This window comes from Toxorhynchites rutilus, chromosome 2 (assembly GCF_029784135.1).
Source record: "Toxorhynchites rutilus septentrionalis strain SRP chromosome 2, ASM2978413v1, whole genome shotgun sequence".
Classification (NCBI taxonomy): Eukaryota; Metazoa; Arthropoda; class Insecta; order Diptera; family Culicidae; genus Toxorhynchites; species Toxorhynchites rutilus.
The window spans coordinates 64,747,809-64,891,987 of NC_073745.1; the positions used below are offsets into that span (position 1 = coordinate 64,747,809).

Here is a 144,179-nt window from a genome sequence, read left to right on the forward strand (position 1 = left end):
TTTTTAAATTTTTTTTAAATTTTTTTTGCTTTGTGAGTAAAAAGTTAGTATGATGCCATGTAAGGTCAATTCATGCAATGTGATAGATTATGTTCTTCATTACAAGTAAATTTAGGACTGTCATCCTTTTACGTTTGGTATGATGGCATCTTTGTTTTGAAGTCTTTGGTAGACAAACACATTTCAGTCGGAACAAAAATGCCCTCGAATTACATGTAGTGATCCCTGATAATCGTTCGACTGATCGATTAATCGAATATTTCCTACAGAAATCGATTATTAAGCGAACGAATACTGCGCAACTAAAAATCGATGCGAACAAATAATTTACATCGATTCATCGATCCAAACCCAGAGAAAAAAAAAGTACGGCCGCTGCAGATTTATCCTGAAATTCAATCATTATCTTTAACGCTCCCCTAAACTCGCAAAAGAAGTTCAATGCCGCGAATTGAGATTCCTTAACCAGTTTAGGGAAGCGTAGAAGATAATGATTAGTTTTCAGGCAGAATGAACACTTTTTTGATTCCAGATGGCTTTCTAGCAAATGAGAAATATTAGTATAACTAATTATTTCTCTCAGTGTAACGATTAATCAATTATTTGGGGCGATTAATCGTATCGAATAACAAACTGCTGAAAAGTATTCGATTAGCTGATGAACGATTAATTTCAAAAATCGGGGATCACTACTTACATGTATTTAGAATGCCAATTTCCCCACACTCCATGGATTTGAAGTCTGTGTTAGGAAAACACATTTCAGTCGGAACAAAAATACCCCCAACTTTCATGTACTTGCAATGCAGATTTCCCCAAGGAAACCGTAAATCGGGCCAATCAAAACAAGGCAGGTAGGGCGTTTTGATAACGCTTAACATTTTACAGTTATTCAATTGTTTCTCTAATGAAAAATAACATTTTATTAATTGCGATAGAAGCGTAGAAATATTCCCTATCAATTGATGCAAACATCTTTCCGATCCAGTTAGAAATGTTCGAGCTATAAGCATTCGAAATCTTTCATTTTTTCCTGCATGTTCTGTGTTTAGGTTTTCATTTTACCCCCCATATACTCCGGTTAGACGTAGTCCCACGTCAAAATCCTTGATAATACGAACACTTCGTCTTCACTTTCAAGAGCAATTGAAATGACAGCTAGAAACGCACAAAAACAAGTACGCGAAAATCAATCGAGTTAGCGAGGTAAAAATCCATGAAAAATGAAACAAAGCCCATCGAGTAAGAGAGACATCGAGTAAGGGAGGTATCGAGTTAGGGAGAGAAGAATGCATGTAAAATCAAAGGTGCCATGAAATTCATCGAGTTAGGGAAAATATCGAGTTACAGAACATCGAGTAAGGGAGAGTTGACTGTATAATGTTTTGACTGACAACTGACTTTTGTTTTCCCCAAAATTGGCATTAACTTCCCGGATAACCCCATATGAGCTATCCTGATTTCTCCAGATTTTTGTTTTCATTCTTCCTGATTTTTTTTTTTAATTATGGTTGGCAACTCTGCTCCGGACAGTAGTTTGATTGGAATTATATTTTTGACAACGTCAGCATGCGGAAACCCTGCCATTTCAACGTTATCACTACTTGAGCTTGGGTAGACTGTACAATTCGTAGTTGCTCTCCGTGATTGACCTGAACCAACCAAATTGCACGAAGAACACCAGCAAATCATTCTCGTTGTGCAATTTTCGGTGATTCGAGCTTTAAATGATCAATAACGACGCCGGCCACGTCCTTACAGTCACCAGGGGAAGGGAAGGAATGTTAGTATGATATTCGCCGCCCGAAGACCAGAAGGGTCGCCTCTATAGCGTGGTTCCCTAGCGGTTATCATGGAAAGGATAGTTGATAGTGGGGATGGTTAAAAAAATCAGGATTCTCTGCGGTAAGTGATGTGATTCTAGAAACCTGCCATTTCAACGTTATCACTACTGAAGCATAAGTACTTTCATAGCAAACTGGTTTCGAAATATTTCAGAATCGACCATTAGCGGGACTACCTTAAAATAAGTGATTCTAGATTCCAAGTGGCTAATGGCGGGTTTACATTAGGGAGATCTATTGCTATAGATGAATTTATTCACCCGAAAATAGATGAAAACGGGTGAGAATATATATGATACACTTCTTCGAGGTATATATGTATAGATTGTATAGAATAAATTCAGGCATATGTAAACGCTGGTTAATTTCTCACTGGTTAGAATCACTAAAGTTGGATGCAGTTCTATTTCAGCTGGTGAAACGTGGTTTTCCAGCAATTGATATCATTCCGCCCGGGGCTCAATTCAGAATATTGATAAGCTAAATTTTTTCACATCAGGTGAATTTTGGGCAGCCCCACATTCAGAATTCGCTTGCGATGAGTCGATATTTCCGAAAAGTGTTCCGCCTCCGCCTTGAGTTCGGGTACTCACCACTTACTTTTTCCATCGATTCTCACAACACACCTCCCTCTTGTAGCCTAATTTGCGCAATCACTGCACCTCCGAATGCATTGATCCGTGAAACACGCTGACTTCAAGACGTGTGACTCATAAAACTAATTACTATCCAATAATTGCCTTTTGGTTTCGCATTCGTACAACAGTTCTCAGTTGCTCTGGGGTGATCATATGGCGGCTTTGTTCGATGGCAATTCGAATACAAAATCGGAAAGCTCGTTTCCGAGCTAGGAATTGGTTCAAAGCGATGTCGCTAATCCATCCTCCAAAGCAAAATGCAGATTGTTGCGGCATAGCCCAACTGTCGACACACGCAAATAACATTTCCCTGCTCTCCGTGTTTCCCACCCCGTCCCCGTCGCCGTCTTCTTCACGGGGCTCCGTTTTTGGTCCACCCATACACGAAAGGGATATTGTTGGAGCGTCTCTTTGTTTGTTGGTTTGCCATCCTTATCGATTTGACATCAAACTTCGGGATTTAGCTCAAGAACAAGTGAATGCGATTGTGATTTCACCCACTGCATCGACTTCGAATCATCATCTTCCAAACTGATGACGTACTTTCACCGGGTTCTAGGGTTTTGTGCCCGGTCAAAGGACGCGGGTTTGCATGAGGGGGATCGGGTGGAGTCAGGCCGTAGCCTCGATTCATCGCATCACGAAGAAGAATAGCACAAGAACTACATTTTCTTCACCTCATTCTTATACATGGGGTTCATGTTTTCATGCTTCACTTGCGCCGCGACCACCACAGGCGAGTCTCGGCGGAGCCGAGTCGGATAAGGAGTCGGTTCGTAGTTTTTACCTTATGGAGACGGAAAAACAACTAATCAAAAATAGAGGAGCCTACCTTTGCCCGGGTGGGGGAATCAAATCCAATTCGTCCACGGAATCTGACACTGCAGTAATCCTAATTTCAGACAGCACTCCGCTCCGCCAGGAACCAGATTTCCACTCTTGGATACACACAAACGCACACACTCACAGGGGCTGGCTGGCGGATTGATTTTTTTTCCTTCACTATTCCGTATTTGGGCCCCGCCGAGTTGTGTGCCTCTTACTCTCTCTCGCAGGCCAAGAAAATCGCCACCGCGGCCAAGTTGTGGGTTTTTGGCCTTTACCACCGCACTTTCTCTGCCCTCTGCGGCACACAGCACAGAATTTTCACAGCGCTCAACTCAAGAACCGCACCTTCCGTCCGTAGACTCAATCCGAAGGCCACAGTTACTTCATCGGTTCACACTTTTCACTTAGAAAAAGACCACTTTTAACTTTTTTTTTCGCTCTCCTTATTTTCCGATCTGGTTTTCTTCCTTCTCCTCTTGGTGTGGTTGGTACACTGTGTTGCAGCAAGTAGAAGGAAAAAAAACCTTTGGCTTCCACTCTCACACACACTTTTTCCTCTTATTTTTCTTCACTCTCGGCACTACCCTTCCACTCCTCAGCCAGCGAAAAAAGGCAACCTCTTTTATCACCAATTTAATTCACTTTTTTCCGGTGGCTCACTCCATCCAGAAGGGAAGTTAGGAATGGGTTCACAATTTTTTGCTGCGAATCCTACGCGAGTTGAAATTTTCCTGCACAAATCGCAACCAAATGGCTCGCGTTTTCCACCGGGTGTGTTTGCAAAAGCAAAGAGGCACACACGAGAAAAGCAGTCGTCCACTTTTGCTCGCCCGCAAGGAAGGAAAAAAAAAGATCCAACGCACCAAACTAACTTTTCTTCTTCCCGAAACGGAGTATAGCCGACAACTTGTGAGTATGGCCCGCTTGCTTCTGCCTTCAGCCAGAAGCCTACACAGAGATAGAGAGATGACTGTGGTACACACACTCTCGCCACCGTCGTCTTCGGTCACACGAAATCAGCTTTCGACAGCAACACCACCAGCAGTAGACATTTTGTTTTACATCATACAACCTTTTTGCTCGTTCGCTCGGTCCCTCTCTTGCGTGAGCGCTGTCGAAAATTGGGCTGAAAGTACAAGAAAACACAAACACCAGCGTGCGTTGTAAACGTGTACGGATAGCGCGATGTAACCAACACCATCAGTGGTGGGACAGAATGCAATAATGAAATGGAAGCATGAAAGAGATAGCAGCTGGTGAAACTGCAAGCAAATGTGACGCAAGGCGCGTAGAAGTATATCCTAAGGTGGGCCAACTTGCTAAAACCACTCTTCAGCCATCTTGGAAGTCTACTGTGTTTTGTTTGTAAACAAAACACAATACGCTAGTGCCGAAGCTCGCTCCTGATCAGTCTGTCTCTTTCACGCTACAAGCAAATAATTCCCCTTCTGCTTTCTACCGTACTGTTTTCATATACCGCTCCACTAACCAAGTTAGTGACGAAACGGCCTCACCTAGTACCATAGACCCGTCTTGGATGTGACGTGCGTCCGAGTGATAACTGTCAGTGAGTGATACGTTCGATGTCAATTCGTCCACGTGAAAACCACTGGGATGATTGAATATTATGCCCAAGGCGCCTACACTGAGAGGAATCATTAGTAATTATTACAAATTTTTTGGTACATGTTAGGGGCTGTCCACATACCACGTGGACAGAAAAAGCACGGTTTTAGACTCCCCCCTCCCCCTACGTGGACAAGCGTGGACATTTTCATACCCCTGCCCTCCTTTGTCCACGTGGACATTTTTCCTTTTTAAATTAAAATAATTGAGGAAATAACTGATTTGCGCCTAAATTCCATTTTAAATCAATTTAAGTTGTTTTTATTTCAAATTTTACTTACTGTACCCTGTACCTGCTTTGTTGTGGCCCATTGTTCTTGTATGGTTGAGAAATGAGTGGCATAACAAAGCACATGTTTCTTGTGAGTTTAATTTTGAAACATTTGTGAGTATACAATATTTTTTGTTTTTCCATTATCAGGGAAGATATAAAGGCTATTTGGTTTGCTAACACGGAAACACGCAATGTAAAGTTAACCAGGTGAGGAACAATCCGCATCTGAATATAAACTACACAACTTCGAAGTTTGATCTTGAGCTTTGCTAATTGGAATTGCAAGCTCCAATCGAATAGAAATAAATGGATTTAAACTCATTTTCAAATGTATAGTTCACGATTTTCTAAACACTTGCGAAAAAAATTGTTGATATCACATTCCAAAGTTCCAAATTTGATATCACATAGACGCCGGTCATAATCCAGTCAACTTAAGTATTTCGCTTTCATTTGATTCATATGGAATTTCAGTAGAACCTTTTACTACAGAGATATTCTCAATCGAATGAAAAGTTATCCTTCCATTTTGGATTATGAATATTTAATGACATAACGAATGCACAACAAATCGAAGGGGAAATATGGAAACTATAAAATGTTCTATACAAGATCCAGTTATTGCTTTGACAAATGCATTGTTTCATTTGTCAATTGCATTGTTACAGTGTTACAGTGGTAAGTGCGATTCACATGAAATAATTCACATTAAACGTCACGTTGCGTCAATTATTCTTCCAAGCAGTTCTTATGCAAACATTCATATACATCGGCAACGGCAACTTCGACTTGCCGTTGCTGGTGAATGTGAATGCTTCAATAGTAATTGCATGGAAGAATAATTAACGCAACATGACGTGAAGGAACTTCAACGTGACGTCAATTATTCATCCATGCAATTCTTATGGAATCATTCACATACACCAGCAACGGCAAGTCGAATTTTCCGTTGCCGATGTATGTGAATGCTTTCATAAGAATTGCATGGGAGAATAATTGACGCAATATGACGTGACGAAACGTGAACGTGACGTGGATGTTGAATGTGAATCGCACTTTAGTCGGTAGCGCAAGTCAAAACCAAGGCACCTCTATATATATGTTGCTTCACCTGTTATACATTAATATAAACGCCTTGGTCAAAACCTTTTCGCCATAGTTCGGAGAATTTTCAGAGGGTATTGAAGGCGTTTTAAAATATTTTATTATTTTTCAAATGCCATTCTGCATTGAGTGTCTAGATGACTTTCAAAGTGCATGCGGGGAAAAATGACATCAGACAACTTATGATACATTGATTCCCAACTATGAAATTAAGCTCAAATTTCAACTGTGAAAGTTGAATTTCTCTTGAGACTAATTTTTTGGTCTAAATTGACCTCAATTCAAAATTACGCTACTTAGAAGAATTTAATTGCATTCATTTGAAAGATGAGAAAATTTTCTGTTGTGGAACATTTTAAGTAGTAAAAGATAACAATAGGAATAACATTGTAGTGTCGAGGAAGGAATTGTAGAAGGGTTGGAGAGCTTTAATTTTGTTGATAGAAACAATCAAGTTTATTTTTATAATATTTATAAAAAAATATGAAAACCCTTGAAAAACGACAAATTTTAAGTATTTTTTATCTTCTAAAAGCTACTTCAATCCATCAATTCAAATGTTTTACAACGGCATTATATGCGAAATTTTCGGAAAAAAATAAAATACTGGGTCAACTGATTCAATTTTGACGACTAGTGGTGCATGGATCATTTCACGCAAATGTAAATATTAATTCCTAGAAATTGACGGAATTCCAATACTTTGAAAAATTCAGCCTTTTCGAGAAAAATACAGGAAAACCTGTTTTTGTACGGTTGCTTTTTAAGCGATTTCTCATTTGTGTGACTGTTAGGTGCGATAGTATTATTTGTGCGATTAGTTTGTGTGATTCAAGACCCGATGTCATAATAAAATCGCACAAAAAGAGTCGCATAAACGTGGAATCACGCAAAAAGGGACCGCGCAAAAACAGGTTTGCCTGTAATGCGAGAAAATAATTTTACACAAAATTCTGCATGAAAAATTATTCAGACATTATTGTCCTAAGACTAACTGTTCTCGAGATAGAACAAAATTTATAGAGAATTATTTTTTAGAATTATATTTGATGAAAAAAACATATGTGTAATATTATGAAAACTTAACCATTATGGAATGGTTTATTTTTTTTAGGTTTTAGCTATGTCTATGCACAGGCCGCAACTATAAAATTATAGGATCATACAAATTAGCTCTGTCGCTCACAGTTTACATGAGTTATTTTCAGAATATAGATTTCAGTGGAGAAGTTCAATGATATTCGTAAAAATATATGCACTCTCAGGCAGCGTTTATTGATAAATACGGAGTACTCAGGATGGGCGAAAAGTTTTAAAATTCTTGAATTCTTGGATCAGTTTTTATTTAATTTAGAATGTATCGGTGATTATATTTGAAAAAATATTTATTTTTCGTGTCCACGTGGACATAGTCTATACCCCCTCCCCCCTCTCCGTGGACAAGCGTGGACATTTTCATACCCCCTACCCCACCTAAAATTGTCCACGTGGTATTTGGACAGCCCCTTACCAATTTCCGAGTGATTTTCTACCCTACTAATCATTGTTACATTCTACGAAAACAGATTGGTAGGCTTATATGTCAAACGAAACTACGATCCGGACTGTACTACTGGTCCAGTGTTGGATCAATATCAGCTCAATGAAGGTGATTCGTCGGTTCAATAAAAGCGTTTGTTGACTTACCTTTGGAACGATATCAGTAGAAATGTTGTTTCTCATTTGTAGGAGATAATCATCAGGGTTAAAATAATATTTTTTACTTTTTGTTTTATTTAAAATCCTGTGTTTGATAACATGTTATTGTTATATAATATTTCACTAACAACTTATTCTATATACAATTTAAATAGTTCTACAATAAAAAAAACATTGTAATATATAAAAACAACAATAATTCTCGTCGCAATAACTCCTCTTCCACTGCATCGCTGCCTCTAGGGAATGAGGTGGTGATTAGCAGGCAGTCGATGACACCGGTACCCAGTACTCTTAGTTTGTATTTATTTCTCTCGTGCCCTTAAAAAGAAAAGAAATATTGATATGTTAATGGTATTAAAAATATAAATTTAGGATTTACAGAGAGATGTGACTACGACCGAACAGTTCCATGAACACAAGTATGAAGAAAAGTAATAAAAAATGTACAATAAGAAGCTCCGGTATTCGGAAGATTGTGCCTACTTACGATCTTGTCGTGGATATTTACGAAGGAAAAGATTACGTCTCCGACCAGATATCGACTACCGAAATCTTTGACCCTGCGCAGGTGTAGTTTGCGTGCCTATTCGCGCGTCCATTTAATTGTGATGCTCTGAAATGCCTCAGAGTTCGAAGAAGGGTTCATATGAACTTACATTTGAAATTCAATCTAGATTTTCCGACAACTATCTATGTGTTTTGCTTATGATGAGGCAGTGGAAGTGTGTCTTCACTAGGCATTTTCTTGTAACAAAACGACTACATTGGATTGAGGGGTAGTGATTGGTCGTATTGAATAATCGGATTTGATGCTTATATTGTAGCCATCAAAAGCACACGATGGATCATTATTCCCCAGCATCGTTTCGGAATTGCAGTCCTGTTGAAACAAAAAAAAACTTATTCAAACAGATTGTTAACAAAAAACTACTTTTACAAACCCTCATCAGGCCCACAGTCCGTACCTCAAACTAAAAGTATGTCTTTCTTGACGTAACAGCATACGTCTTCTCCGCTAGGTATGTTCTGATGGTTGCGAAGTTCTGTGTGAACGCTTCCGCCACAAGGGGCTCATTCGTCTCACCAGTTGGTTGGTCCAAGTTGTATCCCTAGATCGACAGCTTTCTGATAGGCGCCATAGCCGTATATGCTGTACGAAACTGAATGGGAGCTACGATGGATTTCGTTGTCTTCGTTTAACTTTGTTGAATTAGCACTTACAACTTGTGAGACAAAGAGTGATCTCACAAGTTGTAAGTGCTCTCGACTAGCAGATCGACGAATTCTTCCATCTTAGGGTTCAATATCGCAGACCGAAACGCGGAAACCAAAACAAAATTGACAACTTAGCTTCGACGAGCAGCTCCTCACCGGAAAAAAAACATTCCAGTTAGATTAAAATCTGTAAAACAAACACGATGAACGAGGATAGCAGGAATACCGACTATTACCAACACACAGTCAACACAACACATACAAAATCTTCGGAGCACGATTATGGTACTCGAGAGGCGAGATATTTACGAAGGATCCGGAGTCCTTACGGGATGCTTGCGTTCCAAGATGGGAGATGAGCCAATTAAAATGATTTGAGTTAGCAAACTGAGTTTTCCTTGATGACAACCGCTAGTAGTTGGAACAGATACCCGGAGATCAACTCACAACTTTTTCATCATTAGCCAGGAGGAAACCATGAAACCTAGTGACGATATGACGTTGATTTTGTCGATGCTTTCCAGTATCAAATTCAACACACTCTTCTCCTGGAACAGATCCTCACGATTGCACAGAGCACGTAGTCGGTTCTGACGTTCTTCATGCTCCATGTCTTCCTCCGGTTGAGAAAAACAGTTGATTGAATCATCCTGATACATCATTATCATGCATAGGTTATTAGTTTGTAGAAAAAACGAATCACGACGGTTTTCCTAGAGAGTCATCGATGCATGCTGTTCTTCCTTTCCTTAGTTTGTAGCCAAAATATTAGCATCGAATCATGGCTGTTGTAAAATGTTCGTTTACGACTGATCGCAAATTGGAAGCATTCAGTGATAGAATAGGAAAAACGTCGTCCAAAATGGGTATACTTGGAAACATCTAGAATTTACCAACATAGAGAAAACATTAGATTAGAACGGAAACATAACAAAAACAAATGCTTACCTCCAAATTGCTTCGCTTCCACAAAACAAATGGCGATCACAAAGTGCGCACTTCACAGTTGCTAGGAATGAACACATTGAAGGTTACAAATGGTAAATAAAGTAAAATGTACGAATCTCTGGTAGAGATGTACATTACATCTGACATCAGTTTTACCGGATTTTGGTAATATGTACATTTTACCAATGTTTCAATTACTAAAGATTTGGTAGCTTCATTTACTACTAACGTTTGTCTCCAGTGTAGAAGTATATCCTAAGGTAGGCCAACTTGCTAAAACTACTCTTCAGTCATATTGGAAGTCTACTGTGTTTTGTTTGTAAACAAAACACAATACGCTAGTGCCGAAGCTCGCTCGTGAACAGTCTCTTTCACGCTACAGGCAAATAATTCCCTTTCTGCTTCCGTACTGTTTTCATATACCGCTCCCCTAAGTTGGCGGTGACACTGGATGCAGAAAAGTGATCGCGTACGAATTGTATGCAATAGTGAAAGTAAACAACCACATTGAGTTATATTGGTTTGGTTACATTGCTTCCCCCTTGCTTCGTTCGAATTCGTCAGCTTATATCGAACAAAATTGTTTGTTTCTATTCGTACAATCAAATTTTCGTGCGTACTCTTATCCAAAAAATGATTGCAATTAAAACTTATAAAATACTGAAATTGTAGGAATCATAAATGAACGCCTTTGGTTTGGAATACTGATACTTTTAATAGCAAAATACGGTACTTTTCACGATACAAACCAAAACCTCAAAGTAAACTGACAATGTGATGGTGAGAAAGTGGATGAAACTTAAAAACGTTTTAGGAATTTTTTAACGTTGAACTCGGTCATTTTTTGCGCTTTGAGCGCAAAAAAAATACAGATGAAAAAACATAATGTGTTAATTGAAGCTACAGTAGAATTCCGATTATCCTCGGAATAGTCAGACAAACTCACCGCGAATAACGAAAATCGCGGATGACCCATTAAAGGACTAAAAAAGAGATGCAAACACGAAAAAAAGATGTTTCAACAAAAAATAAATTGTAAGGGGTTGTATCTAGGACACGACCGCATATTTTCGACGTAGAACTACGCAATTGTATTATGTAATCCACTTGCTTACCACTTCGAATATTATTTTAGGATGCATCGAAATGATTGTAATAGATTATGTTCTTCGTTACAAATAAATTTCATAAACCTCCTTTTACGTTTGATATGATGCCTAGGACTACCGAAATATGTGAACGGAAGAATTGTCAAACGATCATTGTATTTTACATTTCCCTCTGAAATTATTGAACATCTCATGTTTACGTTGTTCTCGAACCGCAAAAGTTCATTCACCTCTAGTATCTGAAATGACGATTTTCCCAGGCTTCTCAGTTTAAAAGTACGTTTGAGGGAAACATATTCCTGTCTGCACAACGACAAGCGAGTATAAAAGTACTCAACACCAAAAAAATACCCCCGACTTGCATGTATTTGCAAAGCGGATTCCCCCAGGCACATTGAGTTTGAAGTCCGTGTTAAGGAAACAAAGCTCAGTGGGAAAAAATACCCCCGATTTGTATGTTTTGACAAAGCGGATTCCCCCAGGCACATTGATTTTGAAGTCCGTGTTAGGGAAACACAGCTCACTGGGAACAAAAATACCTCCGACTTGCATGTATATTTGCAGAGCGGATTTCCACAAGTACATCGATTTTGAAGTCTGTGTTGGAGAAACCATAAATCGGGCCAATCAAAACTTGGCAGTTAGGATGTTTAAATAACGCTTGACATTTTACAGTTATTCAATTATTCATCTCATGGAAAATAATATTTTATTAATTGTGATAGACTTGAAACTTTCCGATTTGTTAAGAAATGTTCGAGTTATATGCATTCGAAATACGGGTAGGGTTAGCACGCAAATCGGCAGAATAAATGTAAGGGAAAAAAGGAAGTTCTTCCAGTTTTCATGAATTTAAACCGTTTAGAGATTAGCGAATTGTAATGTATAGTATATAAAACAAATCTTAAAGAATTTCCGATTCAATTGGTATGTAAATCATGAGAATTCATTCACAGTGAAAATAGTTATTAACGTTAACTTTATTTCATAAAAACGTGACCTGTTTTCTGATTTGACACCCTTCCTGAAAGACGTAGTTCTACGTCAAAACTATGTTTTATCAATACAGAAATAATTAAACTATCCATCTATAACGTCGTGTGCACCCGTGGCTAAATAATGTCAAAGTCATGACCACAACAAAAGAGCATGGGCCTACCACTCACTTACAAATTCCGGAAAGGCCTATTGATTTACTATGGAACTCGCAGTCGCGAATAATCCACGGGGCGGGTCACCCGCTCGCGGATAATCATGGTTCTACTGTTATAGTCTTATTTATGGAATAAAAACATTTGCTTGCAGATAATATAACTTGCATATATTTTCGCAAACTAAAATAATCTGGCATCACTGAAACTGAAAGGAACAATCTGTATTTGTGAAGCGAGTATTATGATGTGTTTTCGAGAAGGAAAAACGAATTCTTAAGTGTAAATTATGAAAGAAAATTAATTTTTCCGAATAAAATTAGTATTCTATGTGAATACAAATCACTTTTTTTCTGCAAGTGGTGAGAAAGTTGTGTCTGAAATTGACGTTGGATTATAATAATAAATTTTAGTAGGAATATCTGAAGATTCGGAGGAAATAGGTTAAGTTAGGGTTAAGACTATGCGCTTCAAGTAATTAAATAATACAAAGTGTGGGAGATCAGATAAAGATAATTAAATGAATTGAAACTAAATATTATAAGTGACAAATCTGGTATAAGCATCCCTAGTACTTTGTCTGTTCCGAATCTTTGCGAATTTGAGATTGAGCGTAAAGGGAGATTTTTGGGCTCCCCATAAATGAAAGAGATAGAAGCGAGAGCAGTAGAGAGTTATAGCGCATAAGAAATATGCGTCGATATGTCTTCCATGTTCTTACCGAAATTCAGAAGGTGAGTATGAGAAAAATGAGAGTTTCAGGAATCTCATTCTCTCTACTTCTGATGTATATCTTAGGCGGCTCGCACACCGGAGCAATGAGCAACTACCAACTATCAACATGCAATAAGCAATATTATCGCCAATGGACTTTTCCATTTAATTTTTGTTGATCTCGCACACCGACGCAATACGATATCGCTATCGCCTTTACAGAGCAAAACATATCGCTGGCAACACGACGTGTCGGTTGAAGAGCAACTTATCGTTCATAATTTGACAAGTTTCGTACACTAAGTAGATTGTTTGCATAATGTCAGGCGTTTTTATTGCTCTGGTATGCGAAGAACAACAAAATATGTTGCCTGTTGCATATTGCGTATTGCAGCTTGCTAGTTGCTTATTGCTCCGGTGTGCGAGCCGCCTTAAATTCTACAAAAGATTATTCTCTCGAGTAATTTTGAAGCGAACGGTCGCATAAGTGCGTTAGCAGTGCATTTTCCATTGAATGGAAAAAAGAAGTCACGACACAAAGCAGATATTTTCATTCAAATTTTACCAATTGAAAATTGCCTTTTAGCCTTCTAATCTGATGGAGAATAGTTTGGATCCCAAACTCGAATGTCGCCACTTTCGTTGTTTCGGGTTGAGGGCGATATTGACCGTGTAAAGTGACAAAATATTGATTGAGGTTAGATCGGATGTCGAAAGCCTAGCTGTCACGATATTGAAGACCCTTATTGTCAATAATTTTGATCGTGTAAGGTGCCCATTAGGATATACTTGTAGGCGCCTTGATTATGCCCAGATCAATGCGTTGTACTATAGTTCAAAACTGCTGTTCGGCTCGTGAAAAACTAAATTTGTTTACAAAACAAATCGTATCTATTGGTGACAAATGCATTTGTTGGCAAAATAGCTGCTCGTGCTTTACTGTAGCTGGGTAATTTTCTGGATGGCTATTATAACATTGCTTCTATTTTATCAGATATCTACAATTAGCGGTCGAAAAATAACAGTGCAGAAGGATGTTTTTAGTATATTTTTTCGCTCCTATACGCGCAATCAATGCCTTTTTCCAATCAAGATGTACTTCTGTTTGGCTCCCATCGGGGGGAAAAGAGTACTATCTAGTGATCCCCGATATTCGTTCGACTAATCGTTTAATCGAATACTTCCTACAGAAATCGATTACAATTCGAACGAATACTGCGCAACCAATAATCGAAGCGAACGAATAATTTCCGTCGATTAATCGGAACAAACCCAGAGAAAAAAGACGGGTGGGTAATGTCGGGGACATAACCGGAGTGATGTAGGACTATACAAAGGGGACAGCTTTTGTTAAATATATATTTTAAATATATTGTTTTATTTTCTTCTCCTACGTGAATACCTACCTATCTACTTGAAAAATGGATTAGTTTACTGTTTACTCATTATGAATATGTTGATGGTTCTGAAAAGAACCTTTGGTGATGTGTTTTTGTTATCACTCGATATTCCCATCTTGTTCGGTTAAACCTTCCTGTTTAGCTATTGCGTTTGCCACTCGCCACAGCTTTCACAGTTGGAAAATTTCTTCCCATCCAGCTTGTGACATATTGTTCAGTAAATTACATTTAATGCGACGTGCCGGAGAAACACTTTGCCACTCACTGAAACTAATTATTGCCTTGATGAGCGTCGAACCGAAGCTGCTCTTTTCTTCATGCGGGTTTTCTGATTGTCGTGAGCAGCTTTGCAAGCCAACTCGAGCACTCCGACGGCCGAAACTCTATAATCGCTGTTAGGTATACTGGTGCTCCGGCACCAATCCGTTCGGCCTACTTAACCTTGCGGAGCAATCAGTGAATGCGATCAACAGGGAACTGGAGACCTGCACGGTTCGAGTGAGACTTTGCCTTTCCCTTAACTTGTCCTCCTTTGTTACGTCCACGATGCCGATGCCGTACAACCACACGGGTTTACGGTTTGAAAGAAAATAAGATATTTTTTGGGGTCCGCGTGTTTTGTACTCTAGCGGTACACACTCACAAGATAGAGACAAATCGGCAGACTCAGCCAGATGGGCGAGTCCAACGAGACGAACGAATGAGCGTTAAAAGGTAGCGATGGCAAAACAATAAATTCATTACGATTTGTTCGCTCGTTGGATTCACATGCAGACTAAAAAGGGTCCTTTTCTGGATCACAAAATTATCTTCAATCTAAAGAGTTTATTGTTTTGTTATCACTCGATATCCCCAACTTGTTCGGCTAAACCTTTCTGTTTAGCGATTGCATTTGCCACTCGCCACAGCTTTCACAGTTGGAAAATTTCTTCCCATCCAGCTTGTGACATATTTTACAGTAAATTACAATCAATGGCACGTCGAATTACCACCACTCAGTGTCGGATTGGAGTTAATTTTAACCTGTAATTGAACATTTGCGATGACAGTGGTACAGTGTCGACTTTTAATGTGGGGTCATAATTTGGACCCCGAACTCTATGTTTACAAAAATGTCCAATTAAATATGTCGCATTACAGGTCCGTCCAATTAGCTAAATGTCGAGATAAGTGTAAATTACTGTACTTTCAATCTAGAAGCAATTTAAGAATTGGTGAAAATCAATAAGCTCAGAACAACTGCCAAATTCACATACTCATCATATCCTGGTAAACAAATTATGAAAAAATCAATTTGTGTTTTATTATTATTTTGGATATTGTTTTAGAGAGCATTGAACTGTATTTCCTAAACTCTTTTTTGGAAGGTTTAATGGCCCTGAAAAGCGCATTGTTTTATTGAACGGTTCCAATTTAGAAAACTTTGTACTCGTGGTTTTGAAAAAAATCATTTCGAACGCCCTCGATGCCGCCTTGTTCTGGATATGCCACCAAAGCAGTTTGTATAAAGAACAAACTTTTTTCTTCTGCTACCTGATGCCGTTTTGCGATTGCGTTTGCCACTCGCCACTCGCTGCAACTGCCTGTTGTCTTGATGTTCTCCGAACCGAATGTGTTCTGTTCCGAATGCGAGCTTTCTTATCGTCGCGAGCAGCTTTGCCAGCTAACTCGATCACTTCGGCGGCCGAAACTATATAACGCTGGCTAGGTGGACTGGTGCACTGGTATCAACGCGCTCGGCCTAGCTACCCTTGCGGGGAACTCCAAATCAACACGGTTCGAGCGTGATTTTGTCTTTCCCTTCACTTTTCCTCCTTTACCATGTCCAGACATGGCTGCTTGGGTTGGTTTGTTGATGTGTTGTGATGCGAACTGATGTGGTGTACGGTTTGAATGAGAATGATCGTTCCGGAAGGAAGGAAGGTCTTGTATTATAGAGACTTTAAACTTTTGCAGTTCATTCGTCTCTAGCCTTGTGAAAGGCCCTTTGAAAACTCTACTCTACTCTACTCCAGCGTTACCACCTCCGCCCTCTTGCCTTGAGAAAGGCACTCGATCCCTCACCGTCCAGCTCGTCCAGCAACGATGTTGTCCAGTCGGTGTCCACACAAAGAATGATCGTTACGGCAGCGGAGCGGGGATTTTTAAGCTGACTGGCTGGCTCGAGAATTACGCATGTGTGGGACTGCGACCAATGTTTCGTTCATTTTTTTCTTTTTCCTTTCCAATCGTGCTTCATTCTATTTCGCTGCTGCTCTGGTTGCCCGTTTTGGTCGGTACGATTTGAGGAGCACAAAATGGACCAATCAAAAATGGGCACATAGTGCATTTTGACAATGCTTGATATTTCACAATTATTCAATTATTTATCTCAAGAAAAATGAAATGTTATTCGTTATGATAGATGCGTAGATATATTTCCTATCAATTGATGCAAAAACCTTTGCGATCTATTGAGAAATGCTCGAGTTATAAGCGTTCCAAATCTTGCTTTTTTTCCTACTTGTTCAGTGCCTGGATTTCCATTTCACCCCCTATATCTTCCGGTTAGACGTAGTCCTACGTCAAAAAATACGGCCGCTGCAATTCTCCTTGACGGCATTGAGCTTCGTTTACGAGTTTAGGGCAGCGTCAAAAATAATGATTGATTTTCGGGCGGAATTAACACTTTTTTATTCCAGATGGCTTTCTAGCAAATGAGAAATATTAGTTTAATTAATTATTTCTTTCAGTGTGACTATAAGTCGATTATTTGGGACGATTAATTGTATCGAATAACAAACTGCTGAAGAGTATTCGATTAGTTGATGAACGATGTCGCTGAGGCATGAACAAATTTGCTATAATGAATGACTGCGGCATTGAGTGGGGTTCATAGCTTCGCTGTTATTTATACTTTGAATATCAAAAGCAACAAATTGATATTCATCACATTCGAAACAATATTCGTTCTGGCATTGAATTTGAGTCAAAATTCAAAAATAAAAAAATTAGTCAGGCTGGATCTAAATGAACAGAACAAAAACGCCAGTGTTCGATGAAACGAACTTTACAAGAAATCGCACATGATTTTGTATGTCGAGACGGTAACAACGGCAAAAATAAAACCCAACCGCACACGGCTGCCTCAGGTTAAAAGTGAACAACAGCTGATATTTGGCTAAAAGCTAAATTGGCTAAAAGGAAATTGTCACGAGTTCAATTCTCACTCCCGACATTCTTAAAAAAAAATTGAAGTAAAAGTGACGAACCAGCCAAATGAGTTGAAAGTCACTATAATACAGATAAAAAAAAATAAAAGGAAATTCAATTATAGCATCTTGAACAATCAAGATGAAAATGACACTGGGTGGAAAAATAAACTTCAAAACACATTGAAGAACAAAAGCTCATTTGCTCATATTCACTGGTTGTCTGGATCTGTCATTTTGATTTTCGTTTGCAATGTATAGGTTTTCGATGCAACCTAGCCCGAAAATCTATGCATTTGAGCTTACCGAAGATGACTTTTTTCAACACTGGTTACAAGTAATTGGTTTTGCATAAATGCTAGAGCAAAAGGAGGTTGACAATGATTGCATTCACATACACCATCACCGGCAACTTTGACGTCGGCAAAATAAGTCCAAGAGAATAGTTGCCGGGACGGTGACGCTGTATGTGTAGCGTACTTTAGGTGACAAAATATTGATTGAGGTTAGATCTGATGTCGAAAGCCTGTGAAAGCTGTCACGATTTGTAAGACACTTATTGTCAATAATTTTGATCGTGTAAGGTGTCCATAAAAGTAAGAAGCCAGTTGTCACGTCTTGTGTTAGATTTTAGTAACCCATTTTCTGAGTTCAGGTGTGCTGTCAGATTGTTTTAATTTTTGTATTTATATCATTGGGGGCCGTCCACATAACTGGCGACATTCGGTAATTATTTGATTAATCGATTTATTGAATACTGACTACAAAAATCGATTATTAATCAAACGATTAGTAAGAATTAATGATTTAGGCTAACGTAGAATTTGCGTCGATTGCGTCTTTTGTCCGCGGGCTTCGTTAATGTCATCCGTCATTTTATGTGAAATGTCACCTTTACAACGAGTCTAAACTGGAACTTGTATGATCGATATCACGCGAGGTATTGATCACTAAAGCTAGCTATCGAGAAAATAATTGATAACTTTTTCCCCAACCTAATATAATTTTCGATATGTACATTAGAGTGCCCATACATCCAGGGAAAAAAGTGACCTTCGAATTTTCAAAGGGAACATGATTAAAAATATCGATTCCCATGAAAAAGTACCTTATGAAAAATATCAACTCAATCGGACTTTATTTACTAGTGTCGCAGAGACGTCAAAGTTTGAGTTTTTTGAAATCTGAAAAATCATCCAAGGAGGGAGTGAAGGAAATTGGGGTTTTCAAAAAAAAAAAATTGATGCCAAATGTCTTCAAATTGCATGAAACGTCGAGATCTAACATCTCGATTTGTTTTTGTCAAAAATCGACACTCTGGGTCTTTTTTTTTGGAATACAAGTATAGTTTATAGTAAAGTGACCAGATCGTCAAAGGTCTAACGCGGGACACAAAAAAACAAAACGTTATGTATATACGTTATGTGAAAATAAACTATAGTTTAGCGAGTCTCATTTATTCGTGAAACACTTAACATGTGTCCTAGCAAATCAACCTGATCTGTATTATTTTTTTTCTAAGTATCGTCATTCAGATGTGATTTTTCGGTGGTTTAGATTTTGTTTATACTGCTGTTGATAAGCAGCAGCAGAACTTTCAAGCAACTTCATGATTTTTTCATACTATCAGCCTCACTCCACAGCAAAGGAGTTGGACATCCTGAGACACTTTGTGTCCGCCAGACATAGCCGATCTGGTATTTACAACATCCTCTTCCTGTCGCTCCTTAAGCCGGGATATCGTAACAACCGGCCAAAATGAACATTTTTATGCGGAAGCGTCAAACGAGACCGGCAGTATCTGAGCAGCAGGCAATCACCCAGAAGGAGTAGCTTCAGGTGCTGGTTAAAAACTTCTTTCCAGCGAAAGTAGTGAAAAACTTCTTTTCGTGCTCATAATGGAAGACGGGACGTGCTTGATGCTAGAACTCAACGAATGGCCGGCGACGGGGTACTTTACGTTCTCCAGGTTAGCGATGACGTCGAATGTATCATCCACATCAAGTTCTCGAAGAAGGTCCATCTCTGACAGACAAGAAGGGAATGTCCAAGCCGCTCTTCTTTCGAGTCATATGGTGAACAGGGAACGAGTACCAAGTGCTTGCCGAAACTTGCGAAGGTGATGTGGTGATGTGCCGAAACGGGGATCAGCCCATTATGCCAAAAGATCACTGGAGAATGGATAATGGATTGGCTGGAGATAAACATTGTCGCGTAGACCGCCTACCTTCCCAACATACCCTAGCTGCGGCATATAGAAAACTTTTAAGCGAATGACCAAAATGGAGAGATTGCTGACTACCAAAGCCACGGAAAGGTAAAAGAACATGTCGACATACATCATTTCATCTGCCATGATTGAGGTTCCGGTCAACATTTACTTCATTTGCGATACTTCATCAAACAACCCTGCCTCTTCCTGTCCAGCATACGCTAGTTCTTCCGGCTTATTTAACACGTTAAGCCCCGACCGAGCTAGAGGACCAAAGATGAACTTTTCCTTTTACTCACGTCGGTCCCTGCGGATCAATAGGGGACTTTTATAAAAATCATTCGAAATCTTTATAAAAATCTTAAAAATAAATCTTTATAAAAATCAATTTTCCGATTTTGTTGCTGTCGTTTCCTGTTAACACTCTCTAAACAAAAAGTCCAGTCGGTGCGATGAAACCAGCTCAATGTATTAATCGTTGAATGCATTGGAAGCGCTCTCGACCAGCCTGACAAATAAAAGTTTTTTCATTCATTTAAGAAAATCAACATGATCAAATTGTAATACTGAAATATATTGATATCGCGAGACATTTTCGTCCCTTTTGCCAAATGCGGGACGTAATCCTACGCGGGACATTTTGTTGAAATGCGAGACTGTCCCGCGTGATTTGCAGTCGCAGTTGATATGATCATTTATGTGTTAGTAATAGCACAACAGCCCGATGTTTAATTTAATTTTTGACAACAACAAAATTTCGATATTACAGTAAATCTCGACGTTTCATATAATTTAAATACATTTGACATCAAACAATTTTTTTTCTGAAAACCGCGATTTTCTGTACTCCCCCTTTGGGTGGTTTTTCGGTTTTCAAAAAACTCAAATTTTGACGACTGCGACTCTGGTAATTGAAGTCCGATTCGCGACTACGAAGCTGAATTTGACAGCATGTGTGCGTGAAGCGAATATCAACAAAGAATTGCAAAAAGAATGTGATTTTTGAACGCACCGTTTTTAACGTTTTTTGCAGAAATTTTCGTAATGGTGAGTATGTATCGAAAGAACTATCCTCTAGGATGCTAATTTAGTTAAATCACATAAATTTACTGCAGGGGAAAACTTTTCTTACCGCATCCGAAGGACACTATCTTTACTTGTGGAAAAGTAAACAAACTTTCAGGATACTAAATTTTAATAAAAATTAATAATTGTGTGCAAAATTTATCTTCCAAACGTTTGGAAAATGAGTTTTCCTTATGCAGTGAAAAAAACTTTGCCGTAGCTTAAGCTGAATTTAACTTATAAGTGTTTTTCTGTGACCTTGTTTCATGCTTTATCAGCAGCCATCAGTCGGAGAAAATGAAACCTGCTACGTGGCTGTGGAGTTTGCGGATGTGTTCGATTACGCTGCGGGTGGAAGCCGTTTAGTCGTCGAAGGCGAAAGAGTTTTCAAAGCTGGACATCTTTTAATAGTTGGTGCTGAAGAAGTTCACGATGAAGGCTTCAGTATTTTCTCGTCCTGCCTCCAGTCATCATCTCCAAGCTCGGAACCCCATACAATAAAAATTCTTACGAAAATCTCCTTCTCCAAATGGTTGTTTTCGTGTTCCTGTAAAGCTGGCAAAGGAAAGTGCAAACACGTCATGGCTGTTTTGTATCATTTGCTTAAGTATGTTTTATTTTATTTCTTTATTATTGCACATTTTGCACCAAGTTGGACTGTTTCACACTTTTTCAAAAGTGCGAAAATGTGAATGTGAATACTTGGAGAGTAGAAGTTCGACACGGTGAAATGGAGGCTACAAATACGGGAGGTTTTTGTAGGTTCTATCTTTAGCCGTAGTCGTTGGATCCAGTCTAGATACCGCGATTTGTCCGTTTTCGGAGGGAAGGCATGAGAAGAAATTCCGGGGCGATATCTCTGCTTACATCCGGGGACGACACAAACAATACGGCTTTTGAATTTTGCAGATTGTTCGGAGTGAGCTTCATGCAAGTTTCGTCCGACTTGCATGTTCTACGGGCAATTTGCGCAGCTTTTGACGTCCATATTTCACACGTTCTGAGGAAAATATTTTGAAAAATATTAGAGCACTGATTGAATAGAAGCCAGATCTTTGTATTTTAGGTATTTTATGAACACTAAGCGGATATTTTGACGTGGGACTACGTCTAACCGGAATATGTGGAGGGTAAAATGAAAACCTAAACACAGAACATGCAGGAAAAAATGAAAGATTTCGAATGCTTATAGCTCGAACATTTCGTACTGGATAGGAGAGATGTTTGCATCACTTGATGGGGAATATTTCTACGCATCTATCGCAACTAACAAAATGTTGTTTTTCATTAGATAAACAATTGAATAGCTGTAAAATATTAGGCGTTATCTAAACGCCCTAACTGCATCGTTTTGATAGAGGCGAGTGAACTGAAAAGTTTAAACCCTCTTAAAGCCAAAAAGAAGAAGAAGAACACACGAAAGTAGGGGGAGCTTTTGTTCCCACCGAAATGTGTTCCCTAATAGAGATTTCTAAACCAAGGTGCCTGGAGAAATCGGTATTTCAAATTCATGCAAGTCGGGGGTATTTTTGTTCCGACTGGAATGTGTTTCCCTAACACAGACTTCAAATCCATGGAGCGTGTGGAAATCGGCATTGCGAATTCATACAAATCGGGGGTATTTTTGTTCCGATTGAAATGTGTTTCCCTAACACAGACTTCAAAACCGAGGTTTCTGGGGAAATCGGCTTTGCAAATAAATGCAAACTGTGAGTACTTTTGTCCTCGCTTGCCTTTGTGCAGAGTGGAATATGTCTGTCCTAACATGATCTTCTAAACTTAGGAACCTGGGAAAATCGTGCAGACACTAGAAGCGAATGAACTTCCCAGTTTCAAGCAAATTCGAGATTCGAGAAGTATGTACACTTTTGGGATGTAAACTTCAGAGGGAAATGTAAAATAAAATAATCGTTTGATAATTTTTTTTTTGTCTGTATTGGAAAGATTTTCAACCTTAGGCTGGTTCATCAAACGTTTGATAATTCTTCCGTACATATATTTTGTTCTAGTCATCATACCAAACGTAAAAGGTCCGTCATTAAATTTACTTGTAACGAAGAACAATCAATCACAATAAATGAATTGACTTTACACGGCATTTGTTAATTTTTTTCACTCACAGAGCAAATATATTGAACTCAATTGAATTTGGAAACTGTTTCATTCAATCAAGAATTTAATCAATACAAACGAATGATTGCTAAGCTAAGGTAGTTCCACGTGAACCTTGCGGTTATATCATAGATATAACCCACTCATTTTTATATCAAATTTCATTAATTCGGTTTACCTCTCTCGCAGGTAGATTGACAGAGGGTGTATTTCAACGGCTTTTTTTCACTACTAAATGACAATAAATTTTGGTTCGGAGCATCGAAACAGCTAAGAAAAACTATTTTTCAACAATTCCCACTAATTGTAAGATAAACACGGTACAAGTTTTCGAGAAATCAGTATATTAATTACAAAGAAAATATGCAACGGTTTGTTTACATATTTTTCACTCACACGCGAAACTTTCATAGGTGGCGACACCGTACCTTCGATGACGTGAATTGAGCTAATATTTTACATTGGGTGTTTTATCGAGATGACAGTACACCTCGACGTTTCATGCAATTTGAAGACATGCCATTTTTACCAGACATCGAGCTGATTTTTCAATCCAGTATCGGTCCAATTTTGGCCCGAAAGGATTGATTTGTTGGATGAATATTGGCAAATTTCGAAGCACAAGAAATCACTCGTTTGCGACATCTCGGGCGGAGAGATTGGGGTTCCACATGAAAGCGCTGGATACTATTTTTGTCGTCGCTGCTAATTCCGGCTTTCGTTTTTGGCTTCCTGCCTGCCGACAATCGTTCTCCACACTCATTCCTTGCGTTAACTTGGGGGTAGTTTGGATTATCGCGATGCTCGAGCAAAATTTATAAATGTTGCTCCTCTTGCTTAAACGCCATTCTAATAGATGAAGAGTAAATGTCAAAATCAAAATAGAGGCATCATTCTGCATGCACGCATGGTTAAGCAGACAAGAGTTTGCTTGTAATATATTTTATGTTGCTTTTGCGGGAAAACAATCGTCAGAATTTATGATGTTAACTCTGATATTTTGCATGGTTCGGCTTGCCTGTAATTGAGCTTAGTCTACGTAAAAGATACATACAATAAGTCAAAAAGTTATCAGTTTTTGTATTTGACAGGTTTTATTCTAGATAAAGCGAGAGAGAAGGAAAAGATGACAAAGAAGAAGCGGTTGATTCAGCTCGAACAATCAAGTCGGAACATTGCTATTCCCAAAACTAGTCCATCGATGAGTAGACAATGGGCCCTATTATAGAAATCGTATCGAGGATTCGATACAATCACTATCACTATCACACCGAGTAAAATCTGGAATTTTAGATATCGAGGAAAACTGCTCGATTCGTTAGCAAGCTCGAATGTCAGCGGTTGTGATGAAATATTTTGAAACAAGCTTGAAATGTTTCACGAAGCACTATAGAAAGGATGCCAAATCTTTTTTTGAGGCATCTGCTATGAAAATGTATTTCCAAAAGTGTTAATATCTAAGTGGTGCGGACTCAATCTTCTTCATTTTCAAGCAAATTCATGCATGTTTTCAAGCAATTTCTTGCAATAAATTCTCAGACCACCAGAGATGCCAGATTTACAAATATATTTGTAAATTTACAGACATATCTGTAAAACACTTTTTATTTTTGTTGACTTTTTGGATATAACAATATTACACAGGTTTTTGAAAAATAAGAGGCTCTATTCTTCACATCAAAGATATTTGACTCACCATATGACATTTTTCCATAGTTTTAATACAGAAAAGTTATTATATTTAGTTTATATCAATACAAATGACGTTAGACCAGCGATACTCAACCTGCGGCCCGGCAGTCTTTCTGGTTGGCCCATCTGGTGTGTATGAAGTTTGGAACTCATACACATAAGTACTTTTGCCTTGACATCATTGCAGACGAAAGAGAGGATACGGTTATTTACAATTAATGAAAAATTGCATTCTCTGCAGGTAAGGAAAAATCTTGAACGAAAATTGTCTCTGATAATTATTTTCAGTTCTAGATAAGATTGTTTTGCTGAAATGCAAGGAGATTTATTGAAAAATAGTTGAGTTAGGGTCAGGACTATGTCATTTTCATTCTATTTTCAACAACTTACATTTGCTTTCGGGACGAAATATGGGTTACTGTACGATATTGTTACCACAGACATGGTTCATGGCCGTGTGGTGATCTAAAACTTGTATAGCCTTGCATGGCGGATGGAAAATATACACTGCATTTTTTTTATAAATTTCATCAACAAGACCGCAAGCCTTGGTGGATGTCCAATATATCAACGAAGAAATACTGATTTTTATAAAAATTAACAACGCGTATGTATGTGTATGTATGTGTATGTATGTATGTGTAGATCGTTGAAACATTTAAACACACTTACTGTGTGTTATTAGGTGGTCCGAAAAATCATTTTTTCCCACTTTTTCCCAAAAATGACAAATGAAAAATAATAACTTTTGAATCACTGAATCGATTTAGATGATCGACATATAAAATTGACCTAGCCTTTTATTAAGAAATATTTAACTTGCGAAAAAAAATATTATATTTTAGTAATTATTGATTGTAGTCGTTTTTTATTTTTTTATGACTTTGGACTAGAGGGCGCTATATTTTTTTATATTTTTTCTTGAAAGCTGAGGATTTTTTACATAACATATCTCGATATCAGAGTTGCTATTTTTTCGTTTTTTAGATATGATTTTTAAAAAAAAATCATTTTTCCCCATTTGTCCAAAAATAACTTTCTGCAAAAAAATCATAACATTTGAACTACTGAACCGATTTAGATGATCGATATATTAAATTGAAGCCAATAAGCAAAATTTTAAAAAATATCACACTTGCGGGAAGATTGGATTCTAGTAGTATAGATCTAGTTTAGTCACATATGAATATTGATTGAACATGACTTAAAACATGTTAAATTTACAAAGTTCTAACTTAAAAACGATAATTATAGCATCTCTGACATCGAGTTATGTTAGGTAAATAATCCTCAGCTTTCCATAAAAAATATAAAAAAATATAGCGCTCCTATCTTTAACCGAGAAAACTATGAAAAGATAACTCAATCAATAATTACAAAAAAAAATCATTTTTTTCGCAAAAGTAATATTTTTTCAAAGAAAAATAACTCGTAAGTTTCAATTTGATATGTTGATGATATGAATCGGTCCAATAGTTCGAAAGTTATGACTTTTTGTAGTGGGAAAAATGGGGAAAAATTGTTTTTCGAACCATCGATTAGTTTTGAAAAATCATATTTCAAAAACGAAAAAAATAGCATCTCTGTTATCGAGTTATTTTATGTAAAAAATTCTCAGCTTTCAATCCATTTTAAAAATAGGATCCATATTATCTGTAAGTTCAATATTTCTCAATTAAAGCTCATTGGCTTCAATTTGATATGTCGATCATCTAAATCGGTTAAGTGGTTCAAAACATTTTTGAAAAAAGTCATTTTGGAAAAGGGGAAAAAATGATTTTTGGGATCACCCTGAAATGGAAATGGGCACCCTAATGACAAAATAAAAAAAATGCGAGTCTTATGTTTTGCGATAAAGAACAAAATTACCACTTTTGATGAAGATGTGAGAGCCACTATATTGGTTTGGCATGGAATGGCTATATACAAAATACAATCTTACGTGCATCGTGATGTACAAAGTATTAATGAATATGTGAAAATTAACGTTAAAAGACATATCTATAGATCTGCACACTTTTACAGACTTTTCCACATTTTTAACAGACATTCACATGTTTTTACAGACTTTTTTTAAAAATCATCTGGCAGCTCTTCCTTTTACTTTTTATCGAATATTTCCAAATCGCAGGAGTAAATATTTACGTGACTCTGACTTTGTTTGTTTTTATTTCGTTCGGAAAAACGTTATGACAAAGAGAGGGGACATTAAAAATGCGTTGCTTAGTGAAAGGCTGAGATGCTCTTTCATAGATGCAATGGTTAATTAAACAATTGACGGAAAAATGTAGTTCGTTCATTTTATAATTTTACTTATTTTTGCCCTTGACAACAATACTTCTTTTATAGTGTTGATTATCATAAGAAAAATAACACTCCTGATAGTTGGATCTCTTTTGACATTTCAATTGGATCTTTTTTGACAGCCGTTTTGATTCAGTCCGCACTACCTAGGTTAATATGGTTATGTTTTGGAGAAAACTGATATTCCCTCAACGAATGAAGCTTAATAGGCGTAATGCATGCATGGATGTGTAATAAAAACGATATCATGGAACAATTTGCTTTACAAAAATATTATTATTAGAAAATGGATCTTTCCTTTTTTTATTTTCACAACTGCAATCTATGGTATTCCGTAAGGAGTCACACATAAATTCCACTTTTTTAGGGAAAACATTTTTTTTATGTAATTCTCTTTTAGCGTCGATTTCTTGTTGTAGTGGCGTCAATAGTTTTATTGTATTGGGCCACCACCTTTGGCCCTGAATTCTCGCTCGTTGTGTGCTAGTGTTTATTTACTTTTCATCTCATGTCAATCCAAATCTGTAAATTAAAAAAATCATTATTGTTTTGCAAGACATTTCAGCTTTAGTTTTAGTTTGGTATAGTATAGCAATAAAAAAGAAAATTGCTGACAAAAGTAACACGTACTAACATACGCTAGCAGGATAGTAATTCAAATAATATGATAAAATTTACTTATGAAGTTGTATGTATCGTAGAAGAAACACTTACTTTCTGGCATTCTGAACCAAGACGCATTGATGGTCTCAGTGTATTAAGCTCCTCACTGAATTCCTCCCACGTTTCCTTAACCGTGATTTTATTTGAACTTCCTCCACAAATACCTCGAGCAATGTTTACATTCGCTTCCATTGGTTCAACGAGTCGTTCAAACAGGTGGTGATTTGTCTGTCCACTCGTTTTCAGCCTCTGAAATATGTGCTGGAAGTAAGTTCTGCATTTTAAATTATAACATAATTAATATGAATAATGTTGGATTGAACACTTACCTTGTATAGACTATTCTGGCAGCACTGTAAAACAAATACTGATCAAAACAAACGAACATATGTTGAAAATTGCATATATTCAACGTTTCTGAAATGTTTCCTAAAGGAAAATATCAGGGACGCAAACCAAAACAAAATAATTGTCTGAAGATATGCAACAAGTGAACCAAACAACTCGAAGAGTTCTGACACTTGCATCGATAGCTATCACTCGCTCTTCTTCTTCTTCTTCTTATATGGCACTAACGTTCCTAGAGGAACTCCGCCGTCTCAACGTAGTATTACTTACGTCATTTTCATTAGTACTTAGTTGAGATTTCTATGCCAAATAACACGGCATGATTGCATCCTGAGTGGCAAGCTCTAGAATACGCGTGACCACAGTGCAAGTCAGAGGAAATTTCTTTGAAGAAAAATTTCCCCGACCAGAACGGGAATCGAACCCGAACCCCCGGCATGTTAGGTTTGACGCTAACCACTCGGCCACGGGAGCACCTATCACTCGCTCGGTGCTATTGATTGCTCGATTTCTATAATAGTAAAATAGGTCTAACGAGCAAAATTCTTATCGCCTCGATTTCTATAATAGGGCCCAATCTCTCGTGTCCGCTTTTCAGGTGTTGATGTGAAGTCTCTCAGTTCGTGAATACCAACTGAATACCGTGAATACCAGTACCATGGTTTGTGGTTTGTTGAAGGAGTTTCCAAATAACATTAACCCACAAAAACAACTAGATTATGATCGAGAGGAATTTATTCAACTATAACAGCGATTGACGTACGATTAGATCAATGAATTCATGTATATTTTAGAACAATATATAATAAAATCTGTATATTTAACATGCAGATCATTTTGCTGAGGTATTAGTTTGACAAGCATATTGAGCAGAGCTTATAATATTTTCCATTTATTTTACGTATTCTTATACTATTTGGCACGTATGTCGGTAATGATTGCATTCGAACCTGTCACGATGTTTTGTTGAAGTTTTTCTAGAATAGAAAAAGCGAACTCGTTATCGAACCATTCTCAACGGTTTGAGAGATTAACTTACCAATAGCGTTTCGACTTTCCACCGCACAGAACACGAAAACCGTCAGATCCATTTGGGTTACATCTCTTTCATTTGATCGTCGCATCAGTTCGTGCAGAACGCGATTATTCACATTGAAACCGGAGGAGTTCAGCGCCTTCTTCAGTTCTTTCCGATCAAGGTGTCCACTGTGGTCGAGATCGTACAAATCGAACACCACCTGCCACTGCTGGACATCCCGTACAACGGTTCTGAATTGATCGTAGTTCAGCTTGGGTGATTTGCCGGGGTTCACCCGACCGATCAAGAGTTTGGAAATTCGCTGGACGAGAGATTGATTCGCATTTGTTAGGTTATCCGTTCGTGATTTAGGCCGTAAAGGGGCAATCCAGCAGCACACCAGGACATGTCGAAGTCGCAGCGATAGCCTTTTCCAGATGCTTAGTCTTTTTCTGTGTAATGTTGTGGGAGCGAAGAAATGTTGATTCAGCATGGCACTCAAAGCTATGGAATCGATTTCCCCTCTTCTATCCGCCACATCGTAGAAAGATCGAACCATCTGCTCCCAGTCGCCGTTCTCCAGCAATGGTCCAGCAACTCGATCGTCCATTGTGCCGAAGCACACGGTACAGTCGTTTTCCTCCAAACAGTTGCGCATCTCAGAGAAAATTCGTATCAAGAACTCGCCTTCTTGGCCCGGTTCAAAGGTTGCAGGCACGATCAGATACCTCCCCGGTTTCAGTCTCAAACGACAGCTCAACTCGCGGGCGTTGATGAAAATGGCCTGATACTCCATCCGGTCATTGTTTTTCTCGAAAAACTCCCTCGGCAGTGGTTTGTTGCGAAGATCTTCGTCAGTTACTTGATACACTACGAATCCTATGGTTAAATACTGAAGATCATCCGCTCGGCGGTATTTTTGCATGATAGCAATAACTATCGTGCACATCGTGTCTTCCAGATCGGGTTCATCCAACCGTACAACGTACTGTGGATTCATCGCAAAAGATTCATAGTTGCCGTCACATCCCCCAGCGGTGGACCCTTTTACCCACTCACCGTCGATCGTGGAAACCTGCCAGCCGCGTTGAATTTCCTCCGGGAGATCCGGCGACTCCGGAGATAGATTGCAAATCTCCACTCGACTAAAGTAACGGAGAAAATCGTTGAAGTCCATCCAGAACTCGCCGTCATGGTCGAGGGTGAGTCCGATTCGTTTCCGTTCCTCTTTTGGAATATCATCCCACACATCGGATCGGTCACTCCAGGCGCCATTCCACTCGATGTCATCTCCCCAAGGATTTCGGAGCCGAATCAGTTTAGTTTCGCTGTCGTCTAAAATGTGCGCTTTCGTGAGAGAGTAGGAATGTCCTTTCACCAAACCTTGTGGGGTGAATGCTTCCGGGTGCTCTGGATCGGCCTGTAAGAGGTATTGCAAAAAAACTGCGACCAATACATAATTTGCTGTTTAACTTACGGAAATACTACAGGCGAACATTGAGCCTCGCAGGAGACCACTATGGATGATATCGAACAAATTCTCCGGCGGAGCCGGTATCTGTCCCCCCAATCGGTACCATTCCGTAATGCCTCCGGTAAAATCCTGCATAGCTTCCCGAGACGTACCACTGTTCAACGCTTCGTACGAGCCGTGAAGCTTAGCATAAGCCTTCTCAAGCAGTGCGCTCCAGAATTCATTCTTCTCGCTGGATCGCATAAAGATCAACTCCTTGTCGCGCGTTGGCAACCGATCATCGATCACCACATCGACCCATTGGCCGAACTGCCAGAAACGAAAGTGGAAAATTCCCACGTACTCTTCGTCGGCGAACGAGTTGTCCAGCGGGACGGTTTTCTGGAACAGCCGCTGGTTGGAGGTAAGGTTCGCGATCGCTGCCAGCAGCCAGCAGTCATGCAGGTTGCCCTGTCGAACGTCAAATCGGGATGCACCGTCTACCAGAAAACGTGGCTTTCGGCAGATCTCCCGAGGGCGAAGCCATCGGATCGTGACATCCGGTTTCGATTGGCGTTTGGTGAGCGATTGATGGGATGGAGGGAAGTCCGGATCCTCGAAGTAGGTTCCCTCCGAAAGATAGCGCTCCTTCAGCTGGTAGAAGTCTTGCGCCGGTGGGTTTTGGTGGAGGTTGAAGGCTTTGTGGGCGATCTGGGGACGATATAAATTTTACAATAGTTTTGTGAATTAGAAGGTGTATGTTCTAGAATTTTGGTTGAACTTCGTTCATTCATGTTTATACAGTAACCCGCAACGAAAAAATATTCACCCGAATTCATAAACTTTTTCATGGGTGAATGATTAGAAAGATAGACAGGAAGATATGATTCGCATTCATGTTCTATGAAAATTTGGTAACTTTTGGTTAAAACAGGTAAGACGTGAAAAAATAACCACTGGAAAATTTCACAATACCTTGTAACAAAACATTGACGCACCCCTTGTTATTGGTGTTACCTTATGTCAAAACTGTTTGTACGCCCCGCTTACTTTCGATTCAAGCTGTGCTTCAGTTGCCTATTGTTGAAAAGAAAGTTGAAACTTGACATCGTTTTTTGTTATGAATTTTTAATGTGGATTTTTTTCTTGTCATGTTTTATGGATACATTTCACTAATTTGTTTCACAAGTTTTGATTTAAGAATAAATTGACTACCCTGCTGTTTCAAACTCTGTATTAATCTCATTAACAAATCTATATAAATGAAAATGGAAGGCCAAATGTATTGTTAAGCGCAAAACCCGAAGAAGAAATGGTCCGATTTGAGTCGTCTTTATTTTGTTGTATTTGTCTCAAATGTCAACGTATGAACGTCAAGTTATGAAATATCATTAAGGATAATTATACGGTAATTCAAATGAGAATGAAAATATCTTATAATTTATCGGGGCTGATTCTGATGCGCGAATGAGAAGTGACAGCTCGGAAAAATTGTCTCACTCAATTTCCGAAGGCGACTATGGTGAGATTTTTACCTTGAATGAACTCTCATGAACACTCACTCAATTCTCGTGGGCGATTGCAGTCAAAAAACTTGTCATTTTGTGACTTTTGAAGTCGTATCCTCTTTTGTTATCGACTAGTACGAACAATGGAAGCCAAAAAATGAGTGCGATTTGCGTCTCCATTTATGATAGAATTATATATTTCAGGTTACGTGTGACAAATCGGAAGCAGTTTCAGGAGTTGATAAGGAGAATGGAGAAAAATCCTATTGTGACTAGGAACCTCAAATTTTCTGAGATATAAAAAATGTCGAAGTCCACTTTTGCACAGTCCACTCCAAAAGGCGAAACTGCTCATTATCTATAAAATTTAGCCTTTGGAATTTTATTAAATGCGATAATAAATATATCTTACCTGAATGGCTTTTATGTGAGGAGACTATAAAATTAAAAACCTTTTCACCAAACTTTTAGCGTAAATATTACGGAATTAGCACCAGAGACTAAATCAAAACATGAATGCAGAATCAAAACACGGATACAAAATCAAAACAATTGAAATAACATACATTCATATTAATGCAAAGCGACTATGCAAAAACAGATTTGCAAATATATTTTTCTTATCTTCTTATCCCAGTGATATTATTTTTCATCAATTATAATAAGAGGAAAAAATTTATAAAGATGAACGAAATTATTCCTTGTAACAAGGAATGAAAATTTTTAAAATCAAAAAAATATATATTCATAAAACACATTGAATGCATAGAGCCTTTGCAAAAACACAAGCTATGGCATATATTTCAATGAACACTGCACCATTTGTCATTCATTTGGTATCTCACTCCGAAATGAACCTCTCACGTAAGGGCAATCGCCTTCGGCGATACGGTGATCTAAGTCATGTGACTTTGAGGAGTTCATTGCTGTCACATTCCATTCGCGCAGGAGAATCAGCCCCATCGAACATTGCATCGCTCACTCAATCATCACATTATATTTACATAAATTTAGCTTCAAAACATATGATGAAGCGCCTTACGAACCTGCTTCAAAATAATGTCGACGATATTAGTACAAAAAGTGCGAGACACGGGTCGCTCGCATTTCTAAAATATAGGTTCTAGGTGGCTCAAATGAAATACGCTTGAGGAATTATTTATATTAGTATTCCAAAAAAGTAGCAAACCCTGAATCTGAATTATTCACCGGCAAACAGCTCCATGAATCTCATATACTACTGAACCGAATATACTGCTTACAGCCCACGTTCAGGAGATAGAAGATAATTGCTCGTTAATTGCACTTCTGCGCTTACTATGTTCGAAAGTGGATTTTCAGGCGAAATAACGCACTCCTATATCTTCTATCCATATAAATAAAAATTGCAGGACAAATGTGTTGGTAAGCGGAAAACCCGAAGATGGAATGGTCCGATTTGAGTCGTCTTCATTTTAAAATATTCTTCGTATCGAACATGTATTCTATGCAATGAAGAAACATCATATTTGCAAGTGATTGAAAAATCTTGAACGAGAATTGTGCCTGAAAATATTTTTATATTATAATGACGGTAGTAGTACTAAGAAATTTATAGTAAAAGGAAATTGTAAAGGGTCAAAGGGTAATCAATCAATGGAGACTTCTATGATTGGGCACTCATCGGCACTCTCAGAGTCACTTTACACAGTGCTAGCTACTGCTGAATTGATTGTATCTATGAGAAATAAGTGCGAATCGGTTATGAAAAATGTATCCGACCTACTTCAAAGTTTTGTTTTTTTTCTGGTTCGACACGGGCGAGTCACCACATACATACAAATCAGACGTAATATAATATTAGGCTGTCAAAAAAGTCCTGCGGTATTTTTTTTAAATTTTAATTTGTTCATAAAATTAGTTACAATCATCTGTTTTAAGTCAAATATGCGCCGTTTTGTTCGATGACTTGTTCCCAACGAGATGCCAACTTCATAATACCCCTGTTATAGAAGCTCGCTTCCTTATTGGCAAAAAACTCGGATAGCCAATTTTCACAGGCCTCTTTTGTGGCTAACTTCTGACTACCTAGCTCGTTCGCCATGGACAAAAACAGGTGGTAGTCACTTGGTGCAAGGTCCGGACTATACGGCGAAGCAAAAGAACCTCCCATCCGAGCTCCCGGAGCTTCTGGCGCGTCACCAAAGAAGTGTGTGGCCTGGCGTTGTCCTGATGAAAGACAAAGCGGCCTCTGTTTATCAAAGATGGCCTCTTCTTCATGAGTGCTACCTTCAAGCGGTCCAGTTGTTGGCAGTACAGGTCCGAATTGAGCGTTTGGCCATAGGGAAGCAGCTCATAATAGATTATTCCTTGACAATCCTACCAAACACACAGCAGAACCTTCCTGGCCGTTAATGAGGGCTTGGCCACCGTCTGAGCCGCTTCAGCGGGCTTCGACCACGACCGTTTGCGCTTCACGTTGTCGTAAGTGACCCACTTTTCATCGCCAGTCACCATCTGCTTCAGAAACGGGTCGATTTTGTTGCGATTCAGCAGCGATTCACATGCGTCGATACGGTCAAAGATGTTTTTTTTTGCGTCAACATGTGTGGCACCCATACATCGAGCTTCTTTGTGAATCCAAGCTTCTTCTAATGGTTAATAACGGTTTGATGACTTATCCCCAGCTCTTGGCCGATGCTACGGCTGCTACTATGCCGGTCTTTCTCGGCTAATTCAGCGATTTTGTCGCAATTTTCGACGACAGGCCTTCCGGAGCGTGGCGCATCTTCGACGACCTCTACACCAGAACGAAAACGTTGAAACCATCGTTGTGCGGTGGAAATGGAAACTGTATCGGGTCCATAAACTGCACAAATTTTATTAGCAGCTTGAGATGCATTTTTGCCTTTGTCATAGTAGTACTGTAAAATATGTCGGATTTTCTCTTTATTTTGCTCCATATTTGCGACACTATAACTCACGAACGACTTAACCAAACAAAACACTGTCAAGGACTATATTATAGCACGCAAAAATACCTTTCCAACAAGCTATAGTATGACTCGATACAATGAATACAACTAGAACTACGCGCTTACAACGACACCTCGCGGAAATACCGCAGGACTTTTTTGGCAGCCTAATATATACTTTTCAAATAGTTTTTAATGTGTTCACGTGGAAAATTTCTATGCCTATAGTTTCAATTAGAAAATTGAAACTTTATTCGCATTAATGTAATTTTATCTTTGACCGTCAAACAGAGATCCAATTGTTTCGTTATCGTAAATGGGGGAGTAGGCATGACAATATGGGGTTGCAGAAGAAATGAACACACTTTCAAAATTTCAATGAATTTTCAATGAAATGTTGCTTAATTGTAAACTATTTTCTCAAATCGCATACACATACACTTGGAGCTTTGAGAATATCATCATATCATCGCGAAAATAACGAAAATATGTTTGTTTCTATGAATGCGAGAGAGTGAAAATGGCGTATAAAAATATCACATTAGTTTATCTTTTCCGACATCATTCCACAAACATCCAAATAATGCATTTCCATATCTTATATCTATAAAAATGGATTTCCGTCTGTCTGTCTGTCTGATTCTTATGGACTCGGACACTACTGAACCGATTAACATGAAACTTGGTATGTAGGGGTTTTTGGGGCCGGGGAAGATTTTCGTGATAGTTTGAGACCCCTCCTCCTCTCTAAGGGGGGTTGTCATACGAATGAAACACAAATTTCTGCAGTACCACTCGGCCACGGGAGCACAATAAATGCTTCTACGGTGGTTAGATACCTCTGCCCCCTCTCTTTCAGGGGAGGCTGCCATACAAATGAAACACAAATTTTTGCATTACACGAAAATTAATCAAGCAAATGAAACCGAATTAGGCATATTGAGGTTTTAGGGTGCAATAAATGTTTCTATGATGGTTAGACTCTCCACCCCCCTCTCTAAGGGGGGGCTGCCAAACAAATGAAACACAAATATCTGCATTACTCGAGAATTAATCAAGCAAATGAAACTAAATTTGGCATGTGGAGGATTTAGGGTGCAATAAATGCTTTTACGGTGGTTAGATACTCCTCCCCCCTCTCTTAGGGGAGGCTGCCATACAAATGAAACAAATTTCTGCATTACACGAAAATTAATCAAGCAAATGAAACCGAATTAGGCATATTAAGGCTTTAGGGGGCTGCCAAACAAATGAAACACAAATTTCTGCATTACTCGAGAATTAATCGAGCAAATGAAACAAAATTTGCCATGTGGAGGTTTTAGGGTACAATAAATGCTTCTATGATGGTTAGACTCTCCACCCCTCTCTCTAAGGAGCTGCCATACGAATGAAACACAATTTCCTGCATTACTTACCAAATTTGGCATGTGGAGGTTTTAGGGTGCAATAAGTGCTCTTACGGTGGTTAGATACTCCTCCCCCTCTCTTAGGGGGGGCTGCCATACAAATGAAACACAAATTTCTGCATTACACGAAAATTAATCAAGCAAATGAAATCGAATTAGGCATATGGAGGTTTTAGGGTGCAATACATGTTTCTATGGTGGTTAGACTCTCCACCCCCCTCTCTAAGGCGGGCTGCCAAACAAATGAAACACAAATTTCTGCATTACTCGAGAATTAATCAAGCAAATGGAATAAAATTTTGCATGTGGAGGTTTTAGAGTGCAATAAATGATTGTATGGTGGTTAGATACTCCTCCCCCCCTCTCTAAGGGGGAGCTGCTATACAAATGAAACACAAATTACAGAGGGCACACAAACTTCTGCCTAACTCGAGAACTAATCAAGCGAAAATTTGAGGGTTTTTGGGTATGAGAAATGTTTTTATGATGGCATGACACCCCTCCCTTCTCTGGAATGGAGAGGGGGTCCCCTAAAAATACAAAATACACAAACATGACAATTGAAAATTTTCGGAAAACTCTGAAGGAAAAAGGGAAAATTCGGAAAATTAAATTCTCATATGTTCTACAATTACATAGTGACAAGTGCTGTTAGTCCATTTGATGTTTGCGCTAGCGAAATTTGTCCGAAACTGGAAATGGATTTTAATGTGATGAAACGCACTCCTATTTGTTCTTCTATTTATACTAATAAAAAAGTATCGCCGAATGTGTTGATAAGAGCAGAACTCGAGGAAGGAATTGTCCGATTTAGGGCTGTCTTTATTCTATCATATTTTCTGTATAAAACATTTATTCCATGTAACGGAGAAACATGTTATTTGCAGGTGGTTGTGTCTGAAAACAACCTCATATTATAATGATGAGTTTTGATAGAAATACTAGGAATTTTATAGTAAAAGGTAAATTCTACGGGGTCGATTAGAAGATCAATCAATGAACAGTTCTGTGATTGGACCCATGAACTTGCTCATAGTAAGCAAACGTGAATGTTTGAAGGTATTGATAAAAAACAAATTTTAGGCGAGACGAAGTTTGCCTGGTCAGCTGGTCTATAAATAAAAATGGAAGGCCAAATGTGTTGGTAAGCGCAAAACCCGAGGAAGGAGTGGTTCAATTTGAGTCATCTATATTTCGTTGTATTCGTCTCTTCCCGTAGATCAATTTAGCGGAGAGAAAAATCGGAAAATTCGGAAAATTGAATTCCCATATGTTCTACAATTAGCTAAGCGTTGTTAGTCCATTTGATGTTGGCGCTAACGAAATTGATTTTTGTTCGAAAGTGGAAAAGGATTTTCAAACGGAATAACGCATTCCTATATCTTCCATCTATATAAACAAAAATGGAAGGCCAAATGTGTTGGTGTGCCCTAAACCTGAGGAAGGAATGGTCCGATTTGAGCTGTCTTTATTTTGTAATATTCTCTGTATAAAACATGTATTCCATGCAACGGAGAAACATGTGAAAGTAACATTTTTGCTGGGTACTTTGCCCAGCTAGCTCACCTGTTCTTACTCTCAGGGTCGGCTTCCGATCTCGGGAGGACTCATACTTCAGACGCGCGTAACTAGGGGGAACTTTTAAATGCCACCAAAAGTAGAAGGGACTGGTTCTTGTAAAAATCACAATTTTGTTAAATTTACTGGTTTCTTTTATTTTTCACGTGGTTAGTAAGCTCCTGGTGCCTTTTTTTCCGCTGGTCGTTGGGAAGGGGAGGAGGAGTAGCGTAGCTTCAATCGTTGGGTTTGGCGGAGCCAGGTGTGTTCTGGATAATGTCCTTCTTCGAGTTTGTTTTCGTCCGGTGGTTTCTCCGTCGGGTAAAGGGGGCTCGTACGGATGAAACTATCCCCAAATGGTGGGATATAAGTTGCCTCACGGGCCTCTGCGATGGTGTAGTTGCACACTGCCTGAACCCTTGGCGGTAGGATCAGTGCAAGTGTGGCCAGAGATGGTTTTCCGGGGACACACCTGAGAGCGACGTACCGGAGCGTTCCACAAGTACTTGGCTATCTTCTCTTCACAACACCAAACGTACTTTTTTCCTTTCACACCACTATTCGCACTTCTCGTAACTCTTTGTCTCAAACTTATCTAACTTTATTACTCTCGATCTCTGGAATCAATGCCCGAGCCAATCCTTTCCGCTTTCCTTTTAAACTACTCCTTTCCTCTCTCCCTTTCCGTCCTTTTCCACCTCTCCCTTCTATTCCGTCCATCCTTCCTGTTTCCGGTCACTGTCAACCGTAACAGTGACAGTGACAGCTTGGCGGGATTCATACCTCGCCCAAGCGTTACTTCGTCATTACTTTTACTACAATCATATATATATTATATATATATATATATATATATATATATATATATATATATATATATATATATATATATATATATATATATATATATATATATATATATATATATATATATATATATATATATATATATATATATATATATATATATATATACAAACCAGTAACAAAAAAAAAAAAAAATTTAAAGGAGAAAAAAAGCAAACAAAACTCTACTACGGTGACATCTAATTGTTCCGTATTTCGACGGTAACACATGTTATTTCCAAATGCTTGCAGAATCTTAAACGAGAATTTTGTTTGAAAATAATTTTATATTACAAGGACTAAGTTTTGTAGAAGTACTAGACAATCTATAGTAAAAGGAAATCGTAAAGGGCCAAAGGGCAATCAATCAATGAAGACTCACTAACGTTCACTTAGTAAGAAAACGTGGATGTTTGAAAGTATTCAAATCAAACAATCTATTTTGGGCGGGACGAAGTTCGTCGGGTCAGCTAGTAATCGAATAAATGTATATCTAGAAAAAAAAGCTATTGATTTCTTTCCTAGGATCGATACGTATTTTTCCGGACAATATTTAGCATGATTGAGGAATTAAGGATTTTAGGTCAACGAAATCATCGATCGCTATAATACTGCAGGTTTTGACGTAGAACTACGTCTTTCATTAAGGGTGCCAAATCAGAAAACAGGTCACGTTTTTATTAGTTAACGTTAATAACTATTTTTGCCGCGAACGGATTTTGGCGATTTACATACTAAACGAATCGGAAATTCCGTAAGATTTGTTAAATATGCTATACATTAGAATCCCCTGGTTTGTAAATGGTTAAAATTGATGAAAACTTTAAGTGTTTCCATTTTCCCATACATTTGTTCTGTCCGTTTGTATGCTTTCCTGAACAGAGCTGTCAATAACGAGCAACTTATCGACGACCAACGGAGGGGAAATCGTAGGATTTAAAGTCTCCGTGAACAAAGGAAAAGTAGAAGAATGAAGGGGAATACTTGCCTAGAGTATAAACAGTGGATCTCGCTGAGGCAAACTTTCATTCGGCATCGGACTGTTGAGCAATCCAGTTCACTTTGCTTTCGCTGCGCTTCGATCTAAGATTGGACCCCACCAGTGGTAATCTAACTTGGATATTGTCGTTTGGTTTTTCTGTTCGTTTTTCGCGTTATTCGTATCGTGTGTTTTTCTTTCCGCGTCATAAATTGGACGCTTCGCGTAGTGTGTGATGAGGAAGAACAAGAGGAAGGCAGGCTCGAGCCCTGCAAAAAACGAACGCATTGCCAGGGACAATAAAATTTCGAGGCAAGCGTCATATAATGATGCACGCGATGTTGGTGTAGTGAAAAGCGCTCGCACTGAACTGAGCCTTCGCGAATTTGTCACCGCATCGAACAACAGCAAAGTAGGCGATTTCGGCGCGTCGGACGAAAATGTAAACGCCCGTTACCCAGGCAGCAACCAAAATCAAGCTCCCCCCGCTGGTGGTAAAGGCGGTCACTCTTGGCAAACTCATCAGCGAATTCGCATCGATGGGTGTTACAGCAGAGTAGAAGCTGTGTGGCATAATTCAGTCTTTTTCCAAGCAGTTAACATTGTTTGTTTTCCGTCATCATAAGGGCTTCGTTGGTGCCTTTGAGAATGCATTAATGCATTAAACTGATGTTATGGTGAAGCAGGCGTTAAGGTTGTGCACCAAAAAATTATTTGGGGAATACCAAGTATCTTGAATGTCTCACTGGAATGTTATAAGTTATTTGGGTTCGCGTGCCAGTCGCAAAACTGCCTTCAACTAGTATTGTATTTGCGCTAATATTGATCATTATGAAGCATTGCTAATGTTTTCGAGGTTGTTATTAACAAAAAGAGTTTATTTCGCTTGTTCAGTCACCAAGAAAATAAATGTCGTTCTAGAATTTTGTATGTGATTAGGTTTCGCTTGCCAGTAGCAAAACTTCCTCCACTCAGGGTGACCAGTAATATTAATAGAAGCGTTTCTTTTGAGAATAGCGCAAAATGATGAGAAGTCTTTAAATTCCTAATAGTTTCAAACCACCAATGTATGGCTCTGTATGCATGCTATGGCGATCGCTTGTTTGGCGCTTGGTTTACGTTGTACGAACGATGCCTAGAGTTGCGATTCCTTTGAGGCAATACTAAATAACATGTAGCATGATATAATATACTAGCAAGTGTTGTCATTGTTGTTGTTTTCATGCGGTGCCAAAGATATATTGATGTAGTTATGAGATGTGGAAGAATGGTGCTGGTGCAACATGTATATAATCGACTGTAGCCGGAATAGCGTTCGAGGTAAATTTGCAATGCATTGACATAAAATAAATTGCGACATACGATCAGCTAGTGTATTATTTTGCGAGGGCAAGAATGAATCATCAATCAATTAACGTCAACTGATTCTACAATGAAAAAATCATTTCAGAGATTATTCTACTAAGCAATTGTTTCTAAAATATCACAGCATTAAAGAATAATATCCGAAGGTATAAATCAACGACTTATATAAAATAACAGCGTAGTTCTACGTCAACAATGCGGTCGTATCTTGGACACAACCTCCTATAATTTTTTGTTTTGAGTAAGTTCATTATAGTCACCAGGCGCTACCGAGCTACTGCGATGATATCAACATGGTTTTTTTTATGATACCATTTCTGTATTGTTTCGAGATTCGCTTTTCTTCGATAAATGCCAGTAACTGTTTTCAAACAAGGTGCTTAATTTCATTGTCTGATTTTTTGAAAACTCAAACAACCTTAATAAGAATACTTGAGAGTAGTTTCACAAGTGATATTTGATATGGATATGGAGATAACGTAAAAGGAATTTGGAAGAAAATAATTAGCTTCCTGGACAATGTTGAAAAAAAACGAAGAATTAAATGCACATCGTTACTAATCATAAGACTGTAATTTGTATCAATAAAAAACATGGAAAAGAAAATAGGAACAATCTTGCAATGAAATTCAATGCGAAAAAAATAGATTTTTTCTGATTTTTTCCATAAGTTGGAGGAATTTCCACGTGGACAACAGGGGGAGGGGTAAAAGAAATGTCCACGCTTGTCCACGGAGGGGGAGGGGGGTGTCTAAAATCATGCTTTTTCTGTCCTCGTGGTATGTGGACAGCCCCTAACTATGCCAAACAATTATAATAAAGCAAAAGTAATGGCTAAATATTGAGCTTATAAATTCAATACAGATTTTCTGAAATAGAACTAAGATAAAAAGTTTTTTTAAGATTAAAAACACGGTTATTATTATGGCAACCCTGCTCGGTACAATGAATGTCGTAGTGCTACGTCAAAAATCGGACAATTTCAACTCGTATATCTGATGTGTAACGTAAACGGTTTCTTCGAGGAAGGAATTACAAATGTAGCCGGAAACAGAGCCGTTTTCCAGGAGTATCATGTTAATTCCCACTGTAGTTCTAATACACCATCTGAATTAAATTCTAAATCACATTTAAACGATGTAACCTAAGCAACAAACCGTACAATAAAAAAAAAGAAAATTTTTGTTTCACTATTTCTAAATTTAAGTTGCGATGAACTTGAAACACTGGATGAAAACTTTGAATTGCATTAGAACATTTTATTATAATCAAAACTCTTGAAAACTTACCTCATCCTTCGTAAAATCTACCAGCATAAACCGAGACGACTGTCGGCTCGATGTGGACGATCTATAATCCGAGCTGACACTTTCTTTGGCGGTCCTCTCCACTGCCATTGCTCCTTCCTTCGAATTGCACTGAGACGCCTATTCCAATGGTTAATTACTTCCATTCCAGTTGTTCTCACATCGCTATAAGCCCGTAACAGAAAAGGTTATCAATTTCGTGCCAGTTAAGCAGTCAATTGAATAGAAATTGTTCGATTAATGAATGCATATGCGCGACAAACAGTCGAACTCCCGGTTAGGTTAACGGACAAGCGTTGACTGAATGACTGACTGACTGACTCAATGGAAGGAGGAAGATTCACGCGACCGCAAAAAAAAACAACGCCCATGGCGATCAAGTCTTATTTGTCCTATCGTGTATTAATCAGAAAGCGTCGTTGAAGTCGTAGTATCAAACACGTGCGTTTTGCGCAATTTGGACCGGTTACCTGAATCTTCAGCGAACGAATAAATGGGCTAAGGCGAAGTTTTGATAACGCATATTTTCGTTCGATTCCCGATAATGATAATGAACACACATCATACTATAAAAATTCGTGTGTTTTAATATTTACCACATTTGTTTACGACAACCCACGCTGTCAACAGTTGCAAGTAGCGTCTTGTTAGAAATAAAAACACAAATAAATGGTTGTACGCTTGAGCGAATTCATTATCACTACAAGTGTATGTATATTACGCGCGCCGGGGTTCGTTGTATTTCATTGAGGAATCACCCAAGGTAGACACATGCGCAAGCGATGCATAGATAGAATCGATATGGAACCGACCGGGTGACCGTTACTTGGTTCCTTGTTCGGGGGAGGTCGTTTGTTTCAGTACAACCGCGTGGCAGTGAATCGTTATTGAAACAGCCGGTGCAGTTTGCACTGATGCGACAACGCGCTAGCACATATTTTCAACCATATGGAAAGGACTCGGTAGCGCACAGTTTGAAGGATTTCCCCCGTTTTCTTTGTAGCACCTGATTTATGCGGCAGCGTCTAAGCTTTCCGCTAGAGTGAATCCTTTCAGCAAAACTTGCACTTGCACACTTGGAATGCCTGGAATAGCAGAAACAATCATACCCAACACTTGAGTGAATATTATCTTAGCGCGAGACGCGTTTCGTGAGAGTAAATTGATAGAGACAACAGCATCAGACGGTTGTTGATAATGGACTGACTGTGTCTTGCTGGACGGCGACGTAAGTCTGGTCCGTTTGGCGACATCATAAAAACTTGTGTTGGTGTTTGAGAGGGAGAGAGTATATAAGAAGACGAACCATATCAATGTTCATCGATGAATTGAATATATTGATGGCTCCTTACGTATTTGAGCCGTATCAAAAATGATAGGAACGAAAAATGAACCGACACTGAGGGAAATATGTGGGAAAATCTTTTGACGTAGGACTACGTCTAACCGGAAGATATAGGGGGTGAAATGGAAATCTAGGCACTGAACAAGTAGGAAAAAATGCAAGATTTGGAACGCTTATAACTCGAGCATTTCTCAATAGATCGCAGAGGTTTTTGCATCAATTGATAGGAAATATATCTACGCATCTATCATAACGAATAACATTTCATTTTTCTTGAGATAAATAATTGAATAATTGTCAAATATCAAGCATTGTCAAAATGCACTATGTGCCCATTTTTGATTGGTCCATTTTGTGCTCCTCATATCGTACCGACCAAAACGGGCAACCAGAGCAGCAGCGAAATAGAATGAAGCACGATTGGAAAGGAAAAAGAAAAAATGAACGAAACATTGGTCGCAGTCTCACACATGCGTAATTCTCGAGCCAGCCAGTCAGCTTAAAAATCCCCGCTCCGCTGCCGTAACGATCATTCTTTGTGTGGACACCGACTGGACAACATCGTTGCTGGACGAGCTGGACGGCGAGGGATCGAGTGCCTTTCTCAAGGCAAGAGGGCGGAGGTGGTAGCGCTGGAGTAGAGTAGAGTAGAGTTTTCAAAGGGCCTTTCTCAAGGCTAGAGACGAATGAACTGCAAAAGTTTAAAGTCTCTATAATACAATACCTTCCTTCCGTAACGATCATTCGCATTCAAACCGTACACCACATTGGTTCGCATCACAACACATCAACAAACCAACCCAAGCAGCCATGTCTGGACATGGTAAAGGAGGAAAAGTGAAGGGAAAGGCAAAATCCCGCTCGAACCGTGTTGATCTGGAGTTCCCCGCAAGGGTAGCTAGGCCGAGCGCGTTAGTACCAGTGCACCAGTCCACCTAGCCGGCGTTATATAGTTTCGGCCGCCGAAATGATCGAGTTAGCTGGCAAATCTGCTCGCGACGATAAGAAAACCCGCATTCGGAACAGAACACATTCGGTTCGGTGGACATCAAGACAACAGGCAGTTGCAGCGAGTGGCGAGTGGCAAACGCAATCGCAAAACGGCATCAGGTAGCAGAAGAAAAAAGTTTGTTCTTTATACAAACTGCTTTGGTGGCAAATCCAGAACAAGGCGGCATCGAGGGCGTTCGAAATGGTTTTTTTCAAAACCACGAATACTAAGTTTTCTAAATTGGAACCATTCCATAAAACAAGGCGCTTTTCAGGGCCATTAAACCTTCCAAATAAGAGTTTAGGAAATACAGTTCAATGCTTTCTAAAACATTATCCAAAATAATAATAAAACACAAATTGATTTTTTCATAATTTGTTTGCCAGGATATGATGAGTATGTGAATTTGGCAGTTGTTCTGAGCTTATTGATTTTCACCAATTCTTAAATTGCGCTAGAGTATAAAACACGCGGACCCCAAAAAAATATCTTATTTTCTTTCAAACCGTAAACCCGTGTGGTTGTACGGCATCGGCATCGTGGACGTAACAAAGGAGGACAAGTTAAGGGAAAGGCAAAGTCTCACTCGAACCGTGCAGATCTCCAGTTCCCTGTTGGCCGCATTCACTGATTGCTCCGCAAGGGTAACTAGGCCGAACGGATTGGTGCCGGAGCACCAGTATACCTAACAGCGATTATAGAGTTTCGGCCGTCGGAGTGCTCGAGTTGGCTTGCAAAGCTGCTCATGACAATCAGAAAACACGCATCAAGAACAGATCAGCTTCGGTTCGGCAAGGCAACAATTAGTTTCAGTGAGTGGCAAAGTCGCATTAAATGTAATTTACTGAACAATATGTCACAAGCTGGATGGGAAGAAATTTTCCAACTGTGAAAGCTGTGGCGAGTGGCAAACGCAATAGCTAAACAGGAAGGTTTAACCGAACAAGATGGGAATATCGAGTGATAACAAAAACACAACACCAAAGGTTCTTTTGAGAACCATCAACATATTCATAAAGAGTAAACAGTAAACTAATCCATTTTTCAGGTAGATAGGTAGGTATTCACGTAGGAGAAGAAAATAAAACAATATATTTAAAATATATATTTAACAAAAGCTGTCCCCTTTGTATAGTCCTACGTCACTCCGGTTATGTCCCCGACATTACCCACCCGTCTTTTTATTTTTGATTGGATGAAAATTATGCGTTCTATTCTGAAGATAAATAGGATGATTACTGGGAGATTTACACGCCTCACGTTACTATTTATGTATAAATTGGATCAGTGATCTTTTGTATTTAACGATTGACGAATTTTATGCCAAAGTTTTTCGAACAACAACTTTTTCATGTTTTGTTTGAAAAAAATACAACTAACACTAATTTTGTTTAAAATCAAGAAAGCGATATACTGTATTCGATAAAGTTTTAGATCTTCTTAAAATATAAACTTTTGTCGAAGACATCAACTTTCTATCTTTTATATTTTTTTGGAATATATGTCATTTTTGTATGAAGACTCCTGAAAAAAAATAACATTTTTGTGTGTAAATTCTCACGTTTGACATGCTCTTGACATGTTTCTAAATAGAGAAAAGTTAGTAGAGCATGTAAATTGCGATAATTTATACATAAAAATGTTACGAATTAAACATTAATACTATTATTTCAAAGAAAAAAAGTTGTTGTTCGAAAAACTCTTTCCATGTAAATGTGCCCATCGTCCGATGTATGGAAAACTTGTTGGAAATTTTAAGGGCTATTTATATCTATTTTTGTCAGAATTTTCAAAGCATATGTTTTCGAGAAAAATGAATTTTAATTTCCAAAATATTTTTTTTTCCAATGAAATTTTTTTCCAAAAAATTCTTTGATAATTTTTAATGAAAACCTAAGTAATTTCCTACATTTCATTCTCTGACTAACTTTTTCTAGATCTTATAGTTTTTATGGTGAGATCAGTGCCGAAAATATTCACGTTCACGACATTCAAATACGGCGAATTTCAGCCTACCTTGTATTGATAACCTTCCGCTCAAGCGATAGTCGATAAATATGAAACAACACTATCAATGAACACCAGTGGGATGAACATCAATATCAACATGCCATGAAGTTAATTTTTTCATTTGTATCTTCATTTTCGTCATGATATTCCTAAACGTTGAAATTGAAGATCACTGCGTGTTAGTGAGAATCAAAGTATAAAATTCAACATCAACAATTTGAGTGTGAAATCGATTAATGGTAAGGGAAGGCCATTCGTCACATAAAATTCATATTTTTGGTGACTTTAACATTGAAATGTATATTATAACTCTTTGACTATGTTTTATGAATCTACTCCCGATTGTCCGGAAATGACATACATCCCCAATCATATAGGCGATGGGTCAAAATCGGAATACGAATTTCGTATTCCGATGCTATTTTGGCCGCTCAACCGCTCACCGCCGCACACCGGTCAACGCTTAACGAAACCCAAAACTATGCATTTTCTGGATCTCTGATCCTTTCTCTTTTTCTAAATGTGAAAATAAAACACGTTTTCAATAAAAATTCACGCCAAGTGATGAAGATCAATTTGGCTTTCGTGAGAATCATCTGAAATTATTGACAGTAAGGAAAGTGTCTGAATGCAGGCTTTACGAAATTCATTCGTGCTGTTTTCGTTTAATATACTAGACAAAGTTCACGCGTCTCGACTCTTGTGTTATACTCATTATGACAGATATGATGCTGAGTTTCAACAGAAGAGAATTCATCTAACACTGGAAAAAAGTTAATTCCTCCATTCGTAAATAAATTTTGATAATTCGTGGCACTGGCTAAGAACAAACTTAAAATTTAACAGATACCTACAAAAAAATCTATCAGACCTACAAAATTTTAGTCAAAGAATGGAATGTAGGAAATTATTTTGGTTTTCATGTAAAATTATCAAAGAATTCTTTGGAAAACAAATTTATTGAAGAAAAAAAAAATTTGAAAATCAAAATTCATTTTTCTCGAGAACATATGCTCTTCAAATTCTGAAAAATAGATATGAATAGCCCTTAAAATTTCCAACAAGTTTTCCATACATCGGACGATGGGTACATTTACATGAAAAAAGTTTTTCGAGCAACAACTTTTTCTTTTTTTTTCTTTGAAAAAATACTATTAATGTTTAATTCATTACATTATTTTTTTCAGGAGTCTTCATACAAAAATGACTTATATTCCAAAAACTATAAAAGATAGAAAGTTGATGTTTTCGACAAAAGTTTATATTTTAAAAAGATCTAAAACTTTGTCGAATACACTATATAGCTATCTTGACTTTAAACAAAATTAGGGCTAGTTGTATTTTTTTCAAAGAAAACATGAAAAAGTTGTTCGAAAAACTTTTTCCCTGTAAAAGTGCCCATCTTCCGATGTATGAACGACTTGTTGGAAATCGTGAGGGCTATTCATATATATATTTTTGGAAATTTAAAAAAATTCGTTTTTGTAAAAATGAATTTTAATTTTTAAAATAACTTTATGTCAGCGAAATTTTTTTCCAAAAAAAATTTAATTTAAATAATTTCCTACATTTTATCCTTTGACAACAATTTTGTATCATAGTATCATAGTTTTTAAGTTATAATTTTTTGTAAAAAATGAAGAAAAAAAATTGGCTTTTTCAAAAAAGTAGTCCAATTATTTTTCGAATATTTCAAGTATGCAAAGTTGCTTAAATGACCCATGTCTTTAAACCCACAACGTTTCACTGCTACAGGTCGGACTCGATCATCCGGAGACTCGATTATCCGGAGACTAGATTATCCGGGATTCGATTATCCGGAATTTTAAACTCAATTATCCGTAGCATTTTATTTTTGATTTTCGGAAATTTCGAATAATTTGTATAATAATTCATTCATAAATGGGTCCACTGGCTTCGGTATCTTCTATGAAAATTCCAGTGGCTCTTTCAAACTCAAAGATCCTTGTTCCGTGTATGTACCTGGAATGGGTGCGATATAGTATGCTCTAGGGATCATTGGAACACTGCCCATCGACCATTATTTTATTTTTTTCAGAAAGTCTCAGCTCAATAGAGGCAATCCGCTCAATGAAAGTTGATAAACGCTCATCTTATTTACTAACAAGAATAAGACAACTATTGAGTGTTTTGGTCGAAAAATTATTCAAGATTACCTTAGCATGGGTTCCCTCTCATTGCACGATTCCGGGAAATGAGAAAGCGGACTCGCTAGCTAAGGTGGGCGCTTCAGAAGGCACACTTTTTGAAAGGCAAATTACTTATAACGAATTTTTTCACATTCCTCGTCAGCACACACTCGTAAGTTGGCAGCGCATGTGGAGTGGTGATGAGTTCGGTCGTTGGTTACACACGATTATCCCTAAGGTCTTGACGAGTGCATGGTTCAAGGGGTTGAATGTAGGTCGTGATTTCATTCGCGTGATATCTCGGCTTATGACCAATCACTACAACCTGAACGCGCATCTCTATCGCATTGGGCTCGCAGCAAACAATCTTTGTGATTGTGGCGATGGCTACCACGCCATCGAGCATATTGTCTGGTCGTGTATCCGGTTCCATGCTGCTCGCTCTCAGTTCTCTAGAGCACTGAGCAGACAATCGGATATCCTCGTCTGGGATATCTTAGGTAGCCGTGATCCTGATCTTCTGCTTCATCTATGCCTGTTCCTCAGAAACGCTGATGTCATTGTTTAATAGTGTTTCCTTCGTTGTGTCCCTGTTTCATATCCCTTCTATCCAATCTATAAACTTTTACTTAGTCGCGGCAAAACATACACACACTCTTTACAGATACACGGGCCAAAGGTTGTGCAGTCCACTGATCATTTAACAAGAGCCAAAGGTTGTACCAAGAGCCAAAGGCTAGTGACCATTCTATCATGGATTCCTCGAGCCGAGAAGACGCACCACGCTAGATACGGGGTACAGACTAGGGGGGCGTTACTGATTAATGGTCAGCTGCATCCCAATAGGAAGTATCCCGTGTCGGGCATACGTACAGAGCATTAGAGACAGCAACATCACAATTACGAGAACACTTGTAATACTAACCTCGAGCCGACCGCGAGTAATCGGTTACATATTACTAACATAGATAAGAAGAAAAACTGTCAACATATTGAACTCCCGGCACCATCAAGCTAACGCCATATGAGCCTTGATAAAAATATTGGGTTGGGGAAAAAGAAATGTCGTATTTCTGATCGAAATTTGACACTTTATTTAACATACTTAAAATTATCCAATTTAAGCCAAATATGCGCCGTTTTGTTCGCAAACTTGTTGCCATTTAGAAGGCAACTTCATTATCCCCCCTTATAAAACCCCCTCCCTAAATAAAACTCAGACAGCCAGTTTTCGCAAGCCTCTTTTGAGGCCAACATAGTATCACCAAGAGCGTTTTGCATGGACCGGAAGAGATGATAATTACTTGGAGCCAGAGGTCCGGACTATACGGTGAGTGCAATAGGCCATCCCATCCGAGCTCCCGTAACTTCTGGTGGGTCATCAAAGATGTGTGAGGCCGAGCGTTGTCCTGGTGGAAATCAAACCATTCCTATTGATCATTTCTGGCCGCTTCTGGTCAATCGCCTGCTTCAAACGGTCAGGCTGCTCACAGTAGAGAACCGAGTTGAGGGTCTGGCCATAGTTGAGCAGCTTATAGTGGATGATTCCCTTCCAATCCCACCAAACACACAGCAAAACCTTCCTGGCCGTCAATCCGGGCTTGGCGATGGTTTGGGCCGGCTCACCGCGCTTCGGCCACGACTTTTTTCGCTTTAGGTTGTCGTACGTGATCCACTTTACATCACCAGTTCTTCAAAAATGGGTCGAGTTCGTTCCGTTTTTTTGCGTCAACTCGTGTGGCAGCCATACATCCAGCTTTTTTTGGAATCCAATCTTCTGCAAATGGTTCCAAACGGTTTTATGGTATATACCCAGTTCCTGGCCAATCGAGCGAGTGCTCACATGCCGGTCTACTTGGATGATTTCAACGATTTTATCGGTTCCCACGACGATTGGCCTACCAGTACGGGGTGTATCTTCGACAGCCACTACACCAGAACGAAATCGATCAAACCAACGCTGCGCTGAGCGAATCGTTACAATATCGGGTCCATAAACTACACGATTTTTTTCGGCCGCCTTCGTAAGACTGCAACCTTGCATGTAGTAAAAACGTAAAATATGGCGAATTTCGTGCTTGGTGGACTCCATCTTTGACGCGCTATAACTTGAGACTGAAAAGGACAACACAGTTGTAGCACAGATTGTCGTCTTTAAATAGCCGTATAGTATGACCCGATGCGATAAGTACACCACAAGATATGTTTAAGTGTTGCCATATATTGACAATATACAACATTTCTTATTCCCCAACCCTAAAGTGATCAGATGTCTAACGCGGGACACAAAAACAAAACGTTATGTATATACGTTATGTGAACATAAACCATAGTTTAGTGAGTCTAAACTGATCAGTATTATTTCTTTCTGAGTATCGGCACTCAGTTGTGATTTTTCGGTGGTTTAGATTTTGTTTACGCCCGAAAATCACTCGCGCAATCTAAGCATTCACGCCTGGCAAGCACGATTCAAATTCTACAATTTTCTTCAAATTAGTGTTAACGTATGTATTCAAATAAAAGAACTAATTTCGGATGGCGATGAAAGATAATTTATAGGAACAAATTTTCTTTAAATATTACGTTTATGAGGTCTACAACAAAAATGATTCAAGGCTGTAGATTTGCTGCAGCAGCACTGTCAAGCAACTTTATGATTTTTCCATACTGCAAGCTCCGCCCCACAGCGAAAGAGTTGGACATCCTGAGGCACTTTGTGTCCGCCAGATATAGCCGATCTGGTATTTACAATATCATCTCTTTGCCGCTCCTTAAGCCGGGAGATCAAAGCAACCGGCCAAACGGTGGAGAAGAATCTGGTCAAAACGGACATTTTTATGCGGAAGCGTCAGACGAGACCGGCCGTATCTGAGCAGCAGGCAATCACCCACAAGGAGTAGCTTGAGGTGCTGGTGAAAAACTTCTTTCCAGCGAAAGAAGTGAAAAACTTCTCTTCGTACTCATAATGAAAGACGAGACGTACTTGATGCCATAATTCAACGAATGACAGGGGACCGGGTACTTTTCGTTTACGTTCCCCAGGTAAGCGATTACGTCGAATATATCATTCACATCAAGTTCTCGAAGAAGTTCCTTCTCTGACAGACGTGAAGGGAATGTCCAAGGCGCTCTTCTTTCGAGTCATATGGTGAACGGGGAGATATATAGTACGAAGTGCTTGCCGGAATTGGGAAGATGATGTGGTCTTTATACCGAACCTGGGATCAGCCCATTATGCCAAAAGATCACTGGAGGATGGATCGGCTGGAGATAAATATTGTCGCGAAGACCACCAACCTTCCCAACATTCCCCTGCTCGCCCGATAGCAAACTTTTGGGCGAATGGCCAAAATATAGAGAGACAGTCGACCACCAAAGCCACGAAGAGATAAAATAACACGCCGATATACATCTTTTCATCGGCCATGTTTCAGGTTCCGGCCAACTTCCGTAAGACCGCCCAGCGCTTCATTTACGACACTTCAACAAACAACTCTGCCCCTTCCTGTCGAGTATACACTAGTTCTTCCGGCTTATTTAAAACGTTAAGCCCTGACCGAGCTAGAAGACCAAAGATGAACTTTTCGTCTGACTCACGTTGGTCCCGTTGGTGCGGATCAATAGGGGACTTTTATAAAAATCATTTTCCAATTTTGTTGCTGTCGCTTCCAGTTGACACTCTCTATACAAAAAGCCCAATGTCGGTGCCATGAAACCAGCTCAACGTATTAATCTTTGGATGCATTAGAAGCGCTCCTGAACAGTCTGCCAAATAAAAGTTTTTTTGAGGTTCTTCCATTTGAGAAAATCAACATGATCAAATTGTGACATTAAAATATATTGATATCGCGGGACATTTTCGTTTCTTTTGTCAAATGCGGGACGTTTCGCGGGACGGAATCTTACGCGGGACATTTTGTTGAAATGCGGGACTGTCCCGCGTAACGCGGGACGTCTGGTCAGTTTACCCAACCCAATATATATTTTGGAAAAAAACGTTCCACTGGAATCTGAGATGGTGCTGCCAGTGGCCAGTCTAGTTAGCATGAAATTGGTCGATACCCAGTGAAGGAAATGTCCTCAAAAAGGTTCAGAAAAACCATTTTGGTTGTTCCCCTTTCTAAACGCCCAGCAGGCCACAGGACATCAGAGGTTTTCTGTTTTAATTGCGGAAAACACAGTCACTATTCGTTCTCGGTAGCACGCCCGGCAAAAGGAAAGCAAACAATTTGGGCACTTTGAGTTCAAATACAAGTCTTCACGCAACGCAAAATATCTTTATCCCGTTGGCCTTCAAGCTGTCTAAGAAACCAACGATAAACTCAAGGATAAACTGGCAGTAGACAACAAGGTGTACTGCCTGTTCTTTTCGTGAAATCAGTCCAATGTCATCAAGTTTAAATTCGGAAGCGCCCCGTTGGAAATACTTTAGAAGGAGACGCTAACATGGTGACCGTGGATGCCTGGAAATAATTGGAGTTCCGAGTTCTGACATCTTCCAAGTAAGAAAATAGTACATTATTGCTTACGGCAACATTAAACCTTTGAACATCCGTGGTAAATTCACAGCGAAGATAGAAATTAACCGTAGATCTACATTTAAGGTGCAGTTTGACTCTGTAAACGTTAAATGATAAGTACAGTAGAACCTCGATTATCCGCGAAAGCGAGTTCATTTGTAGTTCTATAGAACTTCCCGGAATTTGCCAGTGAGTGGTAGGGTCTTGTTCTTTTGTTTTGGTCATGTCTTTCACATTATCTGATTACTGGTGTAATCGACCTTACAGATGGATAGTTTAATGATTTCTGTGTTGATGAAACATAGTTTTCATGCATATATATCTTTTTTTGTGTGTTTGCGCCATATTTTTAGCCTTTTATAGCGTTATCTGCGATTTTCGTAATTCGCTGGGAGCTAGCCCGACTATTCCGCGGAAAATCGGGGTTCTACTGTAATTGAGTCGTTTTAGATAAAAAATATTTACGTGGTGAAGAAAGGCGAAAAATGTTTACTCGGTGAGAAAAAGTCAAAACAGCTGGAGATAAAAACAGAGAGTACTGGAGCCATATGATAAATTGTACCATTTTTTCACCATAACAGCCGATAATGAGACCACTTGTGCATCGTCAATTCGCGTCATCGAAGGTATGGTGTCGCCACCTATGAAAGTTTCGCGTGTGAGTGAAAAATATGTAAACAAACCGTTGCATATTTTTTTTGTAATTAATATACTGATTTCTCGAAAACTTGTACCGTGTTTATCTTACAATTAGTGGGAATTGTTGAAAAATAGTTTTTCTTAGCTGTTTCGATGCTCCGAACAAAAATTTATTGTCATTTAGTAGTGAAAAAAAGCCGTTGAAATACACCCTCTGTCAATCTACCTGCGAGAGAGGTAAACCGAATTAATGAAATTTGATATAAAAATATCCGCTTAGTGTTCATAAAATACCTAAAATACAAAGATCTGGCTTCTATTCAATCAGTGCTCTAATATTTTTCAAAATATTTTCCTCAGAACGTGTGAAATATGGACGTCAAAAGCTGCGCAAATTGCCCGGAGAACATGCAAGTCGGACGAAATTTGTTTGAAGCTGACTCCGAACAATCTGCAAAATTCAAAAGCCGTATTGTTTGTGTCGTCCCCGGATGTAAGCAGAGATATCGCCCCGGAATTTCTTCTCATGCCTTCCCTCCGAAAACGGTCAAATCGCGGTATCTAGACTGGATCCAACGACTACGGCTAAAGATAGAACCTACAAAAACCTCCCGTATTTGTAGCCTCCATTTCACCGTGTCGAACTTCTACTCTCCAAGTATTCACAATCACATTTTCGCACTTTTGAAAAAGTGTGAAACAGTCCAACTTGGTGCAAAATGTGCAATAATAAAGAAATAAAATAAAACATACTTAAGCAAATGATACAAAACAGCCATGACGTGTTTGCACTTTCCTTTGCCAGCTTTACAGGAACACGAAAACAACCATTTGGAGAAGGAGATTTTCGTAAGAATTTTTATTGTATGGGGTTCCGAGCTTGGAGATGATGACTGGAGGCAGGACGAGAAAATACTGAAGCCTTCATCGTGAACTTCTTCAGCACCAACTATTAAAAGATGTCCAGCTTTGAATACTCTTTCGCCTTCGACGACTAAACGGCTTCCACCCGCAGCGTAATCGAACACATCCGCAAACTCCACAGCCACGTAGCAGGTTTCATTTTCTCCGACTGATGGCTGCTGATAAAGCATGAAACAAGGTCACAGAAAAACACTTATAAGTTAAATTCAGCTTAAGCTACGGCAAAGTTTTTTTCACTGCATAAGGAAAACTCATTTTCCAACCGTTTGGAAGATAAATTTTGCACACAATTATTAATTTTTATTAAAATTTAGTATCCTGAAAGTTTGTTTACTTTTCCACAAGTAAAGATAGTGTCCTTCGGATGCGGTAAGAAAACGTTTTCCCCTGCAGTAAATTTATGTGATTTAACTAAATTAGCATCCTAGAGGATAGTTCTTTCGATACATACTCACCATTACGAAAATTTCTGCAAAAAACGTTAAAAACGGTGCGTTTAAAAATCACATTCTTTTTGCAATTCTTTGTTGACATTCGCTTCACGCACACATGCTGGTAAATTCAGCTTCGTAGTCGCGAATCATAGTAATGTATGAATTTTCAAACAAAATTTGACAGCGTATCAGTTGAACTGCCGAAGTTATGGCGAAAACAGTAAAGCAACTGCGCGCTACGGTTGGTGCTTTTTTCCGACGAAGCAGAACGTCACAGTCGTCATGGACACTGGATGGCAACGACTGGTAGGGAACCAGCTACTCTACGTCGCCCACCAAGCAGGTAAGTTCAGACGTGAAGTACATCTCTCACACGCACCTTCATAAAGTAGGTGCTTCTGTGGCTAACCATCAGCGAAAAGGGAATGTCAAAGCTCTTTTTCTATTCAGGACTTACAGTGAAAGGTGTGATTTTCAGCACAAAGTGCCTGTCGGAAACGGTGTAAACGGAGGAGGAACTAATATTTTATGGTTTTATGGGAAATTTACACATTAAATTATTTTTAGTAGCTTTTTCATCGCTATTCGAAAATTGCAAAATACATACGGTATTACAATGAATACTAGTGATGAAAAGGATAGTAATTTGGCCGGATACCGGATATCCGGCAAACCTCTAGGCCGGATAGCCGAATATCTGGCAGCCGGATATTCGGTTATTTATTTGCGATTACGAAACCGAGAGAAATTGCATGTGTGCATGAAGAAAATTAAAAAAAATACCTTCAGGGAGTAATAAACACATTTTATATAAAGGGTGTGTCACATCAAATTGCATCACGGAAAAAACGCTGTAGAAATTTAATTTTTAGGAATTATATCTTCAGCTTTCGCTTATAATCAGATAAGAGTGTATAGATCACGTTGGCCATGCTTCACTGTCAATTTTTCGTAAATTTGGAAAAATGTCGTCGAACGAAAAAAAGAGTCGTGAATTAATCCTGTGCACTCATTTCGAGAATTCGGAGTTGTCACATCGGGACATCGGTAAGATGCTGGGAATCGTCCAATCCACGGTCAGCAGAGTATTAAAACGATACTTCGAGAACCTTACCATCGACCGGAAGGTGAAGAACGGCAAAAATGGATGCTCCGTCAATGAAAAAGATCACAAGCGCGTAGTTAAGCAGTTTAGACGTGATCCGAGAAGTTCGGTCCGGGATGTCGCCAATAAGCTGAATTTGTCAAGTTCATTCGTCCAGCAGACCAAGCAGCGGGAGGGCCTGCGTACATACAAGGTTCAGAAGGCTCCTAACCGCGACGAAAGGCAAAAAATGGTGGGGAAGACGCGAGCCTGGAAGCTGTACACCGAAATGCTGACGAAGCCGCATTGCCTGGTAATGGACGACGAAACCTACGTCAAAGCGGACTTTCGTCAGCTGCCGGGCCTGTTGTTCTTCTCCGCAGAGGATAAATTCAGCGTTCCGGAGGAGATTCGCAAGCAGAAACTATCCAAATTTGCCAAAAAATACATGGTGTGGCAAGCAATCTGCTCTTGCGGAAAGCGGAGCGCCCCCTTCGTGATGACCGGCACGGTAAACGGGCAGGTTTACCTTAAGGAGTGCCTACAGAAGCGCTTACTACCACTATTGAAGCAGCACGAGGGCCCGACCATCTTCTGGCCGGATCTCACTTCGTGCCACTATTCAAAGGACGTGTTGGAGTGGTACGAAGCCAACGGGGTCACCTTCGTGCCAAAGGAAATGAACTCGCCCAACGCGCCGGAGCTTCGCCCAATAGAGAAATATTGGGCGATTATGAAGCAGGCCCTCCGGAAGAACCCAAAAGTTGTCAAATCGGAGGCGGACTTCAAGAGAAAATGGATTTCTGTTAAAAAAAACTACAACCTGACGTTGTACAGAACCTTATGGACGGAGTAAAGAAGAAGGTGCGAGCATACGGGCTTGGGCTCGAAGTATGAATGAAAAGAAAATGCCAAAAGTTGTTTAATAGTTTTTATTTTACTGTCTAAAATTTTCAAAAGGATCGGTCTACTGGGCGAATTTCTACAGCGTTTTTTCCGTGATGCAATTTGATGTGACACACCCTTTACAAATAATGAACCATGATTAATTTTTCCGTATGGAATGAAAATATCTTTATAGAGTATCAAGTTTGACCGCAAGGAATATTGAACAGATTCATTTTCTGTTGAAGATTTTTATGGATATATTGAAAAAATTTCAATACTAGTCGATGTAGAATGAGTACTATTGATTCAAATAAGCAAAGAACATCAATCAATTATTTTCATTGAATACTTCGAGCAGTCTAAACGGTATGATGATAATCTGAGATAGGGTATGCTTACTACACCACAAATCAATTTAAACGAAACAACAGAGACGAAACTGAATAATAGAGGCGAATGAACTTCAAGGTTTAAAGCCTCTTTAAAACAAAGAAAGAAACTGAATAAAACCTTACACACGAAGCTCACGACACCTTTTGGGACAGTTTCATAGATGTGGCAAATGAAAAAGATAGTCAGCGAAATCGAAATCGACTGTTATGCGAAAACATTTCAAATCGATCACAATCACGTCCCTTACGTTTGGTGATCATTGAACTCTAAGCAGTGCCTCCAACTGGCAAGTTGTGCCAGAGTTTATCTTCCAGCTCCTTACAGTAGTGTTTACAGTGAAAGTTCTCTGAAGCTGGCTTGGTGTAGATAGCAAACTGGAATCGGTCGATTTATAATCGAAAAAATTTATAATAAAAGTAATAGTGTCAATGATTTAATGTTATTAATTGATATTAATTTAATTTAAAAAAAAACATTTATCTTATGTTAATGACAAATTATTGGTTTTTTCTGATTTTTTCTAGCTGGTTCCCTACCAGATATCCGTTTCATCTCTAATGAATACGTAGTCCTTAAAAGCAATATTCCGTTTAATCCTCAGCCTGGGAAAGTCATCAAATACAAACCGTTGTTCATTGAAATTCAACATTCTTAACGGATTTATAAATTTCCTATAGAGTGACGCAACAATAAATAAAGGTAATTACATTAAGAACGCCTCGGTCATATTCTTGAAAGATACTTCAAGAATAGATTGTTTTGTGGATCCATTCGTCCATACTAAAGGATGCTATGTTTTTGCCATCCACAACCTTCGTACTGAAGATGTCTAAAATAGAAAGAATTTATGGCATTGAACAACACGCACTAAGTGGAATACGCTTACCGATCATGGTTTTAATTTTAACCGCACACGTGATGAAATCATCGAACCATATTTCTCCCTCCTTCGAACCGTACCGGTGCATCAGACTGTTGAGAATATTGTTGTTCAGGTGGTAACCGGCTGACTGGAGAGCGGACCTCAACTCGAACGGGTTCAGGTGTCCCGTTTTGCCCTGATCGTACAGCTTGAAGACCGCCTTCCAGCGGGCAATTTCCGTCAACAGCTTCTGGAACTCCACGAAACCCAACTTCCCGGATCCATCCTCGTCCAGCATGGCTACCATCGATCGGCAGGAATCCTTGGAGAACCCGGCGCCGATTGAATCCGCTGAAATAACGAAGAATGTTGTGTTATAAATGGTGATAAGAAACCAAATTGAACCGAACCCAATTGCCACCACCCGTTAGTAGAAAAAAGCATGTCTACATACGACCTATCTCACCCGCTAGCAGAGGGGCCTTCTCCTTCGAGACCACCAAATCGGTGGATGTCTCCTGCGCTGGGCGGTTGTCTCCACCAGCCATGTTGATGTACCAATTTCGCAAGATATCCAGCAACCCACAGCCGACTGGCTCGGCTTCAGGTGGCACCGGTTTCACCTTCTTGATTTCGGACTCCAGCGTTGGCATGTAGTAAGTTCGGGTAATACCTCTGGCAGCGATCGTGATGTCATCACGGAAGCAGTGATCCAAAACCATCTTGAGTTCCATCCAGTCGATCTCTCCATCCGAGCCGGCCACTTCGATGAACAGCCGCTCCATGGCTTTTCGCTGAGGGTCGGGTTTCGTCGGATCTGGACTGTCCAGAATCTGAATCTGTGGGGAAGGCGATCGCGTGTTAGGAATTGCATGTTGCGAACAATCGGGTAACAGTGAACAAGTATTTGTCTGGGTCGGTACGTCAAATTCAGTCCTCAGGTCAACATGAAATGCTTGCTAGAAGCAACAGATGCTACACTTACTGGTGCTACTGACTTGCTGTTGTTGGTATCAGGCGCAACCTACAAACGTTAGCGAACAGCAGAGCGTGTGTATATATACAGAGAAAATGTCATTAGCTACAACAGAAATGCACAATTTTACAGCGTATTGGACAGAGACACGTATGAAGTAAGCTTGCACAGATAGGGAATACCACGACGGTTGTTCTTACCCGTGGATCCTGATCGCAAACACCGACGCAGTCTTCGTTCTCCCGCATACAATTTGGACACTCCGAAAACACCCGAATCATGAATTCCCCCTCAAGATTCGGCTCAAATGTCGACGGTATTACAACGTACGTTCCGGGATCTAACCTAAACCGGCAGGTCACCTCTCGGAGATTGATATAGGTGGACCTCGCTACGGAAGCGTTTCGTAGGAAGAATTCTTTGGGCAATGGTTTCTTAACAAGATCCCGTTCGGTCACACGATACACAATGAACCCAATGGTGAGACAATCGGTTCCCTTGTTCTGCTTGGAACGGCGATTCTTCTGCAGCAGTGAAACTATAGCCGTAGCTTTGGCTTCGTCATCGTCCTTATCTGGATTATCCAGAGCAACTACGTACTGTGGGTTGTGCCAGAAGGTATCCGGGAAATTTCTACACCCGCCAGCTGTGCTACCAATAACCCATTCTCCTTCGAACGCCGATTGTTTCCAAGGATATGCCGTTCGTTGTACGATTGGACAATTCGGATTGAGATTGCACATTTCGATTCGATCGAAATACTTCACAAAGTCCTGGAATGATATCCAGAACTCCCCATCCACCTCGAATATCAGTCCAATTTCCCGCTTCGTTTCCTCCGATATGTACTTCCACTCGGGCGATTGATCACTCCACGATCCGTTCCATTCCGTAGCATTTCCCCATGGATTCCGCAGTCTCAGCAGCGGAATTTTCCCCTTCACGTTGGGCGTCTGAATGTCCACCATTTTTGCCATCGTGATCGAGTATGCGTGCCCTCTAATCAACCCTTGGGCCGTTTCTGCCTCCGGTCGCTGTGGATCCGGTTCCAAACTGCACGCAAACATTGCGTGATTGTTGAACCCTTTCTCAATAATCTGAAACAGATCCTTCGGAGCTTCCTTCATATCGTACGTTTCCGAGATACCTCCGGTGAAATCTATCATCGCCTCACTCGCCGAACCACCTCGCAAGGCCTCGTACGACCCGAACAGTTTGGCGTACGCCTTCTCCAGCAGTGCGCTCCAGAATTCATTCTTCTCCGATGACCTCATGTAAACCAATCGCCCCTGGTGGGTGGGTAGCCGATCGTCAATCACCACATCGTACCAGTGGCCGAATCTCCAGAACGTGAAATGAAATATCCCTGCGTAGTCCACCGTGAAACTGTTATCCTCTGGGACGACTCGCGTGAACATGTGCGGTTCCTGGGTTAGGTTTGCTGCCGCTGCCAGCAACCAACAGTCTCCTAACTCTCCCTGGTTCACATCGAACCGCGAGTAGCTGTCTTCGTAGAACACCGGATTCGGTGAAATCTCGCTCGGCCGAAGCCATTTGATGTGGGACAGGGATAAACCACCGCCGAAATCGAGTGAGGAATTGTCCGCGGGGAAAACCGGATCCTCAAATAGGGTCCTGGTGCGAAGACAGCTTGCGCGGAGATCGTGGAAATCCTGGGCGTCTACACTGCGAAAGTCCTTCTTCGGCTGAGGTTTCTGGAAGAGAAGAATGAGTTATTTATTGTCGAATGGGTTTTTTGACGGCTTTCGTTGTAAAGTGAGTTGTGAAAGGTCAAAATATATGATCATATACTTGATCTAATTACTCAGTCACACGATGCAGTTATTTTTACGCAGCGTGTATCCGAGCTAGTGAGGCCATAAAAACACTGTATCGATAAGTAAAACATGGAAACAGAAACGACGCAATCTTTCGATTAACAGCCACGAAACCTCTCAACCATGTCGATGTTCAACTAGCGGCCAGCAATTCGCGTACATAAAACGGAAAGATTGATGCAATGGATCGAATGAAAACAAGCGAATGTCTTTATGAATCATTTTTTGTACAAGGTCACGGACTGAGGCTGAACTTGCATAGATCCAGTGGTGTCGGCTCGGGGGTGCGGGAGGGGCGTACCACCCCCGATTTTAGGGGTGCAGAAGAACCGAATTCATAAGAAGAAATGGGATAAATATGATTTATTCCTTTTTTGGCGGGGTGTTGAGGGTGCAAATCGACTTTTCCGCCCCGGGTGCGAAAACTTCATTCGACGACACTGCACAGGTCTAATCACAGTCCACAAATGTGAATTTGGCATCGAACTTATGGCTAAATATGTGTTGTAAATAAGCATTATATTGCGTGAGATTTCATGAGCAATAATATGCCTAAAAAGTCCATTCCAAAGTTCCATTTATTATCTACTAATCTTGTTTTTGTGTACTAATGTTTTGATTAGTTATTCGATAACACATTCAGACTCAAGAAAGTACATATACGTTGACTTGACAACGACGCCATTTGTTTTCTGTCAGTGTTAACATGAATATAAATTATAAATTATTATATTTATTGTAGTCATGAGAAAAAAGGGCTTTATTGATCCAAAAATCAAATCAATTTCGTGAAACAGTACCATTTTGAGTAATGAGACACTGTTTAATGGCCAACAAAGTTTCAGGGCTCGGAAAAACTGAAAACATGTTTGATTACATTCGTCTCAAATTTCGAACAGCAAAAATGCTTTTTTTTAAAATCACATCTTTAGAGCTACAAGACCGATTCAGATGATCGATACCGTTCTGAATCATATTTCGGACTACATCATATTTCGAACACTTTGTACTAATATCTTGAAATGCTTAATGCACCGATGATATAACTGTTAAGGATTTAGATAGATATTGAACCCTATTGCGATCGTATCGCGAGAATAGAATTCTCTCGTAAAATAGTTTATCTCGGTTATCAGAGTAGGTACACCAGAGGAACCAAAAAGACCTATTGATTCGTTATCTTCGTATAATCTACACGCTCTCTGTATTGTTGGTAGACCCATATATATATACCACAGTCAGAACCAGATCGAGTTAGTCGAAAATACAAATCCTAATAGATCGCATCAACCGTGTTAGTCTTGTAAGTTAACAGGCGAGCAATAAAAAGTTCAAAAGTAACCGTTTCAAACCCCAGTTTCACCGCGTAGTGTTAGCATTAGCATTAGCATTAGCATTGAGCAAGTTGCACAATATCGTAGGTGGTACGAATTCAGAACTGTTATGTTAAAAACTAGCCTCCATCCGTTGCTGATGATTAGTAATATCTCTTAGATGAAGACATGTTTTCTCCAACAGTTAAGAATTGTCCTGGCCACGTCCTTGCAACTGCTAAGGAAAAGGGAAGGAATGTTAGTTCAACATTTACTTAAGAGAGATGCAGAGAACTCTACGACCTCTCATAAATGTCACGGGAATTCAGGGATGTGTTAGTAGGGAAGGTAAGCCATAGGATACACTCAGCCGGTGTTACTGGTAAAGCTTGTTATTACTGATAATCTAGTATTTAATAATTATTTTACTTTAATATAACTATTACTATTACTATTACTATTACTATTACTATTACTATTACTATTACTATTACTATTAATATTAATATTACTATTACTATTACTATTACTATTACTATTACTATTACTATTACTATTACTATTACTATTACTATTACTATTACTATTACTATTACTATTACTATTACTATTACTATTACTATTACTATTACTATTACTATTACTATTACTATTACTATTACTATTACTATTACTATTACTATTACTATTACTATTACTTGATGCAAGTGGTATCTGTTGGAAGAATTGGTTAATAAAATTATATAAAACTAAATTGTAGAATGATATAAATGGATTCCGGCCTTCCGATCGTCATTTGTAGCTGTATGGAAAGAATTATTTTGAGAGATTGTGATTGATGTGAATTATTGATTAAGGAGAGCATCAGTTTCAACTTCAACTATTAGTTTCCTCTACAACTCTTCGCCATAACAACTATATGCTCGGTCTGATGTGCTAGAGACAGGTTCACAAAATGTACATAAATTGTATTTGAGCCCTACTGACAGTTCATATGTTGACACTATCGCACCTCAACCAGTATGATAGGCATGAACGACGACGACGACGACAAGACATGATATAAATGAAGCAAGCCAATCGTTGTCACATTAGTAGCTGAAAAAGAATTTGTGTGTCATATTTTTATTAAATCTCTATCGTTAAAGAAAATATAAAATATAAAATTACTGCAGGGTTTAACAAAATTACTAATATATAAGAGATGTAAGAGGATTATTAAACATATTTGATTGAAAATAAAATTTAATTAATAGGTTTATAAAACAATGCGATACTAAATAGTAAAATGACACAAATTCACTACGAACTTCTGATGAATGTCACGGGCTGTGTGAAAAGAAGTGTTTAGTTAAATATTCATATTTAGGTTTTTTCGATAGATGATACCGTTTTGTCTCACACTCCGAACATCCAAGCCCTGATAGCCACCAAACAGTGTCCTCAAAATGGCACTAGTTCGCGAAATTAACCTGGTTTTTTGATACAACAGAGCCTTCTCCTTCATTTGACCACAATAGAACTGATTCACAAATGCATATTCATGGAGACAAACCCAAAAACATGTTTAATCACGTTTGTCTCAAATTCCGAACATCATTTTGTCACTGACTCATATTTCGAAAAGTTTTGTCTCAAATTCCGAACAGCAAAAATGGGATCCTTGAAAAACTCACAACCTTTAAACTGCCGGACCGATACATATGATCGATATATTAAATTAAAGTCAATCACCCAGTCTTTTAGGAAAAATGTCATGCACGCAAAAAAAATGAATTTTGCTTTTGTAATTATTGATTGTATTTGTTTCTTATAGTTTACATAGTTTCGGGACCAAGCGCGCTATATCGATATCGAAACCTGTAAATGATGTCAAAAAGAAGTCTATAACCCAAAGAATGTCAGGATCTTGAATATTAAACCATTTATAACACTAAATTTCAGCAAATTCACATCCAAAAATGAAGTGTTCGCAGTTTGAATCATGCGTAGAACCTTGATTAAATTCCGAAACTAATTATCCTTTATCCTTTATCCTAAATATCCTTTTATTTGACCCGTTTATTGTAGTTTCTTACAATTTCCAGCATCTGACTTGTAAATAACACACAAAATAGTTGAAAAAACTACAAAAACTGGTAAATAACTATGCTTGTTTTTTTAAAAAAAAATTTGCTAACGCAAACGTTACATCACTGGTCCTGACTGTCACCCTCTGCAAATGCTTAAAGTTACAAATTATAGGATGTATCGATACCTGTAAATGATATTAAAATGAAGGCCATAACCCAAATAATTTTAGGGTTTTGATTATTCAATTATTTATAACATTAAAGTTAGGTAAATTTACATTTGAAAATGAAGTGTTCGGAATTTGAATCATGCGTAGAAACTTGATTCAGATTCCGAACGCTACTTCAATATTAAATTTAATGAAGATTTCTGCATGAATTTTTTTTTCACTCATTTATTGTAGGTTCATACATTATCTAGCACTTAACATAAAAACAACAAACAAAATAGTTGAAACAGCTACAAAAACTGAAAAATGAACGATGCTTGTTTTTTATTTCACCATTGGTTCCGATTGGTTCCAAATGTCTAACATTACAAATTATAGGCTGCATCGATACCTGCAAATGATGTCAAAATGAAGCCCATACCCAATATACTGTGCTTTCATTATTCAACCATTCATAACACAAAAGTTCAGCAAATTTACATTTAAAAATGAAGTGTTCGGAATTTGACTTTGACTGTTCGGAATATGAGACAAAACGGTAAACCCGCGAGAGTGAGGATGAATCAACTATATCATCTCCTGTAAGCACAAACATCAATACCATTACGAAGATATTATAAAATACAATAGACGTGGAAACTACTCCATAATAATTATTGCCAAGCGCATCATCTGTCCTGAAGCTTTGATTATTCTACTGACATACTCTGAGATATCAAAGCAAGCTTAGACCATCCGTTGTAGCGGAGAGAAGTATGAGAGAATACAATACAGCCAAATAAAAACAAAGGCGTTAAGGAGAGCGGATCGGGAATATCGAGAAATGATCCCTCGTTGATAGCGTTACGTCGTTACGTTGTAGAATAATGGTGGTTCGAAGCGGTGAGGGAAAAAAAAGTCACTTTCTCTCCCTCTCCCTCTCTACACCATTATGCTGTGGCACCGATGGCGGTGAAGAGAAGAGATGAAGAGAGCCTACACGCAACATATAGAATAGCCATTGGAATTATGAAATCCAAAATCACATCATGGAATAGTTAATATTAATTAAAAATTAAACTTAGCTTTGTTGTTCCACGATCCGAATCGTTGTTGGAATTATTGAAAGGTCCTCCCTGCTCGGCTCCTACATATTGGTGTGAATCATATGCATACAAAATTGCATTTTATTACAAACACGCGCACATCACGGAATACGAGATACTGATCCCCAGTTTCACCGCGTAGTGTTAGTCAAAAAATCAAACATAAAAGTTGGTCCTTCGAACCGGATCACTTACGCGTGTGAAAATTTCGTGAACAGTTTAGTCGTGATCGTGAAAGTGTGAAAAGAAATCACTCGAACCAATTGAGAAATTGATTCGAAACGCAAACTCTCTTAGTGAAGAACTCACAGTGCCACGTGTAAAAGTCCTCACAGGAGGTGAAAATCTAAAAGTGATTCCGCACAGTTCGGAAAAAAAATAGAAAATTGATACGAGAAATAATTAGCAGCTTCCTACGTTGCAATTAGCCTCGGACAAAGATCATCGCACACCGTCCACCGTCTTGGACACGCTATTGCTGGATGAAGTTGGGTCAACGTTGAAATTTCGAGTGACGACTTTCCTACTGTAAATTGAACAGTAAATTTATTATCCCTGATTGGTTTGGGTTCAGTCTCGACGCATTTTTGGAATCAATTTGTTCATCGTAGACGAAGTAGTGGTGGTGCAACATTTTGACGAGAATTTCGTTTGCGAGTAAATTCGTTTCATTGGTCGATTTTGAGGATTTTCGTTCTATTTCATATCCATCAAGATGACACCAAATTTGCGTACTCTGTCTCGTCAAGAACGATTTTGCCTCGACACGATGAACAATCTCCTGAACATGATTATCAACTACGATGAACAAAGAGATAAATTACTTCTCGAAGGGTGGATGCAGCGATTGAAGCAAAACTTTGCTGATTTCCAGTCGAATCAATTGCAGATGGAACTGCTCGAGGAACAGGGGACAGATACTGTCGTAACTGCATCTGACGAGGAAGGACATAGGAAAATTCGAAGTGATTTCGAGCGAAGTTACATGAAGGTGTATGGGTTCATCGCATCTAAACTTAAACCTCAACCTAGAGCATCTTCTTCAGAACAAAATGGCGTGGCACCGGAGATTACAGTAACAGATTCATTGCTTTCTCGAAAAAGGTTACCAGAAGTGAATCTACCCACATTCGATGGTTCCCTAGCAAATTGGCTTACCTTTCGTGATTCTTTTGTGAGCCTAATCGATTCTAACCCCCAACTAAAACCCATTGATAAATTTTCATACCTCGTTTCTTCTCTCTCTAACGAAGCGCAACGGGTGATTGAATCTATTGAAATCACTGCAGCAAATTACTCAGTAGCCTGGGGACTACTTGAAAAGAGGTTCGACAATAAGAAACTTATCGTCTTTGCTTTCTATCGAACCAATGCGCAAGGAATGTTACGAGTCCTTGGCGCGTATCATAGATGAATTCGAACGCAATTTGAACATGATCCTAAAGATGTGAAAACAGAAGGATGGAGCGTTTTACTCGCGCATATGCTTTGCGCACGCTTGGATAGCGCAACGCTCAAACAGTGGGAACAACATCACAACTCTACCGAAGTACCAAAATATGCGAATATTATCGATTTTTTACGCGGACACTGTTCTATTCTGCAGTCTTTGTCGTCGTCGAAACCCCGTACTGCAGACCAACCCAAATCAGAACTAGTTCGGTATCCGAAGCCGAAGTTTAGTCATGCTGTCATCACTAACTCATCAACAAAGTGTTGTCCATTCTGTACACAGTTGTCGCACTCACCTTTCCACTGCGATACTTTTCGGAAACTTCCCGTCTCCCAACGATTCAAACTAGTGAAGGAGAACTCGCTTTGCATAAATTGCTTCTCGCCTTCCCACCTCATCAAACAATGTCAGTCCAGTTGCTGTAGAGTGTGTGGACAAAGGCATCATACTATGTTGCACCAAAATGCCACACTTCGTTCGTCGGATGTCAATCCGAATCTGAAACTACAAACAACACCCAACCAATCTCAGTCCACTCGCAATACTACAGATGCTCTACCTCAGTCCTGCCCGCCCCAACCTTTGGAACCACCAAGCGTTGTGATTCCACCAAATTGTAATCCATCAACCTGCCATGTGTCGACTACACTTCTCGGCAGTGTTCGTACCGTTCCGCAGACTGTTCTGCTGCAAACCGCAATGGTGAAGATTTCGGATAGCAATGACCATACTGTGTGGGCTCGCGTGTTGTTAGATCCTGCCTCGCAGCTGAATTTGATGACAGAGCAGCTGTCGAAGAAACTGAAGCTACGTCATCTCAAATCACATCAGGAAATCGGAGGTGTAGGGAATGCCACTGTCGTTTCATCGTACTCTGTTGACGCTCGCATAAAATCACACAGTTCTAATTTCATCGCGGACATCTCATTTCACGTACTACCGAGTATAACTCGCGAACTTCCTGAGAAAGTATTGTGTACCCAAGAGTGGAACATACCAGCTAACCTCGTTCTCGCAGATCCTACCTTCCATCAACCTGGACCCATCGATATGATTTTGGGGATGGGAGTCTACTGCGAACTCATCGAAGAAGGTTTGGTGCGTCTTGGTCCGGATCTACCAGTGCTGCAGAAAACCGTACTCGGATGGGTTGTTTCTGGCAAGATTGGCGCATCATCTTCACCCAAAATTAGTTTGGTTCACGTCTGCAGTGCAAGTCCATTTGAAGAGCAGTTTCTACTAGAGTATTGCCAATCTAGCAGCACCGTATCAGCAGTTGAGACGCATTGCGAAGCGCATTTTGCAGCAACCACATCTCGGACGCCACATTCGGGACGTTTCGATACTCAGCTTCTGAGATGGTCGACATTATTCTCGAAACTTGGAAATTCAAGGGAAATCGCCACACAACGGTTTCGCGTACAGACCCGACACTGGCACAAACCCGACTGGCCAGCAAAGCCCTCTTGCTTTCGGTCTGATTTCGATTGTATACCGGATGAAGACTTCGTTTCAGAAGATATCGAAAAAACACGTAGTACTCTGGCAGTTCAAACGATCCCACCAAATATTATATTCACTCTACATTTTCCGTACATGACCCTCCAACGTCTAGTTGCGTGGGTTCCAATATTTGCATTCAATTCGAGGCTCACTAAACGTACACATAATCGATTGGATCTTCTCAACGCAACAAAACTCGTAGAAGCCAGCATCCTGCGAATTGGTGGCCGGCTACACCACGAAATAATTTCTCCAGACAACAAACATCCGATGGTTCTCCCATCAAAACACAAGCTCCCAAAACTTGTTTCTCGATACTACCAGCGGAAAAGGCTGCATCCAAGACCGCAATTGCTAATCGTATGTCTCAGGAAGAAATTGTGGCAATTGCGCGTTCGGAGTACTGTACGCAGGACCGTTCATTGCTGTATCAACTATTTTCACTGTCGTCCAAGGCTCCAACACCAACTCATGGACGATCTTCCGACTAAACGCGTCCCTCCAACATTGACGTTCCTGCGCACAGTTGTCGATCTGTATGGTTCTATATACATTCGCTATCCTCAACGGAAATCGCAGCCCACTAATGGTTTAGCAGCATTCGTTTGCCTTTCGATTAAGGCAGCTCATATGAAGCTCACTGGAAACCTTTCAATGACAGAATTGCCCAAGAAGTTCAGGGATCATCAGATGCAAAATGACGCGATTCTGGAAGCCGAACAGCTGACCACTCCACTACTAGTTCAAATCGAGAACTACATGAACTCTCACCCTCTTTCTTGGTTATCGGAAGACCTCGTTGTCCAGACCCCAGAGCACATCCTGATTCACCATCCACTCGCAATCCATGCGGAATCGTCATACAAGAAGCAACATTTCAACAGATTGGAACCCTGGCAGCAAGTCCAAAAGTCTCTTCAACGGCTTTCGAAGCGCAGAGAATATTTTTCCGGACTCCAGCCAAAAATGAAATGGACCATCAGTACTCTGGTTTTGGTAAGAAATGACGGATTACCATAATCTACAACATCCGAGATGACTACGGAATCGTCTGTGTCGCAGTAGTGGCGATCAAAGACGGTGCTCAATCTTCAAAATTATTGTGCTACCCATCGACCAGTCAACGACACCCGCAACGAGTGAAGCTGCCGGTGACCTCTGAGGTCTTCATCTCTCCCAGCGCAGTGTTCACACTGCGTAACGACCGGGGGCCCAAGGGCCTCCGGACCTTGTAAGTATGTTTTTTATTGAATTTTCAAAAAACTCAGGAATGTTTTCTCTCCCACCATGACTGACTGACGGACCCGTGCTCAAACGCGAGAACACAAGCGCTACGACCCACAACCACAGCGCAGGCGATTCGATCGACGGATGACGTACCAGACAGGATGAGCAAGCGAAGCAGATGAGCGACAGAACGACAACGACGAGATAAAGATCGATGTAACAGCAGTCAACGTTGTCTCCAGGCTAACAGATGATCAGTCGTGGTCGGCAACAGCTGATCTACCGGTCAACAGCCTCAGGCGTAAACAGAGATCACCGAAGAGTCACGTGGTTAGAGTCGAAATTTCACGAATGAATTAAATTATTGTATGTAATGAAATACGGTAGATAGGTTAAAAACAAGGTTTTTAACGGTGGCCGGCATATGTTAAGGATTTAGATTCATATTGAACCCTATTGCGATCGTATCGCGAGAATAGAATTCTCTCGTAAAATAGTTTATCTCGGTTATCAGAGTAGGTACACCAGAGGAACCAAAAAGACCTATTGATTCGTTATCTTCGTATAATCTACACGCTCTCTGTATTGTTGGTAGACCCATATATATACCACAGTCAGAACCAGATCGAGTAAGTCGAAAATACAAATCCTAATAGATCGCATCAACCGTGTTAGTCTTGTAAGTTAACAGGCGAGCAATAAAAAGTTCAAAAGTAACCGTTTCAAACCCCAGTTTCACCGCGTAGTGTTAGTCAAAAAATCAAACAATAACTATAAAATTAATATCGCAATTGCTTCTTTAGAGTAATCCCTTGGTTTCACTATCATTTCATATGAGAACTACATTTCAAAAATATTACAACACTACTCATTATAGTTTGTGTTTGACGTTTTGCACGTAGAATTTACCCATTCATCAATATTTAAATTTCTCCCGTGTTTCATCAGTTCTCATCATCGTTAACCTATTTTAGGCCAAGCGTTCGAAAAATCGAACAGCAATTTTGATAATTTTTCATGTCTTTGCAAAGCTACCATATGGTAATGTTTTTGCATCAAAAGATAGCTTAGTATATTAGCTACAACTTACTATCAAGTTCACTCAGTTTTGTGTAACTTTATTAGGCAATAAATTCGATTTAAAGCAAGTATGTTTGGAACGTGTTTTTAATTTCAACTAAAAAACCCAATAAAATACAAAATTATGTGAACTTTTCTAATGTATTACTTTTATAAAAGAACATACATTGCAATATGGGGCAAAAATCGTTCGATTGAGCCCCATACAGGAAAATAACAACCGGGAAAATTGAGTGTTCGAAAAATCGAACGTTGGCCATAACGAACATTTTTTTCTGATGGATTAATACCAACACATCTGACCTCTGTAGTGCGTTTTGTTTCATTTACTTTGGAAGACGGAAGTTTTTTCATTTGTTTTTGCATTCTCATTTGTGAATGTTTGCAAATATCAATTAATTCAGTAAATATTATTGAAAATCTGTATGATTTTTTTTCCCTAATAACCTTAGGTAATGGTGGCCCATAGAATTTCGTGTGTAGAGGAGCTGGAGGAAATTATCAGTACGTATAACGAGGATTTTATTGAGATTGCTGGTGTGAATATTCTTTCGCCGGACCGAATAATAACCACCCAATCCTCGATTCCATTGTTTTTTCACATCATTTTGGTACTTTGCAGGTATTGGAAAATGTTTTTTTTTCTGGAAATTGAAACTTAGAAAAAAATAATTCTTAAGCATAGACATTTGTCTACGACCAACAATAAAAACAACAGCATATGCCTGCCAGTAAAAATTTGAAATTACATTAAATAAGAAATGTCACATCTCATCTTAGGTGGATTAACTTAGGTTTATACATAGAGACCTCTATCCTCCTGTGCTTGTTCGTTCGTGAATATAAAATTGATGCATTTGTGAATACCGTATTTCTGTTAATTGAACTGATTTTCAGTTCGCGGTATGTTTGTGCTTGCAAAAAAAAGTGCGGGTTTCGGCCAATGTTTATTATAATTTATACTTATTATAAAATAAATTCAATGTATAGGTTATAAATACACTTTGTCCAACTTCTATAAGACCAGGGTATGATCTTGCTGATTTGTGTCATTGTAAACAAACACTACTACAATTTATATTCTAGTTTAGTGCTCAATTATTTCACGAATCCTCAAGGATACGGTAAGAAGGAGAGAGCTCCACGTAAATCGTAGCTCTCTGACCGGAATAAGCGGGAAATAGCTAGAACAGCTTCGAATACCTCAAAATTCCAAATTTCAATTCCAATGTTACTCTGGTGACAATTCGTTAAGTTTTGGTAAAAAATCCTCACATAAATAGGGTTTAAAAGGTTGAAGCTCCTCATCTTACACCATATCACATCGGAAGACGTCTGAGTTTTGCCAAAGCTCACATGAACCGACAGTGGGACATGGTATGTTGTGACAAAGAATGTTTCCAAAAAATACAAAATAACGAAAAGTTCTTCAATGTATAGGTTATCTTCACTGACGAAAAAAAAGTCAATTAGGATGGTCCTGATGGTTTCAACGGGTACTGGCGTGATTTACGGAAGAAGGAGCAGTATTTTTCAACCAGGTATTTTGGTGGAGGCTCGTGCATGGTTTGGGCGGGATTCTGTGCAACCGGAAAGCTCAAGATAGCTTTCACATAATTCAAGGATTACATACATGTTCTGGAATCCTCTTTCCTACCGTTTTTGCGTGGATATCGTCACAAAAAATCACATATCATGTCATATTCATATCAGCAAGGAAACTAAGCAATGGATTAAGGACCAAACCCATAATTTTTTGGACTGGCCGACTCGCTCTCCTCCCAAGGGGATCCTTGTACGCAGGATCTACACTGAGGGGAAACGGTACACCACGATTGAAGAGCTCAAAGTCGAATTTTCGGAAACATGGAAAAAATATCGAGACAAGCATTCAGCAGCATTTGGTAAATAGTATTCCAACACGAATTTTCCATATTTTTAGCCGAAATGGCAAGCTTACCAATTATTGACATGCAAATCAGCCGATCGTTTTGAGTTTGTCATTGATAATACTTATGAATTTTGTAATGGTCTTATAGAAACTGGACAGCTCAAATTATCATATTTAAGCACAATAAATAAACAAACAACTCCTTTGAACGAAATTGACTTTAAATATACTTTATTCTAAGCATTCAACAATGTATGAATGTATCTTGTTGAAATTCTAACTGTCTGTGTTGCAACGAAATAGAATCAAGGTGGATTATAGAAGTTGGACAGAGCATAGTGTCCGAAGTTTGATTCTTATTTGCTTCATTTGAAAAGCATTTTATTCGATGATTTTTTTATGTGTTCAAACATATAGGTACCAAAGTAGAAAGCTTAAAAGCATATTGAACTAATTTATTGAAAATATCAACCAAATAATACCTGTGCAAAAGTTTAGATCTGTTTTCTGCATCATATACCTTAAGCGTCCGAAATATGATTCAGAACGGTATATCAAATTGAAACCAATTAGGTATTCTTCTTTGAAAAAAATATTATACTACCAAAATTTTGGATTTTGTGTTTCGAAACTTGATTCAAATTCCTAATTTGCTAGCACAAACCTTTTAATCGTTGGTTTTGGCAGTCACTTTTTTGCAAATGCTTAGTATTATAAGTTGAAGGCAGTCTCGATATCTGTGAACGATGGTAAAATGAACCCTATACCACAAAGAATGTCAGGGTTTTCATTGTTCAATTATTTATAATATTAAAGTCCAGTAAATTTACATTTAAAAATGAAGTGTTCGGAGTTTGAGACCAAACGGTATTTTAATCTGAAATCTGGAATGCGGGTTAAAATTTTAGGAAAAAAGCCGATGATTCTGGGTACGCGTTTATAAAGAACCAGTAGCAATTACAAATGGTCGTATGAAAATGAAAATTTTGGGAAGCTGCCACCATAAATACAAGGTTTTACTTTTGCCGATAGACTAAACTTTGGAACAAACGCTGAAAAACCACTCATTATTATCATCACATTTTAGTCGTTGATTGTCGATTAAACACGGTGATATCAGAGCTATCACCGTGGTTAATCGAGTATAATTACTCGGCTGAGTTTTCCGAAATAAGGCGGTACTGAATAGATAAGACCAAAATCAACCTAATCTGAATGGATATTGCAAAAAGCAGCCGATTACTCATTGGTGTTCATATATCCGCAAATTCAGATGTGGTGTGTATTTGCGTCGCGAGCAGTCATCGCTACTATCAGGGAATGTGAGAACATACTGATAAGAACTATACAAAAATCGATTTTACTAAAAGCGATTACAAACCCACTGGGAGTGTTAAGCAACACTATAATGTATGTTTTCGTTGCGTGTCACTCTAGGAGCGTTGTGGTTGCACGAAACTTGTTTGCTGAGAATAGGATTTTTTTGGAAACCGAGCCGTTTTATGTTTTAACCCGGGACATCAGTTAAATATGAAAGACAATAATATATTTTTGAAGTTTAAGTTAAAAAAAAACCTTAGCTGGAAACTCGCCCAGTGGATCGCCTTATTTTCATAATGTTAGGATGCCAAATCCGGTCGAAACAGAACGTGTTTGTCTGGTTTTGTTGAGCCGACGTTTCTCCAGGTTGTTCGGGAACGGATGGGGGAAAACGTACTGTTTTCGTCAGAGAAAACTTTTCATGCTACGAAAAAAAAATATTTCAGCAATACAGCGCGGACTCGATTATATACAGTTTCTGATTTCTTTTCACTATATATTAGGCTGTCAAAAAAGTCCTGCGGTATTTTTTTTGAATTTTCATTTGTTCATAAAATTAGTTACAATCATCTGTTTTAAGTCAAATATGCGCCGTTTTGTTCGATGACTTGTTCCCAACGAGATGCCAACTTCATAATACCCCTGTTATAGAAGCTCGCTTCCTTATTGGCAAAAAATTCGGATAGCCAATTTTCACAAGCCTCTTTTGTGGCTAACTTCTGACTACCTAGCTCGTTCGCCATGGACAAAAACAGGTGGTAGTCACTTGGTGCAAGGTCCGGACTATACGGCGGATGCAAAAGAACCTCCCATCCGAGCTCCCGGAGCTTCTGGCGCGTCACCAAAGAAGTGTGTGGCCTGGCGTTGTCCTGATGGAAGACAAAGCGGCCTCTGTTTATCAAAGATGGCCTCTTCTTCATGAGTGCTACCTTCAAGCGGTCCAGTTATTGGCAGTACAGGTCCGAATTGAGCGTTTGGCCATAGGGAAGCAGCTCATAATAGATTATTCCTTGACAATCCCACCAAACACACAGCAGAACCTTCCTGGCCGTTAATGAGGGCTTGGCCACCGTCTGAGCCGCTTCAGCGGGCTTCTCCCACGACCGTTTGCGCTTCACGTTGTCGTAAGTGACCCACTTTTCATCGCCAGTCACCATCCGCTTCAGAAACGGGTCGATTTTGTTGCGATTCAGCAGCGATTCACATGCGTCGATACGGTCAAAGATGTTTTTTTTGCGTCAACGTGTGTGGCACCCATACATCGAGCTTCTTTGTGAATCCAAGCTTCTTCTAATGGTTAATAACGGTTTGATGACTTATCCCCAGCTCTTGGCCGATGCTACGGCTGCTACTATGCCGGTCTTTCTCGGCTAATTTAGCGATTTTGTCGCAATTTTCGACGACAGGCCTTCCGGAGCGTGGCGCATCTTCGACGACCTCTACCCCAGAACGAAAACGTTGAAACCATCGTTGTGCGGTGGAAATGGATACTGTATCGGGTCCATAAACTGCACAAATTTTATTAGCAGCTTGAGATGCATTTTTGCCTTTGTCATAGTAGTACTGTAAAATATGTCGGATTTTCTCTTTATTTTGCTCCATATTTGCGACACTATAATTCACGAACGACTTAACCAAACAAAACACTGTCAAGGACTATATTACCTTTCCAACAAGCTATAGTATGACGCAAAAATACCTTTCCAACAAGCTATAGTATGACTCGATACAATGAATACAACTAGAACTACGCGCTTACAACGACACCTCGCGGAAATACCGCAGGACTTTTTTGACAGCCTAATATAATCGAATAAAAAATTTTTTTTTATTGGTTTTTTTTTGCATGTATTTTCCTTTTGTTTTGAATATAAAAGAGGAATTTTATTTTTGATGCATCCCCTTAAAGTCAGAAAAAACCTTTCTCACATGAAAAAAAAATATCCAGATTCTCTCAGAGGGTGATAGACGATCATATTTGATGGAAAAAATCCTTCTACGCATATGTTCCAATTTCAACAATGACAGAGTTATAGAACTTTTTTTTGTTTCGGACTCTGTTGCCTCGAACTGGCTCTACATTACAAAGTACGCTACGGAATTTGATACAGGATATTGTAGTGGAACATCTAAATTAATGGATTTTAATAACATTTTGGAAGTAAAAAACTTAAAAGTTAGTAATTGTTATTGTATTATTATTAATGTCATCCTTATTTTTTTTTATTAAACTGTATTGTTTCTATCAATCAAATTGAAGCTCTCTAACCACTCTACAATTTGTTCTTTGACACTCAACTTCTATCTATCTTAATTTGGCTGCAATATCGATATAATTAATTCTTGGTGAAAATTCAAGCAAAATCTTCAAAAATCACAATTTTTACCCCACTGTATATGAATTAGTCACTTAAATTACACCTTAACGTTGAAAGGTTACATTTCTTCTTGAAATAAGTCATATTTGAAACATAAAAAAAATATTTCTTCGAAATTGTATAAAATCGAATCACATATAATCGAGTCTATATATAATCGAGTCTGTATATAATCGAGTCCGACCTGTATTGCTATTTTAGAATTCATCAAATTTTGAAGCTCGGCTGCGAGTAGCCTCATACTTGCAAATCAAATGTAAAATTTAGTGGCATGGGTGCGTTCATAATTCTTCGGATCGTTTGACGTTTCCTCGCAACAGAGTAACTGACAACATCTAAATCCGGCTCTAGAATGAGTTAGAATGATAGAATAAATTAGAGAACATTAAAAAAATATATAAAATTCGAAACTGTTATTCAATCTATAAGGAAGATTGTTGGACTGATGAATGATGTTTAAATCTGATGTGCTTGGAAATGTTGTTGTCAATTATAAGTAAATTCATAAAATTGCATGAACATGGCGGTATAACACGACAAGCATATTAAAAGGGCCTATTTACTATTACTATAAACAACTAATACAATTATAAATATTTTTATAAATCTCTCGAAAATGACTGCATTGACTGAAAAATTAAAAATACATATTTTAGATATTGCAAATTAATGTTTTTTTTTCGTAAATAAAAAAAGAGTAGTACTATTTTTTTCTCATTGTATATTTTTTTCACGTTTAAACATCGATACTTTATAATTTTCTCTAAGACACTATTCGGTACGACTCATGATTTTGAGATATAAATTATCAAAGATTTCTCTAACTAAAATCGGCACGCACTATTGAAAAATTATACTTGGCTCAAAAAATTCCCAATTTCTGTGGAAAACTCATATTTCCTCCAACCCAAACGGAATACAAACTTTCAAAAATACTCATGTTTTGTCATTTGTCGATTTCATTTGGAATTGCTCATATATTCAATACCGATTACGGTGGCCCTATGCAAAGCAAAAATATATATATTTTTCTTTTTTAGTATCTTTGTGTGAACAATTCATTTTGTTCATTTTTCAAACATAACGAATTTATTTGCGTTGTTTGAATGACAAATGACGCTTCGTTTGCTTCATCGAATTTTTGATTCCACACATGAGCAAGTAACCTCAATTCGCTTGAAGCCAGGCGCATCACCGACTAGCTGGAAGCCTTATTGAATGGGCACACCAAATTATTGAAGTTCTTCAAATCACACATGCTCTGGTTGCAAAATGACGCTATCGTCAACAATCCTGATAAATCTCCAGCTGAAGAGCATGTAGAATCAGCAGATTCAGTACGCATGCGTTGCTGGAATCATGGTAGGTGACTGCCCAGTGACGCGAGAAATTGTGTATTGTATTGTCGTGTATTGTATGATGATGACGTATGCTTGACGCGGTCAGGACGTCATTCTGCGATGTCGTGAGACGTGCCAACAATTCATGACCGACATGTACGCGAAGGTACAGAGCGTATGACTGTGATCCTCACGACAACAATGAAAGCGGCGTGATGAAGAATACATTCATTTGCAAGACGCTATCATGAGCAACGCCGGCACAATCTTTACTATTACCAGGCCAATACGCAATACTCAATTATGTCATGACCAGGGTTGCCGACTAATATTTTCAAAAACCAGGGAAAATGAAAATAAAAATCAGGATAAATCAGGATAGCTCATTTTGGGTTGTCCGGAAAGTTCATGCCGATTTTTAGGAGAACAAAGGCATCTTTTTAATAGGCAGACATTCAATTTTATATGCACAGTTTTGCTCCACGATCTTTTGCCATGTTTCATGCAGTTTTAAAATTCTATCCTACCAGATCATGTTTGCTTTCTTATCGAAAACTGTTCAAGGTATTTTTTATGCTGTCCATAGAATCGAAGTTCTTGCCCTTGAATGAATTTTGTAGAGACCTGAACCTGTGATAATCTGAGGGTATAATAATCGGTTAGTTTGAGAACTGGTGATATAGGATCTCCTACCATGACTCCAAAATAATTTATCGATACATGCATTTTTGCGTTGGCCAAAAGGCAACGTCTATCACGTAGACGATTTGCTTCAAAACGGTATTTTCGTTACATTTATAAAACGAGCCGCAAATTGAAATGCAATCCATTGAAAGTATTTCATTCAAATAGTGTGGAACCCACATATCGTCTCGATATACGTAACTAAGCTTCAGCAGATGCTCATCAACGGTGGATTTAGATGTCTGTATTGAATTTGCTAATTCATTTGTCGTATACTGAGGATTACTCTTGATCAACGTCTCGATTTATTCATCTTCAATGGCGACACTAACAATATAATTGTTAAGGATTAACTGAATCACCCTATAATTTTGTATAACAGTTTATACTGAGCACACTATCATACGCTACAGCAATCACTATACAAGGGAGAACCGGAGAGCTTTTTTACGTAGGCTATTTTGACAGTTTTCATTTCCAACCAGTAAAACTTTGACAGGAATCCCGGTATACATAATACGGATCCTTTTTATTATGATAAAATAAAAAAACTAAAAAATCAGGAAAAATCAGGATCACTTCAGAAAAATCAGGCGAAATCGAGCGTTTGTCAGGATGTCAGGATACGAGTCTGGGAAATCCTGAAAAATCAGGAAGGTTGGCATCTCCGGTCATGACAGCACGATTGTTCAAGCAAAAAATCAAGTCTACAATGAGCATATTGCAAGTCCCACAAGTTGTTGAATGTATTCGGTTGAATGGCGAAAACAAGGATTACCTTATACACACATTTTAAATTTGTTCAGTCGAAAAAATACTCCCAGGGGAAATCGATAGTGTAATTTCCTCGGAAATTCCAGATCCTTCTACTGATCAACTACTACCCGTATTTAAATTACCCGAACGGCTCGCAATTTTGCATTCTGCACTCCATTCGAATGAATGAAAATTACCCCTACCGTATCAAATATGTGTTCTATGTAACAGAGTAATAAACTCTCCGCAAAAGGGGAAAAATCTTGAACGAAAATTGTGCCTGACTATCTCGTATTATGGATAAAGTTTTGGTAGAAATACAAGAAAATGTATAGAAAAATAGCTAGGGTTATGGCTATCAATATCTATGAAAATGGATTTATGTCTGTCTGTTTCTTATGGACTCAGAAACTACTGAACCGATCGACGTGGAAATTGGTATGTAGGGGTCTTTGGGGCCGGGGAATGTTTTTATGATAGTTCGAGACCCCTCCCTCCTCTCTAATGGGGGGGATGGGGAGGTGGTTGGTCTGTCATACAAATACAGCATAAATTTCTGCATATCTCGAAAACTAATCAATCAAATGGAGCCAAATTTGGCATGTGAAGGATTTAGGGGACAAGAAAAGTTTCCATATTGAATAGATACTCCTTCTCCCTGTCTAAGAGGGGAGGGGGCTCGACTTCTACATAACTCGAGAACTATCAAGTAAATGGAGCCAAATTTGGGATGTGGGGGTTTTTGGATACGAGAAATGTTTCTATGATGGTATGACACCCCTCCCTCCTCTGGAATGGAGAGGGGGTCCCATAAAAATATTACACATATTTCAACCAAAAATATTCCAACCAAACATGACAATTGAAAATTTTCGGAAAACTCAGAAGGAAAAAGGGAAAATTCGGAGAATTAAATTCCCATATGTTCTACAATTACTTGGTGACAATGGCTGTTAGTCCATTTGATGTTTGCACTAGCGAAATTGATCTTTGTTCGAAACTGGAAATGGGTTTTAATGTGATGAATGGGTTTTCTATCTATACCAGAAAAGGATCGCCGGATGTTTTTGATTAGAGCAGAGCTTGAGGAAGGAATTAAACGATTTAGGGCTGTCTTGATTCTATCATATTTTCTGTATAAAACATTTATTCCATATATATTAGGCTGTCAAAAAACAGGAAGTGGGTTATATCTATGGTATAACCGCAAGGGTGACGTAGAACTATCGTTGATTTAGAGATTATTTGTTTGAAGTTGAATCTGAATTCATTCTGAATGAATGAATATTTGTGGGACTTCGAAAACGAGAGCGTTACGTTGGAGGCACAAGGTTTTATGCATCCAATATTGGATACGGAAATATCCTACTGATGGGGAAGAATAATTTTCAGAAGCTTTCCTGTTAATTGCGATTGATTGAAAAATCAGAAAACCAAATGTATTTGATTGCAGTGTTTTATGGATAGAAAACATTAGAATAAACTATTTCGCATCAATGTATTTTTCAATTCCCAGGGGAACTGGCAGAGTATTTTTCAGCAACGAATAGATCTTTCCGAAATTTTCTCGATGCTGAATGGCGTCCAAACGAAAATATTCCTTTCAGTTTGGTCTGTAAAAAACTTTTCTGAACTCTTATCCATCAAATTTGGAGCCCTGAAAAGGGCAGTTGATTTTATGCTAAGCTAATAGCACGCTCTCCTCGGATACGATGGGCCAGCTGGATGTCCTTGGGCATAATGTGACGCGCTTTGCGTGGATAGCACACAAATTGTTATTTTTGAATAGGCCTCTTGCAGCATCATAACCGCGGAACTTTGGAAGCGCAAGTCGGTTTTGAAGTCCTGAGCAATTCCACGAATCAAATGCTGAAAAGGTAGATTGCGGATCAGCAATTCGGTCGACTTCTGATAGCGACGAATTTCACGAAAAGTTCCCGGTCGATAGTGATGTGGTCACACTCCCCAGCGGCTGGTGCACTTATCCGAGCTGCTTTCGTGGTGCTGTACCACCGAAAGACTAACGAGCTGTGTGCTTGGTCCCACACAAACGAGTCCTCACGGTGCGAGAGTAGAGTAAGAAATGAACGAAAGCAAAGGAAGTGTCATTTTATAAACCAAAAAAGTATAAAATGTAAACCCCACCCTTATTATATTCGTAGCTTACTCTGAGAGAGAAACGAATAACATCGAAGTAAGTATACAGTAAGCTTATATAATAAAGAGGGTGTGGTTTACATTCTGGACTTTTATGGCTTATAATAAGATGCTTCCTTTGCTTTCGATCATTTCTTACTCTACTCTCGCACCGTGAGGACTCGTTTCATCGGGACCAAGCTGACAGCTCGTTAGTCTTTCGGTGGTAAATGACCACGAAAGCAGCTCGGATAAATGCAGCAGCTGCGGGAAGTGTGACCACATCGCTATCGACCGGGAACTTTGCGTGAAATTCATCGCTATCAGAAGTCGACCGAATTGCTGATCCGCAATCTACCTTTGCAGCATTTGATTCGTGGAATTGTTCAGGACTTCAAAACCGACTTGCGCTTCCAAAGTTCCGCGGTTATGACATTGCAGGAGGCCTATTCGAAGATACCAATTTGTGTGCTATCCATGCAAAACGAGTCACATCATGCCCAAGGACATCCAGCTGGGCCATCGTATCCGTGGAGAGCGTGCTATATTAGCTTAGCATATAATCAACGGCTCTTTTCAGGGCTCCAAATTTGATGTATAAGAGTTCAGAAAAGTTTTTTGCAGGCCGAACTGAAATGAGCATTTAGCGAAAATCGTGGTGTTAATGATAATTCGATACCGATAGGAGCAATGGATATGGATTTGATAATGAAGAATATGAAATACATGACATTATGTAGTGAATATTTCCCCATATCGAAGAAATCACTTTGATGAAACTGCATTATAAAATTATTTGTGTACGAATGCCGCAATCGATAGTCGACTCTAATTTGCGCTGGATAATTTCCTCGGAGGACTCGATTCCTCCTTTGAGCAATAATAATCTCCTTCTGGCAAAACGAAGTGGTATGAATCAAATAATTCGAAAGATAAAATTAAGATGTTTTCTGCCAATTTTCTTCAACCTCCAAACATCTCTTTCTCCCGTTTGTCGCTTTTGAGGTCGCTAATATTTTCTCACAACACACATTTCTCATTTGAGAAATTGTTGAGTAAACATCGTTTGCCAGTGCGCGTAGAGCGGGAATTTCTCAAGATTCATTGCACCTCTAATAAATTGCCGAAAGACGTGGTCTCATTTTGATTGCACTTGATTGAAAAATCCAAAACGAAATGTATTTGGTCGCAGCATTATATGAGTAGGAAGCAAATAATTACTCGAAAATTACATGATTTTGGCGATGTGAAAATTTTTCCGTTTTTCATGTTATGCATCCAATATTGGATACGAAAATTATCTACTGATGGGGAAAAATAATAGAAGCTTTCCTGTCAATTGCGATTGATTGAAAAATCACAAAACTAAATGTATGTTGCAGTATTGTATGGATAGAAAACATTAAAATAAACTCTTTCGCATGAATGTATTTTTCAACTCCCAGGGGAACTGGTAGATTATTTTTCAGCAACGAGAGTTCCGCGCGTGTATGTGTGTGTGTGTGGCGGCTGCTCCGATGTTTCAAGCGGAACCGTAGCATCACTCTCCTCCTGATGGATTCCCTTCTGACCTAAGGTGTATAAAACAGGCTCTTGATAACACCGTTCATCAGCGCTTTCATGATAAACGAAGTTAGCTTCATCACAACAGCGACAACATGCTCCAGTCGCTGTTCAATTATAACTGAGTGGGTTTACGAGCGGCGCTCGCTTATATACCGATTGGTGATTTCAATAGCCTGTTTTGAAAGCAATTTTAAGGCTATTGAAACATGTTTTTGGATGAAAAAGTAACAAGTATATAACGCGTAGACATTTTTTCTTTCGAATGAAGTGTTTATCATACCATTTCGTTCAGTTGTTTAGGAGCTATTAACGCTCAAAATCTCGGTCTCCGGCGTAACGCTTTCGTTTTCGAAACTTTGATTTTACACCCCGGTATAGAAATGAAAGACGTAGTCCTACGTCAAAAGTCCTGCGGTATTTCCGCGAGGTGTCGTTGTAAGCGCGTAGTTCTAGTTGTATTCATTGTATCGAGTCATACAATAGCTTATTGGAAAGGTATGTTGAAGGCGCTATAATATAGTCCTTGACAGTGTTTTGTTTGGTTAAGTCGTTCGTGAGTTATAGTGTCGCAAATATGGAGCAAAATAAAGAGAAAATCCGACATATTTTACAGTACTACTATGACAAAGGCAAAAATGCATCTCAAGCTGCCAATAAAATTTGTGCAGTTTATGGACCCGATACAGTTTCCATTTCCATCGCACAACGATGGTTTCAACGTTTTCGTTCTGGTGTAGAGGTCGTCGAAGATGCGCCACGCTCCGGAAGGCCTGTCGTCGAAAATTGCGACAAAATCGCTGAATTAGCCGAGAAAGACCGGCATAGTAGCAGCCGTAGCATCGGCCAAGAGCTGGGGATAAGTCATCAAACCGTTATTAACCATTAAAAGAAGCTTGGATTCACAAAGAAGCTCGATGTATGGGTGCCACACACGTTGACGCAAAAAAACATCTTTGACCGTATCGACGCATGTGAATCGCTGCTGAATCGCAACAAAATCGACCCGTTTCTGAAGCGGATGGTGACTGGCGATGAAAAGTGGGTCACTTACGACAACGTGAAGCGCAAAGTCGTGGTCGAAGCCCGCTGAAGCGGCTCAGACGGTGGCCAAGCCCTCATTCGGCCAGGAAGGTTCTGCTGTGTGTTTGGTGGGATTGTCAAGGAATAATCTAAATATTATGAGCTGCTTCCCTATGGCCAAAAGCTCAATTCGGACCTGTACTGCCAACAACTGGACCGCTTGAAGGTAGCACTCATGAAGAAGAGGCCCTCTAATATATATATATATATATATATATATATATATATATATATATATATATATATATATATATATATATATATATATATATATATATATATATATATATATATATATATATATATATATATATATATATATATATATATATTTATTCGTCTTGGTGTGAAATCTTTCGAAAAAGTTTCCAAGAGTAAATCATAGGAGGATAATCAATACATTATTTTATTTTTATTATCCGTCTAATATGAGACACTTTTGCCATTCATATAATAAATGTATAATCAATGCCAGCAATGTGTATCCGAAAAGATCAGTACTTTTCACTTTTAACAAACAAAGAACAAACTACTTCAAAATAATTTAAACCAAAAGTTACTCAAATAATGATTTCTGCGTATCCGAAATGATCAGAACTTTTAACTTTAGATGAACAAAGATTTTGTCGCTTGAGACACTTATGCGATTATTTAAATAACACAAGACATTTATGCAAACAGTTGTTCTGATACTTATGAACAATCTTTTCCATCACACCAAATTGTTACAATGGCTAAATTCTGCTGTTATAATTTTTATCTTACATTCCTATGTATTAAACGCACTGTGCGTTGTCTTGTGTGGGTGACTACTTTGTTTGATACTGTTTACCGTTATCTATTACTTATAGGAGCACCGTACTGATTCGTGAACAGGTTCACTAGACATCATGCTTCGTTTAGGAAAAGCATAAACTGATACTTGGTTGAGTAAAATATAAGATTAGCATGGTTTCTTGCTGTGGTGGCTGAGAGCAGACAAACGACCACAAAGTGTTAAAAGGCGTCCGGATTAAAAAACCAGAGCTATCGAAACTCGTGGAACATACCAAAAGCATGTGCAAAGTTCGATCCAAATCAAGATGATTGTGTTAATTTGGGTCTTCAAACGAATCAACATCAACAGAAAAGGAATCCACGGGAACTCGAGAGCATGGTGCTATTGTTCAGGAAAAGCAATTCGAAGCATAAATATCATAATTCTTTAACATTTTCTAAAACTTCACTATGAAATTCGAATTCACAAGGTCGATAATAAGTTGCACCGACGAAAAAAATTCACAGAGAGTGTGCACTATGCTGCTCTGGAGTTTCACTCTTGATATTTCACCTGTTGAACGTTCCATCGCTGATAAGACTAAGATTCACGATACCGCACAAACACTCTGCTGATATTGAAACATATAGGGATAGTCTTTATACTTTTGCTTCCCTTCAATCATGGATCACTTCAATATAATTGAATCTTCTTTCTGGCGCCGTCTAGTAGTCTGCGACCTTGATCATTTTCCACAAATCTCATCCCTTTTCGTCTTTGTGTTTGCTTCGGGCAGGAAAAACCAAGTTTATATTATCCAATAGCCAACCCACTTGAATTCATTCTTCACATTTTGCTACCGCATTAATGCTGGCGTTTTACATTTCGTGCTCTGCAAATCACTCACTGTGTCACACTTTTCTAAAATTACAATCTTCTAGATCAAAATAAACAACTCAAGAATTCACTTTACAACGAAACGCATTCTTTTTCACGTAAAATCCACCCTCCCCAAATTCACAGCTTACCCCATCCCGGCCAAAGACGATGGGCATAAAGCGCGTTCGGGACTGATGCAACCGCTTCCAACCGCTGGCTCCACCGTTGAATTCCTTAACCAAGGATTCAATCGAGGCACGCGTAGCGTCCGGCATCCTCACCACTTTTTGGTGTCACTCGGTGACTCTCGGGAACTAATCACTACTCAAAACGCACCGAAACCCGTCACTAGACGGCGTAGCGCCTACTTGTGAGCTGCTGCTACACTCGCGTGTACTAACGCTCCAACGGCTATCTACGGACTGAGCGAACGGTGAGCATGAGATGAAGAGAAACCCACCATCAGCACCATTGAGACAGACGCTTGCGATATGCTGTTCTGTGCGGATAAAAGAAAACTCATTATCTGAAACCCGGTTGAGCGCGATTTTTGCTAACAGTTAATTCTCGGAAACCAAAATACGAGCGAAACGCGGAGCAGATGGAAACAAAAAAAAATACACGGACAAACGCAAAAGCGTAAAAGCTCGCGCGAATGAATGGATATCTCGTTTTGTCGAGAGGAAGCTACGCTGCCCTGTCGCCTACTGACAACCGCACGCGGTGGGATTTTGCGCACGTATTTTTAATTTCGGTATAATTCCCAGCGCTAAGCAATGGGTATCTTATGAAACTTACTACTCATCGGAGGACAGAATTATACGGCGTGTTGCCGTTTAACCGGAAAGCAAGAAAACACGAGTCCGCCAGACAGTCAGCAGCGTTTTTGCCGTGTCGCATTGTGTTCAAAATTTCGCTGGACTTTGTTCGTTTATTTAATCCATTTGTATCGTTTGCTTCGTTATTTACTGAGCTATCTTGTGATTAGTGTTTCCAGCTCAGTCAACGCCACTGCTAGTGAAGACATCGTTTATGAAACTGCGAAATCGGCTGCTTTTGGCAATGTGTTGATATAGGGGAAAAGGGGGGAATTTGGACCACCTAAGCAAATCGCCTAATATTTCCAAACCAATACGGTCTGAATAAAAAATGTCACATTGTATACTGAGCTACACTTGTTTTCTTTCAATCAATAATGTTTAATCATTATATCAAGCTTCAAATTACCAAATATATCATAAAATAAAAGAGATGATTTTTGCACATTAAAATTTGGTGCGGGGTGATTTGGACCGTCTGTGGGGTGGTTTGGTCCAGCGTGTGTTTCATCGAAAAAACATACTTATGTTCATGTAAAGTATTTTGGGATAATATTACAACCAGTAACAGTATTCTGGGATCGATACCAGGTGTCTTGGTCAGATGCCAGACCAGAAAAATTGGATTGAGACCATCTCGAATTCTGCATGGATCTTTTCACTGTTTTTCGAGCATTTTCAAATACTCTCGATGCTTGGTCAAAGAAAATCAGTTCTTGATGGCCTGTGTTGCTCTTTCAAGCTCTCTCTTTTCCAACGTTGTCTGCCCATCCTTTTTTTAATTCAGCGTCATCTGAAATCAATTATACCAAAGAAAAGCCTCATACCTGTAGGACCAATTCACCCCACAGAAACGTGTCCATGTCACCCCACACAACATGCAAAAATTTAAATGCAATTAATTCCATTTATTGTTATCAGACTGACAGTTTCGCTGCATCAAATTGTTCCTCCTCTGTAGACGAACAGAACTTTACTGCACAATACACGAAAAGTTTGTTTAATCAGCGGGGAAAACCTTAAAACCACGATCCAAAAACTCACATTTTTTGACAATCAAAGTGCTTGATGTGTTCATGCTACCGTTTCCTTCCACCTGTCGAATTTTACCAAAGTTTTTTCACTTTAGGTACATACGGTTCAACAGTAGAAGGAGAAGACATCATAAAAAATCCAAGTTGAGCCGTACTTTTTGAGATAAACGGGTGGTCCAAATCACCCCATATGTCCAACTCACCCCGTGTTACCCTACTGTTGCAGACGTAAACATTTTTCCTGATAGTTTGATTTGTGGCAGCGATGTGTTTTTAAATATGAATAAGCTTATTGATCATGTTTCTCAGTTTCCGGTCAAGCCAAGGGACGCCAAAAATCTTTCCACTTACACTGAACCAGCAAGAATTCGCTTATATCCATCTTGAGGAGGCAAAGTTCCCCTGTGAAACGTTAAAACGGTTTATGAAAGAGTTTGAGTAATGGACAACCTATATACTTCCACCAATTAAATGACGCACAACACTCGATTGATCGATTGACCGGCACTACATTTCAGATTAAAACACAACCTTCTCAACGTATTATTCTCTATGTCAAAGATATGCATGCACCTCTGCTAGTTTGCAGCATTCCCTGTAATATTGTACAAATCCTTCGGAGGAACAGAATGGAATTCAACGCAATGATCCATTCGGTTACCCTTAATTATTTGTTCTAAGACAGAGCCGAATAGGTTAATCGTTGCAATTATCTCGTCAATAAATAATAGAACTGCTAACTATTACCGGTGATCATTCCGTGTAGAATGCGGCAGAGTGCTTCAAGTGGATACCCCCGCAAGCCAGTTTTTTTTTCTAAATTTCTCTTATTTATTTTAGTTTTACTAGATACATTTCAGTGTATCTTGTTCTCTAAGTTTGACAATTTTCGTTAACGAAGTTTAGAGAAGAAAATCTTAATATCATTCAACCTTGACTTAATCTAATCCTATGGTTTGCAATACCAATTACCCGCGGTAAGTCAAGGTTAGTAACCAACATATTAAAAACCAGCGAAACTCAATTTCTCCTAGAAAAAAAAAACTTACCTTAGCAGATGTTTAGGAATCATTTGATTTTTTTTTCTATTTTTTTCTTATTGTCTCATCGTGTTTCTTGTATTCCATCTTTGAACGCTTTCAAATAATCATTTCCAGTAATACCAAAATTATACAAATTGAATTAGATTGTTTCTATATTAATCCAGAGGGCCGCTTCCGATTTATAACATTTGGCAGTAATCTGTGATGTACCGTTCTGAATCATATTTCAGACAGCTTCATATTTCGGACACTCTGTAATAATAATTTGAAAAGCTTAATGTCTTGATGATATAACTAGAAAATTATTGTTACAATTGATTCTTTTGAGTAACCCTTCAGTTATATCATCAGGGCATTAAGCATTTCAAGTTATTATTACAATATAGTATGAAGCTGTCCGATAGTATGATTCGGATCGGTAATCAACTCTTCTGGATCACTAATTTGTAATTTGCAAAGGGGAAAATATATTTCTGATATTCAGTGATTGAACATTTTGCTACACGTAGGAACTACAGGGTCGGACAAAACATTAAGACCACTTCTCAGACAAAAAAAGAAAGTGATAAAACTTTGAGAAAAAATAATCCAATCCAGTGCTCCAACCCATATAATAGGCTTCCAAAAAAGTCCTGCGGTATTTCCGCGAGGTGTCGTTGTAAGCGCGTAGTTCTAGTTGTATTCATTGTATCGAGTCATACTATAGCTTGTTGGAAAGGTATTTTTGCGTGCTATAATATAGTCCTTGACAGTGTTTTGTTTGGTTAAGTCGTTCGTGAGTTATAGTGTCGCAAATATGGAGCAAAATAAAGAGAAAATCCGACATATTTTACAGTACTACTATGACAAAGGCAAAAATGCATCTCAAGCTGCCAATAAAATTTGTGCAGTTTATGGACCCGATACAGTTTCCATTTCCATCGCACAACGATGGTTTCAACGTTTTCGTTCTGGTGTAGAGGTCGTCGAAGATGCGCCACGCTCCGGAAGGCCTGTCGTCGAAAATTGCGACAAAATCGCTGAATTAGCCGAGAAAGACCGGCATAGTAGCAGCCGTAGCATCGGCCAAGAGCTGGGGATAAGTCATCAAACCGTTATTAACCATTTGAAGAAGCTTGGATTCACAAAGAAGCTCGATGTATGGGTGCCACACACGTTGACGCAAAAAAAAACATCTTTGACCGTATCGACGCATGTGACGCATGTGGTCGAAGCCCGCTGAAGCGGCTCAGGCGGTGGGCAAGCCCTCATTGACGGCCAGGAAGGTTCTGCTGTGTGTTTGGTGGGATTGTCAAGGAATAATCTATTATGAGCTGCTTCCCTATGGCCAAACGCTCAATTCGGACCTGTACTGCCAACAACTGGACCGCTTGAAGGTAGCACTCATGAAGAAGAGGCCATCTTTGATAAACAGAGGCCGCTTTGTCTTCCATCAGGACAACGCCAGGCCACACACTTCTTTGGTGACGCGCCAGAAGCTCCGGGAGCTCGGATGGGAGGTTCTTTTGCATCCGCCGTATAGTCCGGACCTTGCACCAAGTGACTACCACCTGTTTTTGTCCATGGCGAACGAGCTAGGTAGTCAGAAGTTAGGCACAAAAGAGGCCTGTGAAAATTGGCTATCCGAGTTTTTGTTTTGCCAATAAGGAAGCGAGCTTCTATAACAGGGGTATTATGAAGTTGGCATCACGTTGGGAACAACTCATCGAACAAAACGGCGCATATTTGACTTAAAACAGATGATTGTAACTAATTTTATGAACAAATGAAAATTAAAAAAAATACCGCAGGACTTTTTTACAGCCTAATATAATAATTTATTTGCATTGTTCGAAGGAATTTATAGGATCTGTAGTTAAAACAATAGTCATCCATGAAACAACTAAAATGACGCGACTACTATTTAGACCGGTTTTAAAGTTGATGATAAAAAAATAAAAACAAGAAAATTTATACTGTGAAAAGCTTCTAGGGTTAGTACTTGGTCGTGTAACTTTTGTTACGCATTACTTCACGCACCCGATTCGGCATGGATTCCACCAGCTCTGGCACGTGGGGACCGGCATGGCGTACCAACAAGCTTGAATCATATCCCTCAGTTACTGCTCAGTCCTCGACTTCTCCATGTACACCGACCTTTTCACGGTCTCCCATAGGTTCTCTATAGGATTCAAATCCAGTGACTGCACTGGCTACTCCATGACGTCGACTATGTTATCCTGAAACCGGTCTTGGCGGTGTGCTTCGGTGTGTGCTTCGGATCGATATCCTGCATGAACTGCCATTTCAGGGGCATCTCCCATTCAGCGTGTGGCAGCATAACATCCCTTAGGATTTGGGCGTAAAGGTACTGATCCATGATCTTATCCACCCTGTACAGAGGGCCAACCCCGCACCTGGAGAAGAACCCCCACACCATAATCCAATCCAATCGAAGTGGTCTTTCTCGAACTTCGAGCGCGCCTTCAGATGCATCGGCGTCAGCATCGGGACCTTCCGGGAGCTTCGCCGCCTAGCCCCTGCTCCACTGGCCGCCATTGAAGTATCCGGGAACTCAGAGACAAGGTCAGTTTGTCCCGGATCTTTTTCGAGGCTTTGAAGGGATCTTTCTTGGAGGCTCGCTTTATGGCAGAGTCATCCTTCGCGGTTGTTTTCCTTGGGCGTCCAGTCGTCTCGGATTTTTGCGGTCGTGGAGGTTTTGGATCGTCCCAAGAACTCTGCGATTTCACGTTGGCTGTGGCCTTGCAGTGATGGTATTTTCACTGAAATTATACAGCCGCGCGCGAGTATGAAACTCGCGCCTAAACTGAGGATACAGTCATCACTCACCAAAGAGAAACCATGCGCTTTTCGCTTCCACCGGCGAATATATAAATAGCCAGTATGCGCTAGTTGGGAGAAATCTTGGTGCGAGTGAGTCACACTCCCTTACACTCTCTTTACTCTTGGGAGCTCCAGTATGTGAAAACCTGTGTCCAGCACTGAATCTGCGCTCTGCCACACTGAGGAGTACACTGAAGAGTGCACTTTTTCAACGAACCACGGCGCTAAGTTAATTGAAAGCCACTTTTGTTTTTTTACCTGTGCGTATCCACCAGAGCGCACTGGTAAGAGGTCACCAAAGTATTCTCCCCAGTGGTTTTATCCGTTGCACTGTGGAGAGTTTGTGCGCTCTCTTTCCACACTCTAGCGCGACCGAGTGTTGAGTGAAAAAAAAAACTTATTTTTCATCATAATGCGCTCGCACTTATCTAGAGCTACGGTAATTATAGACCAAAGAGGAGCGCCCTCGGTGAGGATGACGGAGAAGGTGGGTGAATTTAAGAGAAACCTCTTCGCTACACAGAGGATATGGACTTCACTGCTAGAGGGAAATGGATACGGAGAATGTTTTCAGAACTCGTCCATCATTCCGGAAGCGTATAGAAGCGGTTATTGCTAAAAACGGAAGCCTAATCGACGATTAACACATTGCGGACCGCTCACGAGACTTCACGTGTTTCGCGTTCCGTCTGTTACGGATGGAGTACGGAATAATCGGTTTTTTCTACACTTGTAGGTTAAATCCTTGGTTTGCCAAGAATCTAACAAGCCCTACCGAAGGCTCGCCTTTGTCTCATCCACATCGAAGGAAACGATCTCATTCGTGGAATCCGAACAAATGAAGCGTTCAAGTTTGCCCCAAAACGTGCGGTCCTTAATGTGTTAACTTAGTTTTAAGTCCTATACTAAGGGGTACACGAGTTTCACTAGTTTCCTTCAATATTTTCCAATTCATTCTCTCACCCTGATTCGAGTCGAGACGAACACAACGATAAAAGAACAGCTTAACACTCCTATACTCGCGCATTGGTCTGTCAGACCGAGAAATCAATAATTTGTTCATTTCTCAGAAAATATCAACACTACGACTTTGCGATTCTCTTTAGCTTCGTTATTCGTTGTTCGTCATCCTTTAGCGTATCGCATGTGTTGGTACAGAGGGGACATGTGCCACTTTTTTAACACATTTGGTCTGACACACCGACGCGAGTATAGAAGTAACTTTTTTGGACAAGTGCCTTTTTTTTAACTTTGGCGTGAAATATTTGAGCTGATTACCGGACTATTCTTATTTGATTTCAGTCCTTTTTGTAACTATTCGTCGATATATTCGTCGTTAGATTCATACGTTCAAAAGCAAAATATAAGTGTTTGACTTTCGTATAATTATTCGCTAAATATAATGGTCATACATTTACAAACTTGTGAAAGAATTTCACTTGTGGAAGAATTGTAAACAGTAAACTATAAACAAATCGGTAGCTTATGGTAATTTTGAACAGTTACAGTTTCGGGGATATTTTTTTATAATGGACAATATCAACAAGAAAACAAGAAAAAGAAAAGGAAGTTCCTAGAAATCCTTTTATATCATCTTTTCATGCCCCATCTAAAAAAAAGGCATTAATTCTTAGTTTACCAAAAAAACAGAGACAAAGAATATTAGGAATATGCAAACTTTATATTCCAGAACCTTTATCATCTGGTAATTATCTAGAAGGTTGTTATACATTCTTCTCTTCGATAAAAGACCCGGAAAACACGCAACAACTGCATGAAATGTAAAAAAAATATGTTTGTTTCGAGCATGCAGTTATGCTATGTTCTGATTCTTACTCCAATGAAACCACAATCGATTAATACGTTTTTATGTTATTTTATAGCTCTTTATACTTCCATGAATTATATTCAGTTGCTTACTTTTGATTGATAACAGTGAAAAATTCCATTGTCGTTATTTGTGTTGGAGTATCAAAAATTACCCTATTTTGAGGAGGTTGAATTAGATGACTATTAAAACATAATAAAGACGAATAAAACATATTTTTTGGAGTTTTTTCATTCAATCATACTCTCTTTTTCAAATAAATGCCAATAAAGTCTGAAAAATACACAATGGCAACATAACAGAGAAGTTCAATTTTCGGTCTGTGACACCGTGCGCGAGTATACGTGTTATGATTTTGCACGCGAGTGCAGGAGGGTTAAATATGACCACCCGTTTATTAGTGAGTTGGTCGGTGTTAAGCCAGAATTGGTCGCTACACGCCACATTTATCTGATTTGGAAAACCACGCGTGCAACGAAAACCGATCAAAGTATGCAGCCAGAGCGAACCATGTGCTATCGACCATGGTGAATGTGAATACGTCACGCATTGGTGAAAATGATGGAATGGAGAATGTAGTGCAATGAGATTTTTACATACTTTGAAGTACATAAAAATCTCGTTGAATTACATTCTAAACAGCACTCTGAAATAATACTATTTACGATCACAGAGTTTCAATATAATCAAACTTCTCTCTAATTTTAACAACAGAACACAACTAGTTGTGAAGAGCGTTACGTAATATTTGAACGGTCCCTTAGTATATCTGAAGCAAACGGTACAATATAAAACTCACTTTGACTGTACAACTGTTAATTTATTGGAAAATATTTAAAAATTGTTCAGTGAACCAAATCTTAACAAGTTCTTCGTTTGTTCAGTCACAGTGAACCATGTACGCGAAGCAAGCTGTTTGTGTTGAGCATGAAACTTGATGTTTTTTTACTATTATCATACAGTGTTGTCAGATAGTAACTATCATTTCTGGGAATAATATTGAACATTGAAACAATTGAAAGCTACGAAAATTGCAGAACACTGGACTTTCGTTTCGTTTTTCTTTTTCGAAATCACAAAAATGTCACATGGACCGGTCTTACTTAACACCGTCCAGTTACACCTGAATCGAATCTTCATTTAACATATAAGATGTATGAAAAAAAAATAAAAACCGCAGGATGAAATGTATAAACAAAAAAAAAGTCGAAGAAGTCGCGTTCCTTTGTCAAAACAAGAAACTTCTCAGTCCATATAGTAGTTTTTATTGATTACCCATCCTGAGTGAAAATGAAACACAGACACACCGTACTGTGTTCGAACAGAGACATCCGAGGTCGTAAGAGTTCTGGACAGAGTGAAATAAAAACGGTTGTTTTACTATCGGCGTAATTATTTTTCTGACTCAATGTAACCAAAACCTCATCCGGATTAGTTCCGATTCACGCTTGCTCCCGTTTGGTAAAGAGAGGTGTAGATATGCCGTGAATGTTTTGTTCACATCTGAATGTGATGAAAACTTACAAATAATTTGCTACGGTTGTCAAGAACACTTTGATGTATCCATCCTGCGGAACAGAACAGTTTCTAGTTTCACACTCTGTGTTCTTATCGAAATGCTAATTAACCGCGCATATGAGTTATTGCCCGACACGGGCAAACCTTGTGCCGCACCATATGATTACAATTCTTTGTTTCTATTTAAATCATCAGAACCTCGGTCATTACATTTAAAAAACCCGCATTTCATTCTTTTTTTTTTTACTGACGTAGCAAACATCATCGCGATCATGTCACTGTCGATCGCGGCGAACATATGTTTTACATGGGGGACGACAACAAAGATCTCAAAAGCAACCAGCGCGCTTGGTAGACGTTCTGTGTAATGTGGATTTCCCCTCCGGCAGTGGGTATCCCGTCGCGCTTTTCATTCCGATTTTCCGCGAATCCACAGTGTTTTACGTCGGACTAAAAATACACAATTGACGACGCCGATGGTCGCGCCGAGATGTCAGACGGAATGACCGGAATAGAAACATTTTCATTAAACGGAAAGTTGACCCTGGAAAGAAGCATTTGAAATGTAACGAAATCAATCACATGGTAACATCATGATAGTTTAGCGTTGAACGGTGTAAACTTCGATGCTTTTGTAATTAGTAGAACAAACACCAACAATACAGAACCCAATCTAAATGTATGTTCTGCTAACTAGTGAAGTGAAGTGTGACAAACTGTGGAGATCAGTGTTATCCATATAAGGGTTATGCAGATGATGGAGTGTATGAGTTGGATTGCTGCGATTTTTTCGTAGTAACAAAGATAAACATAATTATAATGATTTTAGCGATTCCAACTATCCGCATTACGGCGGTTAAAGGAGCAAGCAGCAGTGATCGCTCGCTGCGCTATTCGAGAAAAGAACAAAAGAAAATCGAAGATATTTTGAGGGCTCATAGTATGTGTAACGAGGGAAGCACTTTGACAATCGAACATGATTCTACTGAACCAGGTACAATTTTCGATGTTCAAGAAGAAGATTGCTACCGAAGTTCTGATGAGCCTCAAGGTAATATGTATTCAAGATAAAGGGTGTGTCACATCAAATTGCATCACGGAAAAAAACGCTGTAGAAATTCGCCCAGTAGACCGATCCTTTTGAAAATTTTAGACAGTAAAATAAAAACTATTAAACAACTTTTGGCATTTTCTTTTTATTCATACTTCGAGCCCAAGCCCGTATGCTCGCACCTTCCTCTTTACCCCGTCCATAAGGTTCTGTACAACGTCAGGTTGTAGTTTTTTGAACAGAAATCCATTTTCTTTTGAAGTCCGCCTCCGATTTGACAACTTTTGGGTTCTTCCGGAGGGCCTGCTTCATAATCGCCCAATATTTCTCTATTGGGCGAAGCTCCGGCGCGTTGGACGGGTGCATTTCCTTTGGCACGAAGGTGACCGCGTTGGCTTCGTACCATTCCAACACGTCCTTTGAATAGTGGCACGAAGCGAGATCCGGCCAGAAGATGGTCGGGCCCTCGTGCTGCTTCAATAGTGGTAGTAAGCGCTTCTGTAGGCACTCCTTAAGGTAAACCTGCCCGTTTACCGTGCCGGTCATCACGAAGGGGGCGCTCCGCTTTCCGCAAGAGCAGATCGCTTGCCACACCATGTACTTTTTGGCAAACTTGGATAGTTTCTGCTTGCGAATCTCCTCCGTAACGCTGAATTTGTCCTCTGCGGAGAAGAACAACAGGCCCGGCAGCTGACGAAAGTCTGCTTTGACGTAGGTTTCGTCGTCCATTACCAGGCAATGCGGCTTCGTCAGCATTTCGGTGTACAGCTTCCGGGCTCGCGTCTTCCCCACCATGTTTTGCCTTTCGTCGCGGTTAGGAGCCTTTTGAACCTTGTATGTACGCAGGTCCTCCCGCTGCTTGGTCCGCTGGACGAATGAACTTGACAAATTCAGCTTATTGACGACATCCCGGACTGAACTTCTCGGATCACGTCTAAACTGCTTAACTACGCGCTTGTGATCTTTTTCACTGACGGAGCATCCATTTTTGCCGTTCTTCACCTTCCGGTCGATGGTTAGGTTCTCGAAGTATCGTTTTAGTACTCTGCTGACCATGGATTAGACGATTCCCAGCATCTCACCGATGTCCCGATGTGACAACTCCGCATTCTCGAAATGAGTGCACAGGATTAATTCACGACGCTCTTTTTCGTTCGACGGCATTTTTCCAAATTTACGATAAATTGACAGTGAAGCATGGCCAACGTGATCTATACACTCTTATCTGATTATAAGCGAAAGCTGAAGATATAATTCCTAAAAATTAAATTTCTACAGCGTTTTTACCGTGATGCAATTTGATGTGACACACCCTTTATGTTGCAATCTAAACCTACTAACGCAGGTCAAATTCATATTTCAGAGGAAAACGTTGACTCGAACATGAAAGTCCTGCTAGAGGCTATCGAACTAGCCGTGCCATTACCAGTGACAAGGGAGAGCTGCGGAATGGGCTGTACGGACGATTCTGGATGGGAGGATTTTCAGCATCCCGACTGTCCTGACGGCAATACCCAGGACGTGGAGCTGTTTGATAAATCTGTGATAAAAACGCTGCGGGAAAAATTTACGAAGAAAATTAACCGTCTGGCGCAAGTTTCCGTGAAGCAAAAGTCTACAACAGCTACGCGTACAGTTAATGCCATTTCTATTTAATGCTAAAGACTTCAATCAATATAATCAACATGGGCTGTTGATCAGAGAGAAGGAAAGACATCTCCAAATGTTGGATAACATTATTAAACAGAGAAACAAGAAAATGGAAGAACGCAACCAGGATATAGAAGCACTTCGAAATGATTGCAATAAGTTTCAGGAAGAAGTACAGCCACGTTCAGATCAGCTCGTTAAAAAGAAGCAAGGAAACACTTCAATAAGGTTTTCACGAACAATCAAGTTGCATTAATTCTCGGGGAGAAGAAGAGAGTTGTATGGTCGACTGATGAGATTGCTCGAGCGTTTTCGTTAAGGTGAGCTTTGTATGTATGGTTAAGGGTACCAAAATCATATGAACAATTCTAATAGCGACAGATTTTCTATAAAGCCTCATTAGCAATATTGACCAAAAAATAATCATAAATATTTTCTAGTTTCACAAGTAAGGTCGGGTGTTCGGTAGCTCATTGAAGCTACGTATAATGCTTTCTATGCCTAAGACTTAATATCAACCATTATAGAGTTGTCCCTCTTTTTTAGTTTTGGGCTATGGTTGACTTAGAAACGTTCTAACTTAAAAATATACTACTCAGCATAATTATAATGCCAATTACAATAACGTGCTAAATGAATAACTCTTTAAAATCACTAACTAATTTTATTAGTGGGACTTTTACAGGTTTTGAGGAAAGCCCTAAGAATTTCGTTGACTGAAGTTTGTTTTTTAGAATTAGAACGAGTGCGAGACTAGCACTCAATATATGAATATATAATTATTCAATAATACACTTTACTTCGTAGGTAGTATAATAATTATTCAACAAACATTAAACTCTCGAAACAGTCCCATGTTTTCTTGAATAATTTAGGACAAAATGATAAATAATCTTAAGTATTTTTTATCATTTATTTGTATTTTCTATGTAAACTATCGATTGAATGCAAATAATGACGACACAATTTTTTCCGTTCTCCAATACATGTATACATGGCCTACTGCTCCACCTCTATATGTACCTCATTGTGTGGAGATATTAAATTAGCAATTGAAATTCAGAATCGTGACATATGAATGTTTTTATCCGTTGTAGGACTAACGTATGCATTTGAAAAATGGGCTCCTTGTGGATGGCAAGGAAAAAAACTACAAAAATAATTCAATTAAAAAAAATTCCTTAAATTCTGTGTTTTTTAAACCTTCTACAACAAAGCTTCAACGCCCAGCCGGGCACACAGTGGTCCCTGAGAAAATTTAGGCGGCCAAAACCCAAAAAATGAAGTTGCATCAAAAAACAAAAATCCAACAGTCCTCTATTCTAGGATGTTCAAGGCACCTAGGATCACGTGTTTTGCCCCATTATTTTTTTTATTTTTTCAGTAGAGTGACCATTTCCATTTTAGGGTTGTCCGAAAAATCAACTGTTTCCTCTTTTTTCCAAAAATGACTTTTTTCAAAAATTCATTACTTTTGAACTACTAAACCGATTCAGATGATCGACATATCAAATTAAAGCCAATCATTAAAGTTATTTTTTGAAAATACACTACACCTGCAGAAAATTCGAAACTGTTCTCGTTATTATTGATTGTATTCGTTTTTTATTGTTTTCATAATCTCGGGACCAAGGGCACTATATTTTTTTTCATATTTTTTTCTGAAAAGCTGAGGATCTTTCACATAATATATGTCGAAACCAGAGAGACCTTTTTTCTCATTTTTGAGTTATGATTTTACCGTTAACCGATGGTTCGAAAAATCAATGTTTTCCTCTTTTTTTTTTGTTTTTTGGTGAAACCAAGTCGAAAAATGAACTCAAACACGATAATAACCAGAGATCGAAATGCTCGCCGATTTGAGACGAAAAACATCCATTTTCACCCACAGGGAAAAATAGTTGAGAATATAGGAGGCGAGAGAATGTTATACGCTCACTTCGATTCTCGCGAGAAACGCAAAGCCGATTTTTATTTTTCGGTGAGTTTTGATTGCCGAAAAATGGTTTCGTTTTCAGTGACTCCTTGATGCCGATAATGGTTTTTCACTTCTTCAGTACAGCTGAAAACATGCGGCAATATTGGGTTTCGTCGTGAAATGAACATGAGATGGATTAATATTTGTACAATTCAGACGCTGTCCAAATGCAGATCGTTTGGACGCTGCTCTAACAGACTAATGTTGGTAAAGTTAGCTTTGATTTTTCGCTCCATATTTTCAGTACCAAATGCGAGACGAAAAAGCATTCTTGTTGAACTTCCGAGATAGAGATTTTCCACATCTCTTTCACTCTGAAAAAGAATTTTCGGTGAAAAGGAAGAGACGAAAATATCAACAATACACGGTTCATCGAAAACTAGATTGATTGACTGAATATTTATCGCGCAGCCGAGCGAGAATTTCGATCTCTGATAAAAACTGAAAATTTTGAAAAATTTTGAATTTTGAAAATTTTGAACCCCTTGCCCCTCCTCCCCATTTGGTTTTTTGGAGAAACCGAGTTGAAAAATGAACTCTGCGTATCCCAAAATACACATTTTGATACCAAATACGATAAAGTACGATAAAAACTGAACTTTGCCCCCATGCCCCCTGTTTCATTTTTCACTGTTTTCGTCGTACATTACGTTGTAATTTGCTTGAATGGAATATACAGTCATTTATTTAATTACTGTTTTATAAATAAGATTTGTAGTGGATCTGGTTGTGATTTGAACGTTTTTCTCATACAAAAACCCGCTAGCTTGCATATAAGCACCACGTATGCAGATGCGGCTCATAAAACGTTTGAGTGCACAAGTACTAAACTTGTTTCCTGTCCAACCCTTTACCCTTTTTCGTGCATCGCTCGAAAACCAGAACGAATGAAAATTAAATAGTCTTACTTATAGCAGTAATTGGCACCACCGTTGCGCTATTAGTATTGGCTTCCAGTTCGTGGTCCAAATTGATGTGGAAGTTATGGACAGTGTGAATTCTTGTTAGAGATTTATACAAATTATTCTATTATCGTAGAATAATTAACCATATTATAATTATCCAATTATCTATAACTACTGTGAATAATAAATAACAGTACAGAATACGTAACATATCTATTGCTTTGGAGCCGTGCCGATCAAATTTCCATTACTTGGTATTGTAAGACCCATACGGTTACATTTTTCGTTCTGAGGAACAGTCGAAGCAGAATATATCATTAATTTCTATGATTTCAGGAAAAACATAAAGTTATGTATCTTATTTTTTATGGAAATTATTATCGTCCTCACATTCTCTTGGATCTCGAAGTTTCGATGTAGCTTGTTATACAGTAAACCCTGTTTTTGTTTTATGTGCTTTTATGTGCGAAATTTCTAAAGGAAATCGCACAAAAAAAACGAAGGTACAACATGTCACAACGTACAGAAGGAAAACAAAAGGAAAGCGAATGTTGATCACGAATGGAATCATTAGGATTTTACATTTTTCGGAAGAAAAACATCTTAAAATATACTTTGCATATACTGCTCTATGCACCAGGCATAGCTGATTAATGTATGTATAATTTTTTTTATAAAAAATCTGTTGTCAAAACTTTAAATGCGTTTTTCTCAAAACTATGTTTTCGAAATTTCGGGGAAACACTAACTCAAAACTATTCAACCGATTTGGCTAAAAAAATTTCTAGACACACATATCTAAATACGTAACCTTTAAAACATTTAATTTTTTAATAATAAACAATTTTATTTAAACTATTTATCAAGAAAAGAAAACAAGAAATCGATTTTGAGAACTTTTTTCACGAGTCCGCCATTTTGTTTTAGTTTTTTTGTTTTATGTATATTATAGGCTAGTTCATTAGAATAAAATCTGCAGAATAATAATCTTTTTGAATTTTTTATTTCAGATGACTTCGTAAGGCTGTGTGCTTCCCCGAACCAACTCATTTTTTTTTCGAGGACCCCACTCTGACGTCAAATATTAAAAACAAATTTATGTAAAATCAGCTGACCCGGCAAACTTCGTCCCGCCCAAAATTTATTTTTCGTTATCACAATGACGTTTTTTTTACTAAGCGCAGGTTCATGGGTCCAATCGCAGAACTGTTCATTGATTGATTTTCTAATCTACCCTTTAAAATTACCTTTCACTATAAAATTCCTAGTACTTCTAGCAAAATTAAAACTACCAAAATTACAGATTATTTTCAGACAAAATTCTCGTTCATGATTTTTCAACCACTTGCAAATAACATGTTTATCCGTGACAGGGAATAAATGTTTGATACAGAAAATATGATAGAATAAAGACAGCCCTAAATCGGACAATTCCTTTCTCGAGTTTTATTTCATCAACACATTCGGTGATCCATTTTTATTTATATAGATAGAAGAAGATATAGGAGTGCGTTATATCACACTATCAGCCCCCTCTCCTTCAGAGAGAGGGAAGGAGTGTCTATCTATCAAGGGAACATTTCGTGCCCCCTAGAACCTTAACATGGCGAATTCGGCTCCATTTACTTGATTAGTTTTCGAGTTATGTAGAAATTTGTGTTTCATTTGTTTGGCAGCTCCCTCTTAAAGAGGGGAGTGGAGTGTCTAACCACCATATAAACATTTGTTGCACCCTAAAACCTCCACATTCCAATGCCAAATTTGGTTTCATTTTCTTGATTAATTCTCGAGTAATGCTAAAATTTGTGTTTTATTTGTATGGCAGCCCCCCCTAAGGGAGGGGGAGGAGTATCTAACCACCATAGAAGCATTCATTGCATCCTAAAACATCCACATGCCAAATTTTATTTCGTTTGCTTGATTAATTTTCGAGTAATGCAGAAATTTGTGTTTCATTTGTATGGCAACCCCCCCTTAGAGAAGGGGTGGGGTGTGTAACCACCATAGAAACATTTGTTGCACCCTAAAATCTCCATATACCTAGTTTGGTTTTATTTGCTTGATTAATTTCCGAGTAATTGTGTTTAATTTATATGGTAGACCCCCCCCCCCTCTCCCCTAAGAGAGGGGGAAGGAGTATCTAACCACCATAGAAAAATTCATTGCATCCTAAAACCTCTACATGCCAAATTTTATTTCGTTTGCTTGATTAATTCTCGAGTAATGCAGAAATTCGTGTTTCATTTGTATGACAGCCCCCCCCCCTTTGAGAGGGGGGAGGGGTCTCAAACTTTCATAAGAACCTTCCCCGATCCCAAAAACTCCTACATACCAATTTTCATGTCGATCGGTTAGTAGTTAGTAGTAGTTTTCGAGTCCATAAGAATCAGACAGACAGAAAGACAGAAAGACAAACAGACATCACTCCAATTATATATATATATATATATATATATATATATATATATATATATATATATATATATATATATATATATATATATATATATATATATATATATATATATATATATATATATATATATATATATATATATATATATATATATATATATATATATATATATATATATATATATATATATATATATATATATATATATATATATATATATATATATATATATATATATATAGATAAACTAAACATTTTTTTCCATATCTAAAAACACTAATAAAAACATGTAAAATTTTTAAAACGATCGCATTTTATTTTCTCGTTGAAAAAAAAATTATGAAAAAATGTCGAAATTTCGGTCGTCTCACCGGATTACCTCAAGGAAACTTTTTCATGCGGTCCCTATCCATACCATAAAAAAATGTTTTTCTTCAAATTGTTTAGCGAAAACTCTTTTTAAAGCTATTGGTGAAGATTTTTTATGCGTGCGGTACCTATCCGTTGCACAGAAATAGATTTGCCTGTATACGATGGATGAACGAACTCAGTGTATCAATCAATCAATAATCCTTTATTTGTCGAAGAAATAAAACATATCCATAGTTGAAGATCAACATTCATTTTAAAATGCTCTTTTAGCATACTAATTTACCAAAATAATGCGTCAAGAAATAGGAGCAGTTCGAAATTTATGTCGAAATAAAAAAAAAATAATTGATGCCGGAGAAGTTTCCTTCACCTTTCCGCCGTATAACCTTTGTTTCGGAAGACTTCCCGCATTAGGCGGCGGTTACACTGGATGCAGAAAAGTGGTCGTACGAATTGTATGGAATAGTGAAAGTAAACAACCACATTGAGTTGTATTGGTGTGGTTACTTTGCTTCCTCCTTGCTTCGTTCGAATTCGTCTGCTTCTATCGAACAAAATTGTTTGTTTCTCTTCGTACAATCGAATTTTCGTGCGTATTCCTATCCAAAGTAACCTTAGCCTTAGGCGGCGTGGACACTGGATGCAGAAAAGTGGTCGTACGAATTGTATGCGATAGTGAAAGTAAACAACCACATTGAGTTGTATTGGTGTGGTAACATTGCTTCCCACTTGCTTCGTTCGAATTCGCCAGCTTCTATCGAACAAAATTGTTTATTTCTCTTCGTCAGTTATCACACAATCAAGTTTTCGTGCGTACTCCGATCCAGTGTCACCTCGCCCTCATGTTCGGGATAGAATCGAACAGCTTTTGACCTAAGACAAGACGTGACAACTGGCTTCTTACTCTTCTTTCTGCATTTTCGTCGACCAAGTGCTAGATAACAGGAAAGCGAGATGTGAAGGTTGCCAAATGTTATAAAATTTCGGAAGATTATTTTCCAATGAAAAACATGTGTTCTTCGTATCATGTATTTTCTGAGCTGCACCTTTTTTTGTGTTAATTCTTCAACCGAATGTCACATATTTCAAACAATAAGTACTTTCCTGTTATTTCGGTATGCTAAAAAATTAAATGTGAAGAGATAAAGAAAACTAGAAAACGTAGATTTGATAGTAGGAGTATATGTTGAAATACATGAATTAAATTCATAGTTCATTTTATTTATCAAGAGATTATGGGCCTTACCGTTTACACTTCACGATGAAATCGAAATGAACGACGCGCCATTAAATTTCGTTCCACGAGTTAAAGAAAATTATGCGTTTTCAGGTAGAATGAACCCTTTTCAAATAGAAATTATGAATAAAAATTAAATTTTCCGTATCAAATTAGTATGAATGTGAATGTGAATGGAAAACTTTGCTTTCTTCATTTGGTAAAATAATCTCGTACAAAAATTGTATTTGAAGATAATTTTATATTATAATGATAAGTTATAGTGAGAATATCGGAAAGTGTATAGGAAATAGGTCAAGTTAGGGTAAGAAAGACGAGCTTCAAGTAAATAAATAACGCCAAGTAAAAATTTTCATTCAGATTTTAGCAATTTAAAAGTGCTTTCGGACTGAGTAGTAAGGCTTGTTAAAAACTAATTTCGTATCCAGATGTCGGCACCGTATCGTTGTCATCGCGGATACACTTCATTTCGTTTTCGCCGTGAAGTGTATACAGAAATAAGGCTTTCAACTATGATATCGTTCAAATACTAACAGTACTGAAATATTGATGAAATAATACATTCCCAAAATATAACATAGCGTTTATTCAAGTTTTTTTTGTAGGTATGTATTTGTATTTGTTCAGGTTCCAACATGTTTTTGAAATTTTTCCTGCTGCCTTGGTTGTTATTTGTTATTTGATCCTAATTTTATTGCTAACTGCTTTACTGTTGGAAAATAATGTTCTTCTCTGCTAGGCCGCTGCTATTATGCTATGCTAGATGGCAATCACAAAAAGATGTAGGGTGAAAATTTCGATGCAATGTTTCCCTCTCTTCAGGAACTGAGCACCGGACGTAACAGAAACGAAAATATACAAAGAATCCATAATAGAAATTTTCGCTAAAATGAAATGTGAATGCAACTATTATTCAATTTTGAATATATTTGGCAACACTGTGAAAATGTTGGAAATTCCATTTTTGTGTATTTATCTTTGTCAATTGTTTTCCTCATCAACCAATCAGAAGCCGAGTTGCAAGTGGTCCGAGTTTGACAGAAGAAGTGGTCCGGAATCGGCCCCCTATTGTCATGTCTCGTCTCAGCTTTTGACAAGCGCTAACAGGGATCGCATACCAGGCTGCTTAGATACGTCCTTATAGTTTCTGCTTGTTTTTGGATTTTTTCGTACGAACCGACATCTTTGCGATCTGCCACATACTAGATAGAATTTAAGTCCGGTGACAAATCATTTCTTCACAGTTCGGGCGGCGTGTTTGGGGTCGTTGTCTTGCATGAATTGCATTTTAACGGCATTGTAACATACTCAATCTCAACATCTGGGAAAGATAAAACCCACTTCATTCAGTATAAGCAAAAGGAATAAAATTATCCCATTCCGGAAACAATTTATCATCGCAACCGGACACTTGTGACTTTTGTCAAGCCACTCAAGTACATCCACCCCATAGAAATTCATTGCATTGCTTAATTTACATTTTATTGCTTACACATGTTTCCACACCGCTCGAAGAGCAAGTGTGAAATACAATAGCTCGGATTTCAACCCGCTGCGTTGCGCGCAGTTCAATATTCTTTTGACCCACATTCTATGTTATGATTGTTCAGCAACAAACATACATTAACCTTTTTACATAGCCACACCGATAGCGATTGGTTATTAGAAATTACCGAAGTAACTCCAGGCACCTCCCATTTAAATAAGTATGTGTAATCTTGTGTAGAGTTTAAGTTACATGATAATTTGAGAGAAGAATAAAGTCAAGGCCCATTTATACGTTGCTAGTAGCTGACTTGACAATGAGCAGCTACTGACCCGGTGGACTCGCTTGACAATTGGTTGACTCGCCTTGTCCGTTCACACAGTGTGAGCTGCTGGCGAGAAACTAGATACTACGGCACGGGTTTACCAGGGATGCCAGGCGACTTTTCAAATGTCCATCAAATAGTCAGAAACAGCAATCAGGTCCGAATTTGTCAAATGATTGGTCCAAAATCGACTTCTTTATTGGCAGTTTTCATCTTAGGTTTTCAGTTGAATGTATCATCACACAATTTTATAGCAAAACAAACGCTGATCGTGTTTAAAAATACATACTTTGTGCTGAATTTCTTTGAACTGAAGGTACTATCCGAAAAAGCAGAAAGAGAAAAGGATTCGGGCCAGGAATTAGATGCAAAGAAAAGGAGCAACAAATACAATATTGAAGGAACTCTACGATGAGGATCCCCGAGATTACAGAGCAGTGTTGATAATAACACCTGAACAAGTGAAAAAACTGTTGGATTTAATTGCTCCACGAATACAACGCCAAGATACAGTCATGAGGGATGCTGTACCTGCAAGAGTTAAATTAGAAATGACATTGATGTGCCTTTGTTTTGGAATATCGTTGGGATTGTTGTCGATATTTTTTAGAATCTCGAAAACATCCATAGCTCAGATAATTCCGAAAGGATGTGATGTTATAAATGGTAGTCTAAAAGATTTTTTTTTAATTTTATTTATTTTGTGAAATGAAAATGATAGTCGATTTGCAGGTGCAATAAATACGCTTCAAAAATTTTAATAATGAATGAAAATGTACTTTTTTAAATCGAATATGTATTCTGTTTCTTAGAACAATACTTTTTTTTGTAAGTTGTGATCTGATAATGATTCTATATTAGAGATTCTCAAGAAAACTATCTCAAAAAGAAAGCGTGCCCCGCCAGCGTGCAAAACGAAATAACAATTATTTCGTTTAGAAACTATGAGGGTTTTATTTGTTTTTCCAATAATTTTGAAGTCTATAAATATCTTCACATATTTTCAAATATCTTAAAAATAGAGACATTTCATTACATTTGGCATCACTGATTCGAACGCTAAATTCTGTTTTTGACGTTGTGAAGCATGCAAGTGCGAGTAAATTCAAAAAACTTTGAAGTAGCTCGCACGCCGGATCACACATGACAATAACTGGCATGATGTGTTCACACGGTGTGAGTAGCTGCACTGCAGTAACTGACTAGACCGACTCGTATGCTTACTCGCACCGTCTGAACCCGGCTTCAGTCTAGTTGGAACGGTAATCGATACAGCTGCGTTATTATTTTATCCGGAAAATACCACGAAATTCCCACTCCGCGTACGGTAGCGTAACGTTTTCGAGAAGCACCCCCAGAACATAATGTTACCTACTCCGTATTTGAACGTTCTTGTCGTGTACACTGAATTCTTTTTTTAAGCGATTTTTTTTCCGTGTTTTTTATGCGATTCTCTCGAAATTACGCGTTTTTTGCGTAATTTTCGTGAAACAACTAGTTTTCTTCCAAAAACAGTCAAAATAAACAAGTGGTCCCATATTTGGTGACTGAAGCCGAGACGAGACGAGACGAGTTGTTTGTCTCGTTTTCTGGAATAGGACCCTATGCTTTATTTGAATTTGCGGTTAAATGCTCATTTGAATATTTTGCATTGGAGTGGTCTTATTGTTTTGTCCGACACTGGATACAGCTTAGACTCTGTCTGATTTAGAATAATACTTTATAAGAAGAAAATGTTCTGTATTGATTGTACAGGAAGTTACATCTAGTTCGACATATAGCTAATTGAACAGACCTGAAATGCGACACGTTTAACTGGGCATTTTTGTAAACATCGAATTCGGGGCCCAAATTATGGGCCCACATTGAAAGTCGTAACCAGACGTCGATACTGTGCCACTTTCATCGCGAATGTCCAATTACAGGTCAAAATTGCCTCCAATGCGAGTGGTGCCTTGACATGTCGAATTATATGTAACTTACTGTAGTTCAAAGATACAATGCGTAGTTCGTGATTATTAAACCTTTCACGAAAATTAAAAATCTAGGCTTGACACAGGCCATCAACTCCTGCTCAGGCTGTTGGTCAACCTCATTTCCTATTTTTTCCAGTGTCTGAAATTTTTAGCCATTTTCCCACGCCTCCTCCGTTCAGCTACGATGATACCTCAATACCTTTCTATTGGGTGGAATTTCGAGCAGCTTGGTGGGTTCATCTCGCTCTCAATAACGTCTTCTCCGTTATCGCTATATCATTGTTGTGCATTCTTTCTATAGCGCCAACTTGCCAAACCGGGACTCCGGTGAAACGTCGACAAACGTTGTTTCAAGCGATACACAACATAACCTTCGATTCAAACTTCTGCTTAAATTTGTACATAACCTTTGTAGTAGGAGATTTGTCTTTCATGTAGAATTGGTCATTTCCGGGCACCTGGGACGTTGCCTTTGTTGCTTCTGTTCAGCTTCCGTCATCCTGAACAAATAATTTTCCGTCGTGCATCTGAATCATCCAGTTGCATTAAGATCTCGCTTGTCGGATTTCGTCGTCAGTGTACATTGGGGATCTTGTTTACATTCTACACCCTATTGCCTCCTTTCTTAGAGATAGTCTTGCAGATGTACGACTTCGAACAACGGAACTTTCCGGCCACTTCCCGTTGACTTACCGAATCTTCGTTGCTGAACATGTTATGCAGCGAGCTGAGCGATGGGCGGCTCTCGCCGTTCGTCGTTCGGTTAAAAGATTTGTTGGGTTTTAGCCGTGATCGTTACGTAACAAAACTTTATTTTATTCCTGAAAAAAATCACACGCCCCTTTATGCTTGAGTAGCTAGCTTCGATTCTGGTACTGAATGAGGTGTGTTTCCTGAGCCAAGATGGTAAAGCACGTGTTTTAATGGGCTCAACAGTCGCTGGTGAGCAGCATGCAAACAACATAAAAAAGGTATTAGATTGACTTAATAGCTTCACATCAGCGTATTTCGCCATTGCGAATTTATTGATTTGGTTACTTTCTATTATGAAGTGGTACACCACAAAGTTCACTTACCTCAGTCTTGAAAAAGGCCAATTTGAAGATAAATTAATGAATAGTTCGGGAATTAAACACACGAACGTTCGCTTAGTAAGAAAACGTCAATTTGGACGGTAGGAAGTTCGACGAGTCAGCTAGTTTGGTATGGTCGAGGTTTTGTTACTTAATGTGACATAGGGGGGAGGGGGGGTAAGCGTGCTCGTTACGTAACAAAATTCAATTTATGACGTAGGACTACGTCTAACCGGAAGATATAGGGGGTGAAATGGAAATCTAGGCACTGAACAAGTAGGAAAAAATGCAAGATTTGGAACGCTTATAACTCGATCATTTCTCAATAGATCGCAAAGGTTTTTGCATCAATTGATAGAAAATATATCTACGCATCTATCATAACGAATAACATTTCATTTTTCTTGAGATAAATAATTGAATAATTGTGAAATATCAAGCATTGTCCAAATGCATTATGTGCCCATTTTTGATTGGTCCATTTTGTGCTCCTCAAATCGTACCGACCAAAACGGGCAACCAGAGCAGCAGCGAAATAGAATGAAGCACGATTGGAAAGGAAAAAGAAAAAATATGAACGAAACATTGGTCGCAGTCTCACACATGCGTAATTCTCGAGCCAGCCAGTCAGCTTAAAAATCCCCGCTCCGCTGCCGTAACGATCATTCTCATTCAAACCGTACACCACATCGGTTCGCATCACAACACATCAACAAACCAACCCAAGCAGCCATGTCTGGACATGGTAAAGGAGGAAAAGTGAAGGGAAAGGCAAAATCCCGCTCGAACCGTGTTGATCTGGAGTTCCCCGCAAGGGTAGCTAGGCCTAGCGCGTTAGTACCAGTGCACCAGTCCACCTAGCCGGCGTTATATAGTTTCGGCCGCCGAAGTGATCGAGTTAGCTGGCAAAGCTGCTCGCGACGATAAGAAAACCCGCATTCGGAACAGAACACATTCGGTTCGGTGGACATCAAGACAACAGGCAGTTGCACCGAGTGGCGAGTGGCAAACGCAATCGCAAAACGGCAGCAGGTAGCAGAAAAAAAAGTTTGTTCTTTATACAAACTGCTTTGGTGGCAAATCCAGAACAAGGCCGAGGGCGTTCGAAATGGTTTTTTTCAAAACCACGAGTACTAAGTTTTCTAAATTGGAACCATTCCATAAAACAAGGCGCTTTTCAGGGCCATTAAACCTTCCAAAAAAGAGTTTAGGAAATACAGTTCAATGCTTTCTAAAACAATATCCAAAATAATAATAAAACACAAATTGATTTTTTCATAATTTGTTTGCCAGGATATTATGAGTATGTGAATTTGGCAGTTGTTCTGAGCTTATTGATTTTCACCAATTCTTAAATTGCTTCTAGATTGAAAGTACAGTAATTTACACTTATCTCGACATTTAGCTAATTGGACGGACCTGCAATGCGACATATTTAGTTGGACATTTTTGTAAACATAGAGTTCGGGGTCCAAATTATGACCCCACATTGAAAGTCGACACTGTACCACTGTCATCGCAAATGTTCAATTACAGGTTAAAATTACCTCCAATCCGTCACTGAGTGGTGGTAATGCGACGTGCCATTGAATGTAATTTACTGTAAAATATGTCACAAGCTGGATGGGAAGAAATTTTCCAACTGTGAAAGCTGTGGCGAGTGGCAAATGCAATCGCTGTACAGAAAGGTTTAGCCGAACAAGATGGGGATATCGAGTGATAACAAAACAATAAACTCTTTAGATTGAAGATGTGTGCTCCCGTGGCCGAGTGGTTAGCGTCAAACCTAACATGCCGGGGGTTCGGGTTCGATTCCCGTTCTGGTCGGGGAATTTTTTCTTCAAAGAAACTTGCCTCTGACTTGCACTGTGGTCACGCGTATTCTAGAGCTTGCCACTCAGAATGCATTCAAGGCGTGTTATTTGGCATAGAAATCTCAACTAAGTACTAATGAAAATGACGCAAGTAATACTACGTTGAGACGGCGGAGTTCCTCTAGGAACGTTAGTGCCATATAAGAAGAAAGAAGAAGAAGAAGATTGAAGATAATTTTGTGATCCTGAAAAGGACCCTTTTTAGCCTGCATGTGAATTAAACGAGCGAACAAATCGTAATGAATGTATTTTTTTGCCATCGCGCCATTTTAACGCTCATTCGTTCGTCTCGTTGGACTCGACCCTCTGGCTGAGTCTGCCGATTTGTCTCTATCCTGTGAGTGTGTACCGCTAGAGTATAAAACACGCGGACCCCAAAAAGACGGGTGGGTAATGTCGGGGACATAACCGGAGTGACGTAGGACTATACAAAGGGGACAGCTTTTGCTAAATATATTTTTTAAATATGTTGTTTTATTTTCTTCTCCTACGTGAATACCCACCTATCTACCTGAAAAATAGATTAGTTTACTGTTTACTCTTTTTGAACATGTTGGGGGTTTTGAAAAGAACCTTTTGTGTTGTGTTTTTGCTTTTTTTTTACAAACTTTCTCAATTTTTTCTCACTATCTCATAGTTGATTTTTGATTTTTTTCTGAAGGCTTTGTACTTATTAAATGTTCAACGCCGGGCATCTTTTGGCGTATACACATATCGTACAATCAAAATGATGGCTGTGACAGGGAACGCATAGGTGGTCATCAGCTCATTCACTATCATATATTTCACTATTGAGCTCATTACCGTACCTTAGACTGTCGTTTCGGAGACGAATGAATTGTAAGATTTGTATCTCCGCAAACAAAGTAAATAGAAATGAAAAAGAACTGAGGTTTTGGAGTCGAACTCTACGATCTGTCGAGAATTAAACGAGCTATAAGCGTTCTGAAAAACCAACAGTAAATTAACACAGGATTAAAGCTCTTTAAAATAAGAACAGAGCAGCAGGAAATACATAGCTCATCATGTTGCTCCTTAGTTATGTTTCTATACAATGCAGATGTAACGTCAGTCAATTTTCAACATCAGTTATCAACCTAAGAAAGCAGTTCTTGGTACCGAGAAAATTCGTTAATGCCATCCTGCATACAATGTGTTGTAATTTGAAGCCACTTTTAATTTGGAAACCATGCATGGGTTCGTGAAAACTGAATGATCAATTTAAAAGACCCCAAACCAATAAGTTCAAGAACAAGCATTAACAAAATAAATCAGTTTATATTATATGTCATATTATGTCACTTTAGAATGCATTGGTATTGTGAAAAACTTTTAATAACTCTTCTTTGAAAGGTTTAATGGCCATGAAAAGCGCCGTGTTTTACGGTGGCTGGTTTTGCCACCAAAACAGTCTGTATAAACAAACTTTTTCCTTCTTCTACCTGCTGCCGTTTTGCGATTGCGTTTGCCACTCGCTGAAACTAGTGGTTGCCATCGAACCGAATGTGCTCTGTTCTGTAGGCTGGTTTTCTTATTGTCGTGCAAGCCAACTCGAGCCAACTCGAGCACAACCACACTAATTTACGGTTTGAAAGAGAATGAGATATTTTTCAGCGGATCCGCGCATTTTGTACTTTAGCGGTACACGGTCACAGGATAGAGACAAATCGGCAGACTCAGCCAAAGGGGCGAGTCCAACAAGACGAACGAAAGAGCGTTAAAAGGCAGCGATGGCAGAAAAATACATTCATTACGATTTGTTCGCTCGTTGGATTCACATGCAGGCTAAAAAGGGTCCTTTTCAGGATCACAAAATTATCTTTAATTTAAAGAGTTTATTGTTTTGTTATCACTCGATATCCCCATATTGTTCGACTAAACCTTCCTGTTTAACGATTGCGTTTACCACTCGCCACAGCTTTCACAGTTGGAAAATTTCTTCTCTTCCAGCTCGTGACATGTTGTACAGTAAATTATATTTAATGCGACGTGCCGAAGCACACCTCAGTGTCGCATTGGAGGCGATTTTAACCTGTAATTGAACATTTGCGATGACAGTGGTACAGTGTCGACTTTCAATGTGGGGTCATAATTTGGATCTCTATGTTTACAAAAATGTCCAACTAAATAAGTCGCATTACATCCAATTACCGTCCAATTAGCTAAATGTCGAACTAATTGTAAATTACTGTACTTTCAATCTGGAAACAATTTAAGAATTGGTGAAAATTGAATAATCAGGAAAGTCCCCAACTATCAATAAGCTCAGAACAACTGCCAAATTGACATATTCATCAGATCCTGGCAAACAAATTATGAAAAAATCAATTTGTGTTTTATTATTATTTTGGATAATGTTTTAGAACGCATTGAACTTTATTTTCTAAACTCTTTTTGGAAGGTTTAATGGCCCTGAAAAGCGCCTTGTTTTATGGAATGGTTCCAATTTAGAAAACTTAGTACTCGTGGTTTTGAAAAAAACCATTTCGAACGCCCTCGATGCCGCCTTGTTCTGGATTTGCCACCAAAGCAGTTTGTATAAAGAACAAACTTTTTTCTTCTGCTACCTGATGCCGTTTTGCGATTGCGTTTGCCACTCGCCACTCGCTGCAACTGCCTGTTGTCTTGATGTCCACCGAACCGAATATGTTCTGTTCCGAATGCGGGTTTTCTTATCGTCGCGAGCAGCTCTGCCAGCTAACTCGATCACTTCGGCGGCCGAAACTATATAACGCCGGCTAGGTGGACTGGTGCACTGGTACTAACGCGCTCGGCCTAGCTACACCCTTGCGGGGAACTCCAGATCAACACGGTTCGAGCGGGATTTTGCCTTTCCCTTCACTTTTCCTCCTTTACCATGTCCAGACATGGCTGCTTGTGTTGGTTTGTTGATGTGTTGTGATGCGAACCGATGTGGTGTACGGTTTGAATGAGAATGATCGTTACGGCAGCGGAGCGGGGATTTTTAAGCTGACTGGCTGGCTCGAGAATTACGCATGTGTGAGACTGCCACCAATGTTTCGTTCAATTTTTTCTTTTTCCTTTCCAATCGTGCTTCATTCTATTTCGCTGCTGCTCTGGTTGCTCGTTTTGGTCGGTACGATTTGAGGAGCACAAAATGGACCAATCAAAAATGGGCACATAGTGCATTTTGACAATGCTTGATATTTCACAATTATTCAATTATTTATCTCATGAAAAATGAAATGTTATTCGTTATGATAGATGCGTAGATATATTTCCTATCAATTGATGCAAAAACCTTTGCGATCTATTGAGAAATGCTCGAGTTATAAGCGTTCCAAATCTTGCATTTTTTCCTACTTGGTCAGTGCCTGGATTTCCATTTCACCCCCTATATCTTCCGGTTAGACGTAGTCCTACGTCAAAAAAGTCATTTACACTGGAACAAAATCATATTCGTTTCTCGTGAATATTTGTTGATATCCTAAGACACTGATGCCAGTACTGTTTGCAAGTAGTCAAACGACAGGAACCGCTGCGTTGAAACAAGGTGTAGTCACTGTTGGAATTTATACAAAACTGTTTAGTCCCGATGGCAACCAAATATGGCTCAATCTAACCATTCCCGATTATATCTGTTATTCTGTCCCGCACACACACCCGCATACAAGATTAAGCATCTCAATGCGAATTCAGCGCAGATGAGTTTATCTGAAACATGACCCATCAGTAGAAGGACAGACAGCATCCAAAATCATACGTGCGTGAATTTCAAATTTAGGGTGCTCATACACTGTTTGACCGAAGCCAAATATTTGACTCTTTTTGACAGATAAAATTTGGTCAACGTGTACTGATCAAATATATTCTACACAAAACACGACAAGCAAATATTCAATTATTGGATGCCTAAAATATTTTTTCAGTCTGTTCTTCGAACCTGTCGGTACATGGTTAGGTCCATTAGGACCTTGGATATTTCAGTTGATTTTTTTTTCCATGTTCGGTGTTTGATACTGTTTACTACTTTTTAAAATTGAAGAGTGGCAAACAAAATAGTGTTTGTACAAATATCAAATCAAACCTTATCTGTCAAAAAATATCAAATATTTGACCTCCGGGCAAACAGTGTACGGCCACCGTTGGTCAAATATATAGGGGAAGATGGCCCTGATCAGACCCCTTAAATTCGAATGCGTTCCGTTTATGTTAAACACATGATGGAACGTGTTAAATAACTACGAAGCTGTTCCCTGGATTGCACATGGAAGGTAATCCAAGATCCCCACGATAGTGATCACCTACCAATAATTTTATCGATCGCCAATGAATCAAAATCTAGTGAGTCAGTCGATATTGCGTATGACCTCACGAAGAATATTGACTGGAGAAAATTTGCAGAATTAATATCTGAAGCAATCATTTCGATGCATGAACTTCCTCCCCTTGAAGAGTATAATTTTATATCAAGTTTGATTTACGATAGCGCACTTCAAGCTCAAAAGAAACGTGTACCGGCTACCACTTTCCGACGTCGTCCTCCATCACTTTGGTGGGACAGGGAGTGTTCAAAGGTCTACCTTGAAAAATCATCCGCTTTCAAAAAATTCAGGAAAACTGGATTAGTGGAATGGTTTCGAAAGTACCAAGCTCTAGAAGCCAAACTAAAAGGTCTGATTAAAGCAAAAAAGCGTGGATATTGGCGGAAATTCGTCAATGGTTTGTCAAGGGAGACCGCTATGAGTACTCTTTGGAATACGGCTAGGAGAATGCGTGGCTGGAACCATACCAATGAAAGTGAGGAATACTCTGACCGTTGGATTTTCAAATTTGCAAGGAAGGTTTGTCCCGATTCTGTTCCTGCACAAAGCGTCGTACGCGATATTCCGCTCCAATGCGATTATGAGAATTTTTCGATGGTAGAATTCTCAATTGCCCTCCTCTCATGTAACAATTCAGCTCCGGGGTCGGACAAGATTAAATTCAACTTGTTGAAGAATCTTCCCGACTTGGCAAAACAGCGTTTGCTGAACTTGTTCAACAAGTTTCTGGAGCTGAATATTGTCCCGCATGCCTGGAGACAAGTGAGAGTGATATCCATACGAAAACCCAACAAGCCGGCTTGCGATCACAACTCGTATAGGCCGATTGCAATGTTATCCTGTATTCGCAAATTGTTAGAGAAAATGATTCTACTTCGTTTGGGTCGAAACGAACAATTTGCTGTCAAATACGCAGTTTGGCTTCCGCCGAGGTAAAGGGACGAATGATTGTCTCGCGCTGCTATCTTCTGAAATCCAAATCGCATTTGCTCGCAAAGAACAAATGGCTTCCGTTTTCCTCGATATCAAAGGGGCATTTTTTTTTTTTTTTTTTATAAATTCGTTTATTTTTACAGGCTCAGTTACATAAGTTTAAAGGAGCCGAAATCTTGAATATATTTTTAAAACTATATATATGAACAATTTTCTTAAATCTATGGTTAGTAATGTGGGAAACCGATTACTCGTGGTGGACTCGAGATTAAAAGGGTGACATTTTCTCAGGAAAAGGATGGGGTATAAGGAAATTATTACAATGTTGATAATCACACACACTCAATTCTTAAATCTATTCGTACATCAGTTGTGAATTTACATTTCATTCTTCTGTTTATAGCAAGCGGACCAATTACTCACAAAGGAAGAAATGGAGGGTATAAGGATATAAGGATAATCACACACGAACATCGATAGATTTAAGGAAAACATATATTTGGGACATGTAATCAAGGTCTAACCGAGCCAACACATCTCTCACCGGCACATTGGGCTGCCTTCCTCTAGCCCGAAGGGAGTTCTCTAAATTCGATCTGGCAACAAGATACACCTCACACGACCAAACAACGTGTTCGATGTCGTGGTAACCTCGGCCACAAACGCAGATATTGCTGCCGGCCAGATTGAAAAGGGGCATTTGATTCAGTTTCCATGGAAATTCTCTCAGAGAAGCTTCATAATCGTGGACTTTCACCAATTCTCAACATTTTCCTGTACAATTTACTGTCAGAAAAGCACATGGTTTTCTCTCATGGCAGCTCGAAATCTTCTCGTTAGTTTTATGGGCCTACCACAAGGCTCCTGCCTAAGCCCCCTCTTGTACAGTTTTTACGTCAATGATATGGATGATTGTCTAACTAGAGACTGCACGCTGAGACAACTTGCAGACGATGGAGTTATTTCCATCACGGGTACTAATCCCGTCGTTCTGCAAAAGTCGTTGCAAGATACCCTGAACAATCTGTTCACGTGGGCCCTCAAGTTGGGTATCGAATTCTCTACGGAGAAAACTGAAATGGTCGTTTTTTCTAGGAAGCACGAACCCGCCCAATTCCAGATTCACCTATCCGGCAAAACGATCCAACACTCTATGTTTTTCAAATACCTGGGTGTATATTTTGATTCTAAATGTACCTGGGGGAGACACATTGCGTATTTGAAACAGAAATGCCAGCAAAGAATCAATTTTCTCCAAACAATAACCGGAACATGGTGGGGTGCCCATCCAGGAGACCTCATTCAGTTGTACAAAACAACGATATTGTCAGTGTTAGAATATGGCAGTTTTTGCTTCCGATCAGCTGCAGCAGGATTCATATTCTCAAGCTGGAGAGGATACAATATCGTTGCTTGCGTATAGCCATGGGGTGTTTGCATTCGACACATACGATGAGTCTCGAAGTTTTGGCAGGAGTACCCCCGCTTACTCTTCGGTTCACAGAATTATCCTACAGATTTCTCATCCGTTGCAAGATCATGAATCCATTGGTGATTGATAACTTCGAAAATCTACTACAACTGACTCCTCAGTCAAGTTTTATATCTTTATACCATGAGTACCTTACCCACGACGTGCACCCTTCACCAGGCATCTTCAACCGAGTTTGCTTCCCATACTTTTGCAATTCCTCTGTCATTTTTGATCTGTCCATGCGACAAAAAATCCATGGAATACCAGATCACCTACGCTTCAATGTTATTCCGTCGATATTTTCGGAAAAATATGGGAAAGTTGGATCTGATAAAATGTTCTTTACTGACGGTTCATACATAAACGGGTCCACTGGCTTTGGCATCTTCAATGAAAATTCCAGTGCCTCTTTCAAACTCAAAGATCCTTGTTCCGTGTATGTCGCAGAAATGGGTGCGATATACTATGCTCTAGGGATCATTGAAACACTGCCCATCGACCATTATTTTATTTTTTCAGACAGTCTCAGCTCAATAGAGGCAATCCGCTCAATGAAAGTTGATAAACGCTCATCTTATTTCCTAACAAGAATAAGACATTTATTGAGTGTTTTGGTCAAAAAATTATTCAAGATTACCTTAGCATGGGTTCCCTCTCATTGATCGATTCCGGGGAATGAGAAAGCGGACTCGCTAGCTAAGGTGGGCGCTTCAGAAGGCACACTTTTTGAAAGGTAAATTGCCTATAATGAATTTTTTCACATTCCTCGTCAGTATACGCTCGTAAGTTGGCAGCGCATGTGGAGTGGAGATGAGTTCGTTCGTTCGTGGTTACACACGATTATCCCTAAGGTCTCGACGAGTGCATGGTTCAAGGGATTGAATGTAGGTCGTGATTTCATTCGCGTGATATCTCGGCTTATGTCCAATCACTACAACCTAAACGCGCATCTCCATCGCATTGGGCTCGCAGCAAACAATCTTTGTGATTGTGACGATGGCTACCACGACATCGAGCATGTTGTCTGGTTGTGTATTCGGTTCCATGCTGCTCGCTCTCAGCTTTCTAGAGCACTGAGAGCACAAGGCAGACAATCGGATATCCCCGTCCGGGATATCTTAGGTAGCCGTGATCCTGATCTTCTGCTTCATCTATACCTATTCCTCAGAAACGCCGATGTCAACGTTTAATGATGTTTCCTTCGTTGTGTCCCTGTTTCATATCCCTCCTATCCGATCTATAAACTTTTACTTAGTCGCGGCAATACATACACACACTCTTTACAGATACACGGGCCAAAGGTTGTGCAGTCCACTACGAAGCTGGTTCAGGACCACCACACCGTTTTTTCAATTAACGGTATGCCGTTTACTTCAAGCATCAGGTAAATTCCATCTATATAACTTGTCTTGAAGAGCAGACCATAAGCAATCGAAATAGTTTAGTATTGTAATGTTTCATCGTCTGAAAGAACATTTAACTCATTCTCAGTACTGGTTAAAAATCTATCTTTCCCTTTTTTAAGCATTGAAAACACCGAATGTCACCAAAACGCTGGAATAAAGGGTGCAAGAAAATGGTCATCATACGTTAAAATCCTCAGTTTTATGACACCTTTCATTTGACACTGCTAGAAGTTCGGTAGGTGGCGCTATTCCGAGATCCAAGAGGAGGTCGGTTCAAGACCGTCGGTCGGATTAGGACTATTTCCCCCTATTCTTTAATTTTGAGAACATATTTTTTAAATTCCTAAGAAAGCGACCCTTTTGTTGAGCAGTGACAAATCTCGATGCTCGATTCAGTCTCGAACTTCTGAAAACAAACAGTTATTTTTGTATAAATCAACATCAATTTATACCAGCTCCTGTTCCTCTCAGCCAAACACTAGATGGTTTGAATGTACCAAACCCAACAGATGTAAGCATTGATTTTCTTTCTCTGTTTGTTAGAAATTCTATGAACTTGTCAAATTTAATTCGAATAAACTTTGATTCTGGTCTGGACAGATTTTCTACCTTGATATTTTCATTATTTAATAAAATCTGAAATGTTATGAATTTTTTTCAAACGACTTTGATTTTGCGTTACGTAACATGAGGGGGAGGGGGTTTGTCTTGCGTTACTTATTGTTACATAGGGGGGGGAGGGGTGCAAAAACCGCATTTTTAGCGTTACGTAATTTGTGCACGACGCCTAATCACATCACTTATCTCAGTGAATCCTTATTCTTACCTCTCCCCACTAACAACTATCCTTTCCATGATAATCGTTAGGGAACCAGCTACAGAGACGACCCTTGTTGCCTTCGGGCGGCGAATATCTTACTAACATTCCTTCCCTTCCCCTGGTGACTGTAAGGATAATGCCAGCATCGTTATTGACTATTTCGAGCTCGATTCACCGAAACTTGCACAATGAGAATGATTTACTACTCCCAAGCGTTCATTCGGTATGTTCTTTGTGCAATTTCGTTGGTTCAGGTCAGTCACGGAGAGCAACTACGAAGTGTACAGTCTACCTAAGCTCAAGCTCATATCCACGTCCGAAAGTCATGAAATCCTTTTTTTTACCGTGTTATAGTGACTTTCAGCCTTTTTTCTGGTTCGTCACTCAGACCACGGCTTTACTTCCATTCCGAAGGAAGAATGTCGGTCGTGAGAATAGAACTCGTGACCTGAAGTATGGTGAAAAGTATGGATATTATCCACTACGCCAGATCGCCTCCCAGTTCTGGACTCGTTTTGAAAGTCTTCTATAGATACTATAGACAATATTAAACTTAGAAATCAAGCTACATTTAAATGCTGTGATAATCGTCACTACTGTTCTAGCAATACTTCCAGCTTAACTTCTAGGCACAAATAGATGTTTTCTTTATTAAGTAATTGTCAGAATATTCAATTTGAAGTAAATCGGCTGAATCGCAGCTTTAGATCTAGATCTAATCATTATTCGTAAATATATCGACGCTTGGGTTGGGCACTAGTATCGGGCCGTTTTTTTATAGTTTCCACTGCCAATATACTATACTTTTGCAAGCGCTCATAAGAATGTTTAGCTTGTGCTCGATTCGTGGCTGCATCATATATATTCGAGACGACAACGATCATAAAATATTTTCGTTAAAATACTTCTGATTCATAAATATATGTATAAATAACATTCGAAAAAACTGATAGTATTTGTTAACATTGATAACAAACAACCGTACTAAAAATAACTGATCCCCAATAAATTTGGGGGTCCTATTCCAGATAATAAAATAATAAAATGCAATTTAATAATTCTTCTCGAGCCTGTCAGGCGATCAAATGTAGCGAATAACATTATTTTAACAATGCCACGAATGGGGAGATTATTTGGGAGCTTGGAACGGGGACGGAGTCCCTTCACAGGAAGAACCTACGAATACAGTGTTTTTTCGACCCACTCATCCATACTGAACGTGGCCATGTTGGTGCCTTCGGTGTCACGCTCGCGGAAAATATCTGCAAGAATAGAACCAACAAACAATTAGCACCCAGTGTGATCCACTTTTGAAGCTAAAGAAACCCACCAATCATGGTTTTGATCTTTACGGCACACATTATGAAATCGTCGAACGATATCGACCCGTCTCGAGAGCCGTACCGATGGACCAACCCGTTGAGGATGCGATTGTTCAGGTGGTAACCGGCCGAGTTGAGGGCCTCGCGCAACCCGAACGAATTCAGCCGCCCGACTTGCTCGGTGTCGTACAGTTTGAACACCGCCTTCCACTTGGAGATGTCCGTCAGCAGGGTTTGGAACTCTTCGAAGCCCAGTTTTCCCGACTGGTCCACATCCAGCATGGCCACCATGGAACGGCACACATCTTTAGAGAAACCAGTACCGACCTGGTCAACTGTTGGAGAGAAAGGAGAGAGAGAGAGAGGGCGGAGTTTAAGAACTAGAAATGGATGGTATTGCGTAATAAACGGTAATGAAAACGGAAGTTCGACGTTTATGAATGATTGACGATGTTGTAAGGATTGTGTCACATTTACCCGAAACCCACTCACCCGAATAACAGTTACCTGAAAGACATTCATCCGAATCCCACTCACCCGAATGTAACAAATACCCGAATGCGACAGCTACCCGAATGTAACATCTACCCGAATTGACATTTACCCGAATGTAACATTTGCCCGAATGCGACAGTTACCCGAATGTAACATCTACCCGAATTGACATTTACCCGAATGTAACATTTACCCGAATGCGACAGTTACCCGAATGTAACATCTACACGAATACGAGACTTACCCGAAAGCAGAATATGTTCTAATGATACGCAAATTTAATTATTAGGAAGTATTTGTATATTTAATTCTGATTTCTGATGAGTGATCATATTTGTCTTGTACGTTCATTTCCATCCAAAAAGTTCGTATTTTTCGTGGGTAGTGCAATTTGAGAAATAGCGGCATTGGATAAAATCCTTTTCAAAATAATAAAAAGTGAAATAATGGAGTTTTCTAACGTATTATGAAATTTATGTATGCATATGGCTGACGCAGCCCGTTCACTTAAAGGAAAACTGTTCGTACATACGTATTACGGCACTGAAGTGCAATTTTTATTGTGAATTTATTTTTTCGCAATGAATTTTTTTCTGAGATCACTGTAAGGGGGGCGAAGTCCCTATGTATCGAGGAGGAGGAACCGAGGCGGCCTCGAGCCGACAAGATGATGCAATCCGCGTTGGCCGCCGACCGTAATGAACCAGGTAAACGTATGTTGTCCGACCTAACGTAAGGATCGTCTCCTATGTTTCAAACAAACCGGGCAATCGGTGGAACACAGGTTTGCTTGCGAGAGGCCGCCGCTTCCGCTTCCGATCATTTTCAAATTTCCTCAATACAATTTTTCATTTCAATCCGTATTTTTGTTGCTTTTTTATGTTGTTTTGATTTAATCTTGTTTATCAACAGGAGGTTCGACGAAACTCATAATATGATTTGTCGGAATCTTTCCTTCTAATTCGGATAAGCATTCCATTCGGGTAAACGTTGCATTCGGGTATTTGTTACATTCGGGTATTTGTTGCCTTCGGGTATTTGTTGCATTCGGGTAAATGTCCGTTCGGGCACTTTGTCGCATTCGGGTATGTGTTGCATTCGGGTATTTGTTACATTCCTGTGAATATCATTCGGGTATGTGTTACATTCGGGTGAATGTGTTTCGGGTGAATGGGACACAACCGTTGTAAGGTTACCTACCCGTACCCTACCCTCGCTTTGCATAGTTCTCAAGCATTTGTTCTTGCTTTTTTACAGATCACTTACATTTAATACTTACTTGTGCAGCTTCATATTCGGAGTCACACTCCATTTTATGTGGTCTTGTTACTTTCTAATCAATATATTAGCAATGTGTAAAAATAGGTACGGTTGGTTACTTAATTGGGTTCTTGGTGGAATTATCTGTCTTTCAATGGACTCAGACATTTTCATTTCATCAACATTCTACAGAACGTGAGCCACTTCGATACTGATTAATGTATAACTAAACGACAGGGATAATGTAGTAATGCCTTTAACATAGAGGCATAGAGGTTGATCATATTCTTCACACCTTCTTTGAAAACGTGAGGATGGAATAAACTCATTTCCTTAAATTTCTTCAAATTAGGATTAAATAAGTTGCGGCTAGGGTCAACACGCTATCTCGGATGCTCAGGAAAGACGGAATGAGGGCAAAGAATCAAGCATGTAAGAGCAAAACATTTCAAACCTTTTGATATTTTAATAACCCACAATTTTCATTTCTTCGAAACGCAACTCTACTTTTGACGTTTTTAATTCAGGGAGCTCTTGTACATCACATCACAGCACAAGAAGTGTAAAAAAAACTTTCATCCTTCACTCACAAAAATGGGTTCAACACATCGCCAAGACAATGAAACTCACAGCCCATAGCATTAATGCATGATTAATAATTAAACAATTAGACCACGACAAATCGATGCATCACTTTCTAAAGTTTGATTCATTTAGAATCCGGAATTGCAAAACCAGTTGTGCAGATATTCTATTGTTCTTTTCTAGAAAAATATTTAAACAAATATTCCATAACAGATTTGATGAATTTTCGTACTTTTTTTCGGATATTCTCCCTGTTGGTCAACCTCAGTGGCCATTTTATTCCACGATCTCTTCATATCTGCATCATCCCGAGTCACTTTGCCACCTTACTTCAATTTCCGCTTGATAATTGATAATTTTTCGATTGAGCGGAATTGGGGTCAATTGAGAAGATTGAGGCTTTTTTCAATGTTATCGACCCCATTGTCACGGTACCAACACTACGCATTATATGCTTGTTACTTATTGATCTAAAAACTTGTTTCAATAACTTTAAAATTGTTTTCAAAACAGGCTATTGAAATCACATAAATATGTATATGAGCGAGTGCCCGCTCGTAAATCCACTCAGTCACAATTGTACAGTGATCGGAGCATGTTATCGCTGTTGTGGCGGAGCTAAATTCGTTCATCACGAAAGCGCCGATGAACGGTGTCACCAAGAGCTCGTTTGCGCACACAAACGGCATTGGTGCGCCGGGTTCGTTAAAGATTCCCCCTAAGGCCAAAAGGGAATCTACTGGGAAGAAGAATGATAGCACTAAGAAGGCGACCAAGATAGCACCATCATCGAAAAGACTTGAGGCTATGAAGACAGCCGCCACACACACGCGCAACTCTTTTCGTTTTGTGATCATCGAGTCAGTATTGATTGTCGGCGGGCGTCGGGCATCGAAGAAAAGAAACCGGAAATATGTCATCGTTGCTGACAAACAATCTTCCAGTTCTGCTTAGAACTTAGAATATCGTTGAAGCGAAAGAGTTTATTTTGTTTTCTATTTAAAACTAGCTAACCCGGCGAACTTCATCCCGCCCCAAATTGGCGTTTTCCTACTAAGCGACCGTTCATGTGTGTAATCACAGAACTATTAATTGATCTTCAAATTGGTCTTTTTCAAGGCTGAGGCGAATACGCCTTGTAGTTTACAGCTTCTATAATAGAAAGTAAACAAATCAATAAATTCGCGATGGCTGCCAAAAAGTAAGGTGGTGTGAAGCAATTAAGTCTATATTTTACCTTTTTTATATTGTTTGAATGATTTACACATTGACTGCCATAGTTAAATCAGCATAGGTTCTCCACAGGACATTTTTGTCCCACCAATTTCATCAGCGCAAACATCGAATGGACTAACAGCGCTTATCATGGTGTAATTGTAGAACATATGGGAATTCAATTTATTCCGATTTTTTCTGCCATCCTTTAAAGTTTTCCCCAAATTGTTTTTCAATGACTTCGGTAAATTCTTGCTGTTTTTGACATAGGACTTTGTCTTTGATTTCTATATAGGGGAATAACTCTACGAAGAAGGAAACGGTTTATTAAGAGTTTTCAAACGCATATTACTTAAAATCGTTATTGCGACATATGTTGTGTTACATACAGTGATCCATTGATCCATTCACTGGAAAAATCGCTTTCTTTCGTTCAAATATGATCATACACAAATCATTTCCCCCAGCGGTATTCTTTTGTTGTTACGTGCTGCAAATCACGACACAAAAGAGAACGAGACAACTCTGCATCGGTTCGCACTTCATGATACACCGACACGCAAGCAGAACCATCATATACGCCTTCGGTGCAGAAAGTTTATTTTCTTCTTTGCCTCTAACATATGCATATCGACCTCTCCTTGCATCATGAAACAGCAGGATCGTACGGACTACCCAAAGCGAATGATTCATATTCAGCTAATATAACAGATCCTGATTTTTAAGTCTCAGAGAGTACAAATTATATGATTATTTAGCTCGATAGAGGACAAGGGAAAGGTAGACAGATCATATTTTCCATTTTTAACGCCGCTATCCCTTGAAATATGTATATTCATATAGACCGCAGTATTTTACTAGCAACACCGCTCTCTTTTCCCATTCGTCGCTCTCCGCAAATGGTGACCGAATGATGACGTAATTTTGTTCGTGAGAGGTTACTTGGTTATATATCATTAGACAGGAAATTTATCCAGCATTTTTTTGCTTGAAACACGAACAGAAAATATAGTAAAAATATCAAACAATTCGACGATTTAAATGGGTATGTTTTATTGATTGCACTAACCACTCACTTTTCTCCCTGAACGAACAATATTTTTCCCTGCATTCGGGCGTTTGTTCACAATGTTAATTGATGCGTATTATGAATTATTCTCCATTTGCTGATAATAGGCATTTATAAGTTAAGTTAATGAATTGTTACATTATATGTTGTCCAATCAATTCATGCTCAATTCACGTTTTTATTGTGTAGGTCTAACTAGTCTGTACCACCCTTCCCCTACATCATTTTTAAGCTTAAATCTTCAGTTTTTTGAATATTTTACGAACATATTGCACATATTGTCTTAGTGTGTGTAGAAGTAATGGACAAATATATCCGAAAACAATAAAACATTCCGAATTTTCTTCGAGTTTGTGGGTGAGGAGTTCATGTCTAGGTGGGGATGCGTATGTATACGTGTGAGTATCATCACTCCTTGCAATCCTCGTACTTCCGAACGCATGGAAACAAAAGTTACGAATCGTTCATTCTGAGAGTACGCATAGCATTTTGAACTTCTGCTACTATTGCGTTGAAGTTCTTCTCTGATTTGCTCTAACTTTTGATCGATCGGCTAAAAAAAAAGGCTGAACATATCAATATGAAACGTTCACAGGTGTTTTGGGGATATAAAGGGTGTGTCACATTAAATTGCATCACGGAAAAAACGCTGTAGAAATTCAATTTTTAGGAATTATATCTTCAGCTTTCGCTTATAATCAGATAAGAGTGTATAGATCACGTTGGCCATGCTTCACTGTCAATTTTTCGTAAATTTGGAAAAATGTCGTCGAACGAAAAAGAGCGTCGTGAATTAATCCTGTGCACTCATTTCGAGAATCCGGAGTTGTCACATCGGGACATCGGTAAGATACTGGGAATCGTCCAATCCACGGTCAGCAGAGTACTAAAACGATACTTCGAGAACCTAACCATCGACCGGAAGGTGAAGAACGGCAAAAATGGATGCTCCGTCAGTGAAAAAGATCACAAGCGCGTAGTTAAGCAGTTTAGACGTGATCCGAGAAGTTCGGTCCGGGATGTCGTCAATAAGCTGAATTTGTCAAGTTCATTCGTCCAATGGACCAAGCAGCGGGAGGGCCTGCGTACATACAAGTTTCAGAAGGCTCCTAACCGCGACGAAAGGCAAAAAATGGTGGGGAAGACGCGAGCCCGGAAGCTGTACACCGAAATGCTGACGAAGCCGCATTGCCTGGTAATGGACGACGAAACCTACGTCAAAGCGGACTTTCGTCAGCTGCCGGGACTGTTGTTCTTCTCCGCAGAGGACAAATTCAGCGTTCCGGAGGAGATTCGCAAGCAGAAACTATCCAAGTTTGCCAAAAAGTACATGGTGTGGCAAGCGATCTGCTCATGCGGAAAGCGGAGCGCCCCCTTCGTGATGACCGGCACGGTAAACGGGCAGGTTTACCTTAAGGAGTGCCTACAGAAGCGCTTACCATCTTCTGGCTGGATCTCGCTTCGTGCCACTATTCAAAGGACGTGTTGGAGTGGTACGAAGCCAACGGAGTCACCTTCGTGCCAAAGGAAATGAACTCGCCCAACGCGCCGGAGATTCGCCCAATAGAGAAATATTGGGCGATTATGAAGCAGGCCCTCCGGAAGAACCCGAAAGTTGTCCAATCGGAGGCGGACTTCAAGAGAAAATGGAATTTCTGTTCCAAAAAAAACTACAACCTGACGTTGTACAGAACCTTATAGACGGGGTAAAGAGGAAGGTGCGAGCATACGGGCTTGGGCTCGAAGTATGAATAAAAAGAAAATGCCAAAAGTTATTTAATAGTTTTTATTTTACTGTCTAAAATTTTCAAAAGGATCGGTCTATTGGGCGAATTTCTACAGCGTTTTTTCCGTGATGCAATTTGATGTGACACACCCTTTACTAGGCTGAAAATTTCCCTGCTTATTCGGATGAGGAGCTACTGGTCCCAAAGCAGTTTTCCAATGAACAACTTTAAGCTAAATTTAATCTGTTAGTAACAATTTATTTTAATTACAGCTAAAGACTTACATAACTGAGTATTTCTCATTCAGTAAAAAAAATCCTAATTGTTTATTATTCGAATTCTAAACCTAAATCAAGTGAACATTACTCATTTCATTGATCATTAATCATTTCCTCAACTTCAACAAATTCAATTATTTTTCTCACTAGAAAGTTTTTCAGTTCAGTTTTTACTTTAATCTTCGATATTTTTTCCTCTAGAATGATCTTGTCTGTTACGATTTCAAAAATCCAAATTTCAGTTCAATGTTCCTTGATTTGTTCCATAAAATTATGCCAATGTACCCACGTGGTGATTCGCATTCAGGTGTTGACGATGTTTTAACACTACTAACATTAGAACTAACTGATTTATTTGTAAAATTACAGATGATGATTTTCTAAAACCCTGGTTTTGGCCCTTTTTTCAAATTAATGCAAAAAATAACAAAATAAATTTGTTTTCGTTAAAGCAACAAATCAAACTTGTATAAAATTTATTTGAGTGTTGAAAACTATCTTTCGGTTCATGGTGCGATCATTATTTATTGAATTATTCATCATCAAAGACGAAGGGATAATTACAAAAATATCTCTGTATGGAAAGGTCTTACATTAATGCAATAGGAACCTAATGGAAGCTGGTTGATGAGGTTAATTGGATTGGCTATTCAGTTGGTAAGCAAACAATTGTGTTAGTCCATAAATTTTTCGTCCATTACATCTATACACAACAAGGTAAAAATATGTTCTTTAAGTATTCCAAAAACTGAAGATTTAAGCTTTAAAATGATGTATATGGTCGGTGTTCAGTCAGACCGGACTAAGGAACAAAATAAGAAAAATTGAGTTAATAGTTGCAAACAAGTAAGAATTTCTCAGCCTACATTCTACTTTTATCAGATCACACTTATGTTGCAAACTGCCTGGCATAAATTTATTTTGACTGATCAGCAAAAAGTGATAACAGTATGCAGTCAGAGTGGACCCTGTGCATACGATGATAGCGACTAGAGAGAAGCCACGTTTTTCTGACAACCAGAAAATGGGAGGAGTTTCAAGGGAAATGTTGTATTTTTCCACACCAGAAGATTCTACATTTTATCCTTTATTGAACTCGGTACAGTAACTCGTATTGAAACACAATGAATATGGTTGGAAAGTTATAAAAAATCGAAAATATTATTATATCTTGTTCAGACAGAGTGGAACAAATGCCAGAGAGTAAAAAAATCGTAGTTATTTATTTTTATGTTCGATTGCAGATCCAACCGTTGTCTTTCATTGCCTGCAAGTACTCTTTTTCATAATCACGCTAACCCGTTTGTCGTAGAGACTTGGGTTGGGGAAAAAGAAATGTCATATATTGTCAATATATGGCAACACTTAAACATATCTTGTGTTGTACTTATCGCATCGGGTCATACTATACGGCTATTTAAAGACGACAATCTGTGCTGTCGTTTTGACAGTGTTGTGATTGTCCTTTTCAGTCTCAAGTTATAGCGCGTCAAAGATGGAGTTTACCAAGCAAGAAATTCGCCATATTTTACGTTTTTACTACCTGCGAGGTAAAACTGCAACGAAGGCGGCCGAAAAAATTCGTGTAGTTTATGGACCCGATACTGTAACGATTCGCACAGCACAGCATTGGTTTATTTGATTTCGTTCTGGTGTAGTGGCTGTGGAAGATACACCCCGTACTGGTAGGCCAATCGTCGTCGGATGGGATGTCCTATTGCACCCACCGTATAGTCCGGACCTGGCTCCAAGTGATTATCATTTCTTCCGGTCCATGCAAAACGCTCTTGGTGATACTAAGTTGGCCTCAAAAGAGGCTTGCGAAAACTGGCTGTATGAGTTTTTTGCAAATAAGGAGGGGGGGGGGGGGGACTTATAATGAAGTTGCCTTCTAAATGGCAACAAGTTTGCGAACAAAACGGTGCATATTTAAGTCAAATATGCACCGTTTTGTTCGCAAACTTGTTGTTGGATAATTTTAAGTATGTTAAATAAAGGGTCAAATTTCGATCAGAAATACGACATTTCTTATTCCCCAACCCTATATTTATTAGAAAATCATGAATTGTATTTGAAAATACGAAGGCAATCCGATAAGTACTACAAGCCTACAAAAAAAACAGGAAGTGGGTTATATCTATGGTATAACCGCAACGGTGACATAGGACTATCGTTGATTTAGTGATCATTTGTTTGAAGTCGAATCTGAATCCATATCCATTCTGAATGAATGAATAAATGAATATTAGGGGGACTTCGATAACGAGAGCGTTACGTTGGAGGTACAATGTTTTATGCATCCAATATTGGATACGAAAATATCCTACTGATGGGGAAGAAAAATCTTCAGAAGCTTTCCTGCTAATTGCACTTGATTGAAAAATCACAGAACCAAATGTAATTGGTCACAGTGTTAAATGGTTAGAAAACATTAAAATAAACTCTTTCGCTTGCATGTTATTTTCAATGCCAAGGGGAACTGGCAGATCATTTTGCAGCAGCCATATCTTTCCGGATTCTTCCCGAAGTCCACCACCAGTGGTTAATGCTAACTCGATAACCACCTGTTAATTGCACTTGATTGAAAAATCACAAAACCAATTGTATTTGGTCGCAGTATTATATGGATAAAAAACGTTAAAATAAACTCTTTCGCTTGAATGTAATTTTTCAATTCCAAGGGGAACTGGCAGATTATTTAGCAGCAACGATCACTTCTTTCCGGATTCTTCTCGATAACCAGCAAACGTAAAGAGTTGCGCGCGCATTTATGTGTGTGTGATGTCTCAAGCGGAACCAATTTTCGATGCTGGTATTCCCTCGGTCGTCTTCTCTTCTCTTTCTGATGGATCGACTTTTCTGCGCTCCTTCACAGTCCCAAACAAACTGAATGCATTTCAGGTTAGGACAGGCCAGGTAATGAATCCCTTGATCCCTCACCATCCAGTTCGTCCAGCTCGTTCAACTCGTTCAGTAACGATGTTGTCTTGTCGATGTCCTCACGAAAAATGTATGCGTTTCACCACCAGAATATCGCTTAAGTATGCTTTTTGTCCGTGATTGATTAGAAAGAAGGTGTGGTTTACGATGGCAATTTGGAAGGCAAACTAGAGGGGAATGAACTCACTGAGTTTCAAACTTTCAGCGACTGAGCAATAATCGATTGAGAATTATGTTTTTCGCGATGCGAAACATTTTCCGTTGCGCGCGCATCCAATATTGGAAACAAACATATCCTACTGATGGGGAAGAATAAACTTCAGATACTTTCCTGCTTATTGCACTTGATTGAAAAATCATAAAACCAAATGTATTTGGTTGCAGTGTTATATGGATAGAAAACATTAGACAACATTTCGCATCAATGTATTTTTCAATTCCCAGGGGAATTGGCAGATTATTTTTCAGCGACAATAACATCTTCCCAGACTCTCTCCGATACTCGAAGCCCACCTGTGGTTAATGCTAACTCAATAAGCACCTGTTAATTGCACTTCATTGAAAAATCACAAAACCAAATGTATTTGGTCGCAGCGTTATATGTTAGAAAACATTTAAAAAAAAATTATAGGAGGTTGTGTCCAAGATACGACCGCATTGTTGACGTAGAACTACGCTGTTATTTTATATAAGTCGCTTGTTTATACCTTCGGATATTATTCTATAATGCTGTGAAATTTTAGAAACAACTGTTTAGTAGAATAATCTCTGAAATGATTTTTTCATTGTAGAATCAGTTGACGATAATTGATTGATGATTCATTCTTGCCCTCGCAAAACAATCGTATGTCGCAATTTATTTCATGTCAATGCATTGAAAATTTACCTCGGAGGCTATTCCGGTAGCCTTTTTCCAAATTGACATAGACTCGGCTACAGTCGATTATATACATGTTGCACCAGCACCATTATTCCATATCTCATAACTACATCAATGTTTCTGTTTTCTGATTTGACACCCTTAATGAAAGACGTAGTTCTACGTCAAAAAAAACTCTTTCGCATGAATGTATTTTTCAATTCCCAGGGGAACTGGCAGATTATTTATCAGCAACGATAATATCTTTCCGTAATCTTCTCGATGCTGGATGGAATTTAAACGAAAGAAGTTCCGCACGTATATATGTGTGTGTGTGGCGGCTGCTTCGATATCTCAAATGGAATCGATTTTCGGTGCTGATACTCTCTCGGTCGTCTTCTCTTCTTCTCATAAATCGGCTTTTCTGCGCTCCCTCACAGTTCCAAACAAATTGAATGCGTGTCAGATCAGGCTAGGTGATGAATCCCTCGATCCCTCGCCGTACAGCTCGTTCCGCTAGTTCAGCTCGTTCAATAACCATGTTGTCTTGTCGATGTCCTCACGAAAAATGATTCCGTTTCAAAAGGAAGGTCTTGTATTATAGAGACTTTAAACTTTTGCAGTTCATTCGTCTCTAGGCTTGAGAAAGGCCCTTTGAAAACTCTACTCTACTTTACTCCAGCGTTACCACCTCCACCCTCTTGCCTTGAGAAAGGCACTCGATCCCTCGCCGTCCAGCTCGTCCAGCAACGATGTTGTCCAGTCGGTGTCCACACAAAGAATGGGTGCGTTTCACCACCAGAATATCGCTTAAGTATGCTTTTTGTGCGTGATTGAATCGAGAGAAGGTGTGGTTTACGATGGCAATTTGGAAGGCAAACTAGAGGGGAATGAACTCTCTGAGTTTGAAACTTTCGGCGACTGAGCAAAAATCGATTGAAAATTATATGTTTTTCGCGATGCGAAACATTTTCCGTTGCGCGCGCATCCAATATTGGATACGAAAATTTTCTACTGATGGGGAAGAATAATTTTCAGATACTTTCCTGCTAATTGCGATTGATTGAAAAATCACAAAACCAAATGTATTTGGTTGCAGTGTTATATGGATAGAAAACATTAGACAACGTTTCGCATCAATGTATTTTTCAATTCCCAGGGAAACTGGCAGAGTATTTTTCAGCAACGATTAGTACTTTCCAGATTTTCCTCGATACTCGAAGCCCACCAGTGCTTAATGCTAACTCGATAACCACCTGTTAATAGCACTTAATTGAAAAATATTTGGTCGCAGTGATACATGGATAGAAAACATTAAAATAAACTCTTTCACATGAATGTATTTTTCAATTCCCCGGGGAACTGGCAGATTATTTTTCAGCAACAATTGAATCTTTCCGGAATTTTCTCGATGCTGAATGGCATCCAAACGAAGAGTTCCGCGCGTGTATGTGTGTGTGGCGACTGCTCCGATCTCTTCCCGGGGAACCGTTTGTGGCATCACTCTCCTCCTAATGGCCTAAGGTGCACAAACAGGCTCTTGGTGACACCGTTCATCCGCGCTTTCATGATAAACGAAGAGCTTCACCACAACAGCGACAACATGCTCCCATCGCTGTTCAATTAGAACTGAGTGGATTACCGAGCGGCGCTCGCTTATATACCGATTGGTGATTTCAATAGCCTGTTTTGAAGGCAATTTTAAGACTATTGAAACAAGTTTTTGGATCAAAAAGTAACAAGTATATAACGCGTAGACATTTTATCTTTCGAATGAAGTGTTTATCATACCATTTCGTTCAGTTGTTGAGGAGCTATTAACACTCAAAATCTCGGTCTCCGGCGTAACGCTTTCGTTTTCGAAACTTTGATTTTACACCCTGGTATAGAAATGAAAGACGTAGTCCTACGTCAAAAAAAGTTTTGGAAAAGTGGCGATTTATTTCTCAATATAGTCTCCTTTTAGCTAGATACACTTGACTCAACGATGCTCCAACTTCCTTAATCCATCTGAAAAATACGTTTTCTTGAGGTCTGCAAAGTAGGCCTCCGTGGCGGCGATGACCTTCTCATCAGAGCTGCAATTTGTCACAGTCACTGCATATATTTGGGCTACTATGACGACCAAAGCAACATTACCACCAAACGACGTGCAACAAAACATAAACCGACAGAACAAATTCCTCACTCTTTGATGCTAAATAGTTTGTCAGAGCGTTTTGATCATCAAAGCATGTTGCAAGTCAGCGCATTTTGATCGTCAAGACAAGAAATACCATGTCACCTGACTAATGGAAGTTTACACGTTTACCATTTACAATTCTTATATAAAATGCTAAAACTTCGAGGAGAACGAGGGATATAAATGAGTTCAAACGGACTTTCAAATACGTGAATTTCGATATATATTCCGTTGCCTAAATGGTTTGCAATCGCTCACACGTTATCGCGTGTTCGAAATAGTATTTACTTTGGTAAATACAAGAAACAATAACCGGAATGAAAATCGAAGCTTTGGTCGATGAAAATAAAATGCAATCTGCGACAATAATCATTTCATTACGGACAATTTTACCGCCTACTTGATCGGTCAAAGCGTATTGACAAAGTTCAGTAACAGGCAAATTGTTGCATCGTACTCTGTCAGTCTCCATTTGACCGAGATTTTTGTCAGTAGGAAGTGACTAACGTGCCTCGTCAGTTGTCGGTGACATTGATGAAAAATGCAGCTCTGCTCCTCATTCAAGTTTGGAAACAAAAAAAAATCGCACGGGGCCAAATCTGGAGAATACGGTGGATGGGGCAGCAATTCGACCAATTTGGAAGTGGCGACGGCGGATTTTCTATTTTTTGCAGTTTCCTAAAATCCGCGGACACGCTCGCTTCCACACACGGTCAAAACAAAACAACGAGTCCGATTCGGCTGACATTTTGACAGTAGTCGTTTACGAGAATGTACCACATGATAAGTAGTCTCTCTTGCGATACTGACACCATCGGGCGATGAGGCTAAGTACTTATTAGACCGCCCTCGTACTTACTTATCGATTAGTTTTGGTAAGTACAATATTGTTTCAAGCCATAAAACTTGTTCTATTGTATAGGTTTAGTGGAGGAAATTGTACTAAATAAATGAAATGATTTCATCATCAAATTACTCAGTCATATTCTAATAAAAAAAAATCTCTGAAAAATATGTTTTGTTCAGTCAGAGTGGACCAAGTACGCATAGCTAGTAGAAAAACCTGCTTTATTCACCCAAAAGAGTTTTTTTTTCGTAATAGTACCATTATGCGACCTTGCTAACAAAGAGCTGTAGAAAAACAATTGGGGAAAATGATTGGAAGCTACTAAAACTATACAGCTTCACACTTTGAATTTGATTTACTCGAAATCATAATTATGTAACTTGGTCCGGTCTGACTGAACACCGACCATATATCAATATCTAAAAAGAATGTTTTGAAGAAGCTCTGAAGACCTTGTTCACGCAGTCGGTTGCTCACAGTTCTACTAGTTGTGTTGAAGCCCAACTCTTCCTGGATAATCCGAAGAGGTTTCGGGATCCGATCGAACCAAGCGGCGAATAAGGCGATCTGTGTGAACTGAGGTTTTACGAGGTCTGTCACTTCCGGTTTATTGAGTTTATTAAAAACTTCTCGCTTTAAGGTGAAGGTGGAAGCTAGCCACAAATGGCTGCCACAATGGCGCGCATTTCTTTCATCTCCCTCCCTCACTCCTCGCCCAAAAATCAATAATTTTGCGAAACAGTGTGAAGAAAATGATCGTTTTCGCACACTTCCCATTAGGTGATATCAACCAAACTCTAATCGATTACTCACAAGATATTAAATTTTCATCTGCTGCCGCACTGTATAGAGAAAACGTCGGAAAACTCGAGCACGTGCTCTGAAAGTTAAATTTTCTTTTTTCAATCTTCGGCAATGGTTTTATTTGTATTGGTGAAAGCATCGTTATTTTTTCGACACTGATGCCAGACAACATAATCGGAACAGCTATCAAAACCACTCAATAAAATATTATTCGTGAGTCATAGCGTTTCATGTCATAAAAATCAATAGAATAAAATTTTGTTGATATCAATACAATCATTGTTTTTACGTTTAATGGGTCTATAATGTAAGTTTTAGCGACTTTAACATTGGGTAAGAAAATTGTATTGCAGAGCTCGGAACACTGCCACGACTGCCTATGCTTTCAAAAACAATAAACAGAAAAGCATTACATTCAATCAAAATGTCTCGGCCAACGAAGAGAAGGGTTAAGGCTCTCCAACGTGAATATGTGGAAACAATACGACCAACGAAGGAAAATATTAATGAATTATCAGCATCGAGTTACTATGCGGAAGAACTAGTTAATATCAAAAGAGCCCCATTTCGCATGTGTTATGAATTTGTTTATGTTACGCTCGCGTATAATCAGAATTTTACTTCATACGCAAATGCACCTTATATATATATTTATGTATGCAATTGTTCATCGGAACATTTTGTTCATACATCTAACTTCAGTATTGAATTGTTATTTTTTTTTTTCAAATGTATTCAAAGACTCGTATCAATGAAGCACCACACAGTCTGATAAGTGAATTGATCTGTTTAAGTGTGCTTTGCTCTTCTCTCACAAACACTGTTACCCCATTTTTACACGTGGGTTTACCTATACTACTACAATGGCTAGCTTCCACCTTCACCTTAAGATCATGCTCTGGAAAGCGCATTTCAAAAACTAGTATTTGCAGTACGTTGGCAGAAAATTATGACGGTTTGTGAAAAAGATACAGGTAAAGTTTTTGATAGTCTTATGAAATTGCCCATGTCCAAATAGGTTTAATTTTAAATGATAAATTAAATAGCAGCAACAAATGCTTGAAAAAGGAATACAAAGGATAAGACAAACTCACATACTAAAACATTTGAATGCAGTATTATTTTGTATTTAGCTTGAATAGGGAGTTTATAGGTTGTGTTTTGGGAAAAAAAACGATCACACAAAACAAGGTAAACATAAATAACTCGTGCGGCACATTGCATCTATTGTTAATACTTGTAGCGAATGAACTCGAAAATAAATATTATTAAAAAGCTGGATTTGTACAAGGTTATCATAGAACAACATCTAATGTCCGACTTCATCAATGAACCCAATAATGCCAAAATAACACCCAAAAATACCATATCGTATTGTAAAAACCTTCGTTCGTCTGTGGGAAAGAAACTAAGCACAAGAATAATCAATTAGGAGAAGAATATAAAATCTCTCACCGTGTTGGATGGGAATAATTTCACTCTGCAGGTTCGCGTTGGCATCCCCCGGTCCGCTGCTCACTCCGAACGCTTCGGCCAGCGGTGTGTCCTTACAGAAGATACCACACAGTTGGGCCAGCAGTCCGCCACCGCTGTCGTCCCCACCGCCACCGTCGTAATTCGCGGCATTCTGCTGGCTGGCATAGGTCTTGTTCAGCCCGTTTACCGACGAAGTTTTGGGCAGATCTACGGGTACTCACGTGCACGCGGACCGAAGTGGGTCGAATGTGAATGGTATTTTTTTTTGTTGATTTCGCGAATGGATGATAGTGGAATAGGTCGGTTGTGGGTTTGATTTCGCGTTGAAAATAATTCATAAACAAATGGATTTGGTTGGATATGATATTGAGAACATATTTCGCATCGGAAAAGAGAAAAACAAGGGGGAAATTTCTTATGAAACACTACAGTACAGGATTCTTTGGGTGATTGAATACACAGCTAAAAACACGAATTGGACGAATACGATCAACATTAAATCAGACATGAAAGAGGGCACGTGGCACGATACATTTATTGTTTCTGTAGATACTCCTGCTGCTGTTTGTCAATTGCGATATTAGTGAGAATTAATCTAATTACCATAAATGAACATCCATTGGTGAGTGAGGTGACAAACGAGGTGATTAGTTTGAAAAAGCTGTTAGACGATGTTTTGGACACTTTTATTGGTTTGTTTATCAAATGCTTTGAAGTACCAGTCACCATTCGTATGAAACTGCACCGAATCATTGTTTCGAAATCTAGCCTTATGTGAAATATAGTAACAATTGAAGGATATCTAGAAACTATTCGGAGGTGTAGATTGACTAGAGGAGATCTAAATAAAACTGGCATTCAAACAACCCAAATGTAATCGAGGAAATACAGATAAACTTGAAACGCAACGTACAAATATCCCTTTGGAGTGCATGTTTATAACTCTAGTTGAAAATAACGTAAAACTAAATGTAAAAGTTTAAAAGCTCAGCCTGAGGTCGAACTTACCGTCACGGAACGAATGATCTAGGATTCGTTTCAGCTCGGTCCAATCGACCTCGCCGTCGGCGCCAGCCACGTCCATAAAGAGACGCTCCATGGCTTGACGCTGGGGCGAAGGATGCGATGGGATTGGAACGTCTGGTGCGATCTAGAATGGAGAATAATTAGGGGAATTAGCATTTTGGATTTCGAGTGAATAAATACTAACGAGAGATAAAGACATGCCAAAAAAAAACAACCTAGAAGTGGGTTATATCTGTGATACAACCGCAAGGTAGACGTAGGACTACCGCTGGCTTGGTAATCATTTGAACGAATGAATATTTTGGGGGTATTTCGAAAACGAGAGCGTTGCGTTGGAGGTATAAGGTTTTGAGCCTTAATAACTCTTTGTCGACGGAACGCAGTGAAACGATTATCACTTCATTCGAAAGATAAAATGGTCGGTGTTAAGTCAGACCGGACCATGTGATATTTTTATGATTTCGAGAAAAACGAACATAGAGTTGAATGCTCTGTAATTTTCAAAGCATTAATTTTTTTCGTTCAATATTGTTCTCAGAAATGTTAGCTACTTTCTGGCAATACTTTGATGTATGCTAGTTGTAAAAAAACATCAAGTATCATGCCAAAAATGCAGTTATTTGGCTGCCTATATGTACATGGTCCATTCTAACTGAACCAAATGAAGCATTTTTTAAGAGTTGATTCAGTATGACTGAACAATTTCGAAATATTTCGCAATCAATTAATAGTTGTGAGCAGTGTTTGGATTTCGATCAAAATCAAATGATACACAATGTGTCATGCAAGTAACCTCTCACGAACATATAACCAAATATGAGAGGATCATTCAGATACTTGTATGAATGACAGTAATCACTTGTGTAACATTACATGATTAAACCAAGAGAGGAACGAAGACTGTTGTTTGCATATTCGAGCTGTATCAAACATCGCAAACCTTTTTCGAAGCCTGCATACAAGTTTGAACCGCATATATCGTCCCGCTCTACTCTAGCGAAACCCACTGCACAGACAAGTGCAAAGCAATAAAGGATACAAGAAAAATTACGTCATCATTCGGTCACCATTTGCGGAGAGCAAGAATTGGGAAAAGAGAGCGGTGTTGCTAGTAAAACTATGCGGTCTATATGAATATACATATTTCAAGGGATAGCGGCGTTAAAAATGCAAAATATGATCTGTCTACCCTTCCCTTAGCCTCAATCGAGCTAAATAATCATATAGTTTGCACTCTCTGAGACTTAAAAATCAGGATCTGCTATATTAGCTGAATATGAATCATTCGATTTGCGTAGTCCGTACGATCCTGCTGTTTCATGATGCAAGGAGAGGTCGATATGCATATGTTAGAGGCAAAGAAGAAAATAAACTTTCTGCACCGAAGGCGTATATGATGGTTCTGCTTGCGTGTCGGTGTATCATGAAGTGCGAACCGATGCAGAGTTGTCTCGTTCTCTATTGTGTTGTGATTTGCAGCACGTAACAACAAAAGAATGCCGCTGGGGGAAATGATTTGTGTATGATCATATTTGAACGAACGAAAGCAATTTTTTCAGTAAATGGATCATTTGGCAAACACTGGTTGTGAGTCAAAGTGTGCCATTCGGCTATGATAATTAGAGCGAGAAGGATTGTGAGTTTGGAGCTGCATAAACATTTGTTTGCGTTCAGCATAATAGTCTCTGCCATCTACTGCTGGCAGAGACTATTATGTCGAATTTGAATTCATTGTCATCGCTACAGCCTTTTTCGCACTCTGAAATAGTACATTTTGCGATCATTCACACTGAAGACCAGCATTTTTAACTGATCCGTTCAGCCAAGTTTAGTTTTTAATACACTCAGAATGTGCACATCTTACACTAACGGGTTTAAGCACATTTCGACAAGATACCTATTAGCTTCAAGAAAATGTTCTGTTGGTTTAATTTGTCGCTTGGATATTGTTTAAATTCAATATAAAAATGGTTGTCACATGGCCCACTCTGTCTGCACATGATATAGAGCTATTTCATCATGGTAAATGGTACATGGTCCGCTCTGACTGCATGCTATGAGGGATTTTCGTTGATCAATCATAAAAATTTCAATCCGTTATTACTGGTGTATGTAATCAATAACTCGAAATTTTATTGATTACTTTTATTTATTTTGCGACTTGGTCCTCTCTGACTTAACACCGACCAAATGTCTGCCAGTTATATGCTTTGAAAGCAAACTATTGATGGAGACGAATGAACTGAAAAAAATTGAAGACAATTCAAGACAACAACAACAAATTATTGGAATCACAAATATCTATAAATATGGGTACCTGCATAAAATTCCATTTCAGTCATGATTAATATGTTGTAATGCAAGACACGGTTGACAAAGCAAGATTGTCGTTCGCTTTGTGCATAACTTCGTCGAACAACTTATATGTAGAGAAGGAAAACATATATACAGTAATCGTTCGCTAATTAGTCCTGGTTTAACTTGTCTGCTTTGACCTGGGCAAACGTTCCTTGGACCAGTTAAAAAGCAGAACTTCGTAAACAATCGACGCCATATTCAAATGGAAGATTTGCTGTGAGGGGCATTCGAATGTAATTTGAAATGTTATGAAAATTGACATTATTTTCGCATGACAAAACCATTGATTAAATTACAGAAAAATAATTTCCTCAAATTATATTTCATACCTGTTGTCACACTCGATGCGAAACTTCCGTTGGAAACCTTTTGTTTATCCAATTTCATGATCAACGCAAATCAAACAATACATTGGGGTTCCCCTCGATTTTATTTGACGTTTTACATGCCGGACCAATTAAAACGCGAATGTCGATAACTGGTCTTTCCTATTCGCCCAGTTAGCGAATGTTTACTGTATTGCTTGTCACTGATTCTCAAACTCTTTCCTCCTTTTTTCCTGTGTATGATATAGTTTGTATACCATTTCCAATAGACAACATATTTGTCGCTTCCAATGTTGCGCTCGCTCTTCCTTCCTCACAACACCCACTTCCTGTTGGAAAAAATGTCTAGTAGACATCCATTGCCGGTGCGCGACGAGCGGGAATGAATTGTCTTTCTTGAACTTCATTGTACACCTAATAAATTGTCGAAAGAAGTAATGTTACTTTGATCGCAATTGATCGAACAAATTTCAAAACAAAATAAACTATTTCGCTTCAAAGTAATTTTTTTAGGGGGGTCTCCGTAGCCACATTGGTTGCGCGTTCGCTTAGTAAGCGATCGATCGTGAGTTCAAAACTCAGGGCCCTCATTGACCATCTTTGTGTTGTTACAGAATAGCTACGTCCACGCAACAATCATCAGCGATGGAGATCGATCCACGGTCGAAATACGATCGATTCATCCATACAACTGCTCTGCTCTGCAAGACACATCGGGCTGCTGTTCTTTAAATAACTCAACAATGATCAATCAACTGTCTCCGGTGGTCCAACTGGATAATGGAAGAACAGAAAGAATACCCTTACGCCTAAATGGCTACTGTGTGTATGTACCATATGTAATGGTATAGAAGAAATACTGGCGAATGGCAACTGTGTAATGTGCTAATTATAGATATATGATAACCATGTGACATGTACACGATTAAAATTCGGCTCTGTTACAGCTAAAATGCTAATGAGCCTTAAATAAATAAATGGGATAAAAAAAAGAAGTAATTTTTCGTCCTAAGCAGAACTAGATTTGATTTGCTGAAAACGAAATGCCTCGTGTTGTGCGTGATGTGTGACGATGGTTATTTTTTTTCAGAACGGCTCGACTGTTTTCTTTGGCGTCGGTATATTTGGCTTCTGTGCAACGGTTTAGTTGGTTTTGGTATTGCTATAGCTGCACCGGCAGTAGCAGTAGCTTTCTTCTTGTTGTTCACCTTCTTCACAGTAGTAACTTGCAGGTACAGGCAAACCTGTTTTTGTGCGATCCCTTTTGCATAGTCGACGTGGTATTTCACTGCTCGCCTCGAAACGATGGTGTGCCCTTCGACCGAGACTTTTGCCCGCAGCACTGCATTGCGATTGCTCACTAACAGCATCTCGGTTTTGTGATGGGCCATCTGGAACTTTACACTGTCCGACATAACAGGATCCAATTAACTCCTCAGTATCCTGAACAGGCGGCTAGGGACCTTCAATCTGTGTAGCGCCTCGGCGATGGCCTCCCAGCTGGCACTATTGAAGGCGTTCTTCACGTCGATCAAAATCACCTCTTCGTTTTTGTTTGAGCAAGACCTGAGCTTTCTCGATAACTGTCCGAATAGCGTCCACTGTCGACTTTCCTTTCCGGAACCCGAACTGCTTTTTCGACAATCCTTGTTAACCGTCCGTGCATTTCACCAGTCTGTTGAGAAAAACCACCTCCAAGAGCTTTCATAAAGTATCCAGCAAACAAAGAGACTTAAACGATGCTGGATCTCCAGGTGGTTTTCTTGCTTTCGGAAGCATCAACAACTTTTGGATCTTCCATTTCGCAGGTAAGTGACCATCATCAGCGCTTTCTTGATGAACGAAGTTAGCTTCGCCACATCATTCTTGTAGCAGCGATAAAATACTTCAACCGCTGTACAATTATAATTGAGTGGATTTCCGAGCTGGCATCCGATTATAGATACATTTTTGTGATTTGAAGAGCTTGCTTCCAAAGCAATTTTTGGACTATTGAAACAAGTTTTTGGACCAATAAGTAACAAGCATATAACGAGTAGTCATTTTATCTTCCGAATGAAGTGGTTATTATACAAATTCGTTCAGCTGGTTAGGAAGTAATAACGCCCAAAATCTTGTTGTTTCGGCGTAACGCTCTCGTTTTCGAAACTTTGAACTAAGACCCCAGTATAGAAATGAAAGACGTAGTCCTACGTCAAAACGTTTTTTTGGGAATAAGATGGGGAAGACAAACTTACGTATCTACCACCACCACGATTGATATCGTCGGAATGGACCTAACAAAAATAAGTCCATGAATAATGCTAGCTGAACTCTCGAGGAATGCCCTTCCCTTTAAAATATTTTTATCGATCAAAACATGTAAGTTCACACTCACCCTATCATCGATGTCTCCGACTCCAACCTCCTCGTCATTTTCCTCCATGGTGTTCCGGGACTCGGAGAACACACGAATCAAAAACTCGCCCTCTTCGTTCGGCTCGAAAGTCGACGGCACAATCAGATAATTCCCGGGCGGAAGCTTAAACCGACAGCTAACCTCGCGCAGATTAATGAAAGCCGGCGAGCGCGCAACCGATGCGTTATACTTGAAGAAGTTCATTTTCAGAGGCTTCTGGGCCAGGTCCCGTTCGCTTAGACGATACAGCGCGAAACCAATGGTCAAACAATCCACTCCCATATTACGGCGGGAGCGACGATTTTTCTGCATTAGTGCTACAATTACCGTACACTTGCCTTCGTCATCGTCCTCGTCGGGATCCTCCAGATGCACCACATACTGGGGATTGTGCCAGAATGTCTGCA

The 144,179-nt window shown here is 39.1% G+C and overlaps 3 protein-coding genes and 1 long non-coding RNA gene across 18 annotated transcripts in view; all 4 read right to left on the bottom strand.

Annotated features, from left to right (window-relative positions):
- Nucleotides 1–8,088: 8,088 nt before the first annotated feature.
- Nucleotides 8,089–10,494, bottom strand: LOC129767971 (uncharacterized). 6 transcript variants are annotated; one of them, XR_008741604.1, is made up of 5 exons: nt 10,408–10,494; nt 10,179–10,239; nt 8,981–10,112; nt 8,503–8,895; nt 8,089–8,333 (listed from the first exon to the last, which is right to left on the bottom strand). It is a non-coding gene; the product is annotated as an uncharacterized LOC129767971 (long non-coding RNA). The 6 variants fall into 6 exon arrangements; XR_008741608.1 differs by lacking the exon at nt 10,408–10,494 and having other exon boundaries at nt 8,981–9,714; nt 9,772–10,112; nt 10,179–10,400; XR_008741605.1 differs by lacking the exon at nt 10,408–10,494 and having other exon boundaries at nt 8,981–9,417; nt 9,475–10,112; nt 10,179–10,400.
- Nucleotides 10,495–28,879: 18,385 nt separating this feature from the next.
- On the bottom strand, nt 28,880–43,723 carry LOC129770315 (calpain-B-like). Of its 2 annotated transcripts, none has more exons than XM_055773054.1 (5): nt 43,542–43,723; nt 42,518–42,700; nt 30,635–31,321; nt 29,179–30,577; nt 28,880–29,116 (listed from the first exon to the last, which is right to left on the bottom strand). In XM_055773054.1, the coding sequence occupies exons 2-5, from the start codon at nt 42,623–42,625 to the stop codon at nt 29,052–29,054; spliced, it is 2,259 nt and encodes a 752-aa protein (XP_055629029.1). In that variant the 5' UTR covers nt 42,626–42,700; nt 43,542–43,723; the 3' UTR covers nt 28,880–29,051. The 2 variants fall into 2 exon arrangements, with proteins under 2 accessions (XP_055629029.1, XP_055629030.1); XM_055773055.1 differs by lacking the exon at nt 43,542–43,723 and adding an exon at nt 43,132–43,530.
- A 13,938-nt stretch (nt 43,724–57,661) lies between these two features.
- Nucleotides 57,662–86,747, bottom strand: LOC129768347 (calpain-B-like). 3 transcript variants are annotated; one of them, XM_055769937.1, is made up of 6 exons: nt 86,429–86,747; nt 59,952–61,466; nt 59,761–59,799; nt 59,230–59,614; nt 58,800–59,126; nt 57,662–58,742 (listed from the first exon to the last, which is right to left on the bottom strand). In XM_055769937.1, exons 1-6 carry the CDS (start codon nt 86,552–86,554, stop codon nt 58,657–58,659), a joined length of 2,478 nt encoding a protein of 825 aa, XP_055625912.1. In that variant the 5' UTR covers nt 86,555–86,747; the 3' UTR covers nt 57,662–58,656. The 3 variants fall into 3 exon arrangements, with proteins under 3 accessions (XP_055625912.1, XP_055625914.1, XP_055625913.1); XM_055769938.1 differs by having other exon boundaries at nt 57,666–58,742; nt 59,242–59,614; nt 86,429–86,734; XM_055769939.1 differs by lacking the exon at nt 59,761–59,799 and having other exon boundaries at nt 57,663–58,742; nt 86,429–86,735.
- A 34,476-nt stretch (nt 86,748–121,223) lies between these two features.
- Nucleotides 121,224–144,179, bottom strand: part of LOC129768346 (calpain-A-like) — a 71,770-nt gene continuing 48,814 nt past the window's right edge. For 3 of the 7 annotated variants that reach the window (XM_055769929.1, XM_055769935.1, XM_055769932.1), the window contains 6 exons: nt 143,752–144,179; nt 143,612–143,650; nt 138,673–138,814; nt 137,644–137,871; nt 121,936–122,262; nt 121,224–121,867 (listed from right to left, as the gene is read on the bottom strand). The exon at nt 143,752–144,179 is cut by the window's right edge and continues 430 nt beyond it. In XM_055769929.1, the coding sequence (XP_055625904.1) occupies nt 121,782–121,867; nt 121,936–122,262; nt 137,644–137,871; nt 138,673–138,814; nt 143,612–143,650; nt 143,752–144,179 (1,250 nt within the window). In that variant the 3' untranslated portion in view covers nt 121,224–121,781. The remainder of the gene's footprint in view (nt 121,868–121,935; nt 122,263–137,643; nt 137,872–138,672; nt 138,815–143,611; nt 143,651–143,751) is intronic. The other 4 variants (XM_055769931.1, XM_055769936.1, XM_055769933.1 and 1 more) reach the window with 3 other exon arrangements.

What these genes read in the sequence shown, in the direction of transcription:
- LOC129770315 (XM_055773054.1), bottom strand. Translation starts at nt 42,625, where the DNA reads ATGGCAGTGGAGAGGACCGCCAAAGAAAGTGTCAGCTCGGATTATAGA. An exon ending in TGTTCGCCTGTAGTATTTCC is followed by an intron (nt 30,578 to 30,634) that starts GTAAGTTAAACA and finishes TACCTCTTACAG; the next exon opens with GCCGATCCAGAGCACCCGGA. An exon ending in GGAAAGTCGAAACGCTATTG is followed by an intron (nt 29,117 to 29,178) that starts GTAAGTTAATCT and finishes TTTCTATTCTAG; the next exon opens with AAAAACTTCAACAAAACATC.
- LOC129768347 (XM_055769937.1), bottom strand. Translation starts at nt 86,554, where the DNA reads ATGCCGGACGCTACGCGTGCCTCGATTGAATCCTTGGTTAAGGAATTC. An exon ending in TTTGCGATCAGGATCCACGG is followed by an intron (nt 59,800 to 59,951) that starts GTAAGAACAACC and finishes TAACGTTTGTAG; the next exon opens with GTTGCGCCTGATACCAACAA. An exon ending in TAAAATTAAAACCATGATCG is followed by an intron (nt 58,743 to 58,799) that starts GTAAGCGTATTC and finishes TTTCTATTTTAG; the next exon opens with ACATCTTCAGTACGAAGGTT.